Below are 144,179 nucleotides of genomic sequence, written 5' to 3'. Positions count from 1 at the left end.
CAGTGTAATTTTCAGCACTGCTTCCATATCCCTTTAGCCCAGAAATCTGCTGATAACTACTTGGAATAAGTACCACAGCCCTCCAAGGTGGGGAAGCCAAAGGTTTCACCACCTTCACCTCAGTCTTAAATGGCCTGACTTTTATTCTCAAACTAGTTGATTGCTCAGCCAAGGGAAAGATTTTCCTGTCAAGCCCTTTAAGAAGGTCTATGCATACAAGCCCCAATCTCCCTCTATTCCTGCACACTGTACTATAAGGTTTATATTGCCTTTTCGCATACATTCCAGCAAAATTTATTATTGAATTCATAAGTCATTTAATTTACCGATGAATTAAATTTATTATCTGAATTAAGATTGATCTGGTCCTGTTCTGCCGATTCTATGGGTGTGTATATAACCTGTTGTATTTACTGTGCATTATCCTCAGTGTCTGACAAACCTCCAAGTTTGGAATCAGTGAATAATTCCTAAAATTTACTTTGCTGGACATTAATTAGCAATTATTTTCTGGTAATTGTCCAATTTTTTTTGTTTGGAGGTCGGAGGATCAGAACTGGAGTGCGGCGGGAGCCATCTTGAATTTTTCTTATTCTCATCGGAGTTAAGAGAGGCGGGACTGTGCAGGCATGTGACGGCGGGCAGTGAAGCGGGGGAGATTTAAAAGGACACAGCCTTATACAGCGGGCAGCATCATTTGCAGGCAGTGGAGTGAGCCGGGAGCAGAGTGAAGGCTTAAGGGCTTGGGCTCGGGCTCAATGGGCTTAAGCGGAAGCAGGCGAGGCAAGGTAGGTTGAGGTTTCAGTTTTTCCTGTTATTTGAGGAAAGGGGAAGTATGAGTGTGAGGGCAGCTTGTTGTTCTCGGTGTTGGATGTGAGAGGTCCTGGAGTCTCCTAGCCTCCCGGAAGTCCACATCTGCACCAGGTGCGACGAGCTGCAGCTCCTAAGGGACCGTGTTAGGGAACTGGAGCTGCAGCTCGATGACCTTCATCTGGTCAGGGAGAGTGAGGAGTTGATAGAGAGGAGTTACAGGCAGGTGGCCACACCGGGGCCACAGGAGGCAGACAGGTGGGTCACGGTTAGGAGGGTTAAGGGGAAGAGTCAGGTACTAGAGAGTACACCAGTGGTTGTACCGCTTGACAATAAGTACTCCTGTTTGAGTACTGTTGGGGGGGACAGCCTACCTGGGGGAAGCAACAGTGGCCGTGCCTCCGGCACAGAGTCCGGCCCTGTAGCTCAGAAGGGTAGGGAAAGGAAGAGGAAGGCAGTAGTAATAGGGGACTCAATAGTTAGGGGGTCAGATAGGCGATTCTGTGGACGCAGTCAGGAGACCTGGATGGTAGTTTACCTCCCTGGTGCCAGGGTCCGGGATGATTCCGATCGCGTCCAAGATATCCTGAAGTGGGAGGGTGAGGAGCCAGAGGTCGTGGTACATATAGGTACCAATGACATAGGTAGGAAAAGGGAAGAGGTCCTGAAAGGAGAATATAGGGAGTTAGGAAGGCAGTTGAGAAGAAGGACCACAAAGGTAGTAATCTCAGGATTACTGCCTGTGCCACACGACAGTGAGAGTATTAATGGAATGAGGTGGAAGATAAATGTGTGGCTGAGGGATTGGAGCAGGGGGCAGGGATTCAAGTTTCTGGATCATTGGAACCTCTTTTGGGGCAGGTGTGACCTGTACAAAAAGGACAGGTTACACATGAATCCTAGGGGGACCAATAACCTGGCGGGGAGATTTGCTAAGGCTACTGGGGAGACTTTAAACTAGAATGGTTGGGGGGGTGGGAATCAATTTGAAGAGATTAGGAGAGAGGAGGTTAGTTCACATATAGAGAAAGCTAGTAGACAGTGTGTGAGGGAGGATAAGCAGGTGATAGAGAAGGGGAGCGCTCAGACTGAAGATGTAGGGGAGAAAGAAGAAAAAGATAATAAAGTTGATCGCATCATTAGGGATAAACAGAGAGGAAGAGGTGGAGAGTTTCTTAAATGCATCTATTTTAATGCTAGGAGCATTGTAAGAAAGGTGGATGAGCTTAGAGCATGGATTGATACCTGGAAATATGATGTTGTAGCTATTAGTGAAACATGGTTGCAGAAGGGGTGTGATTGGCAGCTAAATATTCCTGGATTTCATTGCTTCAGGTGTGATAGAATCGGAGGGGCAAGAGGGGGAGGTGTTGCCTTGCTTGTCTGAGAAAATATTACAGCAGTGCTTTGGCAGAATAGATTAGAGGGCTCATCTAGGGAGACTATTTGGGTGGAATTGAGGAATGGGAAAGGTGTAGTAACACTGATAGGGGTGTATTATAGACCACCTCATGGGGAGCGAGAATTGGAGGAGCAAATTTGTAAGGAGATAGCAGATATTTATAGTAAGCACAAGGTTGTGATTGTGGGAGAATTTAATTTTCCACACATAGACTGGAAAGCCCATTCTGTAAAAGGGCTGGATGGTTTGGAGTTTGTAAAATGTGTGCAGAATAGTTTTTTGCAGCAATACATAGAGGTACCGACGAGAGAAGGGGCAGTGTTGGATCTCCTGTTAGGGAATAAGATAGGTCAGGTGACAGACGTATGTGTTGGGGAGCACTTTGGGTCCAGTGATCACAATACCATCAGTTTCAATATAATTATGAAGAAGGATAGGACTGGACCCAGGGTTGAGATTTTTGATTGGAGAAAGGCTAACTTTGAGGAGATGTGAAAGGATTTAGAAGGAGTGGATTGGGACAATTTGCTTTATGGGAAGGAAGTAATAGAGAAATGGAGGTCATTTAAAGGTGAAATTTTGAGGGTACAGAATCTTTATGTTCCTGTTAGGTTGAAAGGAAAGGTTAAAAGTTTGAGAGCGCCATGGTTTTCAAGGGATATTGGAAACTTGGTTCAGAAAAAAAGGGAGATCTATAATAAATATAGGCAGCATGAAGTAAATGAGGTGCTCGAGGAATATAAAGAATGTAAAAAGAATCTTAAGAAGGAAATTAGAAAAGCTAAAAGAAGATACGAGGTTGCTTTGGCAAGTAAGGTGAAAATAAATCTGAAGGGTTTCTACAGTTATATTAATAGCAAAAGGATAGTGAGGGATAAAATTAGTCCCTCAGAGAATCAGAGTGGACAGCTATGTGTGGAGCCGAAAGAGATGGGGGAGATTTTGAACAATTTCTTTTCTTCAGTATTCACTAAGGAGAAGGATATTGAATTGTGTAAGGTAAGGGAAACAAGTATGGAAGTTATGGAAACTATGACAATTAAAGAGGAGGAAGTACTGGCACTTTTAAGAAACATAAAAGTGGATAAATCTTCAGGTCCTGACAGGATATTCCCTAGGACCTTGAGAGAAGTTGGTGCAGAAATAGCAGGGGCTCTGACAGAAATATTTCAAATGTCATTAGAAATGGGGATGGTCCCAGATGATTGGCGTATTGCTCATGTGGTTCCATTGTTTAAAAAGGGTTCTAAGAGTGAACCTAGCAATTATAGGCCTGTCAGTTTGACGTCAGTGGTGGGTAAATTAATAGAAAGTATTCTTAGAGATGGTATATATAATTATCTGGATAGACAGGGTCTGATTAGGAATAGTCAATGTGGATTTGTTGCGTGGAAGGTCATGTTTGACAAATCTTATTGAATTTTTTGAAGAGGTTACGAGGAAAGTTGACGAGGGTAAAGCAGTGGATGTTGTCTATATGGACTTCAGTAAGGCCTTTGACAAGGTTCCACACGGAAGATTAGTTAGGAAGGTTCGATCGTTAGGTATTAATATTGAAGTAGTAAAATGGATTCAACAGTGGCTGGATGGGAGATGCCAGAGAGTAGTGGTGGATAACTGTTTGTCAGGTTGGAGGCCGGTGACTAGTGGTGTGCCTCAGGGATCTGTACTGGGTCCAATGTTGTTTGTCATATACATTAATGATCTGGATGATGGGGTGGTAAATTGGATTAGTAAGTATGCAGATGATACTAAGGTAGGTGGCGTTGTGGATAATGAAGTAGGTTTTCAAAGCTTGCAGAGAGATTTAGGCCAGTTAGAAGAGTGGGCTGAACGATGGCAGATGGAGTTTAATGCTGATAAGTGTGAGGTGCTACATTTTGGTAGGAATAATCCAAATAGGACATACATGGTAAATGGTAGGGCATTGAAGAATGCAGTGGGACAGAGTGATCTAGGAATAATGGTGCATAGTTCCCTGAAGGTGGAATCTCATGTGGATAGGGTGGTGAAGAAAGCTTTTGGTATGCTGGCCTTTATAAATCAGAGCATTGAGTATAAGAGTTGGGATGTAATGTTAAAATTGGACAAGGCATTGGGAAGGATGAATTTGGAGTATTGTGTACAGTTCTGGTCACTGAATTATAGGAAAGATATCAACAAAATAGAGAGAGTACAGAGTAGATTTACTAGAATGTTACCTAGGTTTCAGCACCTAAGTTACAGAGAAAGGCTGAACAAGTTAGGTCTTTATTCTTTGGAGCGTAGAAGGTTGAGGGGGGACTTGATAGAGGTATTTAAAATAATGAGGGGAATAGATCGAGTTGACGTGGATAGGCTTTTTCCATTGAGAGTAGGGGAGATTCAAACAAGAGGACATGAGTTAAGGGGCAAAAGTTTAGGGGTAACATAAGGGGGAACTTCTTTACTCAGAAAGTGGTAGCTGTGTGGAATGAGCTTCCAGTAGAAGTGGTAGAGGCAGGATCGATATTGTCATTTTAAAAAAAAATTGGATAGGTATATGAACAGGAAAGGAATGGAGGGTTGTGGGCTGAGTGCAGGTTGGTGGGCCTAGGTGAGGGTAAGCGTTCGGCACGGACTAGAAGGGCCAAGATGGCCTGTTTCCGTGCTGTAATTGTTATATGGTTATATGATAAACCTTCGCATCTTTCTGTAACATTGGTGGAAGATTAACGTGGTAAATTAATGGCCATTGCAAAAGTTAGAAAGCTTTTGGATTTTAAATTACTTATGTAATAGTGAGAATCTGAGTTAGATTCTAAATCAAACAATCTGGAGTTAATTTGAGTTAAAAAGTTCAGTTCAAACATTACGTTATATGATGCAATTACTGCACTGCCACTGTTCCCTGCGTTGCAGGCTTAACTTTCAAATATTGCTAATGCTGATGTCTCCCCATTAATATGATCACTGCATGCTGTTAGCATGATGTGCTGAGTACGATTGCCTGCATCAGTGAGCTCCAACATCATAAACTGGCAGCACTACGTAATGACAACTTGCATGTCTAAAAAGTAAAGATGCATTGTGAGTGCAAGTGGTGGTAGAATTAGCTTTACAAAATAAGCTTGTGCTGTTGAAGATTGTAGAATATGGAAGAGGTTGCACAAGTGTTTTTTGATAATGCACCAGAAGTTTCAGTTCAAAGCATAGGGAAGAGGAATGACACTGTGTATTCACAGGGGGTAGAAGGACATCATGTGGGAAGCAGTGATGAAGTGATATGAATAATGCATCCATTAGCTGCACTCATAGCCTCAGGCACTGCTGAATCCACTACAGCCCCATCACCCACCTACTAACAATCCTATCATTCACGCACTATGGCAAATAGGCAGCAATGAACCAAACCTAATATCTGACACTATCCCGAAGTGGGAAGGTTGTGCTTCCTTAGCAGCAGTTCACATTTCTCAGATTTCTGAATTTAAAAACATAACAGCTTGGTGAGATTAATTGTCTGCTTGACTGTAATTCAGCAAAAGTTCCATAACACAGACAGCCTTCTTTCCTCACTTATTCTATAATATTCGCACCCCCTTCATGTCAAATTTTTTTTTAGCTTCCTGAGGAAGTAAAAGCGTTAGTGTCTACATGGTTGGACCAGGACAGGCTGTTGGTGAGAAGCTCTGAACTCTCTTGCCTAGAGTGCCATTGATATGAACATGTGCACTGCCCTCTTCCCGAGGTCACTGACCAGATGTTTTGTTCTGGTGACATTGATGGAAAAGTTGTTGTCATGAAATCATGCCACTAGGTTCTCTGTATCTCCTTCTTATATTCCAACTTATTGTCATCTGAAATACAGGTTACTACAGTGCTATCGTCTATGACCGTAGATGGAATTGAAGCAGGATCTGGCCACAGTCAAGAGTGTACAGAGATGATGTGGTCTTTTTAAAACAGGTGATGATCTCAGAATGAAGTAAATAGAGATTAAAAAGACCTATAAACTACCCAGCCAGCTGATCTGTGCAGGAACTAAGGACGTAGCCATGGATTCTATTTGGGCGAAATGCTTTCTGAAGGTTCACGCTCTCCAGAATACTAATCTTGCATCTGCAACAGCTGGTGTATTGGGGGCTGTTGGGTTGGTGGTGACATACTAAGCCCACTTCCTTCCAAAGCATGCATAGAGTGCATTAGGCTGATCGGGAAGGGGTGCCCTGCTGTTGGAGATGCTGCCTGACCACGTTCTGTAGCCTGCTACAGCACGTAAGCCTTGCCATAATGATGGTTGGTCTGGGCTTGACTTTAAAGTAATATTGTCTCTTGGCATCTCTGATGGTTTTACAAAGGCCATAGCTCAATGTCAAGTATAGTTTAGGGTTGCCTGATCTGAATGCCACAGAACTGGACTTCACCAGAGAATGGATCTCCTGGTTCATCCATGGTTTCGTGTTTGGACACACCCAGATTAACTTCTTTGGTACACAGTCTTCTACACACTGCTGAGATAAGATCTGTGACGATGGTGACATATTCATCTAGGCTGGCTGCTAAGTCTTTGAATATGGACCAGTCTACTGATGCAAAGTAGAACCTTATCTATTTCCTCAGACCAGCGCTGTATCATACTGAATCATCAGGTTTTAGCTTCTGGTTGTTTTCAGGGAGATGGAGTACAGCCTGGTGGTCTGATTTACCAAAGTGTGGGTGGGATTGGTTCAGCAGGCATCATTGAAGGTTGATCAAGAGTGATTGGTCCCCTGGTGAGGCAGGAGATGTGCTGGTTGATATTCAACAGAATAATTATCTCCAAGCTTCCCATCACCAGAATCCCACTTAACTACCAAATAAACAATGTGGTTACAAGAGCAGATCAGATCTTTAACAAGTGACTCCTCAAAGTCTTTGACAAGGCACATCAAAAGTACCCTCCTCTCCACTTACCTGGGCAAGTACTGTTCTATGTCATGGTGATGCAGCCAGCAGAGTCACTGTGTTCACTGCCAGAGACCCACGTTCAATCCTGGCCTGGCGTGCTGCCTCTATGGAGTTTGATGTGTATGGGATTCCTCCAACATCATAATTTGCCTCTGTAACTTGCTTCTTTGTGAAGGTGAAGTGATAGAATTTGGGAGCAGGTGTGGATGACATTGTGGGGAGAATAGGAAAATGGGATTACTGTAGTATTAGTGCTAAGGGATGGTTGTCTGCAGACTCATTGGGCTGATGGGTCTTTGCTGTGCTGTATCTCTGTGGCCAGCCAGGACAAAGCTGTTCACATGCATGGTACTTCTTAAATATCACTGAACAACAAATTTTTTCAGAAGTATTACTTCCTCACAATATTTTTAGCTTATGATAGACTGCCTGCATCTGAACACAATTATTAAATTCAAACTACTTGATTCACTTAGGAATTTGGAGAAACAAAAAACGTACTTTTATTGAATATGACGTGTTTAAGTGCATAACGGTGCTGACGCTTTGCAATAGTTCAACTAAGCTCAAATGTTTTGTTAATGGTTTTTGTTTGTACTCAGTGTCTGAGGCTTCTTGCTTAAGTATCCGACAATAATCAGCCAGCACTGATGGATTCCGGTTGCCCTGATACCATTGCTCCATGACCGTAATGTCCTGCTGAAACCTTTCACCACGCTCATCACTGACAGCGCCAAGGGAAGAAGTCTAAATAGGAATGCAAAAAATGAATCTACAGTGACATGTTGCACTTCATGATTTTGTATGCTTGAAGCCTGTTGTCAACCAGCTGCACATTATTTGGTAGCATCTATAAGGAGAAGCACTGTCGACGTTTCAGGCCGAGACCCTTCATCAGGAGACTTCTTCTCTTGGCATCAGTTATCTTGGCATCAGTTATTCTGGAAAACATCTGTCTTAAATATTGAAATCCTTCATGGAAATTTATGGCCTTTCTAAAACCTGTCCTTTCATGCAGCATCACCCTGCCTAAGCATGCCCAGGCATGCCTAGACAAGGTAGAGAACTTCTCAGCTTGCATTGTGGCCAGCATTGTAATTGACTTGAATTATGAATTGAAATAAGAAATTTAGGCAACTTCAAAGAGATGGTGCATGGTAGGGAAATCTTACAGTGAGTTTCATGATGAGCAAACCAAAATCCTTAGGGTTCACCCGATAGTATGCAGGAAGCAAAATCATTGTTGTGCAGTGTATTTTATCCCTTCACATTGGTGCATTCATTTCTGTGGTGAAAACCATCAAGATGCACAGTAAGAACTCTCAACAATATCTCCCAAATCCACTATCATGTGATCAGTAAGTTTTTGGAAAACACCAAAATGAATGGTGTGGTGGATAGCGGAAAAGATTGTCTAAGGTTACAACAGGATCTTGATCAACTGAAAAAGTGGGTTAAGGAATGGGAGATGGAATTTAGCTCGGAGAAATGTGACATGGGGCAATTTGGAATGTTAAACCAAGGTCGGTGGGGAGTGTTGTAGAACAGTCGGACCTAGGGCTACAATTATATAGTTCCCGAAAGCAGTGATACAGGAAGACAAGGTGGTGACGAAGGTGTTTAACGCAGTTGCCTCCACTGAGCAGTGTTCTGAGTACACATATTACAGCTGTAGAAGACATGAACGAGACCACACCTGAAATATCGTGTGCACTTCTGGTCACTATACTAGAGGAATGATATGATTAAGCGAGATATAGTGCAAGAAAGTTTCACAAAGATGTTAATAGGAAAACAGAAGGAGCTGAGAATGACCTTATAGAGGTTTATAAGATCATAAGGGGCATCGCTAACAGTCCTATTCATGCTAAGAAAAAAAATGACTTCAATATAAATCGGCTAAGCGCAGTTACTGGACACAGGATTGGATGGGGAGAGCATATAGGCTGATATAGGAGTCCAGTTATTGGGATACAACACAGAATAGGCCCGTCAAGCCACACTGCTCAGCAATCCCCAATTAACCCTAACTAATCAGGGGATAATTTACAATGACCAATTCACCTACTAACTGGTACGTCTTTGGACTATGGGGGGAAACTGGAGCACCCAGGGAAAACAACCACCTTCCAGGGGAGGACTTACAGACTCCTTACAGATGATGTCAGAATTGAAGTCTGAAATCCGAGCTGTAATCGCCTTGCGCTAACTGCTACACTACCATGGCACCCATTTGGACACTGTGCAGGACAGCTCATTTCCAGAAGAGGCAGTTCATTCACAAACTGATCAGAACACTATCTCATGCATTGTACATTAAAACAGAGAAATCAAATCACTGAAAGAGTGGAGAAAAATAATAAGGATCTGTTTCCAAATGTTTAGGCATTAACTTACCTGGCAATTCTGCCTATTTATGTTTGGTTTTAATTATCATAGATAAAACACATCTTTCTGATGTACCGCAACAAGAACTTAAATAATGAAATTAGTCAGTTGATTTAAAAAAATGCAGACTGTGGAAAAAATCTTGCAGTACAAAAGTTGCAAAGGTCAGTTAGTACCCAAAGGGTTATACAGAGTGCTTCTTTAAAACACAGGAAAACGCACAGGCTAAGCAGTAAACATCTGCTTCAGAAGTTAATTCAATTTAGAGAACTTATGTCCCAGTCTTAACCAAATATTTCAGTAACAAACATCTAAACAAATGCTTTCAAGTTTCTATCAGCCCATGGAGTCAGAGTGACTTAATCCTGAATAATAGTCTGGTTCTTCCTCATCGTAGTAATCATTCCCAGACATCATGATTCATTACCCTATGACCCCAGCACTGATCGCTCACCCAAAAGACCGGCAGGAATTGAGGATGAAGAGAAGAGAGGGAGCAGGCATTCCCTCACACTTGCTGACTTGTCAGGGAGCAACCTTTGGAGAAAGGTCATGTGACATTGCAGGAAAGTCACCCGTAGGACATTAATCAAAGGTGACAACTAAAAGAAGACTTAACAAATTATCACAGCAGTTGCAGCGCTTACATTAAAATTACTTCATATCCACAATGGCTGTCTGAAAATAACCACCTACGCAGTTCTTTGCAAAGTCAAACCTAGACAAACGAGAAGGAATTGTTTGCCCAAAGCTTATGATACAGTAGCTTTATGTTTGTCTTTGTTGAGACCAGTTAACTTCCAGCACATTGTTCTGTACAGTATGTCTCATATAAATTTTAAAATAACATTACTTTGGTAATTCGTTTATATATTCAGCATTTTATTGTGGTCATTTTTGCTGATCAGCGTCTTTTTTAAAGAAATAGTTACTTCTCACACTCCTAACGTGAACAGAAAAAGCCAACTTGCAGAAGAGGGTTCTTTATGTTAACAATTCAATACACACATGAATGCATAAGAAGCAGACCTGTGTCTACCTTGGCCCTTCAGCAAAGATTCAGTACGATGTTTAATATTTTAAAAAGGGACATTTGTCATTTTCATTGAACTTAAGCACAGATACTTTGGATATTTGTATATTTTAATAAAGAAAATATTACAGGAGAGAATAGGAGGATAAAGGCTTATTGCAGAGCACAGTATCCAAATGGACTTCCATACACCTCCTTATCCACTCTTCAAAGTTCAAAGTAAATTTATTATCAAGGTGCATATACTGTATGTCACCCTATACCACTCTGAGATTAATTTTCTTGCAAGCATTCACAGTAGAACAAGGAAGTACAATAGCCTCAATGCTAAAGTGCACAGAAACAAAGACTGACAAACTAAAAGAAGACAATCTGTGGATTATTCTGACACCAGGTCATCATCACCTGAAGGAGGGACTGACACCAAGATATCACGACCAGAGGTGTAGTAGCAGAGCAGTGGGTGGTGTTTGATGACAATAAGAAGGAGCTCTCAATCAGCCCCTGACCCTTGAGGAGCTGACTGGCTCCATCTATTCCCTTGGCATGAATAAAGCTCTCAGGGCTGACGGCTTACTGACAGAGTTGAGGGTCTACTCTAAGGGGATTGTTGAGTAGTGCCCTGAGCAAATTTTCCTAACCATCAGGCAGAACACCTCTTTACCAGAAGTCACCAACAAGGACCCAGGCCTCAAGTGGCAGGCAATCAGAGGGTCCTCACAGTCCAATCCTTCCTGCACATGAGTCATATCATCCTCAATGCATGCCACCCTCAGGACAGCTGTGGCAGGGAAGAGAGGGCCACTCAACTCTTTGCAGATTGTAGATTTACTACAAGGATGTGGAGATGGATGCAAGGGTCCATGTCTCAGTTCACCCCCAGCAGCTGCATAACAGAGGGCTTTCGAATCTATGGGCTGCTCCCAGAGGCACACATTGAGACAGACATCAAGTCCTGCAGGAAACTATTCCACTCGCTGAAGGATACCCATTGGTCTGTCTAAAACTTATTGGCCTTTAAGCACAGCAAAATGCTGTCCAGTGGCACAGTCCAGGCTGCAGGACTGTATGCAGAGGGATACACTGCAACCTGCTGCAGCTGATGCTTAATCTCTGTGGGGAGGGACCACAGTCTAGGCTCCTTCTGCTACCACACACAAAGGGGCTGAAAAGGGGAATCCCCTTTAAAACTGAAAGGGTGGACCCCAGAGGACCACACAGGTGGTAATGGTGCTACGTGTTTCTTAAGTCTTTTAAAACATTTACACTACTGAATGAAATGATCATGAATGTAAAAAAATTGCACCATTTCTTCTTTTCTGTATATATTCTATCACGTATAAAGTTTAGTTTTGAAATTAAGGGAAAGCGTCTTGGATGAGACATTAATAACAAGGCACAAGAGTCTGAAATATAACAAAACAGGAGCTTTGATTAGGTGCCTAAGAATGACGTTAGAGTTTCTGAGTCATTGAATCACAGCACGGAAACAGGCCATTCTGCCCAACTCATCCATGCTGACTAAATTGTCTCTGTCTGCGATTGGCCCATGTCCCTCTAAACCCTTCCTTATCCATGTACCTGCCCAAGTATTTGCTTTTCAATGTTGCAATAGTGCCGACCTCCAGTTTTCCTTCTGGCAGCTCACATCACACACCCACCACACTCTGTGTGAAGAGACTCCCTTCTAAATCTTTCCCTTCTCGCCTTAAACCCATGCTGTCTAGTTTTAGACTCCCCTACCCTGTGAAAAGGTCTGTTCCTATCCACCTTATCCATGCCTCTCCTGTTCTAGAAGGTTTGAATCTGCTGCACCAAACTGTTATATCATTGTGTTATTTGTTATCTGTTATTTTTCTCTCCACCCTGGTTTAATCACTCCTCCTTTGGGATCCATGTACATCCTCCACATCTGACTTGTTTTCGAGACCGCAAAGTACATTGTTTGACCTGCAAATCAAAACTGAAAAAAATATACCTTTAGAATCTACTGCCTGGAGATCTCTTACCCCAGAAGCATTAGGGCTACCTGAGTAACAAGAAGATGGGGTGGATCATAAAAATTTAAATGACCCGGTTTCATAAAATGCAGTGGAAGCATAGCTGGTGCAAGTGTTGAAGGAGCACTGGGACGATCAGTCACTTATAGGTCCATTTGTGGAATTGGACCTAAATATCAGGTCAATTGAAACCTCCCACAATACCCACTGGCCCTTACACAGCCCTTGTTCACTCCTTCCGGCCCAGGTTCATATCCCCCAGTTCACACTGTCCTATCAGCCAACCCACTTGTGTTCATCTTTCTTGTGGATATTGCTTCAATATTAACGGACTGGTACAAGAGGGCAAGGTAAGGGGGAAGGCTAAATTGACAGGTTCAGGTGTAGATCAAACCCACTAGACTGGCGCATGTTTTGGTTTTTACCATGGAGGTAACTGAGCAACATACTGTAGAGAAGCAGCCATTAAAACATTAGTTAAGGGCCCCCCATCACACATTTGGCAGGTTTATTTGTTGTACTTCACATTAAGTTATAATGGGAGTATTGCCAGTAAAATACTGAGCAGTATTCTATCAGGATAAATAAAAGTAAGGCCAAATCTGAATAAAAAGATTAGCACTAACAGCAGCGCTCCCAGCTCCCTCAGAAAAACAGCTCAGTAAGAATGGTTGTTTTGAAGTACTTGTTCTAACACATTTCAAGTCATAGTCAAGGACTTCAACCAAGCTTGTTTGAAGAAGACCCTGCCCCATTACCATCAGCATATAACCTGTAGCGTCAGAGGTCCCAACATATTAGACCACTGTTATATTAAGATAAGGAATGTCTACCATTCCATGCCCAGGCTGCAATTCAGTAGATCAGGTCACCTGTCTGTCCTCCTACCTACATACAGGCAGAAGTTAAAGAGCAAAGCTGCAGAGATTAGGACAACAAAGAGGTGGTCGTGGGAGACTGAAGGACAGCTCTGAAATTGCTTCGAGTCGATAGGGTGAGCTGTGTTCAAGGACTTATCTTTGGATCTGAATGAGTACACCATAGTTATTAAAACAGTTTTAGATGATTCTGTCTTCACAAAATCATTTAGAGTCCTCCTCGATCAGAAGCCCTGGAGGAACCATGAGATCTGAAATCTGTTGAGAGCCAGCTAAGAGGCATTCAAGTCTGTGACCAAGAAAGTTACAAGAGGTCCAGGTACAATTTCTGAAAATCAATCTCACTGGTAAAGTGGCAATTCCAGACTAAATTTTAATCAATGAAGGATGTTCGACAGTTGTGGCAGAGTTTGAATACCATCACCTCTTATAAATTTAAATCAAGTGACATAGGCGACCTCAGGGCTTTGCTTCCAAGTGAATTCAATGCCTTCTGAGCTCACTTTGACCATCAAAACACACAGGAACCATCATGAACTCAACATTCAACCATCATCCCCTCAAAACTAATCAATAAGCTCCAAGATACTGGCTTCAATACCTCCTTGTGCAACCAGAACCTTGCAGACTCCAGTCAATTCGAATTGACAGCAACATCTCCTCCACAATCTCTATCAGCACAACACCTTCTCCACAATCTTCATCAACACAGGTGCACCACAAGGCTGTGTGCTCAGCCCCTGCTCTACTTGCTTTACACTATGACTGTGAGGCCAAGCACAGCTCCAGTGCCATATTCAAGTTAGCTGACAACACCATTGTTGTAGGCCAAATCAAAAATGATGATGAATCAGCATATTGGAGGGAGATTGAAAATCTGGCTGAGTGATGCCACAACAATAACACCTTACTCAATGTCAGCAAGACCAAGGAGCTGATTATTGACTTCAGGAGAAGGAAACCAGAGGTCCATGAGCCAGTCCTCATCAGAAGATCAGAGGTGGAGAGGATCAGCAACTTTAAATTCTTCAGTGTTATTATTTCAGAGGATCTGTCCTGGGCCCAGCACATAAGTGCAATGAAGAAGAAAGCACGGCAGAGTCTCTACTTCTTTAAGAGTTTGTAAAGATTCAGTGTGTCATCTAAAACTTCGACAAACTATTACAGATGAATAGTGGAGAGTATATTGACTGGCTGCATCACAGCCTAGTATGGAAACACCAATGTCCTTGAATGGAACATCCTTCAAAAAGTAGTGGGTGTGGCCCAGTCTATCATGTGTGGCTACACATCCACATATCTACATGAAACACTATTGCAGGAAAGCAGTACTCATTATTTGGGATCCCCACCACCCAGGTTATGCTCTCTTCTCACTGCTGCCATCAGCAAAACGGTACAGGTGCCTCAGGACCCACACCACCAGGTTCAGGAAGAGATAGAACATCTCAACAATTAGGCTCTTGAAACAAAGGAGATAACTTCACTCAACTTCATTGAAATGTTCCCACAACCAATGGTAAACAAGAGAATATCTGCAGATGCTGGAAATCCAAGCAACACACATAAAATGCTGGAGGAACTCAGCAGGCCAGGCGGCATCAAATATTTTTATATCTCTTCATCCCCTCTTTGCAAACCTGCCCTTTAATAATCAGGAATATCTCTGTTTTCCTGTTTTGGCCTCTTAACCATTCTGATTTTAACTGATGCAGCTCTTAAAATTATGTCTTAGCTGCTAATTCTTTAATGTTCTGAAATTCCCTCTCTGAATCTTCCCACCATTCTACCCTCCTTGGCATTCTGAGGAAGTAGGAGCCTTGGTGAACTTTATTGGCTCTAAGAGCCACTGCCTGAGTCACTACTGTCCTTGGTGTCTGCGCATGTTTCCTTCCAAGCACTAGGCGGTGTTTGGAAGTGTTTGTGCCTCAGAGATGGGAAAACATACGGTAGACAAAAAGACCTAGATCCTATGCAAGCTTGAAGTACAGCTTATCTTCTGCATGGAGAGATTTGCAGCCTTCTGCACTCAATAGTGAATTCTACAACTTAACACTTGACTTCTCTGTAGGTATTAGTCATCCATCTGTTTTATTAACTCATCTTGTGTTTTGCTTCTCTCTGGGAGTAGAAACTATGTCCAACTTGACCCTCCAGGGGCTAGTCCTCCTCTCTGTATTTTGTAACTCCCACATTCTCTTGCCTCTGTTGTTTGCCTATTTTCTCACTCTTTAACCACTCTAATTCACTCATTAACCTGGTAACTTTTTTTTAAACTCATGATCATCCTTGTTTCAAAGACATCTCCCCTACACACCAACCGTACACCTAACTCCCTGACCGCTCCCACATCCGATTCTTTGGCAACACTGCAAGTGTTTTGTTGCCTTTTCAGTTCTGATAAAAGGTCTCCGATCTGAAATATTGGCTCTGTTTCTCTTAACACAGATGCACTTTATCTGCTGAGTATTTCCAGCATTTTCTGCTTTTGTTCTAGACTACACGCATCTGCAGTTTTTGTTTTGATTTTCGCACATGGAAGAAATTCAATACTGGTTGTACAGACTAAATAGGCAACATAACAGAGGTACTTTACATGCTTCCAAAACATTCTTCCCTTGTAAGAGAATCAAACAGCCATATGCCATAATAATTGCACAGTTAACACTGTGAACAAACTTCAGCAATATGGTGTTATTTCTATCAGGGTTTAGATGTGGAACTTCGGAGAGCAAAAAAGCTAAGTGTGTTTTCAACAGGCATTGTTGCTTGCTGGGAAAACATATAGGGGCAGACATGGGTGTGCAGGGACCTAAACTGCTATTTGTCAGACATGCACCTAAATCCATCATTTGAAGTTGTTACATGCACAAAGCTGCTGAAAGTGCAAACTGATAACATCACAGCAAGGGAGACTGGGTATGGGGATGAGAGTGGGCTGTGCAGCTATTGCAGTAAGTTTAAATTCCAGGCTTTGCCCTCTGAACAATTCAGGGAACATTGAAGCTGTGTTTCACACAAGTCATTTGCTGGTTTCACCGAATGGAATGCTCAATGCAAACCTTATTCCCAAAGCAAGGGTTTATTGACAGATACTTCACCATGAACTGCTGCCAAGAAAAACGAACAGCCATTAACTGCTCTGTATATGTCTCCTACAACCCAGAGGAAAAGTCATAAACAGATGTCTCTGTTTACATTATAAGTCTTAAGTTCTGTTTCTCTTGACCTCCAGACTTCTCCCATATACTTCCACTGTAAGTACAAGGCATACATATTTAACTGCAATAGACTTTGTTGCACATACAGAGGTGGTTGAAACCTATGCATTGGCTCCATGAGAGAGAAAGTTCGTGTGTAATTCTTTCCAAATGTCAGTGCTCCCTTCACCACCACTCTCCACACCTTCTTTGCCTAAATGTGAATCTAGAAGGCAGGGGTTAGATTTTTCACTGTGGACCATCACTACATACACAACACGGACAATGCGAGTGATGTTCCTAATCTCTATAACGAAGCAGAAATGTGTGCTTACATGCCTGGTGCACAGCATATAAAAGGCTGCTCCTGCCTAGACCTTGCCCTGAGAATTGTGACTGCACCAGGTTTTCCTGCAAGAGCGAAGCCCAAAAGAGACATTGAACTGCTTTCCCTTCACCATCTTCTCTATCCCCTAACACCCCCCACATCCTGTGTCCATCAGGTCATTACCATGGAAATACAGGGCCAACAATCCCTCACTTGGGAAATCCAGGCTGAAAACAGAAAATGCTGGGAATGCTCTGTGTGTCTGTGGAGAGAGACACAGAGTTCTTGCTTGAGGTCGGGGATAAAACCCATCAGACATTTATAACATTTACAGGGGTTGCATTAATGCCAAGTATGTGGATCACAAGGGAAAACAGCATTATATATTAATAGAGCTAAATGACAAAGGGGAGAAAAAGGGAAAAGAATAAAACAGTGAGGGAAAAGCCAAGCACTTATACAACAGCAGGGTGAAAATTGGAAGGCAAAATGCTGGCAATCCAAAATAAGAGCAGTCAATATTGGGAAAACTCAGCACATCAGACAGCAACTGAGGAGAGAGAAACAGAGATTAGATTTCAAGTAAATTCCATTACTTGAAAGGGAGAGAAAGAGGAATGAAACAAGGCAAACATATTAGTGAGGGAAAGGATCAAGGGGAAGGTCTCTGATAGGAGGAACAGGAAAGCAGGAGAGTTGAATTACATAAGTTACATACACAGTCCTGCTGAAGGGTCTTGGCCCCAAATGTCGACAGCACCCTTTTCCTAGACACTGCCTGGCCTGCTGAGTTCCTCCAGCATTTTGCATGTGTTGCTTGCATTTTCAGCATCTGCAGATTTTCTCTTGTTTGTGATTAAATGACACAAGTATGGACCCGGAGGATGTGTAAGAAGGAGGACAAAAATGAAGTCTGAAATACCAGAAGTGGAGAGGGAGGGGAAGAACTGAAACTTGTAAATGTGTACCAAAGGATACGGATGATTGAATATCCGAAATTGCTAAATTCAGTTTTACATCTTGAAGGCTTTAGAGTTCCAGGTCCAAGGATGAAAAGTTGTTTTTTGATTTACATTAATCTTCCTTCAAACAGTGTGGGAGACCAAAGCAGAGACTTCAGGGTAGAAGTGAAATGGTGAATTAAAGGGGTAGGTGATTGCAAGTGTTGCAGACTAAATGAGGTCTACATTTCATTTCTCCTATGCTGAGGAGGGTACCTATTGAGTGATGAATGCAGTTCATTAAACTGGACAAAGTTGCAGTTCAGGAATTGTTTGGGTCAGTGACAATGAGAAGAAGGGAATAAAGGGTCAGGCACTATTGCTGCTGTTGTAAGGGAGATGCCAGAGGTTGAGAAGAAGATGTTAGTGGACTTGAAAACTGAGCAAAGACATTGGCAATAATGGTGAGGAAGTTTCAAGTTCCGTGTGAGGTGAGGAAACAGGGCCAAATCAATTTCCTGCCAATTTCCACCTGCTCTAACTTTTATCATTCACCTTTGATTCTAATTGTCTAATTCCTCTGGGATTGTGAGGCTTTTGGACATATTTTAATTAATAACCTGGATAGCCTGTTGTTGATAGCACTCTAAAATACCAGCACATTGGAGAAACACAGTGGTAACCTACTAATTCTCCACTCCGTTATCGGGCTAAACCTCTCTCAAATGGAAGCAGGACTTGCATCTGTGCCTCACTCATGTTCAGACTGTCAGGGTATTTCTGATATTTTATAAGTATTTCCTAAAATAATAAAAAAGTAGATAATGTGTTAATGAAGTGTGGGACACAGCTCACAGTAGGAGGTCCTGCAAAAAACCATCTGGATAACAGTAATTGACAGTGCAAGTATAAGAGAATCAGGACTAAGGAAGGCAAATACAATGCTGGCCTTCATTTTGAGAGGACTATAATATAAAAGCACTTAATTACATTTGGAATTTTGTGTGCAACTTTGGGCTCCATATCTAAGGAAAGAAGTGCTAGCCTTGAAGAGGGTCCAGAGAAATTATCCCAGGAATGAAAGGCTTAACATATGAGGAATGTTTGATGGCTCTGGGCCAGCTCTTGATGGAGTTCAGAAGGCTGGGGGGATATCTCATTGAAACCTGCTGAATACCAAAAGGACTGGATAGACAGAATGTGGAGAGGATACTTTTCATTAGTAGGAGAAGCTGGATTCTGAGGAAACAGCCTCTGAATAACAGGATGTCCCTTTAAAACTGAGATGAGGAAGCACATTTTTCAGTTGAAGATTGGTGCATCTATGGAATTTATTGCCACAGACGGCTGTGGAGGCCAAGTTATTGGGTGAATCTAAAGCAGATATGGATAGGTTTATGACTGGTAAAAGGGATAAGGACTACAGGGAGAAGAAAGGGGAAAAAGGGGTTATAAAATATAAAATATTTTCTTTTTTGTTTTCATGGCTACCTGGAGAACTGAAGACTTTCAGAGTTGTATACTTTGATAATAATGGAACTTTTGAACCAAAATTGAATGGAGGAGCAGACTCAATGGGCCAAATGGCCTGATACTGCTCCTAAGTCTTATGGTCTTATAGTGCCTGGGGATTGAATTGCTTGCCTGCTTCTCAGCATCTGCTGCATTAAGAGCTCAAGGGCACTCAAATCATATACATAAGGAGTCCTTTAGCTCGTGGGGAAGTCAGGTCCAGTACAGGTGTATCACATAACCCTCATCCAATCAAACACTCTGTGTCCATATATTGAAATATACTACATTCGTTTGCTGATGTCCAATCAAATACAGTTTGTGTATATAAGGAGCTATTCTACAGTCTGCCTGTTTTTTTAATGTATTAAATAAATTTACTTACCAAGTAACCAAGTCTTGTGAATTTTAATCAGTCTTTTCATAGTCTAATCTCTTATCCAGCTCCTCATCTGTCTTCAGAAGAGAGATGATCTACTTCTGAAGCTGTCTGAACAACTGTTCAACAGACTTAGTTTCCTGAGACGTGCTACTCTCTGTAGTTTAAACAGATGTTACTGCAAGTGTTGACCTTGCTGATACCATGATGAATATGGTGTTGTCATGGAGCCTATGTGGGATAATGAAATACAGTCCGCTACATCATTTAAACATTAGCCTGGTCGTACAGTGCCTTGTAAAAGTATTCGACCCCCAAACTTCTGTTCACAAAATGAGTACTACAACCAGTGATTTCGATCAATTTAGCTGACAATTTTTACTTGTGAATCACATGCTCCTTTTTTCACAGCAGAGCCCCAAAAAACAGGGAAAATTGTATAACATGAAAATCTAAAAATTCAAAAACTGAGATGTCAACAGCTCAAAAGTATCCATCCCCCTTTGCTCAGTACTTGGTTGAAACGCCTTGCGTAGCTATTACAGCCAATGGTCATTGTGCAGCATAATGGAGCAAGATTTACACATTACTCCTTGCAAAATTGTTCAGGCTGTGCCAGGGTAGTTGGCAGAGCAGCGGTGGACAGCAATCTTGAGGTCTTGCCAGAGATGTTCGATTGGGTTAAGATCAGGACTCTGACTCAGCCACTCGAGAACATCAATTTTCTTCATTTGAAACCACTCCATGGTTGCTTTGGCAGTGTGCTTTGGGTGGTTGTCCTGTTGAAGGATGACCTTCCTCCCCAATTTAAGCTTTCTGATGAGAAGTTTTTATCCAGGATCTCTCTCTATTTAGCAGCATTCATCTTCCCATCAGTCCTGATCAGATTTATGGTCCCTGATGCTGAAAAGCCTCCCCACAGCATGATGTTACCTCCACCATACCTTACAGGAGGCATGATGTTATCTGGCTGATGTGCAGTGTTAGATTTACACCATAGTGTTGAGGCCAAAAAATTCCACTTTAGTCTCATCTGACCACAAGAGCTTCTTCCACATCTTTATAATATCTTCTAATTGACACTTCGCAAATTCTTTACGGGCAAGCGTATGTTTATTTTTGGTCAGGGCTTCTTCCTTGCTACTCTTCCATAAATACTCTTTTTGTGCAAAGCCTTAGAGATTGTGGAGCCGTGAACTTAGTCTCCAGTGGCAGTCACTGGCTTCTGCAGCTCACTCTGTGACTGTGTTACAGTAGCCTCTCTTACGAGAGCCATTCTTCTCCGGCGGCTAGCTTTAAACAGGCAGCCTGACCAAGACAGTGTGGCTGTGGTTTCAGGCTTTTTTCCAGTTTTTCATGATGGACTGCACTGAGCTCCAAGTTATGTTCAGTGCCTTTGAGAAGGTCTTGTGCCCTTCCCCAGATTTGTGCTTCTCTATTATCATTTCCCTGACTTCTCTTAAATGCTCTTTTGCCTTCATTTTATTTATTCATTTACTTATTTGGCTCGGTCTGCTGAAAATCTACCATACTGATGGACCTTACAAAGAGAGGGGGCATTTATTCTTACAAATTCATTGACAACAGGTGATCCACCAATTTTCTACTGTACATCAACAAACTGGGAGAATCGGGAAGGTAATGTAGTGTATTGCACCTGAGGAAAGTTAGTGTAGTAATTACAAACAGGGTGAATATGTTTCCAGCCTCACAATTTTGGTTTTTAATTTTTAGTGAATTGTTGACAGGTTTTGGAATTTTTCTTTTCGATTGAACGTGACCACATATTCCAAGTGCACACAATGATTTTGCCAAGCTAGACAAGATGTCACTGGGAAGCACAAATAGAAAAAGTGTCCCAGTTTCCCAATCCACTTGGGTAGATTCAAAGTTCAGATATGACCACTGACTTAAACTCCTCTCAGTTTCCATCCTGATTTTCAGTTATATGTTTGACATTTTTGTTCCTATTCCACTGTCAGATTCAGTTGTACTAAGTTCAGCTTTGTTCTTTTTAAAAAAATTGTTAACATATTCTCTGTAACGTGATATATATAGTTCCATATTTCAATAGGAAATTTGCCAAATGCTGCATCATGCTAACAGACAAGAATCTCTGGTACACTTTACACTTTGAGATATCTTTGACTTTTCTGCGGAATATTCAGCCAATTTGTTAATACCAGATAAGAGGTATTAAGGTTTGTTTTGAGACCTTAATGTCAAGAGACCTGAGGGTGCGCCTTATTCAGTTTAAGATCCTACACCATTTCTATTGGACTCTAGCAAGGTTACATAGATTAGCGTTGAAAAACACCCCTGGCTGCTGGTGCTGTGAGGCGGATAAAGGGGACTTAGTGCATGCTCTCTGGTCCTGTCCCAGAATTCAAGAATTTTGGCTTATGATACATAAGTATATTGGTGAAGTTTCAGGTATTCAGCTCCCTTTCTGCCCCAGACTTTTTGTCTTGGGAGACACACTTGGGTTACTTGGGAATGAACACTCTCAAAATTGGATCCAGACAAGTGTAATGGTAGGAAGACAAATTATACTTAGAGGTTGGAGGAACTTGGGGGGACCATCATTTCAGGAGTGGGTCACAGAAATAGCCAAAGTGGCAGCTTTTGAACGCACGATTTACAAACAGTTTGATAGATTGGACATCTATACACAAAAATGGGGCAAATACTTAGGTTTCCTGGGGGGGAAATAGTGGTGAATGAGGTGGTGAAGCATATTGCTGAATTGTAGTCTTTTCTGATTTTAGAGATCTAATACAGTGGTCCCCAACCACCGGGCCACAAAGCATGTGCTACCGGGCCACGAGGAAACAATATAATTTGGCGATATGAAACGATATGAGTCAGCTGCACCTTTCCTCATTCCCTGTCATGCCCACTGTTGAACTTGAACGCACGTGAGGTTATTACCCACGCTTGGTCATCAGTTGCCTAAATGCAGTGACACCCTTGCGCCAGGGATCACTGGTTGGCCTTGGGTAACCGGCCGCTGGGAAGTGCCGTTACTACCGACCTGGAGCACGGACAGATGGGCGCCACCTCTGAACCTGTTTAGCACACCAAATGTTCGTGGGGAACCCGACGCTAAAATATTCACAGACGACCTAATTCGGATCAGGGTTTTGTAAGTAGCAGAGCAGCTACCTCACTGCGATCTACTGAAAGTCATCCCTCGAGCCAAACTTTTGTCGGCCAATAGATCCTACGGGGGGTGGCGGGTGCACGCCCTGTCGCACTCCTTGCTCAGTCCGTTGCTTTCTCCGGACTGCAACCGCCACGGCCCCGGTACAGGGACCTCCAGCCCTTACCTTGTCCTCTCACTGGTGTGTTACAATGAGTTTATATGTTCATATGAGGAAAATATGCACTGTGTGTTTAATATCCAAACATTACTTAAAATGTTATGATGCTATTGACTTATAAGTGAGTTATAATTGACATCACTATATTCATGCGAGGAAAATACGCGCTGTGTGTTTAATATTAAATTCGTTAGATAAACCCTTTTAGAAACGAAATTGAGTGTATTAGCCACTTATCAGTGACTTATAGTTGACTTATCACTTATATTCCGGTCGTGATTAACACCCCCACCACATCTCCCCCCGTTGGCCGGTCTGCAAGAATATTGTCAATATTAAACTGGTCCGCAGTGCAAAAAAGGTTGGTGACCCCTGGTCTAATAGACACACTTGGTTATTACATTGATAATTATTTCTACCATGTTTGTTTTTATTTTATGGATAATCTTATGTGTTGTAAGCTATGGTTTACATAATTTTAACACTGACTGAAGGGTTCAGGGAAAAAAATTTTAGAAATAAAATTTGAAAAAAAAGGTTCGTTTTTAAATTTTCCTTTCTTATAAAATCTTAAATTGCTATGAGTACAGCAATAGTCCATTATCAGAAACTACTTCCATTATAAAGCCATAACGTCCAAAATTTATTCTTAACACATTCCATGCATGTTTTACAGTAGTGAAGTTCCCAGGTCCTTCACTACCTGGAATTCTACAAGCTGGAATGGATATCAATAAAGGCCAGAAAATTGCCACATGCCCTTTCCTCAGAGGTTCACATGCATCCATTTGAAGATTTCTTTGGCCATGTACAAATTCCAATGCTATTTTCATAGGTGAGATCAACTGGTCAGATCATAATCCAAATTTACCAGTGTACCAAACTTTGAGTAATCATCTTTATCATTGCTAAATTCCATACGTGATTCTGTTAATACCCTTGATCTTACAAGAGCAGATCTCATAACAGCATGTCCCATTTCAATCAAGTGTGATCACGTTTCAACAAAGGTTAAATAGACCTAACTCTCCATCTGTGAAATTAGTTGATTCATTCCCATAAGAATGTTCATAAGCACATCCATTCTTTCACACTGCACCTTTGAACTCTCATGAATGAAGTTAGACAAGGCATTCTGCCTTTAAGATTTGTACTTGATTTTGTTTATCATACTGAGAACAATTAATAGCCTATCTTAATGTTCTGGTTAGCATAGCCAAGTCCTGTTCCAAATCTGCCAGCGTTGGTTTATGATCTGTTAACAATGAGACCTGTCTTCCAGGGTAGAAACTTTGCTTTTACAATGGATAGTAACAAGCACTGGCTATTACGATTCAATAAACTATTTGTCCCAATTTCTCTTCTGTAGGTTTTTCAATTGGATTGTAATTTCCCTTACTGAAATTATGTAGGAATCTTTGCTCAGAATAAAACTATCCATTGCTGTATTTATTCTTATTTCAATATGTACTTTTTAATTAAACTGTGTTATGAAACACGTAGGCTTTTGCACACTAAATCAGTTGGTCCTTTCATTGCTCTCACTAATATCTACACAATGAAGTTTTATATGAGCATCTGGCTTCATGTTCCGTTTGATCTTCAACTTGCAAGCTGCTGCAACATGACCCTTTGTTTGGCATTTACATCACTTGCAGTTTTGAATTTATATTGCTTTTCTGTGTGATTGCCATCACATCTCCCACAAGCAAGCCCTCAGGCATCTTCCTTTCTCTTTGACTCTGTTTAACCACAGTGGTCTGCACAATGCCTCTTTGGCTTTCTACAGCACAGGCCATTTGGAATGGATGAAGCTCCTTTGTATTTAACACTGCCATCTCAACAGAGGTTTGTTAACTGACAGGCTTTCTGAAAAGTAAAATCAGACACACTCTGAGTAGTTTGAACTGAACTGATCCACAAAGCAGCCCGTCTCCAAGACTGTTGTTAAGGAAGTATGCAGAGTAACACAAGATTCTTCAGTAAAGCACAACATTCAACTCTGCACTCACCATTTTTTCACTTTGGGTTCTGAGGAAAATTCTCCCTTAATTTCTATACCACCTCAAGAACAAAAAGATTGATGCTTTTTAGAGATACAGATAAAATTAATGAGAATGTTCGGTGTCAGGTTGAACTTCAACAAGGGCCCTGTTTGCTTCATCTTTCAAGTCGCTTTCTTGCATATTCACTGCATTCACATTTATGTCCATAACATAATTAGCCCTAAAGAAATTCATCACAAGGAAATTACGTGAAGCCAAGGAATCTACTTGCCATTCGTGCTTCCATTTTATGAAGGTGAAGCAGCTGTTCTGTTTACTCCTTTTGACCTTATTTCCAAAACACCAATGCACATCAACCTTTGATATCCAAGTTCACCAAATCATTAAGCAACCGTCACTGTTTCTTTCTATCCTGCTACGCATGCAGCTGAAGTAGCTGGGAGCTTTCTTATCGCAATGTACTCACACCTTATATCGCTCTGCTGGACATCCCAAAGCTACCACATACAGGATTTGATGAGGAGGTGTGTTCTTCACCCCTCCCATACATATATTCCCCTCTGCACTCTCTCTTCCTGGATTGATTTGGCTTTACCTCTCATTATGCTCACCATCGGTATACTCTCACCTTTGCATGTGGCTGTTCAGATGCTGGCACCCATCTGCTGGAATAGATGTAACCATAGTTACACTACTGGAATTCCTGACTATTGTTCTTCTGACACAAATGTGGGCCTTCTTCTTGACATACTAGTGTTTAAGAGATTATTCTTTCTCTGGAAAAACTTCAATCTGCCATACTTCCATGTCTATTGCCACTTTGTGGTGCCTCAACAAAGGATTCAAAAGTAAATATCTGCAAGTGGAGACTCACCTACCAAGACTGAACATTCAAACCCATGTAGATGCAGTCCTATATTTCCTCCCTGACCATTTGCATTCAAATACAAAAATCGAAACGGAAAGAGATATCTGTGGAGAGAGAAATATCATTAATCTGAACTGTTGAGGCTGTTTGGTACTCAAACAAAATTATTCCTAGAAAATAGAAATAAGAACATAACATTCTGGAAAATCTCAGTTGGAAAAAGCTGGCAAAAACTATGGAAAGTGAATCATAAACACAAGAAATTCTGCAAATGCTGGAAATCCAAAGCAAAAGGCATAAAGTGCTGGAGGAACTCAGCAGGTCAGGCAGCATTTATGGAAATTAATAAGCAGTCAAAGTATACCCTCCTTCAGGACTGGAAAAGAAGGGGGAAGATGCCAGAATTAAAAGCTGGGGGGGAGGGAAAGGAGGATACGACCATAAGTTATAGGAGTAGAATTAGGCCATTTGGCCCATCGGGACAGCTCCATCATTTCACCATGGCGGATCCATTTTTCCTCTCAGCCCCAATCTGTTGCCTTCTCTCCATCGTCATGCCTTCTTCATGCCCTGACCAAACAAAAATCTATCAGCCTGTTCCTTAAATAAACACAAAGATTTTGTCTCCATAGCTGCCTGTGGCAACAAATTCCCACAGATTAACCACTACCTGGCGAAAGAAATTCCTCCTTATCTCCATTCTAAAAGGACGCTCCTCTATTCTGAGGTTGTGTCTTCTGGTCTTAGACTCTCCCAGCATTTATTAAAGCTATTTATTAATGCTTTTTTTTGAGAGGGTGATTTTAGATGCATATCATACTTATACTGAGTTAAGTATTGTATGTAATTAGTTTTTGATACAATAAGTGTATGGGACATTGGAAAAATGTTGAATTTCCCCATGGGGATGAATAAAGTATTTATCTATCTATCTATCTATCATAGGAAATATCCTCTCCACATCCACTTTACTCGATAGATTTCACTACTCGATAGATTTCATTCAGGTCACCCCTCATTCTTCTGAATTGAACTGAATTGACTTTACTACTTACACCCTTCATATACTTGAGAAGTAAAAATCTTTACGTTATGTCTCCGTCTAAATGTGCAATGTACAATTATAGTAATTTATTTAATTTCATTTAAAAATATTTTTATTTCCGTAAATTCCGGATTATAAGCCGCTACTTTTTTCCCACGCTTTGAACACTGCGGCCTTTACTACGGTGCGGCTAATGCATGTTTTTTTTTCATGCCGCCAAAAACATTTTGCCTCGTAACAGTAGACCAATAAAATTGATGAGTAGTTCACAGAGGTCCAATGAAATTGTACGATAAATCAAGCGCACTTTCACAATTAAATTATTGTAAATCAGTCATTTGTACTCACCCTCATCAACATGGAAAACACTCGAAGAAAAGCATTGTGCTGCCTTTATGGCAGTTATTTAGTTTATAATATTTTTGCTTAGTAATTCATTTGTTAGTATTTTCTAGTTAAAGTTAGAACTGTTTTAAGTATATTTGTTTTCTGTACTACATCCCGGAATGCTATGACATCACATCCGGTTTTGCCGTGTCTTGTGGGAAAATACCGGTTTGGGATAAACGGAAAGGAGGGGGCGAGCGCATTACACCCGAGTGAGAACGCTGCAAACATATGATGCAGCTTTTAAGTTAAAGGCGATCAATAACTTTTCCTGGTAGGCTGCAGTATATATATTTTTTTTACCAGTCGTTAGGAGATATTGGAATGTTGTTCGTGCACTGTTCAGTAAAAAAGTATACGCAACATAATTTGTGTGTTACCGATACATATGTATATTTAAAAGTAGCCGTGTTACAGGCACGGTTCGAAAAAAAGCATTTGCAATATGTATTTGTTTATGTTACCATACGGATTTAATTTAAAGTTAAAAAATCCTCACGTGTAATATCTTTCTGTGTAAATATCTCATATTACAACATGGGACACCTGCGGCTTAAAATCCAGTGCGGCCTGTACAAGTACAAAATTGATTTTCTTTCTAAAATTAGAGCGTGCGGCTTTTAATCAGGTGCGCTCTGTAGTCCGGAATTTACGGTAATTATTATTGCAGATCAACAAAAAGATGCATTAAGTCAATATGTCATTATGTACAATAAAGAATTAAATTAGAAAATAACTGATTAACAAAGCTAAGCAATATATCAATAATAATATGAACAACTAAAGTGTTAAGAATATTTTTTGAAAAGAAAAAAGGAAAACAAAAAACCCCTACTAACTAACTGAAAAAAACTCTACTAACTGAAAAAAAATGAGAAAAAAAACCCCATTGGGAGCACAATCCTGGAGCTATACATCATACAATCTTCCATTAAAAAAAACATAAATCTGCCAACTCAAATCCATTTAAGGAAAAATCGGAAGGAAACCTTATTATTTTACTCAAATCAGATGAAGTTCGCAGGCGAATGAACCCCACCTTTTCTCAAAATCAAATCAAGGATCAAAAGTTCGACTTCTGATTTTCTCCAAACTAAGACATAGCATCATCTGAGAAAACCATTGTATCAAAGTAGGAGCAGAAACATCTTTCCATTTCAACAAAATAGCCCTTCTGGCCAATAATATAACAAATGCAATTACATGTTGATCTGATGGAGAAATACCATGAATATATTGAGGGATTATACCTAATAAAACTTAATATTTATAATAAATAATATATACAAGAGTATAGTTAATACAACATAGAAATACAGTTTCATCAGCATGAATTAAACAGTCCAATGGCCTGGTGGAAGAAGCTGTCCCAGAGCCAGTTGGTCTTGGCTTTTATGCTGCGGTACTGTTTCCCAGATGGAAGCAGCTGGAACAGTTTGTGGTTGGGGTGACTTGGGTCCCCAATGATCCTACAGGCTCTTTTTACACACTTGTCCTTGTAAATATCCTGGATCATGAGAAGTTCACAACTACAGATGCTCTGGTCTGTCTGCACCACTCTCTGCAGAATCCTGCTTTTAAGGGAGGTACAGTTCCCATACCAGGCAGTGATGCAGCAAGTCAGGATGCTCTCAATCATGCCCCTATAGAAAGTTATTAGGATTTGGGGGCCATACCAAACTTCTTCAACTGTCTGAGGTGAAAGAGGCACTTTTGACCATGAGAGATCCTCGGTGATGTTTAGGCCGAGGAACTTAAAGCTGTTTACCCTCTCAACCCCTGATCCATTGATGTATATAGGGGTTAGCCAGTCTCCATTCCTCCTGTAGTCCACAACCAGCTCCTTTGTTTTAGCAACGTTGAGGGAGAGGTTGTTCTCTTGACACCACTGTGTCCGGGTGATGATTTCCTCTCTGTAGGCTATCTCATTATTATTTGAGATAAGGCCATTCAATGTAGTGTCATCAGCAAAGTTAATTAGCAGATTGGAGCTGTGGATGGTGACACAGTCATGGGTATACAGAGAGTAAAGGAGGGGACTTAGTACACAGCCCTGAGGGGCACCTGTGTTGAGGGTCAGAGGGTGAATTCTAGTGAATACAAGCCCAGAACCATGAAACACTGTTCATGGCAAGCCATTCAATTCTGGAATCATTTTTGTGAAAGTCCTTTGAACCCTCTCCAGTTTCTGCACATCGTTTCTAAGATGAGGGGCCCAAAACTGCTCACAATATTTCAAACGAGGCCTCACCAGATCTTTATAAAGTTTAACATTGCCTTCTTGCTCTTACATTCTAGTCCTCTTGAAATGAATGCTAACATTGCACTTACCACAGACTCAACCTGCAAATTAAGCTTCAGTGGATCCTGCACAAGGACTCCCAAGTTTCTTTGCACCTCAAATTTCTGAATTTTCTTTCCATTTAGAAAATAGTCTACCCTTTTATTTCTTCCACCAAAGTGCATAACCATACACTTCCAAACACTGTATTCCATCAGCCACTTCCTGCACCCATCTTCATATAGTCTGCAAACTTTGTAACAAAGCCATCAATTCCATCATCAAAGTCATTGACATATAATGTAAAAAGAAAGCTAGCTAGAAGATGATAGTGAAGCCATTTGGATAGAAAAGGTACAGGCTGGAGCGGAGGGAATCTGATAGGAGAGGAGAGTGGACCATAGGAGAAAGGGAAGGAGAGGACCCAGTGGGAGGTGATGGACAGGTGAGAAGAGGTAAGAGGCCAGAGTGGGGAATAGAAGAAGAGGAAGGAGAGGACCCAGTGGGAGGTGATGGACAGGTGAGAAGAGGTAAGAGGCCAGAGTGGGGAATAGAAGAAGAGGAAGGAGAGGACCCAGTGGGAGGTGATGGACAGGTGAGAAGAGGTAAGAGGCCAGAGTGGGGAATAGAAGAAGAGGAAGGAGAGGACCCAGTGGGAGGTGATGGACAGGTGAGAAGAGGTAAGAGGCCAGAGTGGGGAATAGAAGAAGAGGGCAGGGACGGAGAATTGTTTTACCGGAAGGAGAAATCAGTATTCATGCCATCAGATTGGAGGCTATCCAGATGGAATTTCACAACCTTGAGGGTGGCCTCATCATGGTAAAAGATTGACCACTGAGAAGTTCCAATTTTGTCAGATTGAACAGAGAATTCCCCTAATTTAAGCAGTTAATATTTCAGGTTGAAGGTCTTTCATCAAAACTGGAAAGAGAGAAAATAAGTTAGTCTCGGGAAGAGAAGGTGGGTCATAGGGAATGTTAGTGACCGGGTAAAATAAGGTGTCTATTCAATGGTCAATTAAACTCAATTGTCTGTGCAATATGTCACTAATGTGAAATCTAGGTGACATGATATATTATATTTTCTGACCTATAGGGAAATGCCCAGCAGGCAAACTTTGCAAAAAAGCCATCAATTCCGTCATCCAAGTCATTGACATATAATGTAAAAAGTAGGAGAGCTAGAAGATAATAGGTGAAGGCGTTTGACCAGCAGTCCAGAATATGCAAAAGAACAAAGCAAGGAAGTGCGGAATGGGCAACAAAAATGGACAGTCATACGATAATCAGAAAGTAAGATACTAATGTTCCTTAATCAGTGGAGATTTTCCAGCACCTGTTGTTTTTATTTTGGATTTCCAGAATCTTAAATATTTTGTCGTGGATTACCTTGATATGCGGTTCAGGTACAGTCAATCCAATTCTGTACAAGAAACAAATAGACTACACACTGTTATTGTTATCCCAATGTATGCACATGCCCATATGTAGAAATGCATTACACAAATCAATGTATTTGGAAAAGTCAATAAAAATTTGATAAAATTCAAATTAAAATCTACAGTAAAACTAAATATCTGTGATTTTGAGACTCAGGGGAGGGAATCAGGAGGCTAGAGCAAACTGTCCTGCCTTCTACAGCAGATATCCTGGATAGATTGGCAGCATGTCCTTGTCTGCAATGCTTTGTGTCAGTTTCCCATCAATAACTAGTTGTGGTACAATGGCAGGTGGCCATCAGGCAGAAAAACAGAGGCAGGCAGGACGCAAGAAAGATCCCCGTGAATAGACTGTAAGCTAAGCAGAGGGAGCCAATCTTTGCCTCTGGAGTCTAGCAGAACATTTTCACTTTGTCAGGGCAACAATAAAGTTAAAGCTCTTGCCTATAATGGGTTCTTCCTGCCCAAATTCCTCTTATCACTAGGTTGCCTACCAGCAAAGATGGTGACTCGCCAAGGTTATCATGGGCCCTCAGTTAAAGAAGCAGCAGGTGTCCTGTGCAATTAAAGTCATAATCTGCTGCAATAATGAAGGGCAGCAGCAGATGAGTAGTGTGGGGGTAATTATTAGTGATAACATGCCCAGGTTTCAATAGACTGTCCTTACAGAGTACGGCTTGGGAATGGATATGAAGTCAGTTCATAGAAAATACAAAAAGAATGCTTGTTAAAGGAAATGTTGGGTGTAGAGAAATGATTAGTAAGTTGCCTGCTTCTAACCTACATCAGAATCAGGTTTATTATCACTGGCATATATCGTGAAATTTGTTGCTATGTGACAGCAGTACATTCCAATACATAATGATAAAATCTGTTAAAAATAAGTAGTGAGGTGGTGTTCACGGGTTCAATGTTCATTCAAAAATCTGATGTTGGATGGGAAAAAGCTGTTCCTGAATCATCGAGTGTGTGCCTTCAGGCTTCTGTACCTCCTACCTGATGGTAGCAATGAGAAGAGGGCATGTTCTGGGTGATGGGGGTCTTTAATGATGGATGGAACATCTTTGAGGCACCACTCTTTGAAGGAACCCTGGGTGCTGGGGAGGCCAGCGCCCATGATGGAGCTAACTGAGTTCACAACTTTTTGCAGATCCCCTTCCCCCATACCAGATGGTGATGCAAGCCAGTTAGAATGCTTCATGGTGCATCTGTAGAAATTTGCAAGTGTTTTTGGTGAATTATCTAATCTCCTCAAACTCTGAATGAACTATAGCTGCTGTCATGCCTGCTTTGTAACTGTATCGATATGTTTGGCCCAGGATAGATCCTCAGAGATGTTGACACCCAGACATTTGAAATTGCTCACTCTCTCCACTTCTGATTCCTCCAAGTGGACAGGTCTGTGTTCCCTCATCTTACCCTTCCTGAAGTCCACAATCAGTTCTTTAGTCTTACCGACATTGAGTGTGAGGTTGTTGTTGTGACATCACTCAACCAGCTGATCTATCTCACTCAAGTACGCCTTCTTGTCACCATCTGAAATTTTGCCAACAATAGCTGTGTCGTCAACAAATTTATAGAAGGCACTTGAGCTGTTCCTAGCCACACAGACATGGGCATAGAGAGAGTAGAGCAGCGGGCTAAGCCCATCTTTGAGATGTACCAGTGTTGGTTACCAGCGAAGTGGAGATATTATTTCCAATCCACACAGACTGTGATCTTCCAATGAGGAAGATGAGGATCCATTTGCAGAGTGAAGTACAGAGGCCCAGGTGTTGCAACTTTATGGTCAGAAATGTGGGAATGTTATGTTAAAAGCTCAGCTGTAGGCAATAAACAGCATCCTGACGTAAGTATTAGTTTTGTTCAGATGATTCAAACCCGGGTGAGCCAATGAGATCACATCCACTGTAGACCTATTGTGGCAATAGGCAAATTGCAGTGGATCCAGGTCCTTGCATACACAGGAGTTGATTTTAGCCATGACCAACTTCTCAAAACCCTTTATTACTGTAGGAGTGAGTGCTACTGGACCATAGTTGTTAAGGCAGTTCACCCTTCTCTTCTTGGGCACTGATTTGATTATTTCCCTTTTGAAGCAGGTGGGAACTTCCAACTGTAGCAATGAGAGATTGAAAATGTCTTTGGGCACACCTGCCAGTTGGTTGGCACAGGTTTTCAGAGCCCTACCAGGTACACCATTGGTGCCTGTCACCTTGTGAGGGTTTACCTTCTCGAAAGATGTTCTGACATTGGCCTCTGAGGCAGAAATCACAGGTTCACCAGATGTTGCAGGGATCCTCATAGCTGTAGTTTTATTCTCCATTTTAGAGCAAAATTGAAAGGCATTGAGCTCATCTGGGAGTGAAACATCACTGCCAATCATGATGTTAGGTTTTGTTTTTGTTACGAATGTGGAGCAACTCTGAGGGGTCGAAGGGTGCAAAGTCGCCCCCCTCCTTTTTGAGAATCGCAAGATCGCTATTATTTCGGGTCTGAGACCCAGGAAATGAGAGAGAGACACAGCATGTCAATAATGAGAGAGACACAGGAACAGCAAAGGCAGTTGTTATAGACACTGCAGAATATACAAGGTTTGGAATGTCTCCTGACACAAGCGGAACGGAACCACTGATTACTGCTATTGTCTCTTGGAGAAGGAATTGTGTATTGAGTACTGTACTATTCATTGAAACCCCTCAGGGGACAACCAGAGTGGGCTGGTTGAGGGATTGCATCATCCCAATCTGATCGACATCTGAGACCCCGTGAGTGAGGATAAAAGACAGGTCTAGGGAACACCCCTTAGACGCACCAGGAGAAACGCCAGAGATCCAGGGACAGCGTTTTATAGCAAAAGCCGGTGAGAGCTCGTGTGAGTCCTCCCTTACCAGGGTGGCGGGCTCATCACGGAAGAATGGTTTAGCTAAAGGAGAGGCCGCAAGTGAACGGCCACACCAACGGGACTCCTGACGGATCGAAATCATAAAGGAAGGTTGGCAAAACACTTAGCGGTAACTGTTCCCATTCTCCTATCTCTCTCTCTCTCCAACAATTGCAACACAGCGACAAACAAACGATGGCAGCCTGTGTGAACTGAAGCGAACTTTATATTTCCATCGGACAATTCATTATCCCCTAGACAACGATAGAGCTTATTTCTTATTGATTATTATTATACCCGCACTTTTAGGTTTAGTATTGACAACGTATATTATCTGTATATTTGCATTGATATTATTTTTGTGTATTTTTACTAATAAATACTGTTAAAAATAGTATCACCAGACTCCAACGGATGTCTCTATCTTTGCTGGTAAGTAACCCAGTTACGGGGTTCGTAACATTTTGTAGGAAGTAATGGCCTGCAAACCCTGCCAGAGTTGATGCGCATATGATTCCACCCCAAACCTCAATCGGAATTGTTCTTTGGCTCTTGTGATAGCCCTCGATAAGTCATACCTGGCCTTCTTGTATAGTTCTGGATCACCAGACTTGAATGCTCCAGATGCCCTCAGCAGACTACAAATCTCCTGGTTCATCCACAACTTTTGATTCGGTTGTGTACAGTATATTGTCATAGGCACACACACAACCACACAGGCTTTGATGAAGACAGTGACAACTCTAGTGTATTCATTCAGACTCGAAGATGAATCCCTGAATACCGTCCAGTCCACCGACTCAAAGCAGTCTTGTAAGCACTCCTCTGTCTCCCTTGACCATACCTTCTCGGTCCTCGCTACTGCTGCTGCCCTCTTCGGTCTCTGCCTGTACTCAGGGTGGAGTGCACAGCCAGACTTTCCAAAGTGTGGGCATGGGATGGCACAGTGAGCATTCTTACAGTGGCCCAGTGTGTTGGCTCCTCTGGTTCCACAAGTGAGACATTGGTGATTATTATTTAGGGCCTTTTTCAAGCTGGCCTAGTTAAAATCCTCCAAAATGATGGGAAAAGCATCAGGGTGCACTGTTTTATGCCAGTTGATTATGCTGCTCAGTTCATCTAGTGCCTGTTTGACACGGGCCTGAGGTGGAATATACACCACTATCAAGATGATGGCTGAAAACTCCCACAGCAGATAAAATGGAGGACACTTGTACACTAGATGTTCCAGGTCAGGTGAGCAGCACTAGGACAGAACCGCCATGTTTGTGCACCACGAGAAGTTAATTATAAAGCATACACATCCCCCTCTGCCTTTGAAAGACTCAGCAGTCCTATCTTGGCAGTGAATCGTGAAGTTAACAAGCTGTAACACGGTGTCCAGAATGGTGGGAGATAGCCAAGACTCCATGAAACCAGAAACACAACAACCTCTGACATCCCTCTGGAGCAGCAATCTCGCTCTGAGGTCTTCGGTTTTACTTACCAGGGACTATGTTTGCCAGCAGGATAACTTCTCCTTAAATAAACTTTTAACCCAGCAGATATCCTTTCTTCCACTGTCTTAAAGGGGAACAGCAGTTGTGACTGGAGACTGTTGTCCGACATTCATCGACTTTTTTAAACAGCTTAAAACTATGCTGCTTACTTTATCGTCCACAGCTGTAGCTGTGGATTTCAGTTGTGGCATCTCAAACAGGAATATTTGAAGATTTCCTTCAGAGCTGCTCACACAAGTTGCCTTCTTAATGGCGACATTGGAAGCAAAACAAAATCAATGGATTGGAACTGAACATTTGATCCAAATAAACTCAAGAGTCTGAATTACCTTACAGCTGTTCCTACATTCCAAAGCCATAGATAAATGCCACAAAGCGGCTGCACAATCACAGGAGCTCCTGAGAAATGGCAGAGTTGGGGTGGGTAAGGGGGGGGGGTGGGTTGAATCAATATCCTTTAATCCTGAATAATTCCGCCTTTCTGTTAAGTTTCTGCCTAAGCATTGTTACATGCCCAGGACACTGCTGCTCTTGAACTAACCCCATGAATAGTCTGTGGTAATGTGACTGACCTTCCAAAGAGCCTCACACTAACCCCGTCTGGGAAGTCATCGCAAGCGATTTTGACTGAGCTGTAGTGCCAAAACAGCAGCAGTGTCTCTGCTGCTTTTTATACATCTGTCCGATAACTAATTTTGATAGAACCAGGAAAATATACAGTAAGTCTCTTGCACGCAATCAATGGCTCCTTTTTTGCACCTTAAAGCTGGGGTTCCCAACCTGGGGTCCATGGACATCTTGGTTAATGGTAAGGCTGAAAGGCTTAAAAAAGAATGGGAACCTCTGCCTTAAAGTCAAATTTAACCCATTCAGCCAAAAGTCTGAAAATTGTACTGCCTGCTGATAGACACTTCTTCCCTTTCCTACTGAACTATTTCCCTTCGCAGTACGCAGAATAGGCTGTTGATTGTAATGTACAAGTTGAAATCAAAGATCTCAGCCTGTCTCTTCAGCAGTTTTTGATCTCAGGACCGCTAGGATGTAAGAAGGGGCCTCGTCTGGAGATCCCACACTGGAGTATGACTGAGTTATGTCACACTAATAACAGATTTCCCGTTGTCTCAAGAATGAGTTTAATGTTAACTTTCCCACACCTACATTGAACTTGGGAACTTACTGTCTTGTACAATGTGCAGAATGTCTGGTAATCTGGAAAATTCTTCATCTTAGAGTACCCCTTTATAATTTATATCAATCTTCCTGCTAGCTCTCTGTTCAGTTTCTTTTATAAGCTCTGGTCATCGTGTGTCCTCCTCCAGCTGGGTGGGAGCTGCTCTAAAGCAATGACTTTCCCATGACTGTTGCCAACATTATACAGTGGAAACTGAAATCATACATTGTTGGTGGCAATATTTTTAAAACATTTCTGTAATATCGAGGCTCAGATGAGTGTACAGCTCACCTCACATAAACTGCAGAAATTAGGGCATCTCAAGCTGTTCCCTGGTGGGTAGGTCTGTGCAATAGACCACACACATTGTCAGGCACGACTTTTAGGAGAAAGATTTGCGGATACCAACTTATGCTTGTATCAGAAGTCAAACTTGGGGCACTTTTTGTGTAATAAGTAAGTGTTATGTTTCACACTTACCACCAATTCAGAATTTAGCTATTGTGCTTTACTCTCTTTATGAAATATTAAAACTTGATCTGCAGACACATGCTTTCTAGTCACACAACAGCATGGCATTTGGGTCAGCACTGTAAAAGGCATCTTCTCACTACAGCTTCAGGCTGCTGCAGTGAAGGTCATATAGGGCAAGGGACAGACCCAGAGGACTGAAACTTGAGGTGGGGGATGTGGGGAAGGGAGGGAGAAATCAAGGTAGAAAATTCAGAGAGATGGGCTGCCAGCAGAGCAGTGTTAGGAGTGGAGCAGCTTGAGTGCTTTGACAGGGATGGTGGGTGAGCGCTGTGATCAGATCGTGGATGGACCAGGCACGGCAATCACACTTAATCACCGTTAATTTAATAAAATCCACAGAGGAAGCAGTGTGTAATCTATAACATAATCATCTTATTCCAGCAATATCCTTTTCAATCATGAAGGATTTGTTGCTTTCAGCATGAAGTTTTATAATCAGTAAAGTATGAAGGCGATCGGTCACAGCATTCAGATCCAATTTCTACCATTAGGTAATTAAAGCAAGCTGTTCACGTTGGTGTCTCTCGACAGACAAATTTGGACAAGAATCTCCCAGTCAGTATGACTTCCACACAAAAAAAATAGATGCAAGCATTTAACATTGGGCAAGTGTTGCAATTTATGTTTAAAACAGGTATAGTTTAATCCAATTTTTATGCAATTATATCTCTTCATTCCCACGTACTCGTTGGTTACGAGGGTACAATACAAAATAAATTGGACATCTTGATTCAGTTTTCCTACTGTTGGCTCTCATTACATTGAAAATCTCATTTAGCAAGACACCAAGGTCCCTGCTTTAGGAAAAAGTTTAGTTATTAATATCAGTTCAATCAACTTCCTTCTCACTTTCCTTATATAGAATTTCTTAGAGCTTGGAACACAGAAGTGACCATTCATCCCGAGTGCTTCGTGCTGGTACTTACATTAACCTTCTCCCTTACTCATCATCCAAACACATCAGTTCCTTTGTCTCATGTGATTAGACACAGATAGGATAAGGAAGTCGCTGAATGTGAATATGAGCACCTAGAATCCAAGTTAGAAAACAAATCCGACACACGTGCAAATTGACATACGAGGGGTGATTGATAAGTTTGTGGCCTAAGGTAGAAGGAGTCAATTTTCGAAAACCTAGCACATTTATTTTTCAGCATACTCCCCTCCTACATTTACACACTAAGTCCAGCGGTCGTGGGGCATACAAATCTTGGACGTCCAGAAAGTGTCCACAACAGGGGTGATTGATAAGTTTGTGACCTGAGGTAGAAGGAGGTGAGTTATTAACTTCAAACTTTCTGCATAATCACTCAAAGAGTTCAACTGCTTGTGTATGTAATAACAGCTGTATAACTCATCTCCTTCTAACTCAGGCCACAAACTTATCAATCACCCATCTGTGGACACTTTCTGGAGGTGCAAGATCCATATGCTCCACAACCGCTGGACTAAGTGTGTAACTATGTTGAAAAATAAATGTGCTAGGTTTTCTAAAATTGACTCCTTCTACCTTAGGCTACGAACATATCAATCACCCCTCACAAGGTAAATAAAATCAGAGTTGAATGTGTGATTTAAAGTTTGAGAGAAATATATTTCAATTCTTGGGGCATAGGCACCAGTACTGGGGAAAGAACAAGTTATTCAGATAGACCAAGAATTACTTGAATGAGTCTGGGAACAGTGGCTTAGCAAAGAGAACAATTCCAGCTATGAATGAGGCTTTGAACTAAGTAACAGCACAGGGAAGACTTTTCCGTGGGGAAAGTTTTGGAAGATGTAGAGAAAGAACAAGGTGAACAAAGCAAATTAAGGGTCATGATAACCAAGACAAGTCAATTTTATTATTATTTAAGTATATACATGTATATAATGTATATACTCATATAATTTATACAGAAAGGAAACAACAATCCTCTGAACTAGGATGTAAAGCACAGTAGTACACATAACACAAAATAACTATGAAGGTCAGGATAAAATCTACAAAAATAAATTATGCATAAATAATGCTGCATGTATTCAGATGAAGAATATTTTACTTTTTTTGCTATTTCTCCCCACTCTGACTCTGATGGGAACTGTATGCTTATTTTGTACCCAGGATCCCTTTCTGACACAGTCTGGAAGGGCCCTTAGTGTTATTAAGGATCCAACCCATCCACCCAGCATCTTCTTTGACTTTCTATCATCAGGCAGGAGACTCCAATGCATAAAAGCAAGAACGGTGAGCGTGGGAATTGGCCATTCTGAACTCCCTGCTGCATCGCAATCAAAGTGTTACTGATTAATCCATTCCATGCCTTACAATATTTAATTTATGCACTTTAGTTAAACAAGTGAGGTGAAATAAGATAATAAATTAAATAAGTCGGTACAATCTTTAAGTGCCTACAGAGTTGTAATTGCAAAGTAATCAAGGTTGGTACTTAAATATTCCAAGATACTTAACATTTGCAAGAGAAGGGCAAAAGGAGATGAGATAGCCCTGGCACTGTATTAAAGAATAGTGAAGTGTTGAGTGGAGGATTTAACTCAGAAAATTAAAATGTGGAACAGTTCGGGTGGAGTTCAGAAACAGCAGAAGTGGTGTGAGCCTTCAAGCACATTGCAAAGTACAGCGTGGCATAAATCAGGAAACCAAAGGTAAATGAGACAAGGGAAATAACAGTATTATTTTAGGCTACAGTTAGACAGACTTGACATTAGACATTAAATCAACTAATGAGGAGGATGAATTCACGGAGTGTAAAACAGTTCATTTTCCAGGTTAGTATCTGAAAAAACAAATAAGGAAGGAATGGGGCTTTTTAGATCTAGTATTGTGGAATGAGAAAGGGTTAATTAATAATCTGGTAGTTAAGGAGCTTCTAGGAATGGGTGATAATATAAAAACAGAATTTTATAGAAAGACTTAAAGACACTTAGTTCCATCTGAAACTGGGGCTTAGAAGTCTTAGCAAACAAAACTATGAAGAAGTATAATTTGGCTATCACAGACTGGGAAACTCTATAAAATCTTAAAGCATTAAGTAAACAGTGGCTAGCATTCAAAGAATTAATATACGGATCTAGTAAGTATCCCTTTAGGGCACAAAAAGCTAACAGGAGAAGTGTTTCACTCTTGGCCAATGCAAGAGATTTAGATGGAAGGAAAAAGCTTACAACATTTTCATAAACAGCAGTAGTCCTAAAGACTGGGGGAGCTCCAGTGAAGGTGGACTCAGAAATTGATTGAAAAGCACAATTAGAATACAGGGGCATAAAAATAAAAGCAAAAACTTCTAAAGGTTTGTAAATTAGGTTTGAATTATCAGCTATAGTTAATATAGATTCCTTACAGATTTGACAGAGGCTATATTGGCAAATTGAGTGGTGAGGTGGAGATACTTCTCTAGCAAAGGGGGTGTAAGATGCTCCTTCCCTCCCCAAGGCTGCAGGTCACCCTTGGGTAAGGTGTAGCACCTACTCAGCCCTCCGATCAGGGTCACATGAAGCCACAGGAGCTGGTGGTGGATGGCCGTATGAACGGCTGGTGCATATCACACGTCCTGGTTATGTGACCACTGACACCAGGCAGACAATCTCAAATAGTATTGATAATGGCTGGGGTCACCCATCTTGTAAAGACACTGTCCAGAAGAAGGCAATGGCAAACCACTTCTGTAGAAAAACTTGCCAAGAACCACCATGGTCATGGGACCATGATCATCTGCATCATACAACACAGCACATAATGATGTTGATGATATTGGGGAATATGGAAATGACAGACAAGTTAAACAAGAATTATAACAAAAGGGAACACAGGAAATCTCCAAGAAGAAAATGGAGAATGAGATATCTGGAGTGATTGAAGAGATAAATGAAATTAATGTGAGTATATATAAAAAAACATAGTAGATACCATTAGCAATAAAAGTTGATAAAAAAAGCTGCTTATAAAGTGTTCTGCATTCAACAATGGTTTTGGCTCTAAATGTGTGGTGAACTACATATACCTGTCTGGACACGCCCCTCTGCTGACTGCTCCTGTGGCTCCTCCCACAGACCCCTGTATAAAGGCGGTTGGAGGCACTGCTCCTCCCTCAGTCTCCAGGATGTTGTGTGGTGGTCTCTTGCTGCTAATCATGGTCTCTTGCAGCTAATAAAAGCCTATTGTTCGCCTCCCGTCTCCAAGAGTTTTTGATGATGTATCAATTTTATTAGCTGCAATTTTAAAACATGGAGAGCATTTTACGACCAGACAAATTGGACATTGATCCTCAATCTCCCGAAGCAGCTATTGCCTTTGAACTCTGGCTTGCATGCTTCCAATCGTACCTGGAAGAGATTCACGTGACTGAGCCTGCTATCATGCACAGAGTTCTCCTCTCCAGAGTCAGTCTGCGGGTGTACTCCCTAATCAGGGACCTGCCGACCTACCAAGGGGCACTGGACGCCATTTTACTGATCTTATACAGGGCTCTGATGGTTTGATATTGGGAATATAGTGTAATTATCTGATCCCTGAATAGGAAAAGATATAGTTATGATACCAAGTATGCAATGAAAGGTCACCAGATTGATTTTTGATGTGGGGTAATTATCTAGAGGGGAAATGAGATTAGATCTGTTTTGAAAAATGTAAGATTTATATGGTGTTTCTGGTTGGATGTCTAGAACCAGGGGTCACAGTGAGAGGACTGCCTTTCAGGGCAGAGATAAGAAGACATCTCTTCAGACTAAGGGCAGTAAATCTTTACCCAAAAGGCTTTCAAGGCACAATTGGTGAGTACATTCAAAATAGAGACTTGTGATAGTTTTGGATGTTAAGGGATAGAATGGATAAGGTGTGAATGCTGAAGAGTGACATTGAGGTAAAGGATCAGATATTATCCCATATAATGGAACAGCAGGCATGGACAAGACAACTTCACTAATTTATCTATATTATTAGCATAAACCATTTTTTGATAACAAGTTCTGCATTCTAAGTGCTCTCCAAGTAAAGTTATTGATTGGATATGATTTCTAGTTTTCACCTCTCTCACTAAAATGAATACCTTCTCTACCTCCTCTGTGGCAGGCCCTCTCAGAATTTTAGATTTTTATTGGGTCTGAAAAAGGATCTAGTGCTTTCCCAGCGTATGTGATGCATAAACTCTTCTTGGGCTTCCAGCCGGGTACAGGTGTCGAGTTTAACCAATGGTTCAATGACAAACTCCACCATCTTCATCACGGATGAACCTAACTACAAGGAGGAGCCCGTTACTACAGCCTGTTTTCCCTGTATTTCCACGATTTCTGGAAGGATCGCCAGGATCCTGAAGAAATACTGGATTAATATCATCCACAAACCTGTAAGGAAGCTCAGATCTCAGTTTATGCAGGTCAAGGGTGACCCGGGACTCAGGATGGCTGGAGTTTACAGGATTCCCTGTGAATGCGGAGCCAGACGAGAAGCACGGTGGAAACCCGCATCAAGGAGCACAGGAGGGGCATTCATTTGGGTTACCCGGAGAAATCAGCGGTAGCAGAACATTGCATACACAATACCACAGGATTCACTTTGACGCCACAAAACTACTGTGCTGCACCAATGGCTTTTGGGACCATCTGGTGAAGGAAGCCATCGAAGTAAGACTAGAGGATAAGAATTTTAACAAAGACGATGGTCTCACTCTAAGTAAGAACTGGAAGATGATTTTAAACAAGGTGTGACAAGCAAAACCTGATTGGTTAAGGACTAAACTGTCAGGAGGGACGAACAACGGGAGCTGAGTATTCATACCACCAGACTAGACATCCCCGATGAAGATGGCTGAGTTTGTTATTGAAATGTTGCTTAAAATCAACACCTGTATGCTGTATGCTGGAAGCCCAAGAAGAGTTTATGTGTTTTATTGGGTCTTTCTTTCTTGGCTTGGAAGCTTGTCAAAGTTATTTTTTTGTTAACCATCAATGGGTCTAAATCCTGGAAATCTCTGTGCAAAGGCACTATATGATTACCTTCTCTAGAAGTATGACCAGGGGTTCAAGAAGTTTTTCCACTTACCTTTTATACCCTCTCTGTCAGTGAATGCTAACAATATGTTTGCCAAGTGAATTACTGCATGCAATCTCCTGCAGGGTGCTGGAGGTATAAAAAATTATGAGGGCATAGATAAAACGGAAATAAAAAACCTTTCCCATGGTGGGAATATCTAGGACACAGCAGCACAGCTTTAAAGTAAGGGGCAAAATGTACAGGGGGATATGGGGGGGTGGTTTCTCAGGGTGACTGGAGACTGGAATGCACTGCTTGAAAAGGTGGTGGAGGCATTTAAGAGGCACATTGAGAAATGTTCGAGCCACCAAGATATGGAAGGCTCCAGACCTAACGTGGATGAAAAGGATTAGTAGAGCGAGCGTAGGATGATGGGCTAAAGAGCCTGTGTCTGTGCTGTATGGCTTTGTGACTCTGAAAGGTGACCTTACAGACATTTCCACTCTAGAATTAAGAACTCTACCCCACTCAGTCTTTCCTAATATATATATAGAAAACTTTGGTTAATGTTTAGTTAATTTAGAACTCTACCCCCACTCAGTCTTTCTTAATATATATATAGAAAAACTTTGGTTAATGTTTTTTTCTGACTTTCAAATTGTAATATTGTAGATTTTAACTATTACTGGGGAAAATCTCCTTACACTTGAAGTTTTTGCAATTGCTCCCAAACATACTTGTGTACAGTGTTGCAACAGTAATGCTGATGTGACAGCATATTATTTTCATTACTAGCATAGGGAGTAGGGCACATGATGCCTAAGCAGTTGCTTATGTGCGCAGGAGCCTTTCTGTATCTTTAACTTGCAGCTGCACTGGCTCTGGAGTTGGCAAAAGCACTTTTCCCACCAAAGTTTAATTTCCCTTGCAGATGTAAGACATCAGTTTAACCTTTGGTTTAGCATCAGAATAACTTGCGTCCTCTGCCCTATTCGTTTTAAATGCCAAATTGTTACTGAATGCTTTAGTGATGTTACTTAAGACATTAAAGGACTGATTTTCCAAATCCGTTCTTCTGATGAAGAGTGCCTTTGACTAGAAGCATACGGTAGATCTTAGCTGTTAATGCGGCATGTTTTGCCAACCACTCTAAACCCCGTCAGCAGTCAAAGTCAAATAACTACAGTTTTAAAATCAAATGATTTGCACTGTCGGGTAAAATGTTTTAATTTTACTTGACTGTACCGCTGAACTAGTTGGTTCCTTCTTTGCAGTCTATTGGAAATTAAATGAAGTGAGTGGTCCTCACTCATTCCAGACTGAAATATATACTGGGAGCACAGAAAATGAACAATATGCTGACAAAGAGAAGGTGAAGCACAAATGCTCATGACCAAAAAATGATCTGTTTTCTCAGACAAGAAAATTGTTTTGAAATAATGAAGCTTGAGGTTTTTGTTGAGACTCCAAGTATGCAGAGAGCTGAATTTTGACTTTCTTAGCAATCTAAATTAATTTCAGATCTGGTTTATCTTTCATGAATGTAACCTCTGAGTCACCCCTTTTGAGCTTTGGCTACAATTCTTCCTTTAAAAATGTCATATTAAAACACACCGACCACACTTAAGGAACTGTATGCCATACAGTGATACAAAACAGATCCAAAGCCCATAACTTGCCATTATTTATATTTCCCATACCTTTGCATAAATCAAAGCTCTTCTGAAGTCCACAGGAACAACAGGTAAAACAGGAGGCCATTCAGACCATCTTTATCTGCACCTCAATGCCATTCTCCTGTTTTCACTCCATTTGTCAGAACCCTGGACTCTATGATGGAGTCTGGGTGCCCTCGCAGACAGGCTGCCGAATGGAGGTAGCAATCACACTCGCACAATCCAGTCAATTTGTGTTTCTGTCGTGGTATTTGACTCCTTTCCTCTTGTTTCAGCTTGTTGAGTCTCGACCAAAAGCACAGCAACATCAACCTTGCCTGCTTACCTTTGTCTGTGTTCCAGGGAAGAAGATCACCATTCAGACTGACGTTGTAAAGAAGCAGTATTATTTAGTATTTAGTTACTGCTTCTGAGCCACTGTGTCAGCATTAGCTTTCATTTTGAGAGTTTTAGTTAACAGTCCAGTTGGACTAGCGTTTATTGTTTTTCCTTGAATCCTGCACAGTCTTATCGAAATTTAGTGAACTGGTCATCTGCTTCAGTGCCTCACCCTTTGCACTTTGGCCATAACTGCACATTCTTGTCACCATGTCCCTATCTCACCGTTCTCTCGGATATCTTTCCTTGCTTTGAAAGCTCCCATTGGTTCAGCGGACAGATGTCCAGACTCCAACTGTACTTGCCATTAGGAAATATGACTCTTCACTTCACCCCAGAACAATACAAGTTTACTTTAAGTTTATTTTCCCTTGCAGATTATATAGCTTATTTCCAGATTCTCTTCCAAATCCTTTTAACATGGCAGATATCTCAAAGAAAATGTGCCTATAAGGTCTTACTTTAACTTTAGATTTTATGTTATGAACGTCACTTTCATGAAACCACGTTGTTTGTATAATGCTAACAATACATTGAACACAAAGGAATATGAAATAGGCACAGAATTGGTAAGGCAAATACAGAGTCTATTTAAATCAGGGGTTATAAGGCTCAAAATATATTAGGGATTTAGCCTTCTTTAAGTCTAGCTGAAAGTTGTAAGTACCAAATCACTGCTGTGTATCCATTGTGGGATAACAGAACATTGGCTTGAGCCAGACTGAGTGCACTAGAAAATAAGGCCAGAAATAAAGAAAGCTGGTATAGGCCGGCAGCAGTCAAAAGGATCTTCCTGAGTCAGAAAAAGATATTTGATCGTTTAGGTTTTCTCAACAAGTGGGTGAAAAAAATGGGTGTGAAAGGAGTGACCAGCTGCTGAAACCACACTTGTGTTTTCCATACCCAAGACCCCACTAATGGAACCATAATTCCCGACAGTGGGAGAAAAATGACTCATGAGGTAAATTAACAAATGCCAATATTCTTTCTTTGTTATTCGTGTTTAAATTAAGTTTAAAATACAGATTTTCTGGTCATTTCTGATACACAATTATATCATGGTAATTTATTGTAAGATAAATACTTTTACATAATAATTTCTTTTTGATTTATTTGCTTAGTCTATACATTTGCAGTATTCTTCAGACAATATTTAAGTGACTTTAGGACTTCAGGGTGAAAAGTACTAAATAAGAGCAAGTTCACTTTTTCTACTATGTTGGCACTTCAAATTTACCAGCCTTTTTTTTAGCTGAGTGGTTAGCATTTTTGTACTAAATTTTTATTTTCTCTTTTCATTCTTCTCCAGAAACACATACCCCAATTAAGATTCCCCTCCAGAACTAAGAATAGAGATCAGAATTACTAGAAATTCATATCCCAGTACTGTTGAAGTACAGGGAAAGGTCATTCACATTTGCTGTGTTATAAACAGCACGGTCAGAGTGGGATGAGCTTTGGCAGACACACAAGAGAAGGCCAAAGCCTTCAGAGATTTCTGTAAAACACAGCTGAAAATGAAGGACATGGGAAATAATGCAGATCCCTGAATATCCTTACAATCAGCACACAGTTTATGGGAATTTTACATCATAGGTATCTCAAGGCATTTAAGCATCTATAAGACCTTAAGATGTAGGAGCAGAGTTAGGCCATTTGTCTCATCGAGTCTGCTCCACTATTTCATTATGCTTGATCCATTTCCCTCTCAGCCTCAATCTTCTGCCAACTCCCTTCATTCCCTGACTAATCAAGAATCTATCAACCTCTGCCTTAACTATACCCAATCACTTGGCCTCCACAGCCACCTGTGGCAACAAATTCCATAGAGTTGTCACTCTCAGGCTCAAGAAATTCCTTCCCATCTCTATTCTCAATGTGACGTCCCTCTATTATAAGACTGTGTCCTCAGGTCCTAGACTCCCCCACCACAGGAAACATCCTCTCCACATCCATACTATCAAGGCCTTTCAACATTCGATGGGCTTCATTGAGATCTCCGCTTATTCTTCTGAATAAGATGATGAATTATCCTTAGGCCTACATGTAGGTAATTTGAATGATGTCTACACCATGAAGGTGCTCTTAATAGTACATTTATGGTACATTGGGATAAAACTATGCTCATAATTCACTGCCAGGATGTTCTTTCTTTAAAGAAAACAATCAATAAAGTAATGTTGATTTTAGTCATTATTACTGTTCCTTCCAGCGTGGCTAGTGCATGAATTAATTATGCTGCTTTGGTAAATCTAAAGGTTGTACTACATTACATTATATCATATTATAAAATTATTTTCAGCCACAAAATATTAGGAAATTTACCACAAATCAAGATAAAATGTTACCCAATGTTATGTTCAAGTTATGTGAATTTGGCCTATTTTTAAATTTCTGGTTTATTTATAGAGAGATTGACAATCTACATGGGCTAGTTTAGATTAGCATTGTAGAAATTCCTACCACTCAGTACTTCTCACTTCTAGTTTTATATCACATTCCAGTTACTGGAACATTCCGTAATTTTGATGCAATTTTTGACTACGTTCTCCTGTGGCACCCAATAACTTTTACAAAGTTGATTTCTCCATAGTTACCTTATCATCTAAAAATCAGTGATTGAACAGGGATCTTCCCTGGTCCATGTTTGCCCTTTTCTTTACCAGGCACATCGAAATCTTACATATCATTGTAATCACTGAGGAAATAAGTATGCCAGCTACATAGAAATCATTTGATATCATTAGCTTGTTAACTATCACTTTATCTGTTTGCCACAATTAATAAGAAAATGCACTTATAATTTGGCTTATCACCAGGCTTGGGAGGATTCCTAAATATGCAGGTCTGAAAAATGTAGAATATCTCATTTTCATTTCCACATCCTGACAATAATGTAACATTTAACAACATAGAGTTAAGAAACTGCTAAGGTAAAAAGACCTTGATGGATGTAACATACAAGCCTCCAAACAGTAGTCAGGATGTGGACTACAAATTACAATGGAAGATAGTAATGGCTTGTCAAAAAGGCAAAGATACGATAGTCATAGGGGATTCAACATGTATATGGATCAGGAAAATTAGGTTGGTGCTGAATCACAAGAGAGGATTTGTAGAATGTCTATAAGATGGCTTTTTAGAGCAGCTTGTAGTTGAGGCCACTAGGGGATCAGCTATTCTGGATTAAGTGTTGTGTAATGAACTAGATTTGATGGGGAAGCTTAAGGTAAAGGAACCTTTAGGAGACAGTGATCATAGTAAGATAGTATTCACCCTGCAATCTGAGAGGGTGAGGCTAAAATCAAATATATCAGTATTACAGTGGAGTAAAGGGAATTACAGAAAGAGAAGCTAGCCAAAAATTGACTGGAAGGGGACTCTAGCAGAGATGACAGCAGAGCGGCAATGGCTGGAATTACAGGGAGCAATTCAGAAGGTACAGGATAGGTACATCCTAAAGAAAAAGAAATATTCTAAAGGCAAGACAACACAACCATGGCTGACAAGGGAAGTCAAAGCCAACATAAAAGCAAAAGACAACACACACAAAATGCTGAACACAGCAGGCTAGGCAGCATCTATAGGGAGAAGCGATGTCGACGTTTTGGGCCGAGACCCTTCGGCAGGACTAACCGAAAGGAAAGATAGTAAGAGATTTGAAAGTAGAGGGGGGAGGGGGAAATGCGAAATGATAGGAGAAGACCAGAGGGGGTGGGATGAAGCTAAGAGCTGGAAAGGTGATTGGCGAAAGTGATGCAGAGCTGGAGAAGGGAAAGGATCATGGGACGGGAGGCCTCAGGAGAAAGAAAGGAGGGGGGGGAAGCACCAGAGGGAGATGGAGAACAGGCAAACAACTAAATATGTCAGGGATGGGGTAAGAAGGGGAGGAGGGGCATTAACGGAAGTTAGAGAAGTCAATGTTCATGCCATCAGGTTGGAGGCTACCCAGCCGGTATATAAGGTGTTGTTCCTCCAACCTGAGTTTGGATTCATTTTGACAATAGAGGAGGCCATGGATAGACATATCAGAATGGGAATGGGACGTGGAATTAAAATGTGTGGCCACTGGGAGATGCTGCTTTTTCTGGCGGACCGAGCGTAGGTGTTCAGCGAAACGGTCTCCCAGTCTGCGTCAGGTCTCACCAATATATAAAAGGCCATACCGGGAGCACCGGACGCAGTATACCACACCAGCCGACTCACAGGTGAAGTGTCGCCTCACCTGGAAGGACTGTCTAAGGCCCTGAATGGTGGTGAGGGAGGAAGTGTAAGGGCAGGTGTAGCACTTGTTCTGTTTACAAGGATAAGTTCCAGGAGGGAGATCGGTGGGAAGGGATGGGGGGGACGAGTGGACAAGGGAGTCGCGTAGGGAGCGATCCCTGCAAAAAGCAGAAGGGGGGGGGGAGGGAAAAATGTGTTTGGTAGTGGGATCCCGTTGGAGGAGGTGGAAATTACGGAGAATTATATGTTGGATCTGGAGGCTGGTGGGGTGGTAGGTAAGGACAAGGGGAACCCTATCCCGAGTGGGGTGGTGGGTGGATGGGGTGAGGGCAGATGTGCGGGAAATGGGAGAGATGCATTTGAGAGCAGAGTTGATGGTGGACGAAGGGAAGCCCCTTTGCTTAAAAAAGGAAGACATCTCCTTCGTCCTGGAAAGAAAAGCCTCATCCTGAGACCAGATGCGGCGGAGATGGAGGAATTGTGAGAAGGGGATAGCCTTTTTGCAAGAGACAGGGTGGGAAGAGGAATAGTCCAGGTAGCTGTGAGAGTCTGTAGGTTTATAGTAGATATCAGTAGATAAGCCGTCTCCAGAGATGGAGACAGAAAGATCAAGAAAGGGGAAGGAGGTGTCGGAAATGGACCAGGTAAATTTGAGGGCAGGGTGAAAGTAGGAGGCAAAGTTAATGAAGTTGACGAGCTCAGCATGCATGCAGGAGGCAGCGCCAATGCAGTCATCGATGTAACGAAGGAAAAGAGGGGGATGGATACCGGTATAGACTTGGAACATGGACTGTTCCACAAAGCCAACAAAAAAGCAGGCATAACTGGGACCCATACTGGAGCCCATGGCTACACCCTTGGTTTGGAGGAAGTGGGAGGAGCCAAAGGAGAAATTATTGAGAGTAAGAACTAATTCCGCTAGACGGAGGAGAGTGGTGGTAGAGGGGAATTGGTTAGGTCTGGAATCCAAAAAAAACCGAAGAGCTTCGAGACCATCTCGGTGGGGTATGGAGGTATATAGGGACTGGATGTCCATGGTGAAAATAAGATGGAGGGGGCCAGGGAACTTAAAATCATTGAAAAAATTCAAAGCATGAGAAGTGTCACGAACATAGGTGGGAAGAGATGCAGAAATGAGTTCAGTGGGGCAGGAGCAAGCTGAGACAATAGGTCTACCTGGACAGGCAGGTTTGTGGATCTTGGATAGGAGGTAGAAACGGGAAGTGTGGGGTGTGGGAACTATGAGGTTGGTGGCAGTGGATGGGAGATCCCCAGAACTGATAAGGTTGGTGATGGTATAGGAGACAGTGGCCTGGTGCTCCTTAGTGGGATCATGATCAAGGGGTAAATAAGAGGTGTTATCAGAGAGTTGTCGTTGTGCCTTGGCCAGGTAGAGGTCAGTACGCTAGACAGCAACAGCTCCCCCCTTATCAGCAGGTTTTATAGTGAGGTTGGGATTGATGCGGAGGGAGTGGAGAGCAGAGCATTCAGAAGGAGTGAGTTTGGATTTGGAACAGGGTGTGGTGAAGTCAAGATGGTTGATGTCCTGTTGGCAATTAGCAATAAAGAGATCCAGAGCAGGCCGAAGACCAGAGTGGGGTGTCCATGAAGAGGAGGAGGGTTGAAGATGGGAGAAGGGGTCTTCGGTGGGGGTAGGAGAGTCCTTGTCCAAGAAGTAAGCTCGGAGACGGAGCCGGCAGAAGAAGAGTTCAGCGTCATGGCACACGCAGAACTCACTGAGGTGTGGGCGAAGAGGGACAAAAGCAAAAGAACGGGCAGATAATTGAGCAAAAATTAGTTGGAAATTAGAGGATTGGGAAATTATAAAAACCAACAGAGGGCAACTAAAATAGCCAATGGGGGGGGGAGCGAAGAAATATAAAGGTAAACTAGCCAATGTTATCAAAGAGTATACCGAAAGATTTTTCAGATGTACAATGAGTTAAAGAGAGGCGAAAGTAGATATTGGACCACTGGAGAATAATGTTGGAGAGGTATTAATGGGGGAAAAGGAAATGGCGGGTCAACTGAACAAGTATTTTGAATCCTTCTTCACTGTGGAAGACACTAACAGTATACCAGGTTCAAGAGTGTCAGAGGGCAGAAGTGAATGACATTACTATTACTAGGAAGAAGGTGCTTGGGAAGCTGGAAAGGCAGAAGATAGATAAGTCAACTGGACCAGATGGACCAGTGAGTACTCTGGGTCAGTACTCACTGAAACTTAGAAGAATGAGGGGGGATCTCATTTAAACCCATCAAATATTGAAAGGCCTAGATAGAGTGGATGTGGAGATGACTTTTCCTATAGTGGGGGAGTCTAAAACCAGAAGGCACAACCTCAGAACAGAGGACATTCTAAATGTCCATTTAGAATGAAAATGAGGAAATAAGGCTCTGAATGAGGAAGCTGGAGAGATTATGGAGACATTAATAATGATATTTCAAGAATCACTTGATTCTGGAATGTTTCCAGAGGACTGGAAAATTGCAAATGTTATTCCAGTCTTCAAGAAGGGAGGAAAGCAGAAGAAGGGAAATTATAGCCCAGTTAATTTGACCTCAGTGGTTGGGAAGATGTTGGATTCAATTGTTAAGAGTGTGCTTTTGGGGTACTTGGAGACACATGGTAAAATAGGCCTAATTAGCATGGTTTTCTTAACGGAAAACCTTGCCTGACAAAGCTGTCAGAATTCCTTGAGGAAATGACAAGAGGGATAGACAAAGGAGAATCAGTTGATGGTGTATACTTGGATTTTCAAAGGGCTTTTGGCAAAGTGCCATGCATAAATACAAAATCAGCCCATGTTATTACAAAAAATATACTAGCATGAATAAAGCATTGGCTGATTGGCAGGAGCCAACAAGTAGGAACAAAGGGATTCTTTTCAGATTGGGTGCCTGTGACTTGTGGTGTCTATAGGGGTTAGTGTTGGGACCACTTCTTTTTACATTGTATGTCAATGATTTGGATGAAAAATTGATGACTTTCTTGCTCTTTGCCAAACTTGTGGATAATAGAAAGATGGGTGGAAGTGCAGGTAGTGTTGAGGAATTAGAGAGGCTGTGGAAGGACTTGGACAAATTAGGAGAATGGACAAAGTGTCGCAAAGTGTATGGTCCTGCAATTTGGTAGAAGGAATAAAATATGGACCATTTTCTAAATGGGGAGAAAATTCAAAAATCCGAGGTGCGAAGGGACTTGGGAGTCCTTGTGTAAGATTCCTAAAAGGTTAACTTGCAGGTTGATTCAATGGTGAGGAAGGTAAAGCAATGTTTCGAGATGACTAGAACATTAAAAAACAAGGATGTAATGTTGAGGCTTTATGAGGCTCTGGTGAGGCCTGTGAGCTGTTTTGGGCCCCTTATCTCAGAAACAATCTGTTGACATTGGCATGGGTTCAAAGAAGCTTCATGAAAATGATTCCAGGATTGGAAGGCTTAACATATGAGGAGTGTTTGATGGCTCTGGATCAGTACTCACTGAAACTTAGAAGAATGAGGGGGGAATCTCATTAAAACCCATCAAATATTGAAAGGCCTAGATAGAGTGGATGTGGAGATGACTTTTCCTATAGTGGGGGAGTCTAAAACCAGAGGGCACAACCTCAGAACAGAGGAATGTCCATTTAGAATGGAAATGAGGAAGATTTGTTTTGCCAGAAGTTGATGAATCTGGAATTTATTGCCACAGGCGGCTGTGAAGGCCAAGTCATTGTGTGTATTTAAGCAGAGGTTGATTCATCAGGATGTGAAAGATTATGGGGAGAAGGCAGAAGAATGGGGTTGAAAAGGAAATGGATCATCAATGATGGGATAGTGCAGCATACTCAATGGGCTGAATAGACTAATTCTGCTTTTATGTCTTATGGTCTTAACACATTCAAAGGTGGATAAATGGGTGGATAGAGAAAAGATTGAGAAGATGAATGCAGACTGAAGTAATGGATAGTGTCAGCAATGTTCCTTGCTGCAGGGACACATCAGGAAAAAAATGGATGGATCAGAAGCAAGTAGTGCTGATATAAGTTCAAAATTCTTTACTCTTATTTGATTGATGTTTGGAGAACCCAGAAGGACATTTGCAAAATTGGATCTCTTTCCTATTACAGTTAATCCAGTAACTTCATTGAGTTTTGCCATTCATTTTGGAGTAGTTCCATAGAAAACAGTGTGTCATACAGTGTCTGCAAACCAGTCTGAAAGCAGCTTCTGACCTACAATACCTTGCAAAACCAGACAAAAGGCTGGGAAATCGTTAGCTGTAAAATTAGTGAGATTAGTTTGTTCAGGCTTGAGTCCATAACACAAATGCAACTTTTGTTCAATGCAAATAGGCAAAAACTTGTACAGGCCACTTCTATTTGAGGGGGAAATCTCAGAACAGCAAATTATTTTTGAAGCTGGAATTAAGTAGTTTATTAAGACAAAGTAGAAACAGCTTTACATTTGACTGATTGACCTTGATGTGTGAATTTCACCGTGGTAGACCAGGTAAAGAATGCAAGTCACAAGCAAGAGAAGATCTGCAGATGCTGGAAATCCAAGCAACACACACAAAATGCTGGAGGAACTCAGCAGGCCAGGCAGCATCTATGGAAAAAAGTACAGTCGATGTTTTGGGCTGAAACCCTTCGGCAGGACTGGAGAAAAATGCTGAGGAGTAGATTTCAAAAGATGGGGGGAGGGAAGAGAGAAATGCCAGGTGATAGGTGAGATCTGGAGGGGGATGGATGAAGTACAGAGCTGGGAGGCTGATTGGTGAAAGAGACAGAAGGCCATGGAAGAAGGAAAAGGGGGGAGGAGCACCAGAGGAAAGCGATGGATGGGGAAGGAGATAAGTTGAGAGAAGGAAAAGGGGATGGGCAATGGTGAAGGAGACGAGAGGATGGGAGGCATTACTGGAAGTTTGAGAAATCGATGTTCATGGCATCTGGTTGGCAGGTCAGGTGAGGTGACACTTCACCTGTAAGTCTGTTGGGGTCATTAACTGCGTTTGGTGCTCCTGGTGTGGCCTCCAGTATAATGGTGAGACCCAGCATAGATGCGAGATCACTTCGCCGAGCAACTACGCTCTGACCAGCAGAACAAGCGGGTTCTCCCAGTGGCCATCCATTTTAATTCCACCCCATTCCTATTCCGATATGTCCATCCATGACCTCCTCCATTGCTGTGAGGAGGCCACACTTAGGTTGGAGGAACAACACCTTATATTCCGTTTGGGTAGCCTCCAACCTGATGGCCTGAACATCGATTTCTCAAACTTCCTGTACTGCCCCACACCGGCCCTCCTTCACCATTTCCCACCCCATCTCCTTGCCTGCCCATCACCTCTCTCTGGTGCTCCTCCCCCTTTTCTTTCTTCCAGGGCCTCCTGGCTCTTTCACCAATCAACCCCAGCTCTATACTTCATCCCTCCCCTCCAGATCTCACCTATCACCTGGCGGTTCTCTCTCCCCTCCCCCCATCTTTTGAAATCTACTCCTCAGCTTTTTTACTCCAGTCCTGCTGAAGGGTTTCAGCCCAAAACGTCGACTGTACTTTTTTCCATAGATGCTGCCTAGACTGCTGAGTTCCTCCAGCATTTTGTGTGTTGCTAATGAATACAAGTGTAATTTTTCAGCATGGTCATAAGGATTCTATGAGCTCAAGGGTAATTTAAGTGGTCAAAAGTCATGACCTCATGATTTCCTCACATTGCTATCCTGGTCACCTAAGCATGCTCTTTGCAAATGATGTAAAACTGCATCTTTACAAAGGGAGTTGTGCTTTAACATTCCTTGTGCTGGTAAGAACATTGTCTTCTTGTTTATTCACAATACTGCCTCAAATACTAAAAGGGAGAGGGAATATGACACATGTCTCACAGCAACCTTTCATAAAGCAAATGTAATTAATTTGTTTATAGGAAAGATATTTAAAGAACAGAGGAAATAAAAACTGCAGCAGCTTTCCCTAATAAAAAGAGAACTTATCTAAAAAATGCAGTGAGTGGAGGATGGTTCATGCAAATTATCTCTAAGGTCAGAAGTACAGCTATTATATTTAATTGACAGAGTACTGACCAAATACCCATATGCTTTCTCTTTATTATCACTAAATACACCTTTTACGTAATCACTGAATATTTTTAACAATTCAAGGCCAAATACAAGATTAACAAACAGCCCTTCATCTTTCATCAAGGAAAGTTACAGTGTTCCGGACTCAATATTGAACACAAACGTTCTGCTAACTTACTTTCTTTGTTTGTATCCTGTGTGGCCAGTTCTACTGTAGATTATTCATCTATAATTTTGACTCAGATTTTCTCTTTTCCTTACTGTGTAATGCCTGGTCCAGGAGGCATTTCCCACAGTTCTGATTTAAATTTTGTAGTTATTACATAATCTTTGGTTTGTGTTTTATCTCTCTCTAACTTCTTTCAAGGACCACTCCCCGCTGAACATCGACAGCTCCTTGGTAGAGATCATAAAGAGCACCAGATTTTTTGGTGTTCACCTGATGGAGAATCTCACCTGGTCCCTCAACACCAGCTCCATAGCAAAGAAAGCCCAGCAGCGTCTCTACTTTCTGCGAAGGCTGAGGGAAGTCCATCTCCCACCCCCCATCCTCATCACACTCTACAGGGGTTGTATTGAGAGCATCCTGAGCAGCTGCATCACTGCCTGGTTCGGAAATTGCACCATCTCAGATCGCAAGACCCTGCAGCGGGTAGTGAGGTCAGCTGAGAAGATCATCGCAGTCTGTCTTCCCGCCATCACAGACATTTACACTACACGCTGCATCTGCAAAGGAAACAGCATTATGAAGGACCCCATGCACCCCTCAGACAATCTCTTCTCCCTCCTGCCATCTGGAAATAGGCTCCGAAGCATTCGGGCTCTCACGGCCAGACTATGTAACACTTTCTTCCCCCAAGCTATCAGACTCCTCAATACCCGAAGTCTGGACTGACACCTTGCCCTATTATCCTGTTTATTATTTATTGTAATGCCTGCACTGTTTATGTGCACTTTATGCAGTCCTGTGTAGGTCTGTAGTCTAGTGTAGCTTTCTCTGTGTTGTTTATTTTTACGTAGTTCAGTCTAGTTTTTGTACTGTGTCATGTAACACCATGGTCCTGAAAAACATTGTCTCATTTTTACTGTGTACTGTACCAACAGTTATGGGCGAAATGACAATAAAAGTGACTTGACTTGACTTGAACCTGTCTACAAAATGGCTTCTCCTATAACCAATCCCCCATGTCAATTCTCTCTTCACTCTGGCAGATATTTTCCTCTCTGTTCTCTTCTCCAAATCCTAAAATTAACTTGTTTTCTCTTTTCCCCAGCTCTGATGAAGGATCTTCAAACTGCAACATTAGCCTGTTTGTCTTTCCACAGATGCAGCCTGCCTTAATGTGTTCATCATCATTTCAGATTTCCAACATCAGCAGTGTTTTTTCTGATTTCTCTTGCTTATCCATTCCCAGTCAATCCAGCCTGGTGATCACTCTGTTGTGCATGGCTGAGGTTTGATTCGCTCTGGGAGTGGATTGTATGGAATTAAAGTATTTTCTTCATTTTTGTTTACCTTTAAAGAAGCTCTTTGACCCAAAAAAAACAAATGATTTTGATTAAATTGAAGTGTACCATTTTTAACAACCCTTATGAACTGCCTCTTTGAAACACAACCTTAGACATTTCCTCTGAAACATGAACTTAGAAATTAACAGGCCATAAAGTCACAAATGATTGAGAAGAAGAGATTTTTATTTATAATTTTGTAGGAGCTATGAGGGATAGGTTGAAGAGTATTTTTTTGTTTGCTCAAATGCATAGCTGAGTGTACTATGTGCTTGGCCATTTTGAGTTTACATATGGCTGAAAGTTTGCTGCTCTTGTAATATTTGCCTTTACACTTTGGCATTTTAACTCCCAAACTGAATCAATGTATCTAATAAAGTATCCTCTAATGTCATCATAATGAGATGGAAAAAGCAATAGGTAATGAAAAGTAAAACAGATCTAGTGCTTTCCCCACGTAATAAAGATTGGCCCCTGTACTATAACTGTGCTCTAAACCTCCATAATTTTTTTTAATTGAAGAAATATTTTTAAATGATCTATTGTCCATTTCTCAAGAGCTGGAGGATTTTATAGATCTATTTTTTTGAGTAATTATAGTAAAAGCTTAGCGATTCCAGCTTACTCTCATCGAGGGATCTTACAAGCCTCAAGTGAATATTTGCTTATAACATTTCATATTGAAAGGTGCATTTCACAGGTCCTGCTTTTATTTGCATTGAAATGAGCAACTTTGCACACTTGTGGAGAAATGAACATGTTAGCCGTGTCCTTCGTTAATGATCGATTATTTCCATTGGTGCGATGGGTGTTACTGCTGGCAAACTAATCACAATTTAGACATTCCTAGGGTCTGCTTTGATAGACTTCCCGATCCAGTGTATCATACACAATTGTATACCCATTTCCACTTTGCACCCCTTAATATACTTTACTCCAATTTCTTTATTGTGCTCCAACAACCTTTCCTCCTCAGTCAGATGCAGTTTGCACAGTCTTACTCAGTCAGATTACCAATTAACATTAAACTGTACTTAGATCTGGATCATGGAACTAAGCCCAAACAAACACATTTCAATGACTACTGATAACAATGCAAGCAAGCAGACTTTCATCATGACATATTGGCGTGGATTCAATCCTCTCGCTACACAATTATGTGCTAAACTCAATGTACTACCCGTAATGAAGCTGGATTGCTCTACATGATTACAAGTTAATGATAGGAACATCTGATAGCTGTGGCAATAATTATATTGTTGTGGCCAAAGCGGGTGGTCAAATGGAAAATGAAATGAGAAAAACTTTGTATCTGGCTTGCTCGTTCTCCCTTTCTTCACGTAATTCTAAGGGTGGATGAAAAATGGCATTGTTACCGTCACAGTACAAGGTATGTTACCTGTTGATTAGATGATTTAAAATCCAGATATAAAAACAAAATAACAAAAGTAAGAGGTCTTGTAACAAAACATAAACCTAAAAGTAAATCAGTGACAATCAGAAATGATAGGCCGAATGGCTAAAATCTGCTCCTATGTTCTTATAATCTGATGACTTTATGGTCTTATGGTCTGAATTAGATCAGTACCTAACATATTAAGAACATACAACATAGAAATTTACAGCACATTACAGGCCCTTCAGCCCACAATGTTGTGTCGACCGTGTAACCCACTCTAGAAACTGCCTAGAATTTCCCTAGCGCATAGCCCTCTATTTTTCCAAGTTCCATGTACCCATCTAAGAGACACTTAAAAGACCCTATTGTATCTGCTTCCACCACTGCCGTCGGCAGTGCATTCCACACACCCACCACTCTCTGTGTGAAAAACTTACCCCTGACATCCCCTCGGTATCTATCTCCAAGCACCTTAAAACTATGCCCCCTCGTGATAGCCATTTCAGCCCTGGGAAAAAGCCTCTGGTTATCCACACGACCAATGCCCCTCATCATCTTATCCACCTCTATCAGGTCACCTCTCATCTTCTGTCGCTCCAAGGAGAAAAGGCCAAGTTCACTCACCCTATTCTCATAAAGTATGCCCTCCAATCCAGGCACCATCCTTGTAAAACTCCTGACACTTTTCATGACACTTTATTCATCACCAAAAAAGAGAGCCTTTAACAGTTCTAGTTACTGGATAATTTCCTGAAGATGGGTAAACCCCACAATTAAAGGGAATCTATGACACTCCGTCAAGACCTGAAGAGTGAGCAGGGATATCTTTTGGCTATACCTGCTCTTCACTCATTCTCTCCAGTCATCCTCATTAACAGCTGTCCATTCCCAATCCTGATCATGGTCATTTTCGCTGCGTCCTAGTTTTCACACTCAGAGGTTCCCCCTGGTATCTCCTGCCACGGACATAGGAGCAGAATTAGGCCATTCACCCCATCAAGTCTGCTCCACCATTCTGTCAAGGCTGATTCTAGATTCCACTCAACCCCATACACCTGCCTTCTCGCCATATCCTTTGTTGCCCTGGCCAATCAGGAAACTATCAACTTTCGCTTTAAATATACCCACGGACTTGGCCTGTAGCAGAGCATTCCACAGATTTACTACTCTCTGGCTAAAAGAATTCCTCCTTGCCTCTGTTCTAAAGTGTTACCCCTCAATTCTGAGACTGTGCCCTTTAGTTCTGGATACCCCCACCAGAGGAAACATCCTCTCCACATCCACCCTATCTAGTCCTTTCAACATTCGGTAGGTTTCAATGAGATTCCCCCACCCCAACATTCTTCTAAATTCCAGTGAGTACAGGCCCAAAGCTGCCTAACAATCCTCATATGTTAACCCCTTCATTCCCATGTTGAAAATGTTGCCCATTTCACTGGAGACCCAGCAGGAAATGCTACAAAAGGATTCCTAAAGGCTTCAATACCTCTACAGCATGGTCTATGCCATGCTCATTCTCATCCAAAGCTTCTCCGTCCCTCTGTCAAAATCAGAATCAGTTTCAGGTTTATTATGACCTGCATATGTCATGAAATTTGTTAACTTAGCAGCAGTAGGTCAATGCAATACATGATTATATAGAAAGAAATAAAATAAGTATGTAAATTGATTACAGTAAGTATATGTGTATATTGAATAGATTAAAAATATTGCAACAACAGAAATAATATGTAATTTTAAAATGTGAGGTAGTGTTCATGGGTTCATTGTCCATTTAGGTATTGTATGTCAGAGGGGAAGAAGCTGTTCCTGATTTGCTGAGTTTGTACCTTCAGGCTTCTGTACCTCTTTCCTGATAACAATGAGAAAAGGGCATGCCCTGGGTGATGGGGGTCCTTAATGATGGACGTCACCTTTCTTAGGCATTGCTCCTTGAGGATGTCTTGGTTACTACAGAGGCTAGTTTGCAAGATGGAGCTGACTAATTTTACAAATTTCTGTAGCTTCTCTCAGTCCTTCCCAGTAACTCCCCAAACCAGACAGTGATGTAACCTGTCAGAATGCTTTCCACAGTGCATGTGAAGTATTTTAGTTGACAAATCAAATCTCTTCAAACTCCTAATGAAATATAACCGCTGTCTTGCCTTCTTTATAGCTGCATCAATATGTTGGGACTAGGTTAGATCCTTAGAGATCTTGACATCCAGGAATTTGAAACTGCTCACTCTCTCCACTTCTGATTCCTCTATGAGCCAGTCCTCTTGGGGGAATCGTAGGTGGGGTGGAGAGGGCCAGAAACTTTAAATTCCTCAGTGTTATCATTTCAGAGGATCTGGTCTGGGTCCTTGAGCCATTGAGATCTATCGTGGTGATAGGCAAATTGCAGTGGATCCAGGTCCTTGCTGAGGCAGGAGTTAATTCTAGCCATGAACAATCTCTCAAAGCTTTTCATCACAGTAGATGTGAGTGCTACTGGACAATAGTCATTAAGGCAGTTCACACTACTCTTCTTAAGCACTGGTATAATTGTTGCTTATTTGAAGCAGGTGGGAACATCAGACCGTAAGAGTGAGAGGTTGAATATATCCTTGAATACTCCCACCAGTTAGTTAGCACAGGTTTTCAGAGCCTTACCAGATACTCCTCTGGGGCCTGCCACCTTTTGAGGGTTCACTCTCCTGAAAGCCAGCCTAAAATCCACCTCCAAGACAGAGATCACAGGGTGACCAGGGTGCAGCAGGGATCTTCACAGCTGTAGTTATATTCTCTTTTTCAAAGCAGGCATAGAAGACATTGAGCTCATCTGGTAGTGAAGCATCACTGCCATTCATGCTGTTGAGTTTCGCTTTGTGGGAAGTAATGTCCTGCAAACCCTGCTAGAGTTGGCATGCATCTGATGTTGCCTCCAACCTTGCTTGGAATGGTTCACTCTTGAAATAGCCCTCTGCAGGTCAGATCTGGTTTTCTTGTAAAGACCTGGCTCACCAGACTTAAATGCCACAGATCTAGCCCTCAGCAGACGACGTTCCTCCTGGTTCATCCACGGATTTTGGTTTGGAATGTACAGCAAGTTTTCATAGGCATATACTCACAGTTGTTACTAATGAAGTCAGTAACAACTGCAGAATGCTCATCCAGATTTGAAGATGGATCCCTGCATCTTGTCCAGTCCACCGATTCAAAGCAGTCCTGCAAGCGCTCCTGTGCTTCCCTTGTCCATACCTCGTTGTTCTCACTACTGGTGCTGCAATCTTCGGTCTCTGCCTGTACTCGTGAAGTAGAAATACAGCCAGTGATCAGACTTCCCAAAGTGTGGAGTGGAATAGCACAGTAAGCACTCTTGAACTCAGTGTTGAGTATGTTGTTTCCTCTGTGGGTTGTTGATAGTAATACTTAGTGATTTTTTTTTCTCAGGCTGGCTTGGTTAAAATTCCCCAAAATGATGGTGAAGGCATCAAGGTGTGCTGTTTCGTGCATGTTGATCCCATTGCTCAGATAATCTAAAGCCTGTTTGACATTGGCCTGAGGTGGAATGTATACTGCTACCAAAATGATTGCAGAAAGCTCCTGCAGCAGGTAAAATGGACAGCACTTAATTGCAAGATATTCCAGGCCTGATGAGCAGAATTGGGACATCACTGATACATTTGTGCACCCAGAGGAGTTGATCATGAGTCATACATATATAGGTACTGATCTGTGAGATTATATGATCAACAGCTGTCCCCTTCCCTGTTCCCAATGGGCACCAGCCTCCTGTCTGATATAGTGTTGTACTGGATCCTGCACCTCATTCAGATCAATAAGTATTAATTCCATTGTCAGGTCAGTGTTCCCACTGGGGTCACACTACTAGGCCCTCTCCTACACCACCAACTATTCCATTGAGATGATTGGCAACAAGAACAGAGAGATACTCTTGCAGGCATCAGGTAGGAACCAGCCCCAGCCCTAAAAGAATGGGCAGTAGCAAAGGCACTGGTAGACATTGTGAAAGTGAAGTTCAAGTTTCATTCAGCTCTTGCTGAATTACTGAGGTCTGAGTCCTAGCAGAAGCTCACCACTAACAATAACACACTGCTTTAATCCTTTCAACATCTCACGAATTTCTTAAACTGCTGGTATTTATTCTATGTTTAAATCTTCAGGTTTCAGCGTTCGCTTTTCCTGCAAGCAATCTGTCTCCCTCTTCACAGTCAACATCATCATATTAAAATCCGTCCCAGTCATCCTGTCACTCTGGAAAATGAGATGATAAATGAGGAAAGAAACAAAGAGAAAGCGTGAAAGAGAGAGGGAGAAGGCTAGACAGCCAGATCTTCCATTCAACCATCCGTTTTCAATTCAAGCTTACAATCAGCCCTTCTATAGGCACACAATTGATCAATTATTTGTTCTATAATTTTCTATAAATTTACATGAAATATTTATAAAAGTGTGCCAAATGAATACATGATCATTAAAACATTAATTCAAAAAATGGCTAAAATATGATTTTGTTTTCATGTTTTCAAAATTGAGAGTATGGTTTAAATAAGCACTCCAATTTAAATTGAAACAATAACTCACTAAGCTATAAATATTATTGCAGTTGAGAACTTTAAACTTTTGCTGCCAGTGGGAATTCAGTAAATAGTCTGGAAAAGTTGCCTCATTGCTTAAATAGGTTCAAACATAATTTATACAGCCAAATTACAATGTCCCTTTTTTTCATTGCTTTATGTTTAGATGTTCATAAATTCATATGACTTCATTGTTCAAATAGATAAAATTAATCCAGAATCTATTATATTGGTGGTAACACTCCATTGCCATAAGGAAAATAGTAAGTGTGAACTGCCATTAATGCTTGATGCTGAACTGCAATTGTTACAATTATTAAACTGAACCAAAGAATTAACATAATTTTTTCTATTGTGTAAAGTACTGATTTAACTGGAGCAGTTATTTAAATAGGCACAGGATCTAATGTGAAGAACATCGGTTGGTGTGGAGTGTTATGCAAGTTCCTGTGGCAACGAAAGAACTCAAACAACATTCTAACAGAAAAGTCAGTCTAAGTTGCTTAGAAATTGGATTATTCTTAAACAGAAGACTAAACCTGCTTTGTGCTTTTAACACGTGCTTCTTCATCCCAGTGCAGATTCAACTTTTTTTTTTGCTGTAAAAATGTCCGAAGTGCATTCTAAACTTATTACACTGTTTCCCATAGTAATGGGTGATTTACAATGATTCGTGGCTCAATACATCACTCTTAACTATTGATTCATGTGCTAAATGTCACCAGGTCACCTTGCCACTAAGCTACAGCACCAATGGAATTGTACTTTCCTGCTGTTCCCTACTAAAGTGAGTCTCAACTGTACAGACATGGATATGCCCAGCTGTGTGGATGGGGTTCGGCAGAGGAATATACACGCAGTGGCCACTTTGTTAGATACACCTCTACACAAAGCACAAAAGCAAAGAAGTACAATGTCAATGTATTATCAAAGTACCTATATGTCACCATATACAACCTTCAGATTTGTTTTCTAGCAGGCATACAGAGTAAATCTGAGAAACACAATAGAATCAATTAAGGACGGCACCCAACAGAATGGATAAACAACCAATGTGTAAAATACAACAAACTGTGCAAATACAAAGGGGAAATAATAATAATAATAATAATAATAAATAAACAAATAATAAATATCAGGAATATGAGATGAAGAGTCCGTGAAAGTGAGTCCATAAGTTGTGGGATCAGTTCAGTGATGGTGCAAGTGAAGTTGAGTGAAGTTATTCCCTCTAGTTCAAGAGTCTGATGCTTGAGGGATAATAACTGTTCCTGAACTTGGTGGTGTGAGTCCTGAGGCTGTTGTACCTTCTTCCTGACAGCAGCAGCAAAAAGAGAGCATAGCCTGGGTGGTGGGTGTCCTTGATAATGGATGCTACTTTCCTGGGATAGCACTCCATGTAGATCTGCTCCATGGTGGGGAGAGCTTTACCTAACATGGACTGGGCCATATCCACTACTTTTTTTAGGATTTTCCATTCAAGGGTATTGGTGTTTCCATACCAGGCCATGAAGCAACCAGTCAAAGTACGCTCCATCACACATGTATAAACATTTGTCAAAGATTTAGATGTCATGCCAAATATTCTTAAACCTCTAAGGAAGTAGGAGCTGCCTTGCTTTCTTTGTAATTGCACTTGCATGCTGAGCCCAGAGCAGATCCTCTGATGATAACGATAACACCGAGGAATTTAAAGTTGCTGACACTCTCCACCTCTGATCCCCCGATGAGGACTAGCTCCTGGATCTCCAGCTTCCTCCTCCTGAAGCCACTAATCAGCTCCTTGCTCTTGCTGACATTGAGTGAGAGGTTGTTGTTGTGACACCACTCAGCCAGATATTCAATCTCCTTCCTATACGCTGATCCATCACCTCCTTTGATTCGGCCAACAACAGTGTGTTGTCAGCAATGTTAAATATCCACTGGAGTTGTGCTTAGCCGCACAGTCATAAATATAGAGCAGGGGCAAAGCGCACAGCCTTGTGGTTCACCTGTGCTGATGGAGGTTGTGGAGGAGACACCGGCTTGTTAAAACAAATGTCTAGTCAGCCACTCACATAGCAGCAACTCGGTGCATAAAAGCATGCAGAGATGCTCAAGAGTTTCAGTTATTGTTCAGACCAAACATCAGAATGGGGAAGAAATATGATCTAAGCAACGTTGACCATGGAATGATTGTTGGTGCCAGATGGGGTGGTTTGAGTACCTCAGAAATTGCTGATCTCCTGGGATTGTCATGCACAACAGTCTCTACAGTTTTACAGAGAATGGGTGCAACAACCGGAAAACATCCAGTGAGCAGCAGTTCTGTGGGTAAAAATGCCTTGTTAATGAGTGAGGTCAGTAGAAAATGGCTAGAATGGTTCAAACTGACAGGAAGGCAACAGTAACTCAAATAACTATGTACTCCAATAGTGGTGTGCAGAAGAGCATCTCTGAATGCACAACACTTCCAGTCTTGAAGTGGATAGACTCCAGCAGCAGAAGACCACAATTACATTCAGTGGCCACTTTATTAGGTGCAGGAGGTACCTAATAAAATGATTGCATAAACACAAAGTATACTGCAGATGCTGTGGTTAAATCAGCACGTACAAAAGCTGGATGAACTCAGCAGGTCGGGCAGCATCCGTTGAAATGAACAGTCAACGTTTCGTGCCGAGACCCTTCGTCAGGACAGATTGCATATACTGAGTGTATGCTGGAGTGCAGGGAGACGTCAAAAGTCAAGAATGGGAGATTTACCACTTGTCCCTAGCTATAGTTTAGCCTGCATGGGTAAGGCATCCTCCAGAATAAAGAGTTAGGCAAACTCCACAATATATGACACTGGCCATGAGATTCTGTTTCCACTTCCTTACTTAACTTTTCTGTTCATGCAAGAATATAGAAATGTAGGATCTTAAGGGGACATGGATGCAGTCTATCACTAGCTGAACCTCCAGAAGTCCTACTACAGTCCATCTGTCTACATAGTCTGATATCTTCAGCTTGAAGAAAAAGTGACAAGGTCCAGAATTCAACCAATTGGGACATATGGTATAGACCATAAGACCACAAGATATAGGAGCAGAAGTAGGCCATTCAGCCCATCAAGTCTGCTCTGCTATTCAATCATGGGCTGATCCAATTCTTCCAGTCATCCCCACTCCCCTGCCTTCTCCCTATACCCTTTGATGCCCTGGCTAATCAAGAACCTATCTCTCTCTGCCTTAAATGCACCCAATAACTTGGCCTCCACAGCAGCTTGTGGCAACAAATTCCACAGATTTACTACCCTCTGCCTAAAGTAATTTCACTGCATCTCTGTTCTAAATGGACCTCCTTCAATCCTGAATTCGTGCCCTCTTGTCCTAGACTCCCCTACCATGAGAAATAGCTTTGCCATATCTAATCTGTTCAGGCCTTTTAACATTCAAAATGTTTCCATGAGATTCCCCCTTCATTCTCCTGAACTCCAGGGAAAACAGCCCAAGAGCTGCCAGACATTCCTCATACGGTAACCCTTCCATTCTTGTGAATCTTCTCTGAACCCTCTCCGATGTCAGTATATCCTTCCTAAGGAGCCCAGAACTGCACACAATACTCCAAGTGTGGTCTCACGAGTGCCTTAAAGAGCCTCAACATCACATCCCTGCTCTTATATTCTATGCCTCTAGAAATGAATGCCGACATTGCATTCGCCTTCTTCACCACCGACTCAACCTGGAGGTTAAACTTTTGGGGTATCCTGCACAAGAGCTCCCAAGTCACTTTGCATCTCTGCATTTTGAATTCTTTCCCCATCTAAGTAATAGTCTGCCCGTTTATTTCTTCCACCAAAGTGCATGACTAACCACTTTCCAACATTGTATTTCATTTGCCACTTCTTTGCTTATTCCCCTAAACTATCTAAGTCTCTCTGTAGGTTCTCTGTTTCATCAACACTACCCGCTCCTCCACCTATCTTTGTATCATCGGTAAATTTAGCCACAAATCCATTAATCCTATAGTCCAAATCATTGACATACATCATAACAAGCAGCGGTCTCAACACTGACTCCTGCGGAACTCTAGTGGTAACCGGCAGCCAGCCAGAATGGGATCCCTTTACTCCCACTCTCCGTTTTCTGCTGATCAGCCAATGCTCCACCCTTGCTAGTAACTTCCCTGTAATTTCATGAACTCTTATCTTGCTAAGCAATTTCATGTGCGGCACCTTATCAAAGGCCTTCTGAAAATCCATGTACACCACATCTACTGCATCTACCCTGCTTGTAATTTCCTCAAAAAATTGCAGTAAGTTAGTCGGGCAGGATTCTTCTTTCAAGAAACCATGCTGGCTTTGGCCCATCTTGTCATGTGCCTCCAGCTACTCCATAATCTCATTCCTAACAATCGATTCCAACAACCTCCCAACCACTGATGTCAGGCTAACTGGTCTATAGTTTCCTTTCTGCTGCCTCCCACCCTTCTTAAATAGTGGAGTAACATTTACAATTTTCCAATCATCCGGTACAACGCCGGAATCTATTGATTCTTGAAAGATCATTGTTAATGCCTCTGCAATCTCTCCAGCTACTTCCTTCAGAACCCAAGGGTGCATTCCATCAGGTCCAGGAGATTTATCCACCCTCAGACCATTAAGCTTCCTGAGCACCTTCTCAGTCGTAATTTTCACTGTGCATACTTCACTCCCCTGACACTCTTGAATGTCCGGTATACTGCAGATGTCTTCCACTGTGATGCAAAGTACGCATTCAGTTCCTCTGCCGTCTCTGCATCTTTCATTACAATATCTCCAGCGTCAATTTCTATTGGTCCTATATCTACCCTCAACTCTCTTTTACCCTTTGTATACTTACAAAAGCTTTTAGTATCTTCTTTGATATTAGTCACCAGCTTCCTTTCATTATTCATCTTTTCCTTCCTAATGACCTTCTTAGTTTCCTTCTGCAAGTTTTTAAAAGCTTCCCAATCCTCTATCTTCCCACTGGCTTTGGCTTCCTTGTATGCCTTCTCTTTTGCTTTTACTTTGGCTCTGACTTCACTTGTCAGCCACGGTAGTGTCCTTCTTCCATTCGAAAAATTCTTCTTATTTGGAATATATCTGTCTAGCACTTCCCTCTTTTTTCGCAGAAACTCCAGCCATTGCTGCTCTGCTGTCCTTCCAGCTCGTGTCCCTTTCCAGTCAACCTTGGCCAGTTCCTCTCTCATAGGTTAAACTCTAGCTGATGATCTGGAGCCAAGTGGTTTAAGGTGACTGTGTCCTTGACCTCTGCAGGTAGAGTTGGCCATGGATAAGCAAGTGGCTGGAGTGTCATCTATCTCTGAAAATGTCTGACAAAGTTGACCTCAAAATCCTTGAATTCTGGATAATTTGCGCATCAGAGAGCTGCAGACAAGAGGGTGTTGCTTAGCAAGATAAAATCTTATAAAATCTTACAGAAAAGATACTGGCATAGATAGAGGAATGGCTGACAGGCAGAAGGCAGCGAGTGGGAATAAAGGGGGCCTTATCTGGTTGGCTGCTAGTGACTAGTGGTGTTCCTCAGGGGTCGGTATTGGGATCACTACTTTTCACACTGTTTGTCAATGATTTGGATAATGGAATTGATGGTTTTGTGACAAAGTTTGCTGATGATATGAAGATAGGTGAAGGGGTAGATAGTGCTGAGGATGCAATACGTTTGCAGCAGGACCTGGACAAATTGGAAGTATGGGCAAAAATTGGCAGATGGAATACAGTGTTGGGAAATGGATGGTAATGCGTTTTGGTAAAAGGAACAATAGTGCAGACTATTATCTAAATGGGATGAAGGTTCAAACATCAGAGGTGCAGAGGGACTTGGGAATCCTCATGCAGGACCCCCAGAAGGTTAGTTTACAGGTTTAGTCTGGGGTAAAGAAGCCAAGTGCAATGTTGGTGTTTATTTCAAGGGGAATAGAATATAAAAGCAAGGAGGTAACGCTGATGCTTTATAAGACACTGGTCAGGCCGCACTTGGAGTATTGTCAACAGTTTTGGGCCCCATATCTCAGAAAGGATGTGTTGTCATTGGAGAGAGTCCAGAGGAGGATCATGAGGATGATTCTGGGAGTGAAGGGGTTGAAATATGAGGAGTGTTTGGCATCTTTGGGCCTGTACTTACTGAAATTTAGAAGAACGTGGGAGGATCTCATTGAAACCTACTGAATATTGAAAGGACTGGATAGGGTGAATGTGGAGGGGATGTTTCCAGAACTAAAGGACACAGCCTCAAAATTGAGGGGTGACCTTTTAGAACAGAGGTAAGGAGGAATTTTATTTGGCAGAGAGTAGTGATTTTGTGGAATGCTGTACCACAGACTCAGTGGAAGCCAAGTCTGTGGGTATATTTAAGGTGAAAGTTGATAGTTTCCTGATCGATTAGGCATCAAAGGATATGGTGAGAAGGCAGGCACATGGAATTGAATGGAATCCGGGTTCAGCCATTTTGTAATGGCGGAGCAGACTCGATGGGCTGAATGACCTAATTCTGCTCCTATATCTTATGGTCTTATGCTCCTGTTTCTCTTTATTGTATAAATTTTATGCATTAGAGCTATGGGTCTATCCATTGCCCACAAACTTTCAGCCTAATAATCTGTGGAAGATATCAAATAACATGAACAAGAACTTAAGTAGTTCAATATCAAATAATCTGTTGAGACACTGGGTCAATTGTCTACGTCAATGCAATATGTTACTTTTAATGGCCTTTCTTAAAGCTACAAACAAGAAAATGTTAAAATGTTAATGTTGCTCCTCAGTACAAAAATATTATCTTCTTTCTAATAATACAAACAAAGATATGCAGACGCAGATTATTCTGACTCATTGAGTTTAGTGCAGCAGAGAATTCCTGAACCTCTCTGCTCCAACTACTGATACGTGACACTTTCAGCCTAGCGTTGTGCCTCTTATCATTAAGTGTGAGTCAGATAATAGGTACGGTTATGTTCAACGAGTTATAAGAATTTCACTGAGCATTTAAACTATGTGACAACGGTTTAATTGCCTGATAGTGCAATCTGTGTAAAAGTGTGTCGGGACATTTTCCAAGCAGTCTTATCTTTAATCACTTTTCATGCACGGGGAAGGTTTTGCTGCATCTGCAAAGCAAAATTTAACCAAATCAAATCACACAAGAAATACGAATTTTAAAAAAGAGACTCTATTGACAGAACCTTCTTACAGAGCATATTAACAAGAACCAAACCCATGTGACCTGCAACAATTCTACCCTTACCCTCAAACAGCCACATCTTGCTGTGGTTCTAATGTTTACGCGGAATAAATAAAGACAATGCAAAAGTGCATCCAGTTTTAAACAGCTTTCCTATACACAACATACATTTGTCTGCATTCATTCACAAGTATATATACAGTAATTGCAAAATGTGCTACTGAGTAATAAATTGGAACAAGTTTAATACATTGTTTTTGAACATATATTGATTGTATAACTTCATCAGCTCTGCACAGAACTTTAAGTTCTTAATTTCTACTGAAGTGTTACAACAATTCAAAGACATTACAGGACAGGAAATTGGAAACAAGCCTCTGACCCTCTCAAATGTATTTATATGTTTGCAAAGAGGTTGACTGATATTAGTAAATCCCCACATCCTTTAAGCCAGGCAACAAGGGGGATATTGTTAGCAATATGGCTGAAACACATGCCCTATATATTCCTAACAGGCATAGAAACAGAAAAAAGGAAATAAAAACTGACCCTGGCGCAAGCAGTTTGGCCAACTACTGATCCAGATTTTGGATTACATATCTAAATATATGAGTAAGTGTTCGGATATGTAGAATGACAGAAGGAGGAGGGGACAGTTGGTACCAGCTGAAGGAGCCTCTGCTGCTGCCTCCATGTAACTGCTTAAAAAAAACAAAGCTTAGATATTTCAACAGTGACTGATGCCTCAAATATGTCTACATTTGGCAAACAAGAGGCTCAGCTTCAGTGAGCCTCACTTTCTTTGAGGAATCTTAAAAGAGGGTGAAGCCCCTCAGTATGTGTTGGGAGCTAAAGCAACGTGAGCAACAAACATTCTTCATGCACGACAGTGTACGGTCTTGTAAACCGTGGGCTTGCTGAATCTGTCCAGCGTCCAGCACCCAAGTGTGCTTCAAAGAAGGCATGGCCGCGCCCTACTTTCTCAGAACCTTGCATGGATTCAGCATGGCATCTAAAACTTTGACAGACGTTTACAGGTAATAAGACCACAAGATATAGGAGCAGAAGTAGGCCATTCAGCCCATCGAGTCTGCTCCACCATTCAATCATGGGCTGATCCAATTCTTCCAGTCATCCCCACTCCCCTGCCTTCTCCCCAATCCCTTTGATGCCCTGGCTAATCAAGTACCGATCTATCTCTGCCTTAAATGCACCCAATGACTTGGCCTCCACAGCCACTCATGGCAACAAATTCCACAGATTCACCACTCTCTGTGTGAAGAAGTTTTTCCTCATCTCGATCCTAAAAGGCTTCCCCTTTATCCTTAAACTGTGACCCCTCATTCTGGACTTCCCCAACATCGGAAACAATCTTCCTGCATCTAGCCTGTCCAATCCCTTTAGAATTTTATATGTTTCAATAAGATCCCCCCTCAATCTTGTAAATTCCAGCAAATATAAGCCTAGTCGATCCAGTCTGTCTTCATATGAAAGTCCTGCCATCCCAGGAATCAATCTGGTGAACCTTCTTTGTACTCCCTCTATGGCAAGAATGTCTTTCCTCAAATTAGGGGACCAAAACTGCACACAATACTCCAGGTGCGGTCTCACCAAGGCCTTGTACAACTGCAGTAGAACCTCCCTGCTCCTGTACTTGAATCCTTTTGCTATGAATACTAACATACCTTTTTCACTGCCTGCTGTACCTGCATGCCCACCTTCAATGACTGGTGTACAATGACACCCAGGTCTCGTTGCATCTCCCCTTTTCCTAATCGGCCACCATTCAGATAATAATCTGTTTTCCTGTTCTTGCAACCAAAGTGGATAACCTCACATTTATCCACATTAAATTGCATCTGCCATGAATTTGCCCACTCACCTAACCTATCCAAGTCACCCTGCATCCTCTTAGCATCCTCTTCACAGCTAACATCGCCGCCCAGCTTCGTGTCATCCACAAATTTGGAGATGCTGCATTTTATTCCCTCGTCTAAATCATTAATATATATTGTAAACAACTGGGGTCCCAGCACTGAGCCTTGCGGTACCCCACTAGTCACTGCCTGCCATTCTGAAAAGGTCCCGTTTATTCCCACTCTTTGCTTCCTGTCTGCCAACCAATTCTCTATACAACCTTCAGGCTCCTAAACCAGCATGGATAACTTCACTCACCTCAACACGGAACTGATTACTGAACACAGTCTATGGACTCACTTCCAAGGGCTCTACAACTCATGTTCTCAGTATAATTTATTTACTTATTTGTTATTATTATTTGTTTTTTATTCCTTTTGTCTTCTTTTACACAATGGTTGTCAGTCTTTGTGTGTATTCGATTACATTTAATTGTTCTGCTGTGAATATCTGCAAGAAAATGAATCTCGGGATAGTATACTGTATGGCAACATATACTGTTATGTATGTACTTTGATAATAAATTTACTTCGAATTTTGAAATTTTGAAATCTGAAAAAAAAACATGCAGTGCTAGAAACCTGAACCAATAAAAGCAGAAAATAATGGAAACACTCAGCAGTTCAGGCAGCATCTGTGGAAAGAGAAATAGTTAATATTTCAGGTCAGAGATCTTTCCTCTTTCCAAATATGCTGCAAGATCCGCTGGCTGTATCCAACATTTTCCATTTTATTTCAATGACTTTGCTACTTTATTTCCAAAACAATAAGATTAGTTTGTATCCCAAGAAGAGGTGCATATAATAATTAATTTAAAATACATCAGGACTTTTAACATAACCTTTTAATAATTTCTGTTTGAATCAGACAAATGATAATACTTTTATTATAAACACTGGAAAGGAATCTCAAGCAGGAAGTAAACAAACACTAATTGTCTTCCTTTTATTTTCTGTCCAGTACAAAAAGTTGATTTTCCTCCCGCCATGCATTTTCAGAATAATTTTATCATCGGGGCACGACGTTTCAAGTCAGATAGAAAATATATGTAAATTAGCTTAAATAAACCATTTTGCTTGTATTTCCTCTGATATAGTGTAAACTCGGTAGTAATAATGTTTATCCTTAAATAAACAACAGGTTTTGGGAAATAAACTCAAAATATGCTAGACCTGTTAGAATCATGTATTTGGCTCCAAAATATGTTTGGGATCATCTGAATATATTTTTACTAACAAATGAAAGAAGAAATTGAAGTTCCACAAGAGGAAGTAGAATTTGTGCGGAGATTGTAACGAGTAAGGAATTTGCCTGGAGTGTGAGAAATGTTGGCTATAACTAATCCATATTCCCAATGCATAAGATGAGGTCAAATCAACTATTTCTGAATACTAGTAGAGCTAACATTTTGAAAAGAGGAAACCACTCATACTTCACTATTCACATCTCAAGGGGCTTCTATTGGGACTTGTGGATCATAGTGGGAAAATGTTGCAATTGCTGTGAATATGCACACAAGTTTTTTTTTGAATTCTTTGTGTTGGATGCTCTGAAAGTGATCTGAAAAAATAATTTTCTATCACTTAATATCCGTTATACTGATAGCTGTCTAATTTCAACATCTGTTTTTTTCCTACTGTATCAACGTCAGTGAGTTAACTGAAAATATGGTCATATGACTATTTTAATCATGATCTCTTTAACTGAACCAGGAAGGGTGTTCAGGAGACTGTCAGGAGACCTTTCCTTCTGACAATGTTGTGCAATGGATTTGAGTCAACATTTAATCTGGTGAAATCATTCAAAACATCATTGCAATAATTATTCCATTATAGAGGTCCCAGCATCTGGAATCATGCAGTCTGATATATATTTCTGTTATCTGACAATGATTGCAAAGGGTTTATAATTTCCAAAACATTATTTGCCATGGATTACGTTATAGATAAATTACTCTAAATCTATGAGTGTTTTTGCAGTGTTATATAAACTATTGCAATGGGTTCTCTGTAACAAAGTGATTCCTGATTCCACTTTAAATTAGTGAATATTTTTTCAGGCTCAGTCATTGTGTTCTGAGAATTTATAAGGAAGTTCACCAGGTCATTTTCTAAGTTATCCATGTTTTAATAGCTTCAGTGTGGCCATACATCCTTTTGAATCACGGAGCCACGGGGATAGTATTCCCTTCAATTCCTGGGCCATAATCTGGATCACCCAGCTTCCTGATTTTAATGTCATTAAAATCAATGGATGAAAATCAGCTGGCTCTAGTAACAAATGCTCCTTTCCTGGCTATCATGATTGGTGGGGGTGGGGCACATGGAGGTTAAGGGTGAAGTTAATATCAAAGCACGGTCTTAAATTTTGCCTTCATAAATTCCAAAGTAACTATTTCAAATGGAAACTGCCCTTGTAATCCCTTTTTAAAGTTTCCCATTTATGTGACATTGAAGTAGTTCCGTTTTGCATCTCCCAGCATTTCATCCTTCACTGCAAGTCAACTCCATCACCCAGTCAAGAGATCTTATGAATTGTTTCCGCTTAATCAACTCCCTTAATGTCATCCTTTCCCTAAACCCTCACTAAAGCTGGTACCGCAAAGTCCAAGTGCAGTCCCCCATCACTCTTCAATTTCTCTCCCACCTTCCCCCAGCATTATCTTCAGACTGCGACCCCAATGTTGCTCCCTCAGGTTCCCATTTCCAGTCGTTCCTTGTGGGAGGATATGCTCACTGATATTATTAGCAACTCCCTTCATTCAGATACCACTCTTCTCCTCTCAGAAACGCCATCGTCATTGTCCTTCCTCAACCCACTGCGGCAGTGCCCACTCTAACCCGTTCATCTCGAAATGTGTGCTCATTCCTTTCACAGCACGCTGCCTGAAATATTTCCTTTCCTACTCTTTCCTGACAATGGAGACTGCCCTGGTTAATCATAAGCCAAATCTTTTGGGACTGAAATTCTAAACTTTCCTCTTCCTGTTCTCCCTCGCCATACAATATATTTTAATTAACCACGGCATTTTTTCTTGAGTCTCTCCTCCAACGTCCATCCCCATGGGATTGCTTTGGCAATGGTACTCCTTTGCTTACAGAAACATGGTTATTGCATGACTGCTAATGGCTTCTAATTTGGCCCGGAGCAGTGTCCTTACTACATCTACACCATCCTGAACTTTTTCCACCTTCCGGTCGGTAGCGCGGTTTTCCGCGTTCTCTACACAGCAGTGACTTACTTACCTCTGGCATCGTTCTTCCTGCCCTGATACCCCACTTGTCCAAAACTCAGTTCTTCGTCGTGGCAAGTTCAGCTCCTAACTTCAGGTGCCCCCAACGTGCAGTTTTAAAAATCCTTACCATCCTCTTCAACAAGTCTAACTCCAACATTATATTCCGGGCCATCAAAACAGTCCCGTCACCCCCACCTTTCCACCAAACCACGAGGTGCCTACGCCCACTGATAATGAACCTGAATCTTTTAACTTCACCCACTTGCCTCCATTCAACCCCCGCCCCACCACTTCCCTCTTCTTGCTCCCACCTTCGACAATCTGACTTAAAAGTTTTTGGTCATCTTTTGACCTCTTAAATCTCCCATTTTGCCCCCACCGCCACACCCACTAACAGCACTAGCTGTTGAAGCAGCGCAATTTCCCATTTTCTATACTACTCTCGCTATTGATGGGCGCTCCTCAAGCGTTGGACAAATCAAAAATATTAAAAACACCAAGAGTTCAAACATAGCAGATATTGTCTTTACGGAAGAGTGGGAACGATGAGTCCCGGAGACAGAACATTTAACTGAACGGCAGTTTTTAAAGTCGCGGTTTCCTCTTCAGCTGCTTTTAAAATAACCCCAGGTATATGGATCGGTCCGCTCTTTCTTGTCACGAAATGTTAGTGTCATTTAATAAGAAGCGCGGTTCCTGACGTTTGAACCAAGTTAGCGAGGGAAAAATTGTACAGCACGCAATTCTGGTTCTCATTGCAGTGAGGTGGTCCCATTCCCGGCTCACGAAATGCTTTTATCAGCATCAGTCCCCAGTTCGGCGGAGTGAATGGACAGATCGGAGTCAGCTGTTGTTGCTTCCTGGTTAGCGTGCGGGACTGCCCATTCCCCCGCTCGCTCCCCGAAGGAGCGGGTCGTTGCCGAGCCGAGGGACGGGAGAGATTGGTTTGACTTTCGCTCCCCCCCCCCCCCCCCCCCACCTTCTCTCTCTCTCTCTCTCTCGTCGCTCCGTTTAGGGAAGCGTCAAAGAGTGAGGAACTTCTGTTGGATGAGGCCAGGCGCCGGCTGGAGGACCGAGGAATTGCGTGCGGAGACGGTTTGAATCTCTTCCCGGGACAGCTCAGGACACGGGGAAGGAAGGGTGCCGAGGCAGTGAGCGGCAGGGGGATCTACTGGCAGTGAGCTTGAGTTCCCTACACAGCTCCCGAGAGCTTGGTGCGGTTTTAACGTGGGAAACTGTAGGATCAAATTCCTGCCCACTTCCCCCCGAGTTCGCTTGGGGATGGAGACCGTGCATGTTTGCACGGTTCTGTGTTGGATTCCACTTTCCGCTGGCTTTGCGATACGGCCGGCGGTTACTGAAGAATATCCGACGCCGGACAATGAGACCGCGAAGAGATTCTCTTCCCCTTCCCAGCACAGGGACGTGGTCCACCCCACCGTAGTCTGGCACATGCAGAATGGGAGTCTTCACGGGGCCAGCGTCACCCCCGATCTTCAGGACTGGCTGAAGGACGTCAACCTGTCGGCGGGCAATGGCAGCAATTTCTCTTGCCCCGATGCGCCCGACAGTGACCCTGCCTTCAAGTACATCAACGCGGCCATCTCCTGTGTTATCTTCGTGGTCGGGGTGATCGGAAACGTTACCCTGTTACGGATCATTTACAAGAACAAGTGCATGAGGAATGGTCCCAACTTGTTGATCGGCAGCCTGGCCCTGGGAGACTTGCTGTACATCATGATCGACATCCCCATCCACATAGCTAAGGTGTAAACTTTCACTCTACATCCCCTGCCTTCACCACTTCTTTAGGTTTCTGCGGCGGGTTCTTTACTCCTTCGCGTCTGCTCGCGTTTTCCCGTTCCTGCCTTAACCATATTTCTTATTGTTTGATCACCATCTCTTCATTTCCCGATGCTCCACTCTCACTTCTCCCTCTCCGCCACTGTTTCCAGTCTCTCCTTTCACTATCCGTGAGGCATCTCACCTTTCTCCGGCTCTCCGTTCTTCCTCGGCGTTCCAGCTTGTGTTTTGTCCGTTCGCTATCCAGGCTATTCTCTCTCCCTTGCACCCTCAAAGATTTTACCAACTTTTATGACATAGTTTATGTGTTGAATATTAATTCATGGAATTGAACCGGTAATAAAAAGCCTCGGGTTCCTGTCAAGTTTCAATATTTTTGGTCACTTCTCACTTCCTGGAGTTCACCAACTCTTTCTTTTCAAGTCCTTTTCTTGTACCAGTTTTAACTCTTTTTCAACATTAAAAACGTTCTTCATTAGGCCTCCATCTTCTGCATGTCGTCATCAATGGTTTTCATAGCCTTTTAATTTGCCCTTGGAGCTTCCTTTGACTCCCTATAAGTTGTTGACCAAGAAGTTATTAACTTACTTTTTCCTGTGTTCTGGAGTGTGGGAGGGGTTGTGATAAAGGAACAAGTAATTGTTCTCATCATTTATTCCTTTTATTTAATGCTGGTTTTTATTTCTCAGTCTGCTTAGTCTCATTAATTGACAATTGACCATTTGCAAACCATCTTTTCCAGCTTCTGTTACCAAAGTGGCCTTTTGGGATTGTTGTTTGCAAGCTGGTGCCTTTCTTACAGAAAATGTCAGTGGGGATCACAGTGCTGAACCTCTGCGCTCTGAGTGTGGACAGGTGGGCATATTCTTGCTTCTATGTAGCATTTACAGTTTTGTTGTTTGATCATGATCCCTGGTTCTGGTACATTGCATGTTAGGCAACCTTGTGACCAGGAATGCAAGCCACCCCTGAGTTATGAATGCTTGACTTAGGGAAACCCCTACATGCAAAAAAGCTCCCATAATATGATTAAATTCAAAACTATGATGTACACATACAGATTTGTTCTTGTAAACAATGGAACTAGTTTCCACTCTCTCCCCACTTCTATTATTTGTTCCTCTGTATAAATCTAACATGCATTTGCTGCCACTCGCTAAATACTTAAACTTAACATACTGAAATACTTATGCGTATTTTATGACTTATGATGAAATTGACTTAAGAAGAGCATTCATTATCTGGGAATGGCCTGTATACTACTTTAAATTGCACAATACATTCAAAAGTAGAAAAAAATCCTATAAAGAAACAGAATCAAGCTAACATTCAGGAATTCAAAGTTCAAGATTTTAGTTCCATTCTAATTAACAAAAACTTAAGCTATTTACATTTCTTTAATCAAGTAAGTTGAACAATGACAGATCAGTGTGTATACATGTTGGTATTATAACAGAAGGTTAACTATAAACATATTGCTGTTTTCAATGGCTTAAAATGCAAGTAAGTTATGGGAACATTCCTTTGAGATTTTACACTTTGTTAAGATAGGAAATGTGACAGTTTTTTCCAGTATGTAGTGCCATTTTGAAATTTAATCACAATGGAGTCACTAAAACAAAGTACATTGCAAGAAGGATAGTTGATATTGAATATAATTCTCTGGCTGAAATTACAATTATGTTATTCTGCTTCAACTTGAATGTAATTCACCAGTATCTACATTACCATGTTATTTGATTTCTGACAACAGAATCTGGGAATAGCCAGATGCAAATCGAATTTAGATGCAAACCTGAGAATTAAGTTTAAATTAGTAGTATCACATCAGTCTGATGATTTCATTCAACTTTGTTTTTTTGGTGATTGAGATATAAGAATGAGCTTAATTTTACTTCCAAGTCCTGCTGAAGGGTCTCTGCCTGAAACGTCGACTGTACTTTTTTCCATAGATGCTCCCTGGCCTGCTGAGTTCCTCTAGCATTTTTTGTGTGTTGCTTTAATTTCACTTCACCTATTTGGGGGCAAAAACTAATTGAAAAAAAAATACCCAAATCCTAAAATTGTTAACAGCCCACCACCCTCAGGGAACCACTAATTGCAACAGATCATTTGCTGATTTTGAACAAGACATCATTTCATTTTGTCATCACATTTCGGTGATGTGTGTGCTGCAGGAGTATTTTTCAAGAAAACTTTTTTTTTACCAAATACAACCCCATTTCCTTGACCTATGTCTATGGACACAATTTTATCAGTTGCTTTAATTTGAGTTTAATCTGTCTGATAACTGAACTACAAAAGCTCAAAGTTGATGATTATTTAAAAAGCTGAGAAAAAATACACACCAGTGCCTGCAGTTTTATTTTTTTAAATCCATGATTTGTTCCATGCTTATTACTGGTTTATAGACTTAATTGCTTGAGCTCAAGGCATTACCTGGGGGGAAGCATCAAAGAGAAAATAAGGGTGTGAAGATAATCCTCATAGAGTTATACAGCACATCATGTCCATGCCAAACTTTTTTACCCATCTACACTGATCTAATATGCCAACATCAGGAGCAAGTTTCTTTTCATTTAAGGTAAATTCAGCTGTGTTCTCTTCCATTTCTGATTTTTTTTATTCTGGCTTTTACTTAAAAGATGCCTACCACCCAAGCTGGGAAATAAATTGACCAGCAAGGTTAATTAAATTTCTGATAGGATTTAAATCATTTACACATTTCATTTATCTTAAAAACTTAGTCATTAAAGAGTTAAGCTTATTTTACAGTGATAATAATTAGTTGTCCTTGCCTGGTATTAATATAGTGGGTTCAATGGCCTCATAATGTAAATTCTTACTATCTGATTAATTCTGGCAATGCTGCCAACACGTTCGTTCAAAAGGGTTGTCACTGAATATCCAAAGCATCTGCCTGACCGAGGCAAAAGACCACTTTTAATTTGGAAATCTTGTGTCCCATAGAATAAATAATATCCCAGTTATCAATTTTAGCTATAATTGATGCACATTGTCCACCAACAAGTTTGCTGCTTGTGCAATGAGATAAAATTAAAATTAAAAGTAAATTATTTTAGAGCAGCTTGGAAGAGCTGAAATATTTCCTTTCACCAGGACACATAGCTTCCCATGCAGACAATCCTTTCACCCTATGCCAGCGACACACCTAATTGGTTCAATTTGTTGAGCCACAAAAGTATACCATTTTGGCCTGACTGCCAAGTGTATAAAAGAGGTCAAAGACTAGAGCAGGCATGAGATGGGAAATGATGGCCTATCAGTACAGTCCGTCACTGAGTTCACCACAACACCCCTCCTGGAAGAAACTTACTCCCATAATTCTTCCCTCTTCACTTTCCTCATAAAGTGTTACTGGAGCCTCTGAAGCAATCCACCATTCTTAACTGTAATCCTGGGCTGAGCCTCTACAATCTATTTCACTACTGGAGGGACTGGAACAAATTCCCAATCCTCTTCTCTCCTGATATGTGCACCACCCAACATAATGGCTAGGAGCCGAAGAATCAGCTACTTATTTCCCTTTCTTAGCCACCAATACTGAGGAATATCATACAACACTCATCATTTCCTTTCACTCAACCGCTACACTTCCAACTTTGAACCAAGTGTTTTGTTTCCAAGCCCCACTTAAAGGTCTGAGAAGTAAAACAGTAAACCAAAGACCGAAATTGCAAAGTATCCCAACTCATGACTAGATGTTTCTTTTTATTTATACAGGAAATGTAGACTCATTGGCAACAATTATTTTCCAGCTCAAATTATCCTAGAGCTAATGAGCTGTCTTCTTAAACTACTAAAGCCTGTGTGGTGAAGGTTCTCTCACAATGACGTTAGGTAGGAGGTACCAAGAATCCAACAAGGCAGAGATTTAAAAACGGTGTGTTTTCAAATCTGGCTGCATTGAAGAGAACTTGGAGCTATTGGAATTTCCATTAGTCCTCTGCTCTTGTCCTTTCTATTGGCTTGACATATAGCTATAGTGCATTTTGTAAATGCACACAGTACAACTGGAATGTATTAATGGTGGAGAGGGAATGATATTTAACGTGGAGAATGGCATGTTGATTATGAGGGCTGTTTTGCCTTGAATGTTGCTGCTCTTCTTAAGTGTTATTGGAGTTGCAATAATCCAAGCAAGAGAAGCATTTTGCATCAAAGTTACAAATGATGTTCAGCTGAAGGCAGAAAGGCTTTCATGAATCATGAACTGAGCCATTTGTTGCCAGATACCCAACCTACAAACTGCTCTTGACACAATACACTCAGTAGCTGCAAAATTTAAATAATGAATGTCTGAGGTGGACAACTCAAAGGTGGTGGTTCCATTAAATATCAAGTGAAGGTGGTAGTCTCTCTCTTGTTGGAGATGATCATTGTCATAAGTGTTGCAAATATCACTGACTACCTATCAACCAGATTATCCCTTGCCTGTAATATTGCCCAGATCCTGCTGCATGAGGTAATGAGGTAGGAATGTGTGAAGAAATAACAGAGAAATATGCTAGTAACAACTTATAAATTATGTTGCTTTTGTGTCTTGTGTGGAAGAATTTGTTGACTATACATGTGCTAAATCATTATGATACATACTAGAGAATTTAACTGCAAAAATTTTGAAGTTAGTTTTACAAGTTTGCAATCATTATCTGCACTTTGGAGTTCTGTGTCCATGACTGGATCTCTAGATCAGCATGAGTCCTGCTTGGACAGCCGATCTGGACAAAGGTGACCAAGAGCAGCACTAGCTGCTCACAGCCCTGTCGTTCCACAGAGGGCACCAAGATCAGTGAAGCTCCACTGCCTTTGGAAGAATATTCAGAAGCTCAGGTGGAAGCATTCATTCACAGTCCACTGAAACAAGAGAACATTTGCCAACTGTACCTAGTGGCTAAATGTTGTCAGTTGTCAAAAATCACCAGAGGCTGCGACTCCTTTGCTTTGCTTCTTTCCTAGAAACTAGCAGGGTTTCATAATAACAGCAGGTACATAAAGCAGAGGGCTAATAGTCAGGATAGATTGTCATATATAATCTTCCCGCAGTTCTGCATTGAAATTGACTCGGCACCTATGCTTGTGACTCCAACTGCCTTTCCAGAGGAACAAGATATGACTGAAGCCTGTTTGTGCCATGTAAGGGGATCCTCCATGCCAGCTTGAAGCATTTCTCAACACAAGATAATCCACTCCATCCATGTGCAGTTGGTGTGCAAGAACAAATGATCTTCCGGCGGTCTGTGGGAGGTTACAGCATAGTTTCCATAGTGCCTTTGCCTTGCAGTCATTGAAACTCTCTGAACTCAGTGGGCGAATGTGATGGCACAGTTAACAGAGCAGCAGTGGTTCAGTTCTGATCTCCAGTGATACCTGGAGTTTGAGGGTCCTCCCTCTGCTCAGATGTGTTTTTTCCCCTAGGTGCTCCACTTTCCTCCCACACCTCAAATGCAGGTTGGCTAGTCCACTGACCAATATGCGTGCAGGAGAGTGATAGAGTCTAGAATCTAAGACTCAGTGGACCACGGAGCTTGTTTCTGTGTTTGTGACTCTTTGACTCTATGACCACACCTATCATTTGGCACTCAGGTACAAGCGATACTCAGTTAAAAAGTGGCTGTTGTTGCCAATGAAGAACACAATCCGTGAGGTTGAAGGTGTCGTTCAGATACCTGACTGAATCTGAAGTGCCATTTTGTGGGCACAAGCCAGGGTTACCGAGATGAACACGATGTGTTCAACTTCACATAACATTGCACAGTGGTATGGTTAAACCTGCGGGGGAGACAAGATGCCATGCACAGAGTGTGTGTAGATAGTAACACAGGGAGGCTGCACACAGTGGAGCATTCCCCTGGGATTTCCCATTATAAAAATTCACCACTGAACAACAAGATGCACATTTCACTCCCTAATCACACTCTCATGGATTAAGGCAAAGCAAACTTGCACAGAACTAACTGTCCTGTTTGCTGCCTTCTATCACTCAGCATCATAGCTTGAAGGAGCAGGAAGGGAAAGATCATTTTAGGCGTGAGGTGTGGGAGCAAGGTGAAATTACTGTGCTAGTAGGAAGACCATAGGAGGGGGAACAATGTGACGGGGCAGAAAGAACACAGGAAGATGGTTTACGGCTAGTGCTGTTGAATCTAGGGACACCCCTCCCTGACCATAGACCATCCTAGAAACACACACAAAGTGCGGGAGGACCTCAGCAGGCCAGGCAGTATCTATGGAAAAGAGTACAGTCAACGTTTCAGGTTGTCCTGCTGAAGGGTCTGGTGTTTGTAATGTTTTCCATATGGATCTTACTCTTCTTGGATCCTTTGCCAGGAAAAGGTAACATCCTATTTAATGTGACTAAAATATATCCTATCTTTAAGATCCTAGCACTATTGAACCAGGGCCAAGTAAGGTCAATACTGTACAGAAATATTAGGATGATATACATGGGAAAAAATAATCATGACAGAAGGCCACTGAGCAATCTGTCAGTACAGTTACAGGAAGATGGACTATTAATGGAAAAGGGAAGGGAAGGTTTACCAATTAGGGTCCTAAACTGGAGCAGAATTAGTTCTGGGGGGATTAGGTAGGATCAAGCAGAAGTCAATTGGGTAAGCCTATTTTAAAGGAATGTCGTAGGAGGCTTTTAAGAGTGAGATATCAACAGTACACTGCAGCATGTTCCTTTTAGGGTGAAGGGTTGGTCTGGCATGTTTAGGGAGCCTTGGATGATGTGAGATAGAGGCCACACATTATTGGAGCAGAATTAGATCATTCAACCTATCGTCTGCTCCGCCATTTAAATTTTTCAACAGCATTCCCCCACCTTTTCCCCATAGTCCTTAAGCTGTATACCAATTAGGAACCAAACCATCTCTGCATTAAATAACCCCAATGCCTTGGTCTCTACAGCTCTTTGTGGTAAGGAATTCTACTGATCCATCATCACCAGGGTGGACAAATTCCCCCTCAACTGATCGTTCAGGCTGTATTCTAAGAACATGCCCTCAGATTCCAGACTCTCTGACTGATGGAAATATACTCAAAATATCCACTCTATCAAGGCTTTTCAGTATCTGGTTGTTTTCAATGAGATTTCCTACCATCCTTCTGAACTCCATCCAGTTCAGACCCAGAGATATCCAACACTCCTCATATGATAAGATTTCAATTCTGGTGAGCCTCCCCCCTGTGGATCCTTTCCAGGGCCAGCATATCTTTCCTGAGATATTGGGACCAAAATTGCTCACAACCTGGCTGCATGGGTTCAGAACTGGCTTGCCCACAAAAGGCAGAGAGTAGTAGTGGATGAAGCATATACTGCCTAGAGGTTGGCAATCAGTGGAGTTCCACTGGGATCTGCCCTGGGACTCCTGTTCTCAGTGATTTTTTATTAATGACTAGGATAAGTAAGTGGAAGTATGGGTTAGTATGTTTGCAGATGATACAAAGGTTGGTAACATTGTGGATAGCGTAGAAGGTTGTAGGTTACAACAGGAGATTGATAGGATGCAGAGTTGGGCTAAAAATGGCAGATGGGGTTCAGTGAAAAAGTGTCAAGTGATTCACTTTAGAAGGCGGAACTTGAAGGGAGAATACAGGATTAGTGGTGAGATTCTTAGCAGTGTTGAGGAACAGAGGGATCTTGGGGTCCAAGTCTATAGATCCTCAAAGTTGTCGTACAAGAAGGAATATGGTATCTTGGCTGTCATCAGTCAAGGGATTGAGTTCAGGAGCCACGAGGTAATGCTGCAGCTCTATAAAACTCTGGTTACACCACACTTGGAGTATTTTGTTCAGTTCTGGTCACCTCATTATAGGAAAGGTGTGGACGCTTCGGAGAGGGTGCAGAGGAGATTTACAAGGATGCTGCCGGGATTGGAGAGCATGTCTTATGAGAAAAAGTTGAGCAAGCCAGAGCTTTTCTCTTTGAATTGAAGGATGATGAGAGGTGATTTGGAAGAGGTATACATGATGATGAGAGGTGATTTGGAAGAGGTATACATGATGATGAGAGGTACTGATAGAGTCGACAGCCAGAGACATTTTCCCAGAGTGGAAATGACTAATACAAGAGGGAGTAATTGTCAGGTATGGTGGTAGAGGCGGTAGGGAGATTTAAGATGGATAAAGGTAATAAAAGGTGGAAGGGAAACATTGGATTGATCTTGAAGTAGGCTAAAGGGTTGGCATAATATCATGTATTATCGCTGTACTTTTCTATGTTCTGTGTTCTAAGACGTGAGCAGGGCACTGTGCATAATGTTTCAGCCAGTAACTGGAGTGTGCAAACAGCGGAAGCTATACACTCAGTGGCCACTTTATTAGGTACACCTGTACAGCTGCTCATTAATGCAAATCTATAATCAGCCAACCATGTGGCAGCAATTCAAATGTATAAAAGCATGCGGACATGGTCAAGAGGTTCAGTTGTTGTTCAGACCAAACATTGGAATGAAGAAAACTGTCATGGTCCTGGCTGGCATTTCCCACCTTTTCCCTTTCCTCCCTAATGGGTGGTCCTTAATCCCCACACTCGATTCCCAATCTTTCCCAATTCCTCTCAATCACCAGCACCTGGTTTCCATTAGCCACCAGAGGATAAGACTCCAACAGCTCCGGTCAGCCCTTGCCAGATTGTTGGTCGACTCTCAGAGAGAGAGGAACCTTGTTCCAAGTCTTCAACCCCGTATCTCTCTGTAAACCAAGTCTCCCAGGTCCTGACTCAGCCTGGTCCTCTCTACGAAGATTCTGCCTCCTGATCCTGCCTCCGCGTTGGAGTCCTGCACTTGGGTTTGTTTTCCTGCCACGTCTGTGTCACAAAAACTAAATGTGATGTAAATGACTATGACCATGGAATAATTTTTGGTGCCAGATGGGGTGGTTGGAGTATCTCAGTAATTGCTGATCACCTAGGATTTTCACACACAACAGTCTCAAAAATGGTGTGAGAAACAAAGAACGTTGGTTCTATGGGCAAAAATGTCTTTTTAATGCGAGTGGTCAGATGAGACTGGTTCAAGCTGACAGGAAAGTGACAGTAATTCAAATAATCACGTGTTACTCAGTGGTGTGTAGCAGAACATATCTGAACACACAACATGTTGAACATTGAACTAGACAAGCTACAGAAGCAGAAGACCAGTACAGGAGCGACCTAATAAAGTGACCACTTAGTGTAGACCCCAACTTCACAATCAAATATTCCTAAGCACTGGCGGCACGGTTTAAACATTGAACGTCACTTGCTCTTGCTTGATTTCTTCTCTACTTTAAAATAATGATCTATTGCATAGTTGGACTAAATTCAAAGCAACACACACAAAATGCAGGAGGAACCCAACAGGTCAGCCAACATCTATTGAAATGAATCAGCAATTGACATTTCTGGCCATGATCCCTCATCAGCATTGGAAGGGAGGGGGAAGGATGCCAGAATCAGAGGGTGAGGAGGAGTGGAAGGAAGACAAGCTAGAAGGTGATAGGTGAAGCCATGTGGGTAGGGAGTGGGGGGGATGAAGAAAGAAGCTAGGAGATGATAATTGGAAAAGGCAAAGGGCTGGAGAAAAAGGAATCTGATTGTAGAGAAGAGGAGAGGGCCGTGGGAGAAAGGGAAGGAGGAGGGACACCAGGGGAGGAGATGATAGGTGAAGAGAAGAGGTAAGAGGCTAGAGAGGGGAAAGGAAGAAGAGAGAAGGGGGAGGGAAAAATATACTAGAAGGAGAAATCGATGTTCATGCCATCACCCAGACAGAATATGAGATGTTGCTCCTCCATCCTGAGAGTGGCCTCACCATGGCACCAACAGGTTTGAATAATAATGGGAATTGGATTTACAATTGTTGGGCACCGGGTAATTCCAATTTTTTTGGATGGAGCGGAGGTGCTCACCAGACCCCAATTTATCTCATGTCTTACCAATGTAGAGGAGGCCGCATCAGGAGCACCAGATACGATAGACAACCTCAATAGATTCACAGGTGCATAGATTCAGGGTCTGTTAGAGGCCCTGAATGAGGTCAAGGAGGAGATGAAAGGGCAAGTGTAGCATTTCTGTCATTTGCAGGGATAAGTGCCAGGAGGGAGGAGAGAGAAACAAATCGACAAGGGGATCACGGGGGGAACAATCCCTGCAGAAAGCGGAGAGGGGTGGTGGTGGGGCGACAGGAGGTAATGATGTGTTTGGTGGTAGTGTCCCACTGAAGGTGGCAGGAGTTGCAGACAGCCACGTATTGGATGAAGAGGCTCATGGGGTGGTAGGTGAGAACAAGAGGAATTCTATCCCTGTTAAAGTGGCAGGCAGATGTCCGGGAAAAAGAGGAGATGTGGGTGAGGGCAGCATCAATGGCAGAGGAAGGGGAACCCCCATTCTTTGAGAGGGAAAACATCTCTGATGTCCTGGGAAGTCTTGTTGTGTGATCATTATTAATCATTGCTCCTGGCTATGAAATTTATAGTACACCATGGCACCGTTTTCTTTCCATACTAATTTTAAAACTAAAGAATTCTAAATGTATGAACAGATCATTATGATTGACAAATGTAATGAAATTATTTGAGATCTGATCGGTTTTGGCAAGATATAAGTAACTGCACATAAATGTAAACTACGGGTGTGCACTGAGTACATGTTGGGCAGGCAATGATAAGGCAGACAGGAAAGAAAGCTGCAGTCTATTATTCATGGCCTGCTTATTAACCTCTGTTACTGGATGTTTAGGGGCAGTAATAGTGTCTCTGTTCTCTTATGAAACCTCCACTATTGAAGGTCGCTACCACTTCGGTTTTATTTTAAATAGAGACCTGAAGGCAGCCTCAGCAAAGTCAAGGGAAGTGGTTTAAAGTTATCCGAATAAAATCTTTGGCTTTTGGTGAAAATGCCAGAGCTTTGAGGGAGTTTCACCTTTAGCCTCTTTCATTAACCCCTCAAATTTTTGGAAAAGAAACTTGTGAAGTTTCTTTTCCAAAAAATTTGAGAATCCTCAAGAGGATGATTTCACAAAAATGTTATACTTTTACTAATTTCTCCAGTGAATTGACTTTCAACATTTTATCCGAGGTAAACCCCTGATCTTACTCAAAAATTCTCACTGAATAAAGTTGTAACATGACTCGTTATACTTCAAAAGGCATTGTGATTTTTAAAAATGTTGCATTTTCCCAATGATGAAAGCTGTTCACTTGTAGAGTAACTGATTATGGGCAATTAGCTGGAAATATTTGGCTGGAATTCTAGTTTCAGATAGAGAAAATTGATTCAATGGCTGATGTGAAAAATCTAGCTGCTTTGACCTGACTACGAACCCACCCTTTATCCTACAATGAGGGTCACATGAATTACAGAAATTACAGAGACTGGTATCCAGACGAGTGGAGGCACCACACAGATGTCTGCCCCCTAGGAATATCATGATCTTTAAGCTCTAAGACTGGAACATGGAGGAAAGATCAACTGAAATGTAAATGGGTTTATTTTTCTCGCTTCTCCCCTAGGACCAGCGATGCAGGCAGAGGTCAATTGCCATTCTTTTCTTCGGTGCCACAGCTTAAAGGAGGCCAGTACAAGGCAGAGCCTATTGTCAATAGATCAGTGATGTTACGGTGTTACAGATGTCATGTAGGAGAATCCCCAAGGAAGCTTATCCTACACTCACCATCATAGATTTCAGAGTTGTAATTTTGAACACACTAGATATCTATAAAGTCATGAGGGCTGAGAAATATATTCTTTTTGTCCCAGGGAAGGAAAGCTAAAAGCTGCAGGGCAGAAGTTTAAGGAGAAAGCTGAAAGATTTAAAAGGGACATGAGGGGCGATTTCTTGCAGAGGATATATTGAATAAGCTGCTAGAAAAATAATGCTTGAGGCAGCTACAGTAACAACATTGAAAAACCTCTTGGATAACTACATGGGTAGGTGGGTTTCACAAGGATATGGCCAACTATGAGCAATGGGACTAGCTTTGTGGGTGCCATGGTCGGCATAGAAGAGTTCCCATGCTGTATTACTTTATGCTGAATTTTGAAGTCAATAAAAAAAGAGAAACATTCTCAAAGATATGGATGTGGATCTGTTGGCACCGCATCCGTTGATATTTGTTACCATATACCAGCATTATAGACATCCACATAGCATTTTTTAAAAAGGGCAGGTATCCAAGCTAGTATCCAATCAAGTGTCAAGTACTCCGCAGAAGCAACGTGATTTCTTCTGTCTTGGATGTCAGTTTGACTTTGTATGGGGAGGTGCTGTCTTGACTAGTTTGACTGAATTTTTCAAGGAGGTGATTAGGTACATTGAAAAAGGTAATGCAATCAATGGGGTTTATATGGACTTTGAGAGGGTCTTTGTCTAGGTCCCACATAGGAAACTGGTGCAAAGGATAGAATGCATGGATTCCAGGACAATTTGGAAAACCAGATCTGGAATTGGATTGGCTGAGTGATAGGAAACAGAGGATGGTTTTTACAGTATTAACCAATGGTGCTTGAATCCTTGCTGTCAGTTATATATTCTGATAGACCTGAACGATTAGAAGTGTGCAAATAATGCAAATGTTGGTGTTGGTAGTGACGACAGTATTCATTGGTTACAAGTCGATATGGATTGGTAAGTTTCTCTGAGAATGACAGGTGGAATTTAATTGTGAAAATTCCTGGGCAGTACAGTGGCAAAGATAGTAGAGTTAATGTCCAGCAGCTCAAATCTCACATCAGGGGAAAAAGTCCTAACCTATTCAACCTTTCCTTTTATCTCAAGTCTTTAAGTCCCAGCAACATCTTTGTAATTTTTTTCTGTACTCTTTCAATCTTGTTGCTATCTTTCCTGTAGGTAGGTAACCAGAACTGCACACAATACTCTAAATTTGGACTCACCAATGTCATATACAACTTCAGCAAACATCCCTACTCCTGTATTCAGTGCTCTGACTTATGAAGCCAATGTGCCAAAAGGTCTCTTTATGCCTTATCTACCATGAAACTCTGCTCCACCATTTCATTCTGGCTGATTTATTACTCCTCTCAACCCTGCATCAAGATGTCAAAATGCTGTAGCATATTAGGCAACAGGATAAGTGTCAATAGGATAAGTGAAAATAGGATCAATATAGATAGGTAGCTAATGGGCCAAATGAGCTGTTTCCATGCTCTGTGACTCTATGCCACAGAACGATTCAATATGGTTTCCTACACCCCAATGTCAGTTGTACATAGGCAATTCAGTGTGCATGGATGAAGTGTTCCTTGTCCAGATGGATTCACAGGTGACAGATCCTGGAATTCCTTGATGGAATTTCACAACTCCTGGCTAAGATCAGCAGGAGATGCATTGTAAAAACAGGTTTGCCAGTTTGCCACTGTGTTCACAAAGGAAGAGCTGAATAATTCCCATTGGATTTTTAGTCTGCTCTGCTAAAAGCACCATTCGGAGAATGTCAGCTCTGCATCTGTTCAAACAAATAGATGGCCAGTGAACTTTGTCAAGTCTAGCTGAACGGTAGAGAAAAAATAACTTTGTGGTGGCATTGTCACGCTGAAAGAATATTCTGGCAAACAAATGTTAGCCCAAGAATGAATTGAACCAGAAAAGTATGAGTAATTTTCATCAAGATGCTATCTCATGTACTTGACATGATGGCACATATTGAAACATTGTGTAGCTAGTGAATTCCAGATGACTTAGCGCTTCCTAATAAGTGGAGAAAATGTTTCAAACAAACATGTTGAGCATATGTCCAAGCAAACAAATAACGTTTGGTGGAAAGCTTTACATGATTGCAGCAATTATTTAAATTGAAAACAATTTTGATTATAATTGACATTGATTTATGAAAGGAAAATTATATTTGACTTATCTAATAGAATTTTTTGAGAATGTATCAACTAGAAGAGATAAAGAGATCCTGTGGATGAGGTCCATTTCAAATTTCTGAAGACTTTTGATAAGGTCCCACAAAGGAACAAAGTTGAAGCCCATGGATTTGGGGGTAATATAGTGGTGTGGATTGAGAATTAGTTTATAGATTAAACTAATCTGTGGTGGGGTGGGAGGAATAAATAGGTCTTTCTCAAAGTCAAGGTCGAGTTTATTGTTATATGCACAAGCTAATATATGGACAAGTTGATGCACCATCAATAACTCTCGGAGACATGAGGCGAGATATAGGCTTTTATTGGCTGGAAGAAAGAACAAGCAGCAAATGACCACCACACAACATCCTGGAGACTGAGGAAGGGTCTGTGCCTCCGAGCGCCTTTATACCGGGGTCCGTGGGAGGAGCCACAGGAGCAGTCAGCGGGGGGGCGTGTCCAGACAGGTATATGTAGTTCACCACACAAGTGCAATGAAAAACTTACTTCAGTACTGAGGTTGGATTGTGTCTAACAATGAGGATGCCATGATGCTTCAAGGGGATAGAGTCGAGCTGAGTCGTCAAGCTACAACATGACATATGGAGTACACTGTGGAGGAATATGAGGTTCTCTGCTTCAGTAGATAATGGTGATAGCTTTCAAAGGAGGAAACTTGGGAAATGTTGATTCACAAAGGTGTCCGGGTGTCCATGTACTCGGTTTACATGCAGACTTTATGCCGGAGGATTTAAGTACAAAAGTAAAGATTTCTTACTATAGGTACATAGAGAGCTTTGTATTGTGTACAACTTCTGATCTCCTTATTTGATAAAGGATAATTACCATCAAGGATTCCTTGGATTCACCCAACTGGTTCCTGGAAGAGTAGGTCAGTCATATGAGGAGGGATTGAGAAGGTTAGGCCTCCATCTGATGTTATTTAGATAAATGGGAGGCAGAAATCACTGAAGCATACAAAATTCTGAGAGGGCTTAAAGGAGCAGGTGCAGCAAAGATGGTTCTACAGATGGAGGAGTCTAGAACTAGTCTCAATAAGAAGAAAAGCCATTTAATTGTGAGATAAGGAGGAATTTATTTACCCAAACAGTGGTTGCATTGTCTAACCCAGAGAACCTAATCATGAGTTATATTTAAAACTAAGAGCTGCATGTTGGAGAAATTAAGAAATATGATATTGAGATCTAATGTCAGCAACAGTCTTACTGAAAGGTAGAGCAAGATCGAGAGGCTTATAGTTGCCTACTCCTTTTCCCATTATTTATATCCTTATCTACATATATTTTAGAAATGCAGAGCAAAAATATTCCAATAAATTGTAGAACTTGGTTTGAACTGAAATTTGAAAAATTCTCTTAAATAGTACAGTATGTTACTTCTCCCATAATATATGCAAAAATTTTAATATTAGCAAAATAAAGTAAGCAAAATGCACACTCCTCCTGTACTTAATAAAGTGGCCAGTGATTGTATAATCATGGTCTTCTGCTGCTGTAGCCCATTGACGAGCAGGTTCGACGTTTTGTACACTCATAGATGCTCTTCTGCACACCACTGTTATTACTTGTGGTTATTTGAGTAAATGTCACCTTCCTGTCAGCTTGAACCAATATGGCCATTAGCTCTGACTTCTTTCATTAGCAAGACACTTTCACCCACAGAACTGAAGCTCACTGGATTTTTTTGTTTGATTTTTTTTTGCACCATTTTCAAGATTGCTGTGCATGAAAATCCCAAGTGATCAGCAGTTTCAGAGATACTCAAACCACTCCGTCCGGCACCAACAAATCATTGCACATTCAAGATCATTTACATCACAGTTCTTGCCCATTCTGATGTTTGTCTGAATAACAACTGAACCTCTTGAGCATGTCAGCATGCTTTATTGCATTGAATTGCTACCACATGATTAGCTAATTAGATATTTGAATTAACAAGCAGGTGTATCTCTTAAGTGGCGACTGAGTGTATAATTTCCCTCCAATACTCATACAGTATAGACCAGCACTGTGTAATTCCATTAAAGTTTCTATTGCAACATGCCCATGTGTGGTAGTTAGCTTAACACTTTGCAGAGCCAGCTGTGATATTGGAGTTCAATTCCTGCAGCTGTCTGTGAGGAGTTAGTACATTGACCTTGTGTATTTCCTCTGGGTGCTCTGGTTTCCTTCCTCATTCCAAGGATGTATGGATTGTGGGCATGCTACGTTAGTGTTGGAAGCGTGAAGACACTTGAAGGATGCCCCAGCACACCCTTGGACTGCGTTGGCCATTGAGGCAAGACTATGCTGGGTTTAAATATTTCAATGTACATGTGAGAATTAAAGCTAATCTTTATAGAGCTCATCTTTGTACAATCAGTGGGAAAGGTTGGGCGAGCTCAGGCTTTTCCCTATGGAGCAAAGGAAGATGAGAGGTGACTTAATAGAAGTGTATAAGCTGATAAGTAGACAGCCAGCATCTTATTTGCTAGATGGAAATAGCTAATACAAGAGGGCATAATTTTAAGGAGATTGGAGGGAAATATAGGGGGGGATGTCAGAGCTAAGTTTGTTTTTACACAGAGAATGATGGATACATGGAGTGCTCAGCCAGGGTGCTGGTACAGGCAGATACATCAGGGACATTTAGGAAACTTATAGATAAGCACCTGGATAAAAGAAAAATGGAGAACTATGAAGGAAGTAAGCATTAGATTGATCTTGTATTAGGTTTAAAGGTTACCACGATTCTGTACCTGAAGAACCTGTACTGTTCTGTACTTTTCTATGTTTTATAAACTTCATGAATGAGAATAAGTTGCATTCCCTATGACCAAGTTGGCAAAACCTGCATGCAGGTAGTTCTGCCATAATGCAATTCCTTAATGTGAGTTGGTTATAAGATAACTGATGGATTAGAAAACATTATTTGCAGTATGAGGGCCGCATTGGTTAAAGCACGAATATGATCAGAAAATCCTGTATAAATCTTTTCTATGGCTCAGCTTATTAATCTCTAAAGGGATCTTCCTAGCCACCTTTCAACTCTTAATATAACTATAGAACCTCCTGGGGTTTTTCATAACCTTACCGGGAAGATCCATCTCATAACCTCTCTTTGTCTCCTTGATTTCCCTCTTAAGAGAAATGTTAATCTTTTAATAGTCCTCAAGAGACTTGCTCATCCTCAAACCTCCAAAGTATCCTTCCTTCATTTTCAAGGCGAAAGCCTCAACATCTCTCATCAGCCAAGATTCCCTGTGCGTGTCAGGTTTTCCCTTCATCCTAACGGGAACATTCTGCTTCTAGACTTCTGACGTCACGCTCTTAAAAGCCTCCCATGTTCTCTTCATTCCTTTTCCTCCAAACAGGCTCACTCAACTGACCTCTGCTAGATGCTGCTTAGTTCCCTCAAAATGAGCCCTGCTGTGCTTTAGTACCCTATTTATATATACGTTAACTCAGGAAACTTTCTAGGTCACATTACACACCTCATCCACAATAAGAGAGCCTCACTTGAGAGACCCTCCCCTTCTTGTTCCTAAGGTTTATCCATATGGCCTCACTGGACAATTCCCCCAAGAATGTCATCTCTAAGTACTGTCGTAATGTTGTCCCTCATCAAGAAGGCATTACCACTTCTCACTTACCTGCTCATGTAACACCTGTAGCAGGGACTTCTGTGCAGAACTATCAGAGTTCAAAGCACATTTATTATCAAAATATGTATGCAGTATTCAGTCCTGAGATTTGTCTTCTCCACAGGTAGCCACAAAACAAAGAAAACTGCGGAAGCCGTTCAAAGAACCCTCCCCCACTCCCCACTATTGATGTCCATTTAACTGTTACCAGCAGTGCTCTCAGGTGATTGAATGACATGCTCCTCTTAGCTGCACAAACTGATCTCCTGCCTGAGGCAGATATTGCCCAGCCCTCTTTCTTAATTGTGACCCTCTCCGGCTTGCATACGTGGGTGATCTTTGGACTGCAAAGGAGGTTCAGCAGCTTCCCATATTCACTTTGCTGCAGAAGCTTGAACAGAACGATGGACCTGCCTGACCATAAAGGTTGCTCAATCTTTCATCTGGTGTCTGTTGCACTTCCCTCTGTCACATCAGCAAAGCAGAAACCCACTGCTACACGAATTAGAAGAAATTGAATGGTAGTACAATTGTACTGCCTGACGCAGGCACTTACATGCACTTGATTAACACCCAAAAAATGGAGGCACAAGAGACTGCAGATGCTGGAATCTGGAGGAACAGACAATCTGCTGGGGGACTGTCTCTAAGGAGTTTGTACATTCTCCCTGTGACCACATGGTTTCCTCCAGGTGCTCCAGTTTCCTCCCACAGTCCAAAGACATACTGGTTGATAGGTTAACTGGTCATTTAAATTGTTCTATGATTAGGCTAGGGTTAAGTTGGGCAGCATGACCCAAAGGGCCGGGAGGGCCTATTTCACACGGTATCTCAATAAATAACTGCTCAGCAGGTCAAGCAGCACCTGTGGGTGCAAAGGAGTTGTTAACATTTTGGGTCAAAACCCTGCATCAGGACTAAGAGTGAAGATAAGCAGAATTACTTGAGGTTACATGGCAGTGTGGGTGTTGGGAACAAAGTGGGGCTTGAAAGAAGCTGATGTCTTTATCCTCACAGACACTTGATTTTTTTTACCTATCTTACACCACACATTCCTCCACCCATGATTGGCTTCACAAGTTTAGGGGAGGGCCTGATACTTGAGCTCAGGCTGGTGTCAACATCTGATCTGGAGAGGTTTTTTTTTGTCGAAATAAACGAAACTTGTACGTAGACCTTATGAACAGGAGACATTCCTGACTTAAAAGCATGTCTTTTAGGTGGTGTGCCTTTTGGTCTGTACATCTAATAGAATCTGCATTCAATCAGATCTCACAGCACAGGCGCTGATGCCAAAGTTGCTGAATCTATTAACTGACCAAGGAACAGATGGAGTATTTATGGGGAACTGGAAAAATGGAAAATTGTGAATATCTCACACTCAAAGTCATGAATGATTAAATAGCATCAATACATGGAATATATATGGTCTATAATACATATTAAAGCTACCAAGGGAATGAAGCTGGATGCATTTTAGGAGGTACAATTGTTTACTCAATGTTTTGCAATTAGCTCTCTCAATATGCCATGTCTTCTTTAGACAACTTATTCCTAGAGGTTAACACCAGAAACCTAACATCAACCCTTCACTATCACCCAATCACCTGAACTTCACCCTTTAGATGATCATTTCTGCTCTGAGCTTACTTATACGTTCTCCTGCCACTCCATTGCAGAAAATAGAAACGTCGAATTTCAGGACCAAGAGGAGATTGATACAGTAGCCTTATTTGCTCAATCCTGAGCTCCCAGTGGGAAATTCAATACCATTCCATACTTAGATTCCTTCCTGCACTGAGCAACACAAAAATAATTGCTTCGAAAGCTTGGCACCAAGAAAGGGCTGAGAACAGAGTTCATGAAGTGGCTGAAACTAACAGCAAGGATTTACGCAAGGTCCGAGAAACATCAAAGAGAAGGAAGTTGGAGAAAATGCTGTTAGCAGAAATTTAAGTAAATAGAGTGGGAGGAGGTTTACTGGAGCGTAAATAACAGCACAGAGGAGTCGGCAGTGCAGTCTGCTATTACTGTGCTTCACATTCTGTTCAATGTGCTCTGCTTCACTTCTGAGCAAATACTCCAGGCAGTGATCTGTGGAGGTGAGGAGGGGGTGGTAGATTCAGTTTTTACCCTGATGCAACATCTCCATAGCTGCTGCGGGACTGTCATCTCGCTGATCATAAAGTTCATGTTTAATGTTCCCATGTGCATGACTGCAATTGGAGGCAAAATATTTCAACCTTCATCCTTTTCATTCTTTGCTATCTGGGCTACATATTTTCCATTTTACGTATTGCTTATGTGACAGAAATGGTTTGTGAAGGCTGACAGATGTTTTGAAAATATTGCTTTCTGAAAATTAACATCACAATATATGAAGTAAATGTTTGAATAGATAGGCATTAGGAGCAGTGTATGGTATTTCCAGGTGAGTTGGACAGTAGTGGTGGACTGATCAAAATTCTCTTTTTGTGTTTGGAATCCTTCAATGCATTTATGTTTAATAAGTCACTTATATGCTAAATGTTTTAGAATATTTACTCCCTGTGGACAGGTTATGGGGGATACTGTTTTAAATAATGATCCATCATGTTTAAGAAAACTTAATAGATATTTCTCTGTATATGACACAGGTACCGAGCTGTTGTCTCCTGGAGTCGTGTTCAGGGGACTGGAGTTCCCCTGCAGACAGCGTTAGAGATCATTATTATCTGGGTTCTCTCTGTTGTCTTGGCCATTCCTGAGGCCATGGCCTTTGACATATATCCGCTGCAATACAGAGAAAAGTTGCTCCATGTCTGTTTCCTTCTTCCAGAAACACCGTTTAATAAGGTAGGACTGCTATGAAGAACAATAAAGATGCAAAATATCACCATATAAAATAAAAATAAGAAAGCTGCAAAAACTTAGTGATTTTATCTGTTATGAACTGGTATTTGCATTTACATGGTTTGCAAACTAAAGAATAGAAAAGGGTTGAAATGAAATGCTGAGTTTATTAAAACAGGTGTCACGAAAGCAAATAAAATTCAGGCCATATGAAATTTAGTATCCTTACTAGTTGGTATTAGACACTTAATGCACTAGGTCTGGTTTCACTTCCTGGTTGTAAACTCATGGATTCTTACTGTCATCGGCAGAAAGTGAAATTACTTACTGACTTACTGCCCATTATGCCACTGGCTGCAATGAGGGTCCTCCATCTCTGTCTGTATAGCAGGAGTCTTCATTGTTGTTTCCATAACTATTGTGTTTTTGACCAATCAGGATTGTTAGCCTTATGGTGAACCTCTGCACCTGGAGGACCAATGGACCACTCTTAGTCTGGTCTCTACCCTTTGACCTGTTGGCATGGGTGACCCTACCAAGAGCCAAAGTACTCCAGGTCATTGAGGCATGCTTTCATCCAAAACCTATGACAAGGTGCGGTCCTAGAAGGTAAAATGACCTAGGAGTAAAACCAATTTTGCTGTAACTGTAGGTAGCTCAACAAGTGATTAACATTGAAGTTTCCCCTGTTACCATGAAGATTATCTTTCATATTTAAATCTGCTCTTCATTTACATAAATACTAGCACACATGATTGCTTCCTACTTTACAACGTGTATGTCAGGGGGACAAAAGAACTCTATTGAACAGTAAGTAGGGAGGGCAAAGAAAATATTTTAACCAGGTTTCTTTTCAAGTGGTTCTTTACTGCTGTATAGTTTTCATTTTCATTTGTGACATGTTTTGGATGTCTTTTTTTTAGTATAAACACATTTTGGGAAGTATTCACTTGGAAGCAGTAAAGGCCAAAAATCTACAAAATCAGAAAAGCCGAATCTAATAAAAAGAGTCTCAAAAGTACATCAGAATAAGGCTGATGAGACCAGATTTGAAATAGTACACATGGCCCAGTATCAAGTTATTGTGCTTAGGTCATGGAGATCACTATAGCTACACCAGTAGTTTGTACTTTCAGAGCCAATGTAACATAGTAAAATGCTCAAAGTCATTCCAAAGGAGCACATTCAAACAACAATTGACACTTAACCATATAAGGAAACATTGGGGAAGATTTCATAACGTGTGTTTTAAGGAGGGTCTTAAATGGAGAGAGAGCAATTTGGAAATGGAGAGGATCAGAGGGGTGTTTCCAGAGTGTAGGCCTTGAGCACTGGAGATAGAGCCACCAAGGGACATTGTTGAGAGTCAAAAGTTCATATGCAGTGGGTTTTGGGGTTGAAAGAGCTACAGAAATGAGGATGGGGAAGGCATGAAGAGATTTAAATACTAGCAAGAGAATTTTTAAATTGAGACAGTACTTAACCAAGAGCCATTACAGGCTAGCAGACACAGAAGTGTGGCTTGTGCAGACTTAGAGCTGAGTTTGATGACATTGTTAGCCCATTCTCTGGAGCAGCTAGAAGGATAGGCTTTACACTCAACTTTCTGAAAATTTTCTACCAACCCACCCCCACTATATAACACCATCCTTTGACAAAACAAATCCATGCCAAGACCATGAAAAGTGTGGAACATTTCTCAGCAAAGCACAGGTGGACATCAATGCTAAAATTTACCATTGACCAGTGCACATCACAGCCTTCGGCAACTGAGGAAAAAAGTGTTTGATGAATAAGAGCTCAAGCCTGTCAAATGGTTTACCTACCCTCTGAATATTTCTGAAACTTGGACTATCTACAGTAGGCACCTCAAGGTACTGAAAGAATGTCATCCATGCTGCCTTGACAATACCCTCCAAAGTCACTGAAGTGATATCCTGAACATTGAGTACTATTGTTCTCTTCCAGACCATTATCTTCACCAGTGAGGCTCTTGTTACACGCAGTGAGATCTATTGAGCAGGCCACATTAGTTGCATGGAGAATACCATTCACCTGAACAGACGAGAGAAAAAAAATCAAGGACGTGTATAAATCTTACTAAAAAATTGCAACATCTACATTGACTTGTGTGAATCTATAGGCTAAGGCAGGTTGAAGTGAAAAAGGATCATTTGAGAAACACTGAGAACCTTGAGTCATCACAAAGTATCCACTTCACAGCCCAGCCAGCAACTTCCTGCTCCATCTGTGAAGGAGTCTGCAGTTCCCCCATTAGCTTCATCAATTATCCGGCAACCCACAAAGCCCGACTAAAAGCAAGCCAGTCTTGATCCTGAGGGACTGACTAAGAAAAAGATGGGTAAATAGTGCAAGGAAGAATCAGGAATAAGGCTGTCAAGTTTTGGATGACCTCAGTTGTGGATGGTTGAAAGCGTCTCAAAAGCACCCCATTCTCCTGTAAAATTGTGAGAAGTTTTATCATCAGACTATCTTTAGCCTGTACTGCTCAGTTGTTTTTCTACAGTCTGATGAAGGAGGTACAGTTATTGTTGTCCCAGATGTCCTTGAAGGACTCTACAGTAAAGTAGATTTACAAACATAGCAAGTTCCAGAAAAATCACTTGGAAATTTTATTAGTGAATGGACGTGGCTGGTGCCACTTGTTCACTGCTGACCAGTTTCCTCTAAATGAACACAAAATGGACGGATAAATGTTTCACTCAAGCATCCAATTGTAAGTAAGCAAAGTACAGTTCTCATTGAAAATACATCAATTGTACGGTGTTCTTTTTGCCCCATTCCCACCAGCAAGTTAATTCACTTTACAGGCCATAAACCAAACATTCTAAATTTAGTAAGATAGCTCCCAGTTGCTTCATTTTAGGTAGCCCTAGCCAGTCTGGATAATTTTAAAAAATGGAAATCTTCAGCAGGTCAGGCATTGGTCAGTTTAGCAGCCAGTCAAACCTGCTGCTGCCCACATGGGTGTGGGCTTTCTATCAATTATCTTAACTGGTCCAGTTTCAATATTTTAGCTGTGAGCATGAAGAAAAAGCCTAATTAAAGTATTACAAATGAATATGATACATGAAAGACAGTTTATCATGAAAGGCAGAAGGAAGTTTGCACATTTCTATCTGCAAACAGGATGTATTATATCCCACATCCTCATGCTGTGAAGTTATTTTTCCTATATTTTAAAGACATGTTTTTGTTGCACTTCAGCCTTCAATTTAACTGCATAAGCATGGTCCTCTCTAAGCTTATCACCCGTGGAGATATGTTGGATCAGACCCTTACCTGAGCAATAGTTCATCTTCAGTCTCAAGGTTCTAAAATGATTGGCATGAGTACCAGACAGCTTGAGAATTTTACTTCCTTATATAGTAATCTTTTCTTAAAATAGTTAAATTATTTGCCAGAATGTTATCTCTTAAATGGCAAGCATCTCTGCAGTCACTATATTTCCATTTGTAACCTTAGTTTCCTTAATATAATGACTTGTCCCCATTTAAAATGCTGAATTTTCCTTATTTGCTTAAATTAGTATTCCTACATGGAATAGTTCCCATCCTCACTCTGTTCTAGAGGAGCACAGATGTGCTTTTCCAATGAAATATCATCCATCATAAAGAGCAAACCGTTAGCAGATTCAACAGGATTGTATCAAACGTTGTTGGGCATCATTCTCCCCAGTTTGAACCTCTGACTACTCCAGAGACATCCAGTGAAAAAAAATAACAAGTCTTTTTCTCTTGCACAGTAAGCCATCTGCTATGACCCATCTCCTCCAGCACATTTACATCCAACATGTGATGTGCTCCTGGTGTTTGGTATCACTGAAGGTGTCAGATGTCTTTGCTAATTCCATTCCCCACACCTTTCCTTACCATACTCAAAGGACCTCCCTCTATTCAGAGACTGTGTCCTCTGGGAGTCCAAGACCAGAGGACACAGCCTCAGAACTGAGGGATGTCCTTTTAGAATGGAGATGAGAAGGAATTTCTTTAGCCAGAGTGTGGTGAATCTCTGGAATTCATTGCACAGGTGGCTGTGGAGGCCAGATAGTTGGGTATGTTTAAGTCAGAGGTTGATAGATTCTTGATTAGTCAAGAATATGGGGAGAAGATAGGAGATTGAGGCTGAGAGGAAAAATGGATCAGCCAGGACGAAATGGCAGAGAAGACTCAATGAGCCAAATGGCCTAATTCTTCTCCTATATCTTATGGTCTTAGACAGTCAAACCTACCACCAGATTCGGTTGGGGAAATCCATTTAGAAACAACAATGGCCAAATATCTGTAAAATCATTAAAGTGATAGGAGTGGGAATTGAAAATAAAATTGTCAACAGGGCAATTGTATAAGAACAAATACAAAATGAGGAACTTGGTTCCAGTTCTTCTTGCACAGATACCTGCAGCCCACATCTGTCACACCAACAAGCCATGTCCAGCTTTGGATCAGCAATTCTCTCTCTAGTTCTTTTTCTGCCCTTTTGCCCTCTCTGAGTTCACTTTCTCACTGTTGACTTCATTCCAAATAAACAGCTGGCAATGATTTCCCATTTGACCGCATGCAATGATCTATTCAAGAATACCATCACTGATTATGACTGTGATGAGAAGCTATTCCTTAATTACTCCTTAGTTTTGAATATGGTCGTCAGTGAGTGAGAAGGCTGACAAACTAGCGCTGATCATGGAGGAATTTTTAGCCTTCATTTTCCTTTATTATTTGAAAAGATTTCCCCTACTGAAGTAAATAGCTGAAAGTTTTTAATACAAGGTCATTTCCTTCATATTAAGTATCATTGGGTTACTTTAGAAAAATATCCAGTTCATGTTGTAATGTAAAAGAACATTTTACTCTGTCAAATATATGAACCTGCAGTGGCCTACCTGTGTGTTGCTAACTCATCAAGTAGCAAGGTTGCATTGTTATGTGTGAAGCTTTCTGAAACTGATCAAAGTGTTCACCTCAGAGCTGCAGCCATCATTAGAGCATGCACACCACTGCTTGGAAGTGGAACAGCTTGCAGCATGCAAATCTGTATTGTCTGCATTGCTCTCCTTAAAATGTGCCTTATTCTTCTGTGTCTGTTGTACTTAGACTATTCCAGTACTCTTCAAGTCAAGTTGTCATGTGCACAAGTACATACTGTTATGATACGGCAACAATGAATATTGAATTGAAACAGATTTTTTATAAACAAAGAAACATTTATTTAAACTCAGCTCAGCAACAAATGAAAAGTAAACAAACGATTAACTTAACCAGAAGTTAACTGCTATACGGCAACTCGAACAGTTCTTAAAGCGATAAATGTGAACACAGTTCTTAAAAGTGGTAAATGCGGAAGTCCAAATGATATTACACAGTCAATTAGGAGAGACTTTCCTGAAGTAACAAATTCCTCGACGGTGTGGCGTTACTGCTGATCCCAGCCGAAATATGCCTTGCCCAAAGGATTTACAACGAAGGAAATAAAAACGGCTTAAAGGAACTGACCTTTTCCCTGGCGAATAACACTGTGCCCAGCCCTTTCTGCTTTCACAATGCAGGGGCTATCTCGGATGCAGGTTACTACCTTCTGAACAAGGATTCAATAAGGTTGATCCTGTATTACCACCGACGATACTAACTTTACTCGATCCTTCGGGTTCCCGCACTTCGATAAATTCTTCACTCTCCGACTGGACTAAAACTGGCAGTGTTGTGGGGAAACTGCCGGCAATAACCTTTGAGACTTAAGATAGAAATTAAAACTCCACTTTAAAACAAAACTGCGTCATGAGACAAATATGCAGCATAACGGAGTAACTGACGAATTAAACAACGAACTGACCTGTGTCACAACAAGGCTTTCCCGTTTTATACCTTTTGAAACAGGCCATCACATGACCTCTCACTGGTGGGAAAATTACATCATGTGACCTCACACTAGCAGGAAATTACATCACCCTACCATCACAAGACCATTACATCATGCTCACCAGATACTCAATTACATCATGGTCATAAGACAGTCACAAGATACCCACAGGGTATGTAACAATACAGTCATAGAATCATCGAGTAATGCAGCACAGAAATTGGTCATTTGGCCCAATTATTCATGCTGACCACAGCATTAACCCTGCTAGTCTCAGTTATCCACTTTTGACATTTAACCTTCCAAGCCTTTCCTCTTCATGCAGCTTTCCAAAGGTCTGTTAAATGTACCTGCCCTGACCGGTTCCTATGGCAGCTCATTCCAGACATTCACTAACCTCTGTGCACAGGTATGCTCAGGTGCAATGGAAAACTTGCCTTCAGCAGCATTGCAGGTACATAGCATCAGATACACAACATTCACAAGAAAAATGTAAATTATACAAGCAAGAACTCAATTAGAGAAAAAAAATCAAATTAATGTGGTCATAGAGTCATTTCATTGAGGTAGTAATTAGAGTTGTGCAGGTTGGTTCAAGAACCAAATGGTTCAATGTAATTAGCTGTTCTTGAACTTGATGGTGTGGGACTTGAGGCTTCAGTACCTCCTATCCAATGGTAGATGGCATAGCCCAGATGGTGAGGATCTTCTCTACAGCCTGTCCAGTGGTAGATGGTATGGCCTAGATGGTGAGGATCTTCTCTACAGCCTGTCCATTGGTAGATGGTATGGCCCAGATGGTGAGGATGTTCTCTACAGCCTGTTCAATGGTAGATGGTATGGCCTAGATGGTGAGGATGTTCTCTACAGCCTGTCCATTGGTAGATGGTATGGCCCAGATGGTGAGGATGTTCTCTACAGCCTGTCCATTGGTAGATGGTATGGCCCAGATGGTGAGGATCTTTTATGATGAATGTTGCCGCCTTGAGGCAGCTCTTCACGTAAACACTTCTGACGGTGGGGAGGGATCTGTTTCATGCTCTTGAGGTTGTGCAAGTCCCAGCCACTTATCACCTACATTTTCATTGACCTGCTTTAGCTGCTAGTTAAGCCATGCTGTGATTTCAGTTTTCTTTGCCTTTGCTTTCTAAGCCTGGTGCTTGGCCATTGTTTTCACCTTGACCATCTCAAGCTCTGCTGCCCTCTGAGTTCTCAGTTCTCATCTGACTCCACACACCACCAGTATTGATATCTCACCATCAACAATTTTACCTCCAGCTGCAAGGCTTTCAATTCTAGGAACTCCTCCCTTTGTACATTTTTGCCACTGTATCTCTTCTCCTTTCTTTAAGACATCTTTTAAAATCTACCTTTCTGCTTTAAACATTTAATTTCTTTTTCATCTTTTCTTTTTCATTTTTTTCTTTTTCTTGTTTCCCAAATTTTGTTAAAGCTCTTGTGGCATGTTTCACTACATTACTAAACGAAAAGCCAGCTTTTTGTTATTCCTGCAATTATTCCTATTGAATCTTTCAACAGCGAGTTGAATGGCTTAGAGTAAGCATTTCTTTTAGGGAATGATAAATCATCGTTAAATTATTCTTGTTTTGTTTTGGAGTGACCTTGAACTGTTTCCTGCTTCTTCCTTGGTCCAGTTTCAAATTTAATTAACCGAGATCTCATATTGTAAGGAGATTTAAGAAAGAATATTAAACTTTAATATTTAACACAGAAACAAAAACAATTACACAACCTTCAAGCTCTAGCTAAAATCTTTGTTGGAATCTGTAACCCGCTATCAACCCTTGCGAAAAGGTGCCAGTATCCATAATCTCTCTTCCAGAAAGAGTGTTGATGTCTCCATTCTGCCTTCCAGGAAGTGCCAATAGTTTAGACTCCTATCCAGGAAATGTGCCTTTGTGTCTGACCACTGCAGCCAGTGCCATTAAGTTCTTGATCTCCACCTCGGAACCTCAAACCCCTCCCAGTGAGCAGCACAAACTTGTCTGCTACCTCCCTTCCAGCCTCAGGGAAGGAAAATCATTGGCACATTTGTAAAGGTACAGTTCCCAACCAGTTTGCACTCCGGTGCAATGAGCCATTAACCAAAGCAATCACTGATCCATCCCATTTATGCGTTCCCAGCAGAAGTAAATAGCTATAATGAAGGCATGTGTATCAGAGCAGCTAAGAGGGAGTTATATGAGTACTTAAGAAAACGGAGTGAAACGGAGTGTGGATATGAGATCACCATGGTTTGTTACAATCTGGAAATAATTCTGAGAAGCCTTACTCTATACCAATGCTTAATGACTCTATGAATCTGAATAACTGCATGACTTTTTATTGATGAAGCGGAACACCTGACTATGATCATTATATTTACTCTCAATTCGCCAAATAGTAATCATTATTTAAAAGACTGGTGTTTTTTTCCTTGGTCTGTTAAGCATTAAAAAAAAAATTCTTTGTTTTGTATCTTTTTGGCTATCTCTTTTTGATTTTAATGATTAAAATATATTTTTACCTCTCAAAGTCATAAATACTCATGCATTGGGGCCAGAAGGCATATATGATGAAAACTTCTTTGACATGAAATCTTCACGTTTGTCATGAATATTTGTCCTCATGGTTTTTGATTGTGTTCTACAAACAAGAGTTGGATTACGTGACAAACATTATACTGTACAAATCAGAGCTCTCGTCATACAGTAATGAACTTTCATCATACAATGCTGTGGAAGGGTTTGCAACTAATCATAGTTTATCAAGTGTTTAAAAATTTATTACAACTAATCAAGTAATTAAAAATAATTACAAGATAATAGTGACTATGATCATATTTTAATCAATAGCAAAATTCTGATATGGCTTGCCTCTACAGAGATACCATTTAAAATAATCATGTTTAGATTCCCTTGCCAGCTTGCTCCTAATTCTGTTAATCCTACAGTTTTATCAGATCTAGGTTGATTTCCAACCTACTAAAATGAGTCTCATTCAATTAAATATTTGTACTTTTGATTGCTCTTTGTCCTTTCCCCTAACTAATCAGAGTGATAGGTATATGTTCTCAAGATGACATAAGCAATGTTGGTCCCCAACATACTGATTAATGAAGTTCAGAACACACCACAATGCTCAACCCAGAATGCTCTACAATTTCCCCATGCCTGTATCATATTTGCAGCTACAGAAATGGCCACCTATTCTCCTATGATTATTGCATTCCCTGTCTTCCCTCCTCTGGAGCAGTGGTGCAATGACTTTGATTCTGGCTGGACACATTGGATCAAACTTCTCCTTCTCCACTGTTCAGGGCTGAATGCCACTTCAAGATTGAGATCCACTCTCCTGCACCACCTACTTATTCCTTCATTTCCAACTGCCATGTTATTTAACTTTCATGTTAGTAAATTGTTAAAGCTGCATTCTATTTAAGATCAATCCATATGACCATCCCCTCACAAAAACTTGGTAAGAGATAGGTATTAAGTGTCATCTTGGAAGCAAAAAGAACAGGTGGAGAAGGTCTAGTAGGAAATCTCAAAGTTTATTTCCAAGGCAGATGGAGACATGAAAACCAACAATGGAGCAGTGAGCAAGCACTTAGGGTGTGGTGGTGTATGTGAGCAAGGGAAGCCACGGAAGGATTTGAAAATCAAATGAGAACTTTAAAGTAGTCTGGACCAGAACCAAAAGAGGTGACGGTGCACAGAATGAGCACATTGAAAAGTTGTTGGAACTTAGAATGAAAGTAACAGTGCTTTGATGAATTCAAGTTTGATTAACTTAAGTTAGGGGGGGGGGGGAGAGGTTGGTGTGGAAGATGGGAGGACAGTAGAGCATTAGAAATGGAGTCTTTGTCTTACAGAGACATGGATGAGATCATGAACAGCTCACAATCCAGGACAAAGTGGAGTTTGCAGTATGACAGAGGTAGAAGCAGGAATCATGTAGATGGCATAGGTATGAGGTCAGAAGGTCAGCTGTGGGTCTGATTGTACAAAGATTGTGAATATTCTGATACAGTCACACACAGTTCAGGGAAAGGGATGGAATTAGGGACTGATTTTGTTCATTTGAGTACTTAGTTGGAAGGAATATCAGCAGTGATAATAAAATCAAAGGATGATCCAGAAAACCAAATTTACTCAGATATGCCTGATCTAAGGAATCTGTCTAGAGTTAAGATGGGAAGCATCACAACTGAAATCTCTGCTCCAATCTTTTTCCCACTATCACTCCAGAGAAACATTGCCCATCAACTGGAAAAATCAGCTATTTCTTTTGCCAATCTTTGATGTGTCCTGCGTGGCACTTCTCACATATTGAACCATGGGTTTCAAATTTAAAATGGGATAATACATCTGAAAGTGCTGTTTATGTGGATAACAAAAATGAGCAGTGTATTTTGTTTGGCTGTGTCTTGTTTCCATCTAACAGAGAGTGATTTGTTTTCTTACAGTTCTACATCAGCGTGAAGGACTGGTGGTTGTTTGTGTTTTATTTTTGCATGCCCCTAGCCTGCACTGCCTTCTTTTACACTTTGATGACCTGTGAGATGCTGAATAAGAGGAACAAGAGTTTGAGGATCGCTTTGAGTGAGCACTTGAAACGGGTAAGATCTTTGGCTCATCAATTAATATTAAAGAATTGTGTCAGTTAAACTGACCTAGCTTCCTAGTTTCAATGAGTTCAGATCTCCCAAATTGTCTCCAGTAAGTTACATGCCTTTTCGAACCCCTTCTAGTTACCTACAGTGAAAAGGTCAACTACGTTGCTAATAATTCCAAAAAAAATCACAAGGCCAGTCTAACAATCTTGCACTTTTAGTGGAAAGCCCAAAGATGTGGAAATACTTGAAGTTGTTCTCAATATAATAGCAATTCTTCAATTCGATTTGTTTAATGCTCCTGCATTATATCTTTGACGCATAAAATGCCGGGGAAGCTCAGCAGGTCAGGAGCATCTATGGTGGTGAATCAATAGTCGACATTTCGGGCCAAAGCATTGCCTGTTTATTTCCCTCTATAGCTGCTGCCTGACCTGCTGAGTGCCTCCAGCATTTTGTGGGTGTTATTCTGGATTTTCCGCATCTGTGGAATCTCTTTCGTTTATTATTACTTCATTGTATTTTTGTTGGTTGGCAAGAAGTATCATAAGTTCATTATCAGGGGCATTGGGGAAAGGACACCAGCTCCTAGAAGATGAAATATGCACTTCTAACCATTCTATATTTAGCTAAACAAAGTGCACATATATCTTCAAAAACCAAAAAAAACTATTGATGATAAAAAATAAAAAAGCAGAAAATGATTGAAACACTCTGCAGGTGTGTAGAAGGAGAAAAAGCTATATTTCAGATTCAACATCCTTCATCAAGTATTTTTTGGGTGTCTTCCCATTAATGATACAATGTAACATGACAAGTTCATTGTCCAGATCCTACTGCTAAGACAATCCCAGAGTACAGGAATGTTCCAGTAGGAAATCTCAAATAGTATTTCCAGACTGTCAGGTCACTATGTAGTTGGTCTTACCTTGAAATCCAACAGTTTACTGATCTTCCCAAAAATCTCTGGTGCTATAAATAATGTTAAATGGTCAATATTGATTTAGCTACTGGTGAGACTGGTGTGGGAGGATGAAACAGGGATTGAAAGAGATCCAACATTATTACAGGGAGGTTTGCTAAATGTTGTCGGAGTGGATTTGAAGGGGAAATAAGACTCAAGAATACAGCAGGGGTGAGGCAGTTCAGTAGACAGAAGAATGAGACAGAGAACAGTACAGTAGACAGATATAGAAGGGAAACTATGTTAGTCCAGTTGGATTTGATAAGGCACTTTGCAGGAATGCAAGGCTGCAATACATCAATGAGGAGCCTCAGCAGTAAAGCAGATAAACTGAGAGTTGTGATTAATTTAGGATTATGATATTATTGTTGTCACACAGACATGGGTGAAAGATGAGCAAGACTGACACCTCAGAATTCCAGTGTATACAACCTTCAGATGCAATATGGGGAGGGCTTAAATGGGGTGGTTGCATTTAAATATTAATCTAGGGGTCTGTAACTGGAGCAAGGAAGGAGGAAACCTTGGAAGTTTCTTCAAAAGAGGGTGTGCATGGAGTTCAGAAACAACAAAGGGCAGTCACTCTTCTGGGAGTATATTGTAGGCCTTCAAAGAGTCAGTGGGGATAGTGTAGGGGTAGATATGTCACCAAATCACATAGTAAGTTAGTAATAGTAGAGGATTTCAACTTCCTCAATATTAACTGTGATTATTTCAGAATGAAATGCTTAGAGGAAGTAGATTTTTTAAAATGTGTCGAGGAAAGCATTTTAAGCCAATAGAGCACTGGTGGGCAAAAAAAAAATCCCAAAGCACTTCATAAATACGTACATTATGGGCAAGAGAACAACCGGGTAAAAAATAGAGTTTGACAGTACATATTCAAAATGTGTCAGGATTGGGGAATTAGGTGAAAGTCTTGAATTAATATTTCTTTTCTGTATTCACTCTGGACAAGAACATTGTGGTTAGAGAATTTATGGAGGGGAACTGTGCAATTCTCAAATAAATTATCATTGAGAAGGAGGATATGTTCAAAGTTTTAATAGATTTAAAAGTATATAAGTCCTAGGAGACAAACAAGGAGATTGCTAGGACTTTGGTAGAGATTCCCAAATCTCCTCTGAATGCACAGGGGTGCCTGGTGACTAGAGGACAGCAAAAATAAGTTAGGTAATTACTGGTGAGTGAGTGCATCATCAGTGGCAGGGAAATTCTTGGAAAATATTGGGATTAATCTGCACATGGAGAGAGGGGACTGATCAGGGATAGTCAGAAAGGTGGGAAATCCTGTCTAAGTAATTTGATTGATTTCTTCAAGAAGTTAACTAAGTGCATTGATGAGGGAACACAAGGGAATAAGAGTGGAAGTAGGCCCCATCAAGCCAGTCCCATCATTATGAATATGGCTGATACAACACCATGAGGGGCATAAGGTAGATAGTGAAAAGATCTACTCATTACATTTATTATCATTCTTCTTTGCCAGTTGCTCGCAATATCCTTCATCAGACATATCTCCTCCTGCCCAGAGGCTTATCTGTCCTAATGTTTATCAAAAGTTTCAGCACATCCTTTTTCTTGACGTCAACATACTCCAGCATAACAGCCTGCCTCACTCTGTCCTCACATTCATTAAGGTCCCTCTCACTGGTGACTACTGAAGCAAAGTATTCATTAAGGACCTTTCCTACCTCCTCCATCTCCAGGCGCATATTTCAACTTTTATCTTTGATTGGTCCTACCCTCGTTCTATTATCCTCCTGTTCTTCACGTATGTGTAGAACATGTTGAGGTTTTCATTAATGTTACTCACCAAGGCCTTCTCATGTCCCACTTTAGCTCTCTTCAGTCCATTCTGGAACTCCTTCACGACTATCTTGAAACTGTCTAGGGCCCTGCCTGATCATTGCTTGCTAAACCTTAAGTATGCTTCTTGACAGCCACGATTCCCTCATTTACCATCCTTTTTCCTGCCTCAATGAGGCAAACTTATCCAAAGCCTCGTGCTCACCCGGCATTTTGGAAACAGTTATCACTTGACCAGGTTCATTACCAAGTACCACATCCAGTATGGTCTCACCTCTAGTCAGTCTGTCTACATACTGGACCCACCTAACAAACAAAGGCCTTGGGCAAAAAATGGAAGATGGAGGAGTACCCAATGGTTGGCACAAACACAGTGGGCACAAGGACTCATTTCTCTACTGTATGACTCCAGTAGTCAATGAAATATGATTCACCAAGTTAAATTGTGATTAGGTCAAAGTTCAAAGTGAATTTATTATCAAATATGTCACCACATACACACTGAGATTCATTCCTTGCAAGCATATTTAATAAATCCAATAACCATAATAGAATCAATGAAAGGCCACACCAACAGGGCAGCCAACCAGCGTGCAAAACACAACAAACTGTGCAAATACAAAAAGAAAGAAAATAAATAAATCAGCAATAAATATTGAGAATATAAGATGAACAGTCCTTGAAATAGCCTCCATAGTTTGTGGCAACAGTTCAATGATGCGGCAAATGAAATTGAATGAATCTATCCCCTTTGGATCAGGAGCCTTATGGTTGAGGGGTGATAACTGTTACTGAAGCTGGTGGTGTGGGTCCTGAGGCTCCTGTACCTTTTTCCTGATGGCAGCAGCAAGGGAGCATGACTTGGGTGGTGGGGATTCCTGATGGACGCACCTTTCCTGCAACAACATTGCAAGTAGATGTGCTCAACTGTGGGGTGGGCTTTACCCACCATGGACTGGGCCATCCATATTCACTATTCATTCAAGGGCATTGGTGTTTCCATACCAGGCTGTGATGCAGCCAGTCAATATACTCTCCACCACACATCTATAGAAGTTTATCAAACTGTTTAATGTCATGCCGAATCTTCGCAAACACCTAAGGAAGTTCTTCTTCATTGCACTTATGTGCTGGGCCCAGGACAGGTCCTCTGAAATAATAACACTGAGGAATTTAAAGTTGCTGACCCTCTCCGTCTCTGATCCCCCAGTGAGGACTGGCTCGAGGACCTCAGGTTTCCTCCTCCTGAAATCAATAATCAGCTGGCATTGAGTAAAAGGTTGTGGTTGTGGCACCACTGAACCAGATTTTCAATCTCCCTCCTATATGTTGATTTGTCATTACTTTTGAATCGGTCTTTGACAGGGGTGTCATCAGCAAACTTTAAATATGACATTGTAGTTGTGCCTAGCCACACAGTCATTAGAGTAAGTCCAACTGTTTGATAAATCTAGGCCTTCATCTTACAGATATTTGGTTTGAGATATGTCTTTTTTGGCTTGAGGCTACACTTAAGTGGTTAATACACATTGAACTGAAGCGTCCTTGTGTGTTTATTTTTCAGCGCCGAGAAGTAGCCAAAACAGTTTTATTTTTAGTTGTGATTTTTGCTCTGTGCTGGTTACCTCTCCATCTTGGCAGAATTTTAAAGAAAACTATTTTCCGTGAAGCTGACCCGAAGAGATGTGAATTCTATAAGTAAGTTAGACCAACAAGTTACATTTTCTCTATGTAAATCTTGAATTCCCTTTCAGGGGTACTGACATGAATTGTTAATGAGTTCATTGAAATTTCTTCTTCCTCTGACGTACCAAAATTATTAACCTGTTTAAAGTTGTTTGTTTAAAATTACCAACTTGCCATCAGAGAGGGGAAAGACAAGCACAGAAAGGAACTTATAGTTGTATAGAAACTTTAATGCATTAAGAACTTCTTAAAGCATATTCACCACAAGCATATCCTCAGAAGGCATACCATTGCTGAAATGTGAATTTACAGTGACAGGTCATCTGGGATAAGTGATAATTCAGACCTTGTCTCCTCCAACCTGCCTGCAGGATCCATCTCCTGTGAGGTAGCCTGCTCCTAACCAACCAGCACTTCCAGCTATTATTGGCCTTAATGGTGAAGCCACACCCCCCAGCTTGCTGGCTATTAAAGCCGTCAAATAGCCAGCATGGCCAGAATATGCAACAGGGAACAGGGTTCATGGGAAAACTTTCAAAAGAGAAAGACTTCTTGCATCATTCATTAGTTAAGAAATGTAATTTCAGTATATAACTCGTCTCATTTTCTGACTTTACCCAGGGAAAATGTTCTGTTTCTCCCTTTAAGTAATTAAGCCCAATGCCTTCCTGGTTTCACGCGCATTTCTTTTGTAAAGTACTCGGCTCAGAGCCACATTCATTTTGCATTTAAACAAGTCTATGGAGGAGAATAAACAACAGTATTTTGGGCCAATAACCTTCATCAGATGCTGCCTGACTTACTAAGTTCTGCCAGTATTTTGTGTATTTTGCTCAAGATTTCCAAACATCTGCAGAATCTTGTATGCGTAATTAGTAATACATATTTCCCAAAAAACATCATGTTCTGTGCTAACCTGTTTTTGATTTATCTGACAATGAGGAGTTTCTCTCCATTTGCTCCGTGTCCTTATAATTCAAAACACCTTTATCAGTTCCTCTCACGACCTCTTCTGTTCCCTGGATAACAACCCCAGCTTCCCCTATTCATCAACATACCTAAAGTGCTTCATCCCTGGAACTGTTTTGATAAGCTTTCCCAACTTTCTTCATGCAACTAATCACTAGAGGGACTGCAGTAATGACAGCTGTTGCTCAAGTTTCAATGCATGGAATTTAAGCTCCTGCAGCTGGCAATAGTTCCTGTGACTGTGATTGTCCAGGAATCCAGTGTAACCACATTGGGAGATCTGTCCCACAAACTTCTCAAGTAACAGCTTCCCATGGTCATGCTCACAGATTCACACTTAAAGACAATGTACTGGACTCCTCCATCACAAATCTGAGCAAGAAAGAACTTACACAATTGTCGATGCATGGCTATATTTGCTGGAGAGCCAATTTATGGTCCTCGATGTGAGCTCCAAAACCCACAAAGTCTCATGGCAACAGGTCAGACGTGGGCTAGGAAACCAACAAATCAGTTACCCAGGCTCCCATCCTGCTACCTGCCACTACAATCATGTCAAAAAGGACAGTTTATAAGGCAGTGTATAAGGACTGTGTATAAGGCAGTTGAAAGCCGGATATCAGCCCGGATTTCGGTGCACATAGCAAGACAGAGACTCAAGGTACTGCAGATGCTGTGATATGAAGCGAAAAAAAACAAGCTGCAGGAGGAATTCAGCGGATCAAGCAGCATAGGTGGAAGGAAGGGGAGAATCAACATTGTGGATCGAGAGCCTGTATCACAACCAGGAGACTAAAGGGGAGATGGCCAGCATAAAGATGCATAAAGGGAAGGAAGAAGCAGGAGCTGACAAGTGCAGGTGAAATGGGGTTGACTGGTGGATGGAGCCAGGAAGAGCAGAGATAACAACAGAGGCTGGGAGGTGATAAGTAGAGACAACAAAAGGCTGCAGATGATGGAATCAGTAAGAAAGTAAGGTGATAATTGAAACCTGGCAAGGGTTGAATACTGGGCAAATGGGAACAGTTGGGGGAGGAGATAGGATATCCAGTGGGTTGACTGTAAGGGTGATAAGCAACTAAAACCAGGTTGGGGAGAGAAAGAATGTGGGTACCCGAGGCTGGGGGCTGAGGGCAGCTGTTTAAAAAGAAGGGAATATGTGAAAGAACCCAGCTGCATAAGAAGGAGAGATAAAGGAACAGAAGGGTATGTGTTACCTGAAACCAGAGAAATCAGTTCATATTCCACTAGTTTGCAGCCTTTACATCATGAGGCATCTTTTCCAATGACTTCTATTAGTTGTTTCCATAACTAGTAGCTTGGGGCTTTTTTTTAAATCAAAAGGCAGACAAAAAGATGAAAATGCCAATTTATCTACCTTTAGTCCAGGAAGGAATAAAAAAAAACTGTTGGCCCTAGCTCTCCCCCAGAGCTAAGAGATCATCTTGCCATTGACTGGTACACTGAGGATCATTCCCACCTTCAATGTGCAGCTGCTCTTTAATACCTGTCATAAGGCCCATTCAGTGCCAACGACCATTTGTACCAGGTGAAATAGACCCTTCTAAACCTCTTTTTTCTTTAATATGTACATATATATTCAAGGTAATCTTTGCTCCTTACCAATTTCATAAATTGCAATCTATACTGATTTGGTGAAGACTTTTTCTTAATGTCCTTGCCTTAAATTTTATAAAATTGCATAAATATGTACATGACAGATAAGTGCCAATTTAATCCCTGCATCAAAGAACACACTACTCTGCAAATCAGGCAGCATCTGTGGAGAGAAATCCATTGTGTATTTAATATTTCAGTAATATCTGAGTAATATTGTAAATATATTTTTGATTAAGCATTCTTTGTTTACTTAATTAATTGCTGGTTTTATGTAAGAAGTACATGAATGGCATATGTCATCACACCACCACGTCATACATGCACACCTCACTGAAGTAAAACTAAACATACATGAGTTATCCCTGGGTCCTGAGTTTTTCTTTTAATTAATTTCTGGAGATACAAAATATAACAGTGGTGACGAGTAAGTTTTAAAATGATTCTGAGACGACGACCTACCTATTAAAGTGCAGTACACTTTTTTCTTCAGAAGGGGAGAAAGAAACATTTTAGTTGGAAAAAGCACAAATGCTTAATTTTTTCACAAGGGGAAAAAAAGAATCAAATTTTAAAAAACTGCAGGAAACAAATGAAATCTGTGGGTTCATAAACTAATACTAATAAATGTTTAAAGAGCAGAAATGGCTAACTACATCAGAAAGCCAGACACAACAGATAACTGGATCATGTATGTTGAACAAATTGAACAATATTTTAAAGCAAATGAAATAGCTGATGAGAAACGAGTGCCAGTTTACTGAGTGAAGGAGAAAGAACATAGAGTTTGCATAGAAGTTTAACTGCTCCAACCAAACCAACTGAAATATATACCTTTGTTTATATAGTTTTGCTGAAATCGTGAAACTAAGGCAGAAACATTTAGAACTGAAACCATTGTTGATTGCAGAACACTTTAGGTTTTTAAAGTAGAATAAAGGGCAGGGGTGTCCATTTGAGTTTACATAGCTGAACTTAAGAAATTGTATGAGTCTTGTGAGTTCAGTGATGGGCTTAATGATGGACTGAGAGATTGTTTAGTTTGAGGAATCTTAAAAGAAAGCACTCAAAAATGGCTCCTAACTGAAGCACAACTCCCATTTAAAACAGCAGTTGAAATTGTTGTTTCAATGGAAACACCAGAGACACAATTGAGTTGCAGTCAGGAATGAAAGTAAGTGTGAACAAAACTGCAACATCTAAATAGAAATCTGCCTGGCTGAACAAATAGTGTTACCATTGTGGTAGGGCCTCACAATCCAGGTTTAAAGGCAAAACTTGCAGAAAATTCAACAAGGTAGGACACATACGATGAGCATTTCAAGCACACAGAAGTAAATGGACTGCACAGGGAAGAGAAAACGATAAAAAGACAAGCCATGGTTCCAAAAAGGGTACTAATCTGCATATTGTTGGTTAAGATTTACACTGTGAAAATTAACAATCAAATGGCTTACACCAGAAGTGAACAGCAAATTAATTAAAATGGAATTGGATACTGGCTTGACTGTTTCAGTCAGTCCATAAAGTGAGGTTGAATTGCACTTCAAAGATACTGATCTGAAGCCTGCAGATATCCAGCTAAGAACTTATACTGGAAAAAAAGATACCTCCTGTGGGAATGACATTCATAACTGTGAAATACAACAACCAATAATCCACATTGGGCTTGTATGTGGTAAAAACAGGAGGGCAAGCATTGTTGGGCCATGATTGGCTGAAACAAATACAACTTGATTAGAGGTCTGTCCACTATTTGCATGCCATATCATCTGCAATAGAGTCAACTGAAGGAGCAGTTAGAATTGCACCGGATAACACCACAGCAGTGTTCAAGGATGGCATTGGGTATAATAACATTTCAAGGTTAAAAATGTTAAATGAAAATGCCACATTCAAGTTTTACAAAACCTGTCTGGCTCTTTCAACCATCTGTGAAAAATTAGCCAGTGAGCTAGATCACTTGGAAGTTGACGGAATTCTTTCCGGGGTTGAGTGGAAACCATGGATAATACCAGTGGTCTCAGCTGCCAAGAAGAATGGGTCTGTCAGGATCTGTGGCGATTTTAAGGTCACCATCAACCCAGTTCTGAATGTAGATCAATACCATCAGCTCAGGATAGAGGGGACTAGGTGCTGCAAGGCTGACGAGACAATCAGTGTCACCTACATGACATTGTTACCAGCAAGAATGACAAGGAACATCTCCAAAATTTCAAGACAGAGTTAAAAAGATTAGAAGATTATGGGCTCAGAGTATGATGGAACAAGTTTGAATTCTTTAAACCAAGCATCACTTATCATGCTCACACTCTTGGTGTGCAAGGATTACACAAGTGTGCTGAGAAATTCAAGCAGTGGTGGATGCCCGAAGGCCAGAGGACATGTCACAGTTGTAAGGTTCCTGCCAGACTTGGCTACCATGCTCCACCCCTCGAACTCATTACTATCAACTGGAAAGAAATAGAGTTATAGGAAAGTACAGCACAGAAACAGGCCCTTTGACCCATCTAGTCTGTGCTGAACCATTTACACTGCCTACTCCCATCAACCTGCACCAGGACCTTAGCCCTCCATACCCCTGCCTTCCATGTACCAGTCCAACCTTCTCTTAAAACATTGAAATCCAGCCTACATGCACCACTGTGCTGGCAGTTTATTCCACGCTCCCATGACACTCTGAGTTAAAGTTTCCCCTCACATTCCCCTTATTTTTTTCACCTTTCACCCTTAACCTATGACCTCTGGTTGTAGTCCCATCCAACCTCAGTGAAAAAAGCCAGCTGGCATTTACCCTATCTGTACCCCTTATAATTTTATAAAATCTCTTCTGAATGGCAATGGACAAAGCAGTGTGAGGTGGCTTTCCAAAAGAGAAAAGGAAATGGTGATGTCAGATACTGTACTCACACATTATGATCCACATAGTGCAGTGAAGCTTGCCTGTGACACCTCACCTTATGGTACAGAGTGTCACACGTTATGAGTGATGGAAGTATACGCCCCATAGCCTTGGTCACTGCAGATAAAGATTACACACAGATTAACAGAGAAGCCTTGAGGGGTAAAACATTTCAATCAGTACCCGTATGGGAGAGAGTTTCCCTCATCACTGATCATCAACCACTCGTGTCCAGTTTCAATCCACAGAATGGTGTTCCACTAAGAGCAACTAGTATGAATGCAGAATTGGGGCTCTGTTACTTGGTGGATACAATTACAAGATTGAATTCAAGAGGACAACTAATCATGGAAATGCTGATGGATTGTCCCATTTACCCTTGGGAAAGGAAATACCTGAAAATTTACAAAAAGACAACACTCCTGTTGCTGTATTCTCCCTAATGCAAATCAAAAGACTTCATATTACAGCAGAGATGATCCAAAGGGAAATCTGAAAAGACCCCACACTGTCTCAGGTGTACATAGCTACCCAAAATGGCTGGAATGTACAACAGAAATTACATTTCCCCCATTTTTACCAGAGCTGAGTTGAACTTGCCCTTGATAAGGGTTGCCTTACATGGTGATTGAGAGTTGTTGTACCATCCAAGCTGAGAGCTAAAGTGTTAGAGGAGCTATGTGCCAGTTGTCTACACACAGCCAAAACAAAAGCATTGGCTCAAAGCTTTGTCTGGTGGCCTGGGATAGATCAGCAGATCAAGCAGCTTGTCATGCACTATTTGGGATGCCAACACATCTAGAAGATGCCAAGAGTAACACACTTCACAACTAACAACTCACCAACTGTGCTCTTCCAGGGTCATCCCTTGCACTCACGCTTGAATCTCTTCAAATCCAATCTCACAAGGAGTATGCAGGACAAAGAGCTGAGATAGACAATGGGCTCCCCAACAAAGAGGCTTGATGTTTCACTCCTGGATTAGCAGTCCTGGCGAGGGAGTACAGAGGTGATCAAAAGTGGGGACATGGAAAGATAAAGGGTAGCAATGAACCACTCTTCTACACAGTGGAGATTGTGTCTAATACCAGCTGGAGACAACACATCGATCAGTTAAGAAGAGCAGAGTCAATTGTTAGAGAAGAAAGGCGTCCAGAGCCACCAGAATCACTTCCTACAGCCTCAGAGTCAACTCCTACAACCACCACGAAGGAGGACACAGAACCTGAAATTGTTTCACAGCCACAAGTCTCACTGGCCAAGGTGAGTGATCCCCCTCATCAGGAACGACATTATCCCACAAGAGTTAGAAATCCTCCACAGTGATTAAATTTTCAGACCTGAATGGGATAATTTAAAATTTACTATGTCTGTATTGTAGTTGTATTATATTGTATACTCTGTATATTGTTGAGATGCTTTCCGTATTGAGTTATAGCTGAACAGATAGGAGTGTTATGTATTTAATAATTCAGTAATATTTAAGTAATATTGCAAATATACTGCTTGATTAAGCATTCTTTGTTTACATAATTCATTACAGGTTCTATGAAAGAACTACGTGAATGGCATATGTTATCATGCCACCATGTCATGTGTGCATACCTCACTGAAATAAAACTAAACATACACAAGCTATCCCTGGCTCCCATGTTTTTCTTCAGATTTATTTCTGGAGTTGCAAAATCTTCAGGGCATGTCTACTTCAGAATAGAAAGACAATTTCCTAGTTCATATTTCTTTTGGTATCTGTAGCAAGAAGTTGATCATTTAATGTATTTTTATTTGCCTTTTTCAAGATAGACTATTTTAGGTTGATCATACAAGGACTGTACTAACAATGAATTGTTCTTTTCTACAGAGTCCTGCTAATGCTGAATTTCATTGGTCTCAATCTAGCAACTCTAAATTCGTGTATAAACCCCATCGCTTTGTACTTCGTGAGCAAGAAATTTAAAAATTGCTTCCAGGTAGGAATCTCAATTAAAATTATATGTTATTCTAATATAGAGTCTTCCACAATACAGTGTAAATGAGTGTGTTCATACTTAATAACCTGACGTATTAATCAAGATAAAATTGTTTGCCATATCAGTCCCTGAAGTAGGAACACTAAACGCACTTTAACGATTCAAGAGAAGATCTCATTAAAACCTTCAAAGCATTATCAGAGATGGGCAATAAATTCTAACTCTGCCAGTAATTTGTGTATTGAGATTATATTAAAAAATAAATATTCTAGTCCAATGTATGACCAACATATTAAGCTAAAAACAATTATAATCATACTTGGTCTAAGCCAGCTTGAATATAAGACTTGTCACAAATGGTTTAATAGAATAATTACACCAGTTTTCCTGTGTGTGTGAAGTAAAAATAAGGATTGTATTTTGTCATATTTTCCATTTGCATCTCCACTAATGGCACAAGGAATGTATTTTCATGTCTAGCTTCATGGGCATGCAGATCCTTGATTCTAAAGGAGTTTTAACTGAATCCAGTAGACATTTCTCCAATGAATAAATGCTTTTCTCAAATGTTAGTCTGGTCTTTCATTCAACTATATGATATCTGAACACACAAGCCCTGATTTTAACACTTGCTGGGGGTGAGAGGCTCAGCCATTGCTCCAAAAATTAAGCCAGAGCTATTTTAATTCCTGAGCCTCTTTTAAATTATTACTTGGAAAAACCAAAGATATCAACAGAAAATCTTGCAAAGCCCAAGGAGTATTCAACAATTGAAGATAAGGGATAGGTTGGCATATTAAGGCAGTTTGGATGAGGCCTTGTGTGTGGGAAAAGGGAGTGGGTGTCCATGACAGAGAAGCTCTGATTTTCTGTGTGATCCCCAGATATGTACTTATCTTTTTTGACTTCTTCTTGGATGGGTCTAACTTGCTTCACCTAAGGAGTAACCATGAAAGCTTATTCACTGAAACATCTGATAAATCTGCAGACTCAATTATATCCATGAGGAATAATTGGCATATTTCAGGTAGACTTGCCAGCAGTGGGAGAGTGCACTAACTTCCTGCTCAGTGGACTAAATGTTGGAAAGGCTCTGGGGGCTACATCTTCCAGGCCCTACCTAGAAACATGGACCTTCACTGTCCCCTCCCTTCATTAACCAGCATTGGTCGTGCCTCCATGGCCAGTCCATATTCCCTCCTGATGCTTGAATATCACTCCTGATGGCATCAGTATAGAGGCGGATACACAATGAGATGTGACAGTTAACACTGTGCTGACCTCACTCTTCTTCAATGAGCTGATTACTTCAGCTCACTCAGGTACTGATCCCTCTGATTATATTCCCAGTTTCCTTATAATGTAAAAGGAAGCCGTTTCAAACCATTCAGTCTATGCTGGTTCACAGAGCAATCCCATTTGCCCACTAATTCTCCCTGTAAAATATTCTCCCTACATTCCCTACCCCAAATTATACTTTGGGCTCATTTTACAATAGCAAATTTCCTACCCAACCTGCAGGTCTTTGTGATGTGGGAGGGAAGTGGAGCAGCCAGAGGCAACCCTTTCAGTCAAAGGCAGAACATGCAATCTCCACTCAAGTAGCACTGGAGGTCAGAATTGAAACCAAGTCGCTAGATCAATGAGCAGCAGCTCTACTAGCTGCAACACTGTGCTGCCCATGGCTATGAACTACAGAAAGGCGTGTAATAATATAAAATCGGTGCATGTCTTTTCTAAGCAGTCTTTTATCTCACTGTTGGTTCTGCTGGAGACGTAAGTAGAAAGCTGGTGTGATCCAATGTTACCTGTGTTTCTTTCAGTCCTGCTTGTGCTGCTGTTGCCAGAGTCAAACTCTGATGAATATGATGCCCATGAATGACACCTCCAGACATACAAGCTTGCATTGGAAAAATCAGGAGCACAATAACCCCGCCGATCGTAGCAGCCGGAAGGACAGTGTGAACTGAAAAGTGGAAGTTCTAGCCGACATTTCAAAATGAGTACAGTTCACGCCTTCCTCCATGTCTCATTCTTCATGACACCCTCTGTGGTGGAGCAGGAGACAGGATGGAAAATGACTTGGACACATCATCTCAGACTCATTTTGGGCTCCCAAAGAACTCTGACTGTCTGTTCCGAAGAGTTTGTTTATATATCACCACTGAAGTATTTTTGTTTTGAATATCATCAAGAAATATTCAAAATCAAATGCCTTTGACCAATCCAGATATACAGGTGGAATACTTATCTTCTTGAAGTGTCTTTGGGAACTATAGCAGGTTTATATCTGCCAATAGAACATTGTTTAAATTCAGACTGAAACTGACATTTCACAGTTTCTGTCACACAGATGTTACATGCAAACATCCAAGATGAGATTACTTCTTCATACACATATTCTCTGTATAAAAATCTCTTATCCTAGCAATTGGATCCGTTGGTACCTATTTTCCATGTGCAGAACTCAGATAAAAGCAATTTTAGCTTGCCTAAATCATGCCAATATGCATTTCCAGGTCAAAATGTGTGCAAAATTTTACTGATGCCTTCTTACAAAATTTACCCAGAGCTGGCATTTTCATGGCTCTAGTTGTAAACCTAATGACATCACAAATCCACATGGCAACTGTTCTGCTGTACCAGTATAGATGGAGCTCTTGGGGAACAGTCACAAAGAGATTAGGAGCACTGCACAGGGATTGAGACAGAAATGTCAATTAAATGGTCTGTATGTTGGTATCACTATTTTACACACAACCAGACTCAACAGAGTTCACAAACAGAGATTAGTGTTCAAGGTAGAACAGTACTTGCTCCATCACTAATTACACCCTCATTATTCTCTATACAACCAAGCTACCTAAGATAATCTCTGGCCCCTAGAATACTCTGCACTCACAGTGGCACCATTTGTGACACAGGACTCAGTCAGGTCATCTATCACATCGGGATCGCCTTCCCTACAAGATCCATATCTCTCCCTTCAGGCATTTTCTGTCACAGCGATGACTACTTTTTATGCTGCTATACTATGGCTGCCATAGAGAGCTTTCCTTTACGACCTGGTGAACTTAACCCCTGAGACAAAGACACATCAATTTTAAGCAGATGTGTGTAAACTGCTGTAACACTTCTTTAATGTAATTTTTCTCAAATTTCTACAGGGGATTTATTTTGGCATTCAATGTTATACAAGGCACAATTGCCACACCAAAAATGGAATAAGTGAACTTTCTAGCACCTGCCTTTTAACATCTGAGATTGTATCTTCTCATGCATGTAACAGGTAGAGCAGGAAGCAAGTTTAGCAATTAATTTGATTCAATTCAAATATTGACCTAAGTAGTACATTTTAATAAAGATTTATATTGTAGTCAACAAAAAAGGAATTGTCTCCGTTTTCATCATTCCCACAAGAAGCATGACAGGCGTTTCAGTGATTAGTTGTAGGGAAGTTATATCTTTTTCCATGCTATATATAATCAATTGTGTTCATTATGTATTGTTTATTTTCTGTTTCAAGAAATGTTCATGGAAGCGCATATGGATATAAAGAATTTGTCAGTAACATTATCAAAAAACATAATTCCTACATCAAAGTTTTAAAAATTATAGTAATCACAAAATAGGAATGCAACAAAATATGTCTCAGATGAGTTCAGATTTATTGGTGTTAGTAACTAATTCTGCAGCTCTCACAGTACAATTCAATCAAGGGTTTATCTGAATTACTCTAATTTCATTTAAATACTGTTTGAGTACTTAATGCAACATGCCACTATAAATGCTATTTCTAAACATTTCATATGCCATCTGCAACCAATTAACTCTTGCATTTGTTTTCCAGATGTTGAGTAGAGTACATTTGACTTATGTTATAATGTCGAGCAAAAGTTGTGTGACGCTGATGGATCACATCACAGAGAAGTTTGCCTTTGAATTTGAATTTCAGCCACTGATCTTAGATAAAGTCAAGGTGTTAATAGTTTTACAATATTCTATAACTATTATGTACTGCAGAATTAAAATATTTGTTTTACATTCAATTTTCCATTAAATGTGAGTGGATGCACTTGCCCTTGAATGAATATTTTGTGTAAGTCAAAGCAGTTTGTATTTTCCCATTTTATAGTTGTTGTTCAATGAATTGTCCACCCTTTCATGACAAATGATGGACATCTCACTTACGCTTATATGTAGATTTAAATTCCACGTTATCCATCAGTCCATCAACACATAGTCGATCTTGTGCTGAGTCCCGTGACTGCAGAACCCAAATTTCAGCACTCTTCCATATTGATTCAGAAGCTGGTGGGCAACAGAATAACACTTCTCTCAACATCCAGGTTTGGAAGGAATTGGAAATCTCTTCTGCTTCTGATTGCTTGGCACAGCCTGCTTCAGGAAATATGGGTCTTGGCTGAAGTGCCTTTCCAATAGCCCAGCAACCTTCAGGATGAAGAGTCTCAGCCCGAAACGTCGACTGTACACTTTTCAATAAATGCTGCCAGACCTGCTGAGTTCCTCCAGCATTTTGTGTGTGTGTTGCTTGGACAAATATCCTCTGTGGTATTGCACTAATGAGCTAGCACATTGCTGCCCAAGCCCCCCCCCCCCCCGCATGCTTTCCCAGATACAGCTAGAAATTAATCCGATTAGATTATTAATTAGGTGCTTAAATTTCACTAATTTTTGGTGTGTTAAAACATTGTTGTGTGCCAGCCCCAAAGTGCGTTCCCCCTCAAAAAAAGTGTGAAACTAATCAAAATCTAATGTGAAGTAGCATTAAGGTGGTTTAACTTAGGAGCAAGTACTAAGATGGAATCTCAGCAATTTCTGACGGTGAACTCATTCAGCTTGTTGTCCGTTAATCAGAGAAGTGTGGCAGCCCATAAAGGCCCTCTCTCCGTGGCAGCCAAGAGGCTGCAACACTCCCTACGGAGTGGCAAGAGGAAGAAAGCCTCCACATTAAGCCCAGGGTTAATGCGATACTAGGCTAAGGGGATACTGTACACCTTAGAGCTTAAGTACCTGTGAGAGTCACCAGAGGAAAAGCTCAACAAAAGTTGACTGCAGTCTCCTCCTGGAACAGACATGGAATACCTGCACAGTGGGACAAGGAAGAAAGAAATCTTTTGTCCTCAAAGGGTATTTCATGGTGTGGTGAACTACATATACCTGTCTGGACTGCTCCTGTGGCTCCTCCCACAGACCCCTGTATAAAGGCGATTGAGGCCTGAGCCCGGCCTCATTCTCCAGGATGTAGTGTTGTTCATTCTTCCAGTCAATAAAAGCCGATATCTCGCTTCTTACGTCTCAGAGTGAGTTATTGATGGTGCATCACATGGTGACTCGTTTACACCTTCAGAGTGGAAATTCCTGAGTATATTTTATGCAGATTTATAAATGTTTGTCATGAAATACAGAGACAACATAGCAAGCTAGTTAAATAATTGGTGTATGGATTCATTTAATCTTGTGTCTCAGTGCAGTGTACCTGAATAACAAGATGTTAAGGATTATTATATGTCATTTGGACTCCCTTGCATGATTAATGATGTACAGTATTGGTGACAATGATTGCATGGGGAATTGTGATCGATTTGCACTGGAACTATGATTTCGGAGCCTCCTTAGAGTTACTTGTAGCCCTTACTGATACTACTCAATTTCTGCAAATGCTGCAGACGATGGAAGGGTTTCATCAGGCTGCAATCATTTCTGAAGTTGCCCAGTCAGGTGCCCCAGTCTCAGCAGAATGGCTGTCCTCTGTTCATCTGGAAGATGAGGCCACGGAGACTGAGGGGACACCACCCGGCAGCCTTCGTCTTCCTACTGTTGCTCTTGGTCCTCTCTCTCCACGTTCTGCCCCATGGCCCTCAGGCCTTGCGTCTCTATGTTGCTCTTCTTCAGCATGTGACAATGATGTCTCCACATCAGGGCGTTCCTGACTGAACCAATCACTTAAATCTTACTCTACAGAGATTAATACCATTTTACACTACTATCCTGATACCTACAGGCATCATATTGTGTCTGCACTCAGCTCTGGCAGTCAGAGAGTACACCGAAGTGAGCACTCAGATAAAGAAGGGAATAGTCCTTGTCCCTAGACCCATCTATGTGGGCAGCACTAGCCTCTGAAAATGCCTAGCTGCACAGTCTGCTTGGGACGAAGGAGTAATGTGGTTCTCGGAAATGTGTCATGCACCATCAGAAAATGCTTAAAATGGCAAGCGTTACCGATGATTAAGTCTCAGGCTCCCTAGAGATTCAGATTGCCTCTAGCTCATGAGTAAGTCAGTGGTTGCCAGTACTTGTGGGAAACCATCATTGCTGGAAAATCCTAGTGATTGAGACACCACCTTCTTTTCACTAAAATCAATGTAGATTAATTTCTTCTGAAATGGATGAATCTGAAACTGCATTAATCAAGCAGAAATCTACTGCAGCCAGTAGGAAGGATCCTATGGAGATGAACTTGAAGGCTGAGATGACCTTGACCTCGATGGGGAGAGCAGTCTAGCTACAGGAGCAAGGCAACAGGATGTCCGATAACTCAGTAATGTCAAACATGGGGAACACAAGCCTACCAATACCATGTACTGTTCATCAGAGACGTCCAAGTAGTATCAGTGTCTGTGAAGATCATGTGTCTTCAGTGATGGACACATTTTGACCTTTTTCTCCTGAGGCTCTCAGAAGCTGACTGTAGCCATTACAATGGAGCACTGTCAGTGGTGCACCACTATGAATGAGGATCTCAGCAACCTAATGCTCAAGAGAGAAGAACAGTCCTTGTCAGTACAAGCATGCTCTGCAACCGTTCAAGGGTGCTCGACCAGTCTTCAGTGAGCTCTGGGGCTGCTCACTACTTCAGCAGTGTGCCCCCAAAAACAGGAAAACGATAGAGTGTGGTGTGCTCCTAGCTCAACTGGGACTTTTGCACTCAGGTCCAAGTGTGGACTATCAGCCCCAAGTTTCATTGCAGTGAAAAAAAGAAATGACATTACATGAACAATGACTTAATTTGGTGCTTGGCTATCTCCAGATAAAGGCCTAGACTATTAATGAAGTTCACAGAAGACATCACTTTTGCCATTGGTATGATTTCACCCAGTAATAATTGTAAATGTGATCTACTCTGGGTAAGAGTAATTTTATTCATGATTAAGCGCCTGACAATATTTAGCCACCACACAACCCAACTTTGATCTAGTCAAGATCCAAACTCAACAACATGGAGCCAGCAGGAGCAGGTGCACTCCACATGGATCCACATCACTGTAGTTTGTTACTGCCAGCCTGTTCTCAGCCCACTCCCCCTTTTCCCCTCCTTCCTCCCAAGGCTCACAAGATAAAACTGCCAGAAATAAAGCCAGCTGAAAATTATATTTGGCCACATAGAGCAAATTGTCCTTAGATGTCTAGAACAGTGTGTTTTGAATGTTACTCTGAAGCTTTAAGATGACCTCATGGTTTATTATTGAATATGTTCTATCATAATAAGTGAGCCCATCTTCTTGCACTGAGCCTCCTGTTGGCATACATCATTACTCACCAAAATGGCAAGCATGCAAACCTCACCGAACTTCAACCTTACACCGTAATTTTCCCTTCACTGTGCAATATTTTCCACAACAATCTAAGCTCAGGAATTTATTATGTGGAGAACATTCAACATTTTCAACAGAGACTCAGTTCAGCATTTTGTGGTTGTGCATTTCCCCTGGGTATGTGTTTTCACACTAATCACAGAGTATTAGCTGAGACTTTTATTTGAACATGTAGCCAAAGCATGCACATCAAAGTACAGTATTAATAAAATACAAAAGCACTTCCTCTTCTGATTGTACCAAGCGAGAAAATCAGGGCAAGTGTTCAGTTTAACTATAATTGCATAATTGTTCTTTATTATAGGTAATTGAAATTTGTAAAATCAGTATCTATGTATTTGAATATCTTTATTACATAGTACAATGATATTGTGAGTTTTTGTGGGCATGATAATAATGCCCTGCTCTTATAAAGGAATTTAGGTACTGAAGTAACATAGCCTTGAAGTCTGGGGTTGAGGTATATTGGCAAGTTTAGTGTCTTGAATGTTACTTAGCTTCCCATCTTCCGACATGGAAGTATTGCTAGGTCCTTATCCCGAGGAGTCAACATGGAGAGCCCATTCTTTAAACATCCAGGTTTGATGTCTAAAGCAAGTGCTATACTATTTGAATATGTTGGTCAGGGAATTAATGTTTCTTTCAACAAGATTACAAAATTAGTTATTGATTAGCGAAGAAAGTTGTTCCTGCATCACTGAAATATTTTCAGTGGTCCATATAACCACCTATAACAGACAAGAGCTAATTTAAATATATATATATTGTTAAATTACCTCTCTGTGGAGTCAGGAGGAGCAAGAGTAATTCCCACCACACCAGGTAATCTCCACATCTTAGCCCTCCTCCCAAACAGGTCATGCTCTCTTCTTGCTACTGCCATCAGGAAGAAGGTAAAGAAGTCCCAGGACTCACACAAATAGGTTCAGGAACGGTTATTACCCCTCAACCATCAAGCTTCTGAACCAATGGGAATAACTTCATTCAATTCACTTGCCCCATCACTGAACTGTTCCCACAGCCTATGGACTCTCTTTCAAGGACTCTTAGTCTCATGTTCTCGATATTTATTGCTTAGTTATTTATTATTACAAATGTTTTTTTTCACTTTTGTATTTGCACAGTTTGTTGTTTGTCCACCCTGTTGGGCACGGTCTTTCACTGATTCTACTATGCTTTTTGGATGTACTGAATATGACTACAAGAAAATGAATCTCAGGGATGTGTATGGTAACATATATGTATTTTGATAATATTTTGAACTTTGAACTTTAAAAACTTAATCACTGGTGGTGAAGCAAGTGTCCTATAGTTCATTTTGCCTGCAGATCAATTGCCTAGTAGATCACCAAGTATGTCAGAATCAGAATCAGGTTTATTATCACCAGCATGTGAGGTGAAATGTGTTAACAGCAGCAGTTCAATGCAATACATAATATAGAAGAATAAATAAATAAATAACCCTTATTCAGTATATTTTATATAGTATGAGATTACTGAATAGATTAAAAATCATACAACAAACAGAAATGCTATATACTTCTTTAAAAAGTCCAAGGGTTCAATGTCCATTTGGGAATCAGCTGTTCCTGAATCGCTGAGTATGTGCCTTTCAATACCTCCTACCTGATGGTAACAGTAAGAAAAGGGCATGCCCTGGGTGCTGGAGGTCCTTAATAATGGACGCAGTCTTTCTGAGACACCGCTCCCCAAAGATGTCCTGGTTACTTTGTAGGCTAGTGCCCAATATGGAGCTGACTAGATTTACAACCCTCTGCAGCTTCTTTCGGCCCTGTGAAATAGATTCGCCCCCCCCCCCCACCCCGTACCAGGCAGTGATGCACCCTGTCAGAATGCTCTCCACGGTACATCTACAGAAGTTTTTGAATCTCTTCAAACTCCTAATATAGTATAGCCGCTGTCTTGCCTTCTTCATAGCTGCCTCAATATGTTGGGATCCTCAGAGATCTTGACTCGCTGGAACTTGAAACTGCCCACTCTCTCCACTTCTGATCCCTCTATGAGGATTGGTATGTGTTCCTTCCTGAAGTCCACAATCAGCTCTTTCATTTTACTGAAGTTGAGTGCCAGGTTGTTGCTGCGACACCATTCCACTAGTTGGCATATCTCACTCTTGTACACCCTCTTGTCACTACCTGAGATTCTACTAACAATGGTTGTATCGTCAGCAAATTTGTAGATGGTATTTGAGCTATGCCTAACCACACAGTCATGGGTATATAGAGAGTAAAGTAGTGGGCTAAGCACTCACCCCTGAGGTGCACCAGTGTTGATCGTCAGCGAGGAGGAGATGCTATCACCAATCGCACAGATTGTGGTCTTCCAGTTAGGAAGTCAAGGATCAAATTGCAGAGGGAGGGACAGAAGGCCAGTTTCTGCAACTTCTCAATCAGGATTGTGGGAATGACAGTATTAAATGCTGAGCTATAGTTGATGAACAGCATCCTGACGTAGGTGTTTGTGTTGTCCAGGTGGTCTAAAGCCACGTGAAGAGCCCTTGAGATTGCTTCTGCCATTGACCTATTGTGGCAATTGCAATGGGTCCTAGTCCTTGCTGAGGCAGAAGTTCAGTCTAGTCATGACCAACCTGTAAAAGCTTTTCATCACTGTAGATGTGAGTGCTACCAGGTGATAGTCATTAAGGCAGCTCATGTTATTCTTCATAGGCACTGGTATAATTGTTGCCTTTTTGAAACAAGTGGGAACTTCCACCCGTAGCAGTGAGAGTCTGAAAATGTCCTTGAATACTCCTGCCAGTTGGTTGGCACAGGTTTTCAGAGCCTTACCAGATACTCCATCAGGACCTTCCACCTTGCGAGGGTTCATCCTCTTGAAAGACAGTCTAACATCGGTCTCTGAGACAGAGATCGCAGGGTCATCAGGTGCAGCAGGGATCTTCACAACTGTAGTTGTATTTTCCCTTTCAAAGAGGGCATAGAAGGCGTTGAGTTCATCTGGTAGTGAAGCATCGCTGCCATTCATGCTATTGGGTTTTTAGGAAGTAATGTCTTGCAAGCCCTGCCACAGTGGTCGTACATCTGATGTCACCTCCAACTTCATTCGAAATTGTCTCTTCGCCCTTGAAATAACCCCTGCAAATCATACCTGGTTTTCAGGTACAGGCCTGGATTGCCAGACTTGAATGCCACAGATCTAGCCTTCAGCAGACGACGTACCTCCTGGTTCCCCCACGGCTTTTGGTTTGGGAATGTGCAGTAAGTCTTTGTAGGGACACAGTCATCCACTCAGGTTTTAATGAAGTTGGCAACAACTGCAGCATTCTCATTCAGATTTGAAGATGAATCCCTGAATACAGTCCAGTCCACCGATTCAAAGTAGTCCATACAGGAGTCTCTTAAAAGACCCTATCATTTCCGCCTCTGCCACCGCCGGCAGCCCATTCCACCCACTCACCACTCTGTGTAAAAAACTTACCCTGACATCTCCTCTGTACCTCCTTCCAAGCACTTTAAAACTATGCCCTCTGCTTGGTTATCTTGCCTATGGGTAAAGCCTAGGTAGTGCTGTAGGTTTTCTATGTTTCTATCTTTGTATTGGTCTTGAGGCACTGTGCAACTAGTGAAGTACCACTATAGGTTTACTACTATCTTTTCACTGGGGGAAATTCCAGGGCAATGCCAGGGATGCCGTTGAAGGACCAAATTTATCCCAGTGCTTCTGTTGGTATATCATGTGAACTTCCCAGGAAGTATTAACAAAAGATCTAACATCTCCTGGAAATTCCTACAAAGAAGCTGAATGAGTCTGTGACTCCAAGAGAGTCCATTAACATCAACCTAAGCCTCAAGTTTTACGAAACACAAATATCTACATAAATATCCAAATATCTTGTAAATCAATAAGATCCTCATATTGATCTGTAAGCAAACACACAACAGACTGGAGGAACTCAGCGAGTTGGCCAGCATCTATGAAGGAAAGTGAACCATTGACAATTTGGGCCAAGACAATTAGGACCATAGACCACCTGACCCACTGTGTCCCTCCAGCATTTTGTGTCTGTTGATCCAGATTTCTAGCATTTGCAATCTCTCCTGAATCATCTGTAAATCAAGGCTGTTTTTATACACATGGTAAACAAACCAAACTGTTCAAGGAAATCAACTCCATGTAAACTCCCATTGCTGGGCCTTGTTTAATTGCAGATCTAGACAGTAACAGAGCATTGAGTACAGACTGTGGGTTTTCAGTTGTTTATCTGTCTCACCCATCTTTTCATTCCCAGTTTCCTTTGTGTCCTTCTTTCTCCCAGGGGTCTCCTTTATGCTGATACTCACATCACAATCAACCGTTACATCAGTTGAAAACAAATCAAATCCCCATGGCAACCTAGAATCACGTTTACATGATGCAGGAGGAATTCCCTGTGTTAGTCTATTTGAAAAGTTTTTTTGGAACAGGACAATGCAATTACTATTTAAAACAATGTCAATTTATTGCAGAGCATGGAAATGCAGCTGTCCAGTTTAAACGTACGGTATGACCCACACACTTCAGCAGCAGACTCAGATGCAAATGGTAGGAATTGAGCAGCACTAGGCTCATTCACTGGTTCAGTGCACAGCTTACGTTCAGGTCACTCAGGTGCCAAAGACTTCAGGATTTTGCAGAGTAATGTTGCGGACCCTCTTGAAAGTAATTGAGATCCAGAGCCACAGAACACTCAGAATAGATCATCATACCACCTCACCTAGAAAGATTCGTTCTAATCCCCTGGAAGGAAGTGGAACAAGTAAACTTCCCCCTCCATGATAGCTACCAGGACCACAATAAATTCAATTACTTTAATTATAAAGTAACATGCCACATTCGCTCTCTTTCTCTTTCTTATTTGTAGTTTGATGCACTCTTCATCCTCTTAGAGTCTTAGTCATGGGAAGATATAACATAGAAACAGGCCATTCTGTCCATCAACTTCATGCTGATCTACAAGCATCCGCCTTTTACATGCTTCTTATGCTAAAATACTCTTATTCTCCCGACATACCCATCAACACATACCAGGTTCTCACACTAGGGGTAATTAACAATGGTCAATTAACCTACCATCCTGCAATCTTTGGTATGTGGGAGGAAATTCTATATCTATTTATATCTATTTAATGAATAGATATAGAATTATAGTGTTTTCCCAAAGTACATATTTCCATTGTACACAATACAAATATTAAATCACTGGATGGCCACTATCACATAAAATCAGTGTCAAGAACTTAGCCCACGTATCTGTACTCAACACTCAGTACTGTCCCCAGCAGCCCAAGTAGGTTATATTGTGTTTATCTGAGATAAAACTCTTCAAGTACACAAAGAGACCAAGGATTTTCCTCCATGTGGTAAAGAGGTTCAAGGGTAATTAATGAGATTTGGCAATTTATGCAGGATTATGACATAAAAATACAAATGAAATGTTTCTAATAGTGCTAGATCAATAAATCAGTCAAGAGGGAATGGGTTGAATACAATGGCAAACTATCCAAATGTGACTTTTGGAGGCAACATTAACCTGTGAGTTGTCTGAATACACCAACTAAAATCCTGGTGGATGTGGGATTAATAATAACACCCAAAGGGAACACGTTGAAGAGAAAAAATGCTTGACCATGGGGAAAGAACACAGAGTACGATTAATTGGATTGTTAAACTGCAATGGAGAGAAACATGGTGAAACAAGTGCCCTCCTTCCGCATTGCATGTTTCCATGATAAAGACAAAGGCAAGAGAGTCATGATGAAGAGATTAAAAGCAAAGAGGAAAATTAGTCCAAACATGTGCAAATGTGAGTCCCTACCTGTCTCATCTCCTGCTCATACCAGTCCAACTCACTTCCTGCAACATTTGCTGCATCAGGCTTACTAGGATAATTGATATGACAAGGATATGGCACAAGATGCTCTAGGGGCCCAGGGCAGTGTACAGTGGCTGAGGTTGGGTTATTGGCCACTAGGAGCTGTTCGATGACTGCAAAAGTCTTTTTTGAGACAGAGGACCATGAACTCATGCTTATTTAGATAGAAAGAATGATGTCTAAAGATCATTGTACCCAAGTTCAGGTTCTCAAAACAGTCTCTGATAACTATGTGGCAACAAGCAGTTGCAACTCTGACCTTCAGTTCTTCAACTATTGTTGCACTGAAAACTCCCACCCACAAGCAACAAGGGACCAGTAATTGGCTTCATCTCCATTGAAGCAAAGATTGAAGCTCTGATAGCAATAGAGAACAAAATGGGGAGTAGGCTGCATTGTGGTTTCTAGATCATGGTGATTTTGAAAACTTCTGCTGACTCTTGTGGTTTGTGGATCTATTAAATGCAATCAGATCACCAATCTTACAATCTTCTGGTGATAGAGATCCATGGCCCAGTGGAATCACACTGGCTATACTTCCCTTGGCACCGTAGGTGTCATGTTAACTACATCATGGGAGTGTGGGAGGTGGAAAACAAATGCAAATTACCTATTGGAACACAAATGTAAAGGACATTTTGAAATATCATCAACCTTAAACTTATATAAATGAGAGACTGGGGACAAAGAAGGCTGCTTATAGGAAGACTAAAAACCACAGTGATCAAATACTGGAATCCCAGCACCTGCCTAAAATTTGTCAAATGTGCATGCTCTGTGCATTGGAAATGCAGAGAAAATAAAAAAAATGTGGAAGTAAAATTGGCCTTTTCTAACAAAGTGAAATTAAAAAGAAAAATGTTAAACTTGAAGAGCTGATTGACATCCTCCCCCCCCCCCCCCCAAGATGGATTTAAAAACAGCAAATGAAGTAAGATGCATTCACTTCAAATAGTGGACCTTGGTCCTGTTTCCTAAGGCTTGCTATTTGTTTCCTGTCCTATGGAACTGATGTGATTGCTATCTGTGATTCAACTGTTCACTATAGAGTGCAATGCTAAATTGATCTCCTGGAGCTATTTTCACAATTGTCCTTTGAGAATTAAGGAGATACATATCGGAGAAAACTAAAACGATGATGATTCATTTACCAATCTTTCATACAATTACATGAACAAAACTGAACATAAAAATTAAAGATGAAATGACCCTTTATATGTAAGGATATTACTAAATTATTATGAATGTTTTATTGCAGGGGGGTATGTTACTGACACCCACAGGAAGCTGGAAATAAAACGGTTCAGACACCACAAATCTTGCATTAGTGAATCCTGAAGCTTTTGTTGTTGCATGCTGTTAATTGAGTTCAACCAAGTAGTAAAGGAGGGGTACAATTGTATTCCATGTCTACATTAAAGCCATGGTCCAAGAGGAAATTCTATGTGTTGACACTTGCACCTTTATCTTAATGTTCTGAATAAATTCACATTACCTGACAATGTTTGATGAAGAATCACAGGATTTGTCATTAACCACATGTGAGGAAGAGGCAGAGTCAGTGAGTGAAGAAGAGCTGGCTCTAGCTGTAACAGCTTCAAAATGGAACTGTTGTGTTTCCTTCTCTGCAATAGCTATCATTGACACGTAGGACTTTAGTGGAGTTTGATAATGATATGGAGGGGAGGGAAAGGAGAGTCACTGAGAGTGTTAAAAGAAAACAAGATCATACTTTGATAGATATTTTCATTGACACAGCTTAAATATCAATTCAACCACAATATCATCTGATTCTTCTTCCCACCACTCTGATTCTCTCTCCTCCCTGATCATCTCCAACAGAGTTCACCCTTGCCAATACTTTGATTAACACACAAGGCATTTGAGAAACTCAGTTGGTCGGACAGCATATATATATATGAAAACGGACAATCAACATTTCAGGTTAACACCTTTCAACTGAACTGGATCAGTACAGATGAAGGGTCTGAACCCCAAATATCGAAGAGTCTTGGCCCAAAATGTCGACTGTTGAGTTCCTCCACCATCTTGTGTGTTGCCCTGTGTAACGACCTGGGAAAAGTTTCCCTGCTAATGTAATTGTTTCTCTGCAGAACAGTGTTTAAGTTACGACTAGAGATAATGGGGGCTTTGGAATATGCACTGGCCAATGAGGGGAGATGTTTTTCTTTCTTGTTTGCCCGAGCGAAGGTTTCACGGTCTTTTGTTCGGTGGAAGATGGCGAGAGAAGATGTCAGAATGGGGAAGTCATAGTCTGCAAGATGGAGTGGACTTGGAATGAGGTTGGGAATCAATGCCCAGTGTGAAGATCAATGTAGAATGAACAGACAGGAAAACGTTGAGTGGTTAGATGTTGTGCATTAGACTGTTTCATGAGAATGGGCCCTTTTTCTTTTCTGTTTCTTTACTAACCCTATAGTCAAATTAAGAATTATAAAGCTCAATCATTTAATCGCATATTGTGTACTGTTTGTTATTTCGTGGTACTGATTTGTAACAGGGGAACACATCATGCAGCATCCACCCAAACAAGATTTCCCAAGTTTGGCTGGGCCAGAAGCTGCCTTCCCCTAAAGTAAGCTGCTCGCCGAACCTGAGGATCACAATTGTGGGGGCTCATCTGGGACTGATTTTGTTGGATGCTGTGTGATTACCCTGAACGTTGAACCAGTGAGGGAGATATTCGTACTCCAGATGAATTGTTAATTCACCTGTTAAGTACTGATAAAGTTGCGATTGTGGGCAGAGGTTCGATAAAATGGCAGGAGCAGCTCTCATTTTAAAGCAGACCAGCACTGACATAGCGGTAACTGGGGGCAGAGATTTCAAAGACAGGGTTCTATCATTTCTGAGGAGTGAGGGGAAGGAGTGGTCAGATTTGGAATGTCTAATTAGTCCCCGTCCCCCAGGGGAGAGTGGGAATTCTGAGTTAGTATCTACTCTTACCTCTCTGCTGAATAAATGGAAAAATGCCCAGGTTCAAAGTCCCAGTTATGGTAGGCGCACCTATTCTCTGGAATAATGCCTATCCCTAAAGGGGAAGAGAAGTATGAGACCTGGGCAGAGCAGACATCTTAGTTGTTAGATGAGTGGCAGTGCTCTGATGATGTAAAGCGACAGAGATTGGTTGAGAGTTTGACGGGCGAACTGCTGACTGCTCTGAAGACAAATCAGCTGCCGGAATTGAGTTCTGAGGAAGTGACAGCTGCTCAACGAGATGACCCGGGCATCAGTACCATTTGGTCAGTGGTCGAAAAGGGAGACATGGCTCAGGCAGAAAAGATGAAACATGCAGTGGTACCTCCATTACTGAGAGAATGGCCTCAGATGGAGTTGTGGAACCAGATCCTATATGGGGTCACATCACCCCCGGACCAGCCGCGGCGTTCCCAGCTGGTTCTGCAGGAGAAGTATCGGAGGATTGCGTTGAAGTCACTTCATGGTGATTCTGGACATTTGGGGGTGAAAAAGACCTATGGATTGCTCAGAGACCAGTTTTACTGGCTCCGAATGAAGTCACGGGTTGAAGAATACTGTAAGTCGTGCATTCAATGCATACGGCGGAAGACGCTGCCTACACGGGCAACTCCCTAATCCCACTTGCAGAGTGCAGGGCCCCTGGACCTGGTGTGTATGGATTTCCTGTCAATAGAACCCAATGCCAGCAACACGGCGAATGTCTTAGTCATCACAGACCACTACAAAAGATATGCACAGGCTTTTCCTACCATGGAGCAGAGGGTGTCCACAGTGGCCAAAGTGTTATGGGAGAAGTATTTCATTTAATATGGTCTTCCCAGGTGGATACATAGTGATCAGGGATGGGATTTCGAGAGCAGACTCATCCATGAGTTACTGGGCATGCTTGGAGTTGAGAAGTCGAGGACCATGCCCTATCATCTGTAGGGTGATTCCCAGCCTGAGAGGTTTATCGGGCCTTGCTAGTCATGCTTGGGACCTTGCAGATCAGCAAGAAGAGCAGGTGGAGTCAACATATTGGACATCTGGTCCACAGTTACAATTGCACCTGAAATTAAGCTACTGGGTACTTGCCATACTATCTGATGTTTGGGCGCGAGGCGAGGTTGCCCATTGACCCTTGATTTGAGACTGACAAGCGTGACTTACCACCGAAGACTTATCTGAAGAAAGTGTCTGATATGAGAAGAGAGCTGAAAAGGGCTTATGAATTAGCTGGGGTCACAGCTGTCAAACAGAATCAAGGAAATAAAGGGAGGTATGATCAAAAGGTGAGATTCTCCCAACTCCTGCCAGGAGACCGAGTCTTCATAAGGAATTTGGGGCTACCAGAGAAACATAAGTTAGCTGACCGCTGGGTGGCTACGGCCTATGTGGTGGAGAGTCAGATGCCAAACCTACCAGTTTTCTGGGTGAAACCAGAAGATGGGAATGGGGCTGTCAAGATTCTCCATCAGAACCACCTGCTGCCCTGGGACAAGAGGTGCAGGTAGACCCAGAGCCTGACCTGGAGCCTACACCTAGTAAGAGGACTCTGCGGAAATGCGGGCAACTGCAGGGCCCACAGCAGGAGAGGTTAGGTCAGCCCCCATCCCTGAGAGGGATACTGATTCAGAGGATGAGGACCTGGATGTGTGGTGTATGCTGCCTTTTGCTAACTCCCCATTGACTGAGGAAGACTCTCAGCCCTTCTCCCATTGAGTCACGTGAAATGGGGGGGTGGGGTTGCTATCTGTGGACAGCCTGGGTTACACTGGACCCTGCGAGGGATGAAGCGGGGCTTTGCCACAGGACAGAGGGGTCCAAGTTGCCAGTGGGCACGAGTGAGAGGCCAGGGGAGGCCTCGCCAGGTAGACCAGAAATATCCCCAGGAGTGTCAGAACCTGAAGAGTTAGGTGAGGGGGAATGGAGGTCTCAGAGAATTAGCAGACCACCGGATAGGCTGGCCTGTGTAGCGCCAGGGGAACAGAGTGTGGCCCCTACTGTTTTGGGGAGCTATGTCACTGCCTTTTACACTTGGATTGGACTTTGTGTTTTGCAGGAAGGGTTGGCAAATTATCTCAAAGTCATGAGGACATGACCAAATTTGGTGGGGGGAGAGTGTAAAGCAGGGATGGCCAACCTATGGTGCAAGCAGCAAAAGTGGGACATTGAATGATTAGAAGTGGCGCATTGCACCCCAGTGATAACAATAAAAAAGTAACAACTCATGCAAAAAGTACTTACCAAAAACCGATTTGTAGAAAAATAAATCTATAACAACAATAGCTTAGAGCTAGAAATGGGTTTTACTGAGAATAAATCTGAAACTTAGCAATTATTTTTAGCAATTTTATTATTTCGTGTACATCTTTTGGCGAATGTTATTTTCTTTTACATTAATCTGTTTTCAATTAAAAAATGTTCAATGAGTCAAACTAGGAAAGGACTTTTGTTCTACAGTCGTTCCATAACTGTTCAATACACGTTTGATACTTGTTTATTCCTGAGCGCCAGGCGTCTGCACCAGCGGTGCGACACAGGTTTTGCCAGTCAGTTTACAATTAACACTCGTGCACTACGGAGTTGTGCTTTGTTCGTCCTTTGTGAACATTTGCAGTTTTGTACTTTTTGAAAATTAAGCCTGGTTTTTACATTCAGTTACCCATCACAGTGCAAAAGAAAATGAGCAAAAGAAAAGCAGAAAGTAATAATAAGCGTGAATTCAATGAACAGTGGGAAAATGAGTTCTTATTTATAGCTGGTCCGTCAGGAAAACCATTGTGCACTGTTTGTGAAAACACTTTCTTACATAATAGAAGACATGATTTTAATAGACACTATAAAACACAACAACAGACTGAAATAGAAAGAAAACTGAAGCTAGTGCTTGGGTCTGAGTTACGGAAAGAATATATGATAATAGACAATAGACAATAGGTGCAGGAATAGGCCATTCGGCCCTTTGAGCCAGCACTACCATTCACTGTGATCATGGCTGATCATCCACAATCAGTACCCCGTTCCTGCTTTCTCCCTGTATCCCTTGACTCTGCTATCTTTAAGAGCTCTCTCTGTGATTAAGAAAAAGGAAGAAATCAAAAGAAGACAAAATATATTTGTTAAAAGTCTCATTTAGGTAAGTAATGTTTATCTTGTTTTTATATTAAATCAATATATCATGTAAAAATGCTAAATATATCTATATTAACATATTTTTATAAGAATTGAATGGGGGTACAAGAGTTGTATGGTGCATCTGAACTCATGTGTGAAAAAATTGACGCATGGAATGTAAAAGGTTGGCCACCCCTGGTGTAAAGGTTTCCCTGCTAATGTAATGGTTTCTCTGTAGAGCAGTGTTTGGGTTATGACAAGAGATAACAGGGACTTTGGAATGTGCACTGGCCAATGAGGGGAGATGTTTTTCTTTCTTGTGTGCCCGATCAAAGGTTTCATGGTCTTTTATTTGATGGAAAATGGAGAGGGAAGATGGCAAAATGGGGAAACTGTAGGCTGCAAGATGGAGTGAACTTGGAATGGAGTCAACGCCCAATGGGTAGATCGATGGAGTTTGAATAAACCAGAAAACCGTGAGCTCCAACGTTGCGCATTAGACTGTTTCATGAGAATGGGCCTTTTTGTTTGGTTTCTTAACTAACCTTATAGTCAAATTAAGAATGATAAAGCTCAATCGTTTAATTGCATATTGTGTACTGGTTGTTATTTCGTGGTACTGATTTGTAACAGGGAACGCATCACACAGCATCCACCCAAACGAGATTTCTCAAGTTTGGCCAGGCTGGAGGCTGTCTTCCCCTAGAGTAAGCCACTAGCCGAACCTGAGGGTTACACCTGTATTTCCAGCATCTGCAGAATCTCGTGTTTAAGAAAAATTGTAAGTATAGACAGCAACAAATTATAAGTGAAACCGCTGGGATTTCTTCAATAGAGTTAACACATCAGCAGATAGATATTATGGTTGTGTAATTTGTGGTTGAATGTTTCTGGCATGTTTAACAAGAAAGACTGCACAGAGAGATAAAGGAAGAAAGAACTGCAAGAATATATAGACAGGAAGAAATAACATCTTATGTGTGAGGAAATGTAGAGGAGGCTTGCCCCAAAAGCAGAGCAGTGGAGAAAACTCAATGTTGAATAACTACTTTAATACTAAACTGCAAAATAACAAACAATGGTAAAGTCCATGGTGATGTTGAACTACAGGCATCAAGGTACCAGCAGGGGCCGCAGGAGCCCAGATGGCCACTGGTTGGAAGAGTTGCACACTGAGGGTAGGCAGTGACAAACTAACGTACATCTGTGAAAATAGTGGGCCACCAGAACACAGAAAATTCAGAGTCTGTCATGCACCTGGATGGCTGGAGAGGGTTGATGAGTGGGCCCGCTGGTGAGATTCAGTACATGTGGTTGTCAGGTTTGTCAGCCAGAGCAGGCTCATGCTTTAGGGCCTGGCGGATCTGGTTCCCAGACAATCAGGTCGAGATCTGGGAGGATGGAATGAGGGTCAATCTCTGTTCCATCTGGGTTGAACTGTATAACAGAGTATCTGCCTTTGTGTTCTTGGCACCAGGTTGGGAGGAGATGGTGAAGTTGGATAGTTTGAAGAAGCCTGTGAGCATGGGTTGAGTTGTTAGGTTTGTTGCATGGATGTGGTGGTCAGTATGGATCAGGAAGAGCCTGGAGTTTCCCATCAGCTAATGTCTCCGTTCCTCCAAGGCCCCTTTAATAGTGAGTAGCTCCCTGGCTTCTATTCCATAACGGTGCTGTGTATGGTTGAACTTGCATGAGCAGAAGACACAAGGGTGTGTCTTCCCGGCCACATGTTGCTGGGAGAAGATGACCCCAGCACCCATGTCAGATGTGTCCACCTCTACCCCAAAAGATCTGGAGGGGTTCAGATGGCGGAGAATGGGAGCGGTGGTGAAGCATTCTTAAGGTCCTCAAAAGTGTGGTCAGCAGCAGCGAACCAGTTATCCATGAGGTAGGTGACTTGGCGAGGGAGGTGAGAGGAGTGGTGATTTGGCTGTAGTTTCTGATGAAGTGGTATTAGAAGTTGGAGAAGCCCAAGAAGCGCTGTAGGGTGCACAATCAGGGCCATTCAATGATGGTGTGCACTTTCTCTAAGTCCATGGTGGTACCTTGGGGTGAAAGGATGGAATCCAGGAAGCAGGTGACCGAGTGTGGAGCTGGCATTTTTCTAAATTGCAGTGCGGTTAGTTTTTGAGGTGATGCTCAAGGACTGAATGGACATGACGAATGTGGTCTTAAGGGTCCGTGAGGAAAATGAAGATGTAGTCAAGGTAGACAAACACATACCTGTGTAGCATGTCTCAGAGTATCTAATTAATGAAGGCTTGGAAAATGATTGGAGCTCAAGGTATAAGATGCACTGGGACAGGAAATAATGACATCGAGTTGGAGATCTATCAAAGCATTCAGCACAGGAATCCTGTTCTCAGCGGGAGGAGGTCGACTGGCATGGAGTTGGATGAGAGTGGTTGATAGATGACCAATGGTTTCTTGCTGCTTCTGGATAATGTACTCATATCAGTGGATGACTTCCTTCAGGTGAACGTACTCTGCTGGTTCACTCATCCTGTCAGGAAATGTAGAGGAGGTTTGACTGAAAAGAAGGGCAGTGGAAATGATTAAGCGGTGAATAATAACTTTAATAGTAAACTGCAAAATAACAATCAATAAGGCACCAGAAAACAAGACAGAAGGCAAAAGACAGCAAGGTAAATTTCAGGCAGGGAAACCGAGAGCAACGAGCAACTCAATGAGTAAACAAGGACTATGGATGAGAACTGGGATCAAATAGGCTGCAGGTGATGAGTCTAGAACAAGCAACAGATGAATCAGCGGGAGCAGTCCTGACAGAAATTCCCCACAGCTGACACTCAATGGCCCAGGATGATTTTGATGGGTCACCCGGTGGAAGTCTTCAATGAGCAATGGATCCAAGATGTAACTGGACAGCACCCAAGACCTCTCCTCTGGGCTCTACCCTTCCCCAGTCAACCAGGTACTGCATCTTGTGTACTTAATATTTTAGTAGTATTTAAGTAGTATTGTAAATATATTGTTTGATTGCAATATATTGCATTCTTCTTTGTTTCAATAATTCATGGCGCCACCACATGAATTGTGCATGCCTCGCTTAAAATAAAAAATGAAGTTAGACTTATATTTTGGACTCTTATCTTTTCCTTTTGACTAGTTTAATGTTTTGGAGCTACAAAACATAATAGTGGTGATGTGGAAGGTTAAAACGAACACAGGATGACTACCCATCTGTTAAAGCCAGCAAGGCGTTTGAGTTTTAAAAAAGCACAGCAACAGTCAAAAAAAAAACAAAGCAGCACGTGCTCTTCAGAAAAGGAGACAGAGACAGTTAAGTTTAAAAAAAGGCAAGAAACTGAACAATTCATCGGTTTATGAACACTGAGTGATAATAATCACAAAATAAGAACAGAAATGGCTGGCTCGCTTAGAAAGATCGATGCATTTGATTACTCAACAAGTAACTGTATATCGTATGTGGAGCAAATTGAGCAGTATTTTAAAGCAAATGAAACAGCTGATGAGAAGCGAGTGCCAGTTTTGCTGAGTGAGAGGACCAATAACTTGGCTGTAGTTTCTGTTGAAAAAGCAGTAGACCTGTTGCAGAAGCCCAAGAAGCACCTGGAACCACTCAAAAAGAGACTGGGAGGGGCCTGCATGTGTAAACTAGGGGGTGTCATTATGTAGACTTAGAGAAGTTAAGTTCAGAAGTTTTCAACGGGCCCAGAAAGAAGATGAGGTGTTGTTCCTTGATCTTGCAATAGGTCCTACTGCAACAGTGAAAGAGACCACAGGCAATCAGCATGGAGTGTTAGGATGAATTAAAATGGCAAGCAATTGGAAGCTTGGCATCATTCCTCCAGACAAAGTGCAGGTGCTCCACAAGCCAATCATCATCTCAATGTTGTTTCCCCTCGTGAAATGGATGCCATATTGTGAAAACTATTTGTGGTACACCTGACTGGAAGAGATACAAGTGAATTTGGATATTTATTGGATAGAATGTTGTGGTCTTGAAATTGTGGGAAGGGACGAGTTGAAAAGACAGGTATTGTATCTCCTGCAGTTGTGTGGAAAAGTGCTTTATAAAGGCAGGGACAGAAAAGAAGACAAATGATTCATCATAGGAGAGATTTGTACAAAATGCCTAAATGAGAGGGGAGGGGAATATGTGTCAAATGGTGGAATCTTGTTCAAGCTGGCAGAAATTGCAAAATATGATATGCTCAATACAGAGGTGGGCGAGGTGAAAGGTAAGGACCAGGGATCTCTGTTCTAGTCAAAGACAACAATTACTGATGCCTTAAGGTGTAAGCACTACTGGATTTCAAAGCACTGACCTAAAATTAAACCAACGAACCTCTGGTATCTTCATTCCGAACACTTTTTAAGTTTTCTCCTGCATTTACACATTCTTTCTATAACATAGAACCTAGAACAGTTCTCAACAAAGTCCAATATGTTAAGATTTTCCTCTGGAAATTAGTTCAGAGCTTTGTTTGCACGTATTTCTTTGCTAATCTGTCTAATTACATTTAATGTTGTGTACCAGTGCTTTCAGATCTTTACGTGTCTCTACCACATGTAGATTTTGGGAGACACTCATCTTCATATGCTAATGTCACGATAGGCTGCAACAATGTACGAGGAGATTTAGATATGACAGAAGTACAATAAGTAAGTGAAACCAAATACTTAGGAAGAGGTAGAAT

At 41.4% G+C, this 144,179-nt stretch overlaps 1 protein-coding gene across 1 annotated transcript; it reads left to right on the top strand.

The window, feature by feature from the left end:
- The first annotated feature begins 76,171 nt into the window (after window positions 1-76,171).
- ednraa (endothelin receptor type Aa) lies at window positions 76,172-123,983 on the top strand. Its single transcript, XM_073042930.1, has 7 exons — window positions 76,172-77,099; window positions 77,878-77,990; window positions 97,288-97,486; window positions 107,829-107,981; window positions 112,313-112,446; window positions 119,784-119,892; window positions 121,716-123,983. Exons 1-7 carry the CDS (start codon window positions 76,614-76,616, stop codon window positions 121,860-121,862), a joined length of 1,341 nt encoding a protein of 446 aa, XP_072899031.1. The 5' UTR covers window positions 76,172-76,613; the 3' UTR covers window positions 121,863-123,983.
- Window positions 123,984-144,179: the final 20,196 nt, after the last annotated feature.

The sequence above is a fragment of the Hemitrygon akajei genome, chromosome 4 (assembly GCF_048418815.1).
Source record: "Hemitrygon akajei chromosome 4, sHemAka1.3, whole genome shotgun sequence".
NCBI lineage: Eukaryota > Metazoa > Chordata > Chondrichthyes > Myliobatiformes > Dasyatidae > Hemitrygon > Hemitrygon akajei.
This window is presented reverse-complemented; position numbering and strand designations above follow the sequence as displayed.

Excerpts from the sequence above, each read along its gene's own strand:
- ednraa (XM_073042930.1), top strand. The coding sequence starts at position 76,614 with ATGGAGACCGTGCATGTTTGCACGGTTCTGTGTTGGATTCCACTTTCC. Across the intron at positions 97,487-107,828 it reads CAGAAACACCGTTTAATAAG|TTCTACATCAGCGTGAAGGA; the intron begins GTAGGACTGCTA and ends GTTTTCTTACAG. Across the intron at positions 119,893-121,715 it reads AATTTAAAAATTGCTTCCAG|TCCTGCTTGTGCTGCTGTTG; the intron begins GTAGGAATCTCA and ends TGTTTCTTTCAG.